Here is a 144,179-nt window from a genome sequence, read left to right on the forward strand (position 1 = left end):
CCAGCAACCTCGGGATTTCAAAGCTGGGTCCTCTGCGTCCCAGACTGACGTTCTATCCACTGCATCACTGCCTGATCAGGTGAGTAAATAAAATCTTTTTAAAAAAATTCCACTGAGGGCCCTGGCCAGTTGGTTCAGTGGTAGAGCGTCGGCCTGGTGTGCAGGAGTTCCGGATTTGATTCCCGGGCAGGGCACACAGGAGAAGCACCCATCTGCTTCTCCACCCCTCCCCCTTTCCTTCCTCTCTGTCTCTCTCTTCCCCTCCCTCAGCCAAGGCTCCACTGGAGCAAGGTTGATCCAGGCGCTGGGGATGGCTCTGTGGCCTCTGCCTCAGGCGCTAGAATGGCTCTGGTTGCAACAGAGCGACACCCCAGATGGGCAGAGCATCGCCCCCTGGTGGGCGTGCTGGGTGGATCCCAGTCAGGCGCATGCGGGAGTCTGTCTGACTGCCTCCCTGTTTCCAACTTCAGAAAAATACAAAAAAAAAAAATTCCACTCAGGTTTACTGACTCCACACCCAGAGCTATATACAATGGATGTTCTATATGAAGTCAAGAGTTTAGTTTCCTTTTAGTCTTTTACAATTTGAATGTAAATCCTAACCAATGATACAATAAACGATTTAATTAGTAAGAAAAAAAGGTATTGAGCTTTTTAGAACCTTTATGAGCTAATCATGTTAATCTTTTGCTCTTTCTAGTGATTATTTTGTACACATAACACACAGTTGCACATATTTTGGTTTCAATCTTATTTATTCTCTTGTGGAATGCTAGGTTTAATGTTACAGTATGATTGTTGAGGCTACTGAAATGTGACAAATGTCCATGTCTATATGCTGCAGAACAGTATCACTAATAACTTTAAACAGAACAGTTTCTTTTACACTGAGGTCTGATGGTTTTTAATCGATGCCTATGTTATGGCTAGCCACAAACCGTGGGGATGTTATTACCTGTACATGTATATACAAATATCTCATACATATATATGCACACAAGCATGTATTAATTTGTTTGAAATTTATAAAATTATATACATACACATATAGACGCACATCTATATACATATACCCACCCTCACTACTGAGCTCACTTTTCTAACACTGATCAGCTTCAGGCCCAGTTATTATTGCTGCTCAGGATAACTACATGATTTTAGTGCTGATACCAAGCACCTTTTCGAATGCAGGACAGGTGTATGTCTGTGATATAGATATGTGTTTTTATGCATGTTTGTATATATAAAGGATTTCTCCCTTTTATGCTTCAGTCATGCATTACTTCAATAAACAGTCTATTCACCATTGGTTCTAGATTTCTAAGCAGTGTAAAATCTACTTCTGGAAAACTGTATATGTTCATAGTTACAAAAAATATATTATATATATATATATGATTGAAACCTATTGCATACATATGTTCTCTGAATCTGGCTATATCCTAGCCATTAGATAAATTAAAAAAAAACAAACACCCTCTTAATAGGATGTTATTATGATAGCCTTAAATAGACCATTACCTGTATTTAGAATAGTTGATAATATTTTAAAAGTTGACAAAATGATGTTAAAGACTTGAAAAACACTATGCATCTGCATTAAATATATAAAGGTTTCCACCAGAAGCATAGTTCAATTCATTGTCTAAGATTTTCATGTTCTAAGAGTGACCAATATCATAGTCATTATTCTTAAAATTATGGCTCATTAAGGCTTAGTACAAAAAAAGCCCTATTTTTAATCATTTATAAAAACAAGTTCTATTTAAAAGGAAAAATGTACATGAACACTAGAGTACTCATGGATATTTATCCTGTACAAAATGACTATGTAAAGACAGGAGGCTCGTTCCCAGTAAGAACCCCTCATGGTAGCACATGTAAACCTGGTTTGGTTCCTCTGCTCTGCAGCTATTCAGCATGTAAAATTTAAACCATTTCACATTAACATTTAAATTTAATACAGTGCAAATATTTGAGAATAACTTGTTCCGCCCAGTGAAACAAGAATCAGCGTTATGCTGAATATTCTTCAGATCTATTTACACATTGAGCTAAAAGTTCACTATAAACTTTGAAATTTGCTGAATATCAGCAGAAATGTAACTGAACTAGCAGCAATTGCATTAACAGTATTTGATAGTTACTTGAGAGAATGCATAAAATTTTCCAGGCTGTACTCTGAATCATATTGCTCTTGATCCCAAAGATCACTCAGGTTTTCAAGAACGGATTTCATACTTGCTTTTCCAGAAGTAGAGGTGTCAGCTTTTTCTGCTTTTCCATCCTTAAGAAAAATTGGCAGAAAGATGAAATAAAAAATTAACTTCAAAAATTACATTTGCTTTAAACTATCATACTTGATTCTAACATTGCATTTATTCCACAGAGTTAAATACTTCAAGTGATAGTAAGTTCATCTCATAAGATAGCTTATTCTGTTTTCCCCAGGCCTAATAATTTATCGTTTTAAGCTTTTTATTTGGGAAGAATTTCAAGATTATAGAATTATAAGAATATTACAAAGAACTCATTGTTAACGGTGTTACACTGGTTTTGTCATTCTCTCTCCCCTATATATAGATATATGTATGAGCCAGATATAGTTTGTAAATGCTGTGCCCCTTTACCTCTAGAGAAAAATAAGCATATATTCTTAAGAACAAGGACATTCTCTTACATAACCAAAGTACAAAAATCAAATTAAGAAAATTTGGCCCTGGCCAGTTGGCTCAGTGGTACAGCGTCAGCCCAGAGTGTGAATGTCTGGGTTCAATGTCCAGTCAGGGCACACAGGAGAAGTGACCATATGCTTCTCTGCCCCTCCCCCCTTCCTTGTCTATCTCTCTCTTTCTCCTCCCACAGCCATGGCTCGATTGGAGCAAGTTGGCCCCAGGTGCTGAGGATGGCTCCATGGCCTGACCTCAGGTGCTAAAATAGCTTGGTTGCCAAGCAATGGAGCAACAGCCCCAGATAGGCAGAGCCAGGTGGATCCTGGTTGGGGCACAGGCAGGAGTCTGTCTCTCTGCCTCCCCACTTCTTACTTAAAAAAAAAAAAATACAAATTGCTATATAAAAATAGTCTTGATTCAAATTTTAGTTCTTGCTTCCCTGGAACATCCCTGAGCCCAGTTTTCTTTGCTAAAAGTCACATTAGAATATTCTTACAATAGAATAAAAGCTATTTGAAGGCAGCAATCTGTGTTTCTTTGAGCCTTCTTTTTCTTAGGTTACATATATCTAGTTTTTCCAACCTTACTTATATGACATGATTGAAGAACCTTCCTCCATTCTGGCCATCTCTTGGGGACTTACTAGTTTGTTATTGTTTAAAATATAGCACCCAGAACCAGACATAATATTCTAACAGTGGCTGAACACACACAGTACAGTGGAACTTACTTTCTCTCAAATTTGGACATTATAATTCTGTTATTACATTTAATTACATTACCTAAGGCCAATTCTCACATTAATTTATACTGGGTGTGCAGCTGATTTTCTGAACCTATGAAGTACTTTAAATCAAACTCTATTAGATTGATAATATTTCCAAATGGTGCATCCTTTGATAATAGATTATCTGCTATATTAGGTTCTGTCACCTACAATACTAAGAATGGTTACTATTTATTGAGTCTATACTAGATAACCTTTCTTAATGCTTGCATATATTAACTTCATAACCGTGTAGTAAAACAGGCATTGTTACTCTCCTGAGAGTATAGGTGCCTGAAGAAGTTCACTTGCCTACGGCCACCAGTTAATAGGAGGCAGGGCAAGAAACACAGACCTAGGTCTTGCTGACTCCAGTGACAGATGTCTTTTAACAGCAAAGAACTAAGGAAAGAAATCTTGGGGCAAGACATTGGAGATAACCAGAAAGTCAAAACTTCAAACACCCCTAGAATCCTGAAGAGTTTTATCTGGATGTCAAAAATTCCCAAAAAATGTTTAGTTGAAACTTAAATGAGTGCTTTTTGCTACTCCCTTCAATACTTTCACCAAGCAGCCCTGGAAAGTCTGTGCATGCACTAAGGATAGAGCAAATTGTGTAAGTTCTTTACCTTATCAAGCGTAAACAGATCAAGAAGTTGATCTGTCCCCATACTCTGCAAACTAGAATTCTCTTGGCTAATAACTGTATTCGCTATGTTCATCTTGAATTTCTGCAAACCCATTATTTTCTCCTCCAACGTTCCTCTGGTTATCAATCGGTACACGTTAACCACACGTTTCTGAATGAGAGAAAGAAGTTAAGCAACTACAGCACAAATAAATTAGCAAGGCTCACCAGGTTAAGGGGCTTGCATACTTAACTACTATCTGATTATGATTGGGTTTTCTTAATCTGGCTCCATTAGCTTAAAATATTTGCAGAGAATCATAGAATATTAGGAATGGACAGTGTCCTAGTTTTCTTAACCCATGCCACCTCATTTAATGCATGAGGAAGTGGTGCCACAGAATTAAGTGACTTGCCTAAGGTCAGACATTTGTTAATATCAGAGTAGGAATGTAAAGTGATTCTTGTCTTTTCTGAGGAGATTAATACCTGTGTGCAGTGACTTTACCTGCCCAATGCGATGCGCCCGGTCCATGGCTTGTAGATCACGCATAGGATTCCAGTCATGCTCCACAAATACCACTGTGTCAGCGCCTGTTAAGTTAAGCCCCAGGCCACCAACGTGAGTTGTAAGTAAGAGAACATCTATGGATGGATCATTGTTGAACCTAAAAATATATTTAAAAATTAGTACATTTCTCTAAGGTACCTATATAACAGAAATTAGACTACTTAATAAAAATGAAAGAACACAAATGAGAACACTTCTTTACAAATCTAAAATGTAGATATTTCTGTGACCAACTGAAAATTTTAATAAGTATAGGGTGGGGTAAAAGTAGGTTTACAGTTGTTTGTATGGAAAATATAAGAAAAAACTTTCACATACAACTGTAAAGCTACTTTTGCTACCCTGTATATAAGATCTACAGTAATAGAATGTATTCTAGAACATGTCAAAAATTTTGCAAACAGAAATAAGTCCAACTGGACTATAATTCAGAGTATCAAATAAAGGCTAAGTTGCAAAAATGTAATTAAGCACTAAGTATAATTAGGACAAAACTAAGAACTTTTTTTTTTTTTAATAGAGACAGAGAGTGAGTCAGAGAGAGGGATAGACAGGGACAGACAGACAGGAATGGAGAGAGATGAGAAGCATCAATCATTAGTTTTTCATTGCTTGTTGCAACACCTTAGTTGTTCATTGATTGCTTTCTCATATGTGCCTTGACCATGGGCCTTCAGCAGACCGAGTAACCCCTTGCTCGAGCCAGCGACCTGACCTTGGGCTCAAGCTGGTGGAATTTTTGCTCAAACCAGATGAGCCCATGCTCAACCTGGCGACCTCGGGGTCTCGAACCTGGGTCCTCTGCATCCCAGTCCGACGCTCTATCCACTGCGCCACCGCCTGGTCAGGCAAAACTAAGAACTTTTAATGTATTGAGAGAGAAGAGGACATTGGGGGGAAAAGATCAGTCAGGGAAGGCAGAGATAAAGTTGCTGAGAGTTGCTGCTACTGTACTAGTCCTAGAAGATACTGGCAAAGGACATCTAACAGCTTCTAGGAAAAAGAAAAACTAACATTACCAAGCTACCAATTATTACATCTCACCAGAGGGCAAGCAGTGGGCTTTTTACTTTATATGCATTATGTTACTTGTTACAACAGCTCTATAAGGATATTATTACTGTCCTAGAGCGACTCAAGTTCTATGGATAATCAATATACCCAAGAGAACAAGGCCTGAATAAAGCAGAGGCAGGAGTCCAACCTGGGTCTGCCCTCAAAACTCATTCATGAGTCTCCAACTACATTATGTCTAACAATCTCTTGAGGGTGCTTGTTAAAAATACTCACTCTTGAAGTTAGCTAGTCTGATACAGAACCTAGGAATCTGTGTCTAGAAATCTGTGACTTCTAAACAGAGGGTGCAGGCCACATGTAATAAACAATGTACTTACTGATTTTGCTTCCTAGCTGGGCCAGCTTTCAGTTTGTTCTGACCTCAGCCAAACCACTTGTTTGCTTCCTCCCACCACAACTCCCCACAGAAAGGTGAGGTGGAATGTACTACAGTTACCTCTATTTTTTTTTTGAGGCCTTAAATTTCTTTCATACCCTTCAAAGCGCTATCCTAATATAGTGACACTTTTTAAAAACTAAACAGTCTATTCAATTATATTTCTATCATTCTATATTTTTAAAGAAAATATTTCATGAGGGAAACCTTTATGTATGTAACAGTACAGTGAGTATAGCCTCGATTTATAAGAGTTTTAGAGGCCACTTACCGTGAAACAATGGAATGCCTCTGACCAGGAGGTATGCTTCCATCTAATCTCAAATAAGTGACAGAGGGTAAGTGAGGTTTGAGAAGATCATGTTCTACTATGTCAAGCATGCTTTTAAGCTGACAGAAGATCAGGATCCTGTGCTGGGCCACAACAGACTCTGTGCCACTCTCTGAAGTGCTGCCATTTCCCAAACCACAGTCCAATAGCAACTTGAAAAAAGAATGAAATTTGTTATACAGGTGTTCAATAGAAGTAGGCAACCAATAGTTTTTCAAGCGATACCTTGTATAAATGGTTTCTAGGTTATTATAGTTATATACCTATAGTGACCCAAATTATAAATGATACTCAAAAATTTGGTCTGACTGACATAAAATACAGTAAAACTGTGATGCCCTCATTTTGGCCATTGAAATGCTTTAATTCTACCAAGATTATAATAGCTTTATATACTGGCAACTAATTCATACAGGTTTGCAGTGAACTTGCCATCAAATCAAACTCAACTTTACCCTATATAAAATGTTTACCAAGTCTGACAGAATCTATATTTACCTATGTTTTTCTTTTACAATTGACTCTGCATCACCATTAAATGTCACCTAGAGTTTCAATTCATTATTCTACTCTAATGAATTTTTAAATTCTAGCTCCAGCAATACTTCTGGCACAATTACCTGCTGATAAACAAACATTCTTCTTCTGCCAGATTTTTAAAAAGCAAATAAGATTTCTCCTTTACCTCAGAGAACCGACATATTTTAAATAAAATAAAGCAGGCTAATTCTCTCCCAAGACAGAACCTTTACTCTCAATAGCTGAAAAGAAGAGGGCAAATGGGAAAGAAGGGTTCTAGAAAAGCCCTCCATCGGTATAGCCAGAAATAATCTGGGCCTAAGGTGCAGAGTTACTAAGGTTCTTAATTCCAGACATTTCACAGTAATAAGAGACACTCTCAAGTAAGAGATTAGTTTAAGTATAACTGTAGGTAAAAAAGTAATGTACAAAAACATAAACTAAGAATAATTTAAAAACTACAGTATAATTAAAATGTAGATTAAATTCAATTTTTATTTGAAAATAGACCCATGCTGACACATACTGTAATCAAACTGTTGAAAGACAAAGAGAATCTTATAAGCAGCAAAAGCAAAGTGACTCATCATGTAAAAGGGATCCTCAGTAAGATTACCACCTGATTTCTCATCAGAAACCATGGAGGACATTGTCGAGAAAGTGAAAGACAATATACAGAATGAGAGTATTGGCAAATCATATCTGTCCTAAAACTCAACCAAAAGAATAAAAGTCCAGTTAAAAATTAGCCAAAACAGGTATTTCTCCAAAGATATAGAAAAATCCAACAAACACATGAAAAGATGTTCAACATCATTGGTCATAACAAATCAACAATGAGATGCCAATTCATGCTACTGGGATGACTATAATAAAAAAAATAACTGTTGAGGAGGATGTGGAGAAATTGTATCCGTGGCACACTGTTAGTGGGAATGTAAATGGTGCAGCCACAATGGAAAACAGTTTGGCAGCTTCTGAAAAAGTTAAACATAGAATTGCTGTGCGATCCAGCCAGCAATTCCACTCCTAGGTCTATATCCAAAAGAACTGAAGAGGGAACACAAACAAATACTTATAAGCCAGTGTTCACTGCAGCATTATTCACAATAGCCAAAGGTTGAAACAACTCAAGTATCACATCAACACATGACTGGATAAAGAAAATATGGTATATACATGATGACAGTAAATGAGGAATATTATTCAGCCATAAAAATGAAGTACAAATACATAACATGAATGAACCATGAAAATAAATGAAATAAGCCTGTCACAAAAGGACAAACATTATGAGTATACTTAATGAAATATGTAGACCACGCAAATCATACAGACAGAAAGTACATTAGAGGTTACCCAGTGTTGGGGGAAAAGAAGAACGGGAAGTTAATTGCTCATTGAGTTCAGAATTTCTGTTTGGGTGATAGAAAAATTTCATAAATAAATAGTGGTGACAGTTGTACAACACTGAATGCAAATAATGCCACAGAATTATACACTTAAAAATGATTAAAATGGCATATATTATGCTATATATATTTATATATATTTTACCACAAATTTTTAAAAAGCTATACCAAAAATTTAACAAATCAAATCAAGAAATAAAGTGGTAAATGCATATCAGTAACTTATTATTGTAGAAATACAGATTTACCTAGTTTATAGAGCAGGAATGTTCAACACATATCTAACACTTGAAAGACCACTTACTTGTTTCAAAGCTGAGAGTTTAGGGGCATGTTGAATATCATGAAGAGAAGAGTTCTGAGCTGCCAATTTTTCAGTAGTACTCTTGAACTCTGGATGTTGAGGTGTTAAGACCAACGCTGGATGGTTGCACAGTTTACGTAAGTACTGTAATGCCTTTAAAGAGGAAAAAAGTATGTACGAGTCCACTTCACATGCCACAAGTCCTTGTTGTATCTCAGTATCTTTCCCTCCTCTATTCTCTGTCTAGAATGCCTTTCTGCCTCTTCTGACTACGGAGACTCATTCTTTCAAGAACCAGTTCAAGTATCTCATCTGTGATGGCTTCATCTGTGTTTCGTGTGCAGTTTGTATTTATTTTAAAAATTATTCTTCATTTTAGAGAGAGAAAGGAAGGGGGAAGGGGAGAGAAGCATTTGTGATTCCACTTAGTTGTGCAATCACTGGTATAGCTCACAGACTGAGCTAACTGGCTGGAGCAGTTTGACAGCATTTATAACTTTGTATATATTGTATAGATTGTACTGTTTATTGTCTGTATCACTCACTAGACAATGAGCTTCTCATACAGAGAGTTTTATTCATTAGATCCTAGAGCTAAATCTTTTCCACTCAAAGTGCCTGATAAAGCTTACAGATACTTCTGGACCAGGCATGACTTACCCAGAGAAGGGTTACTCAAACATCAGTGGGTATAAGACTTTCTTGAGGACCTAATAAATCTGCAAATCTTTCCCTCTATATACTGTTATGGTTCAGGTCTGTGAGAGAGGGTGGGAAGCTAGATGTTTATTTCAAGTAGTTGTGTTTGAGAATCAGAACTCTGTACTGTTTTTCAACCTCCAGTCTGCAGACCGATCTGCCAGAAACTTTGTGCCAGTCATGAAAGAGTTAACCACCCTGATGTTGTATGAAGATTATAGACCCAATGATCTTAGTCAAATTCGCTTATTCTCAGAGTGATTTCTGCTTTAGCAGTCCTTGAAATAATTCTCTGATTTTCACTGGTGCCCAAGTGTGGCAAGGTTGAAAACCATTGCTCTACAGGATCTCTTCTTTCTTTTCTGATTCAGCCTCACGCTCTCTCTTGCTTTTTATTCGGATTATGATTTGCATCTCTCCCTCGGCACACAGATTTGTATTAGTGAACTCCACTGACGAGGCTTAAGAGACTCTGGGAGAGGTATTAAGTCTTTACAACCATCTTTTCCCTCTTCTATCTTTAAAAATGCTACAGTATATAATTTACTGGTGGCAAGGAGATTTGGAAGGTTTTCCATAAATAGTGGAATATTTCAAAAAGAAAAAAAGTAGACACTTTCTGTGTCCTTTTTCATCACTGGCTACACACACTCGAGTATAAGAGGCAGCACGCCTTGGACCTCTGTAATTTTTACATCCTCTGTCCAGAATAGCTTCTCCTACGTTTCTGCCATGCCTCAATCCTTTAGGTCTGCTAAAAATGTCACTTTCTCAGTTTGGCCATCCCTGATCCCTCAATTAAAAAAATCACAACCTATCCTGACTCCTATATTTTATAATCTCATACTCTGCTTTATTTTCTTACATAATATGTATTTTACTTATTTTTCATATCTGGAAGAAAGGGAATCTGTTTTGTCCACTGCTATAATTGATCCCTGAGCTTAGAAAAATTACTGCCTTGTGTGAAGTATTCCAACATTTTTTGAATGGAAAGCAAAACACTTTCTATTCCAAAACCCTTTTCATATAAACATACATTGCATTTTTTACATTATTAATCACTAATTAACTCTGAATATGAAAATAAATTGGTACTTTTACCTATTTTTAGGAATATACACAGTACTGAAAAAACTTAGCACTGACCCAGCATGTGGATGTCCCAGGTTCAATTCCTGGTAAGGGCACACAGGAGAAGCAACTACCTACTTTTTCATCCTTCCCCCTTTTCTTCCTCCCTCTCTATCTTTCTCTCTCTCTCTCCCTCTCCCTCTCCCCACAGCTATGGCTCGATTGGCTTGAGCAAGATGGCCTTGAGCGTTAAGGATGGCTCCATGGCCTCCATGTCAGGCACTTAAAAAAAAAGGCTCCCTCTGCAAAGGAGCAAAGGCCCCAGATGGGCAGAGCATCACCCCCTAGTAGGCTTGCCAGGTGGATCCTGGTCAGGGCGCATGCAGGAATCTGTCTGTCTGCCTCCCCTCCACTCATTAAAAATAAATAAATTAATTAAAAAAAAAAAAACTTAAACCTATATTTCAATGTTCATTATAAAATCTGCCGCACTGAAGAATTTAAGTGACATTCAAAGAGTAGACTGTAAGTTATACCTGGAATACATGGCCTGTAGCTTTAAGTTTTGGTTTTTCAGTTTCTTCAGAAAGTGCAGCTGAAGAAACTGTTTCATCGATATCACACTTGGCGCGAGACTTAGCAAAATCCTCATAGAGTTGAACCTGTAAAATTTCCCCAGAAAAGAAGTATATTTATTTTCAATTGTTAAAAAAATATCCAGAAATGGCCAATAAGAGCAGTAATTTAATAAAAATAAATTATGATACCTATACTTCACTAATTACAGCTAATCCATTGCATCTTGGTCAATTCCTTTAAAATTACATTTAGAAAACAAATATAACACATTAAGTTTCGCTGCTGAAATATTAAAAACTAGGCCCTGGCCAGTTGGCTCAGCGGTAGAGAGTTGGCCTGGCGTGCGGGGGACCCGGGTTCGATTCCCGGCCAGGGCACACAGGAGAAGCGCCCATCTGCTTCTCCACCCTACCCTCCTTCCTCTCTGTCTCTCTCTTCCCCTCCCGCAGCCGAGGCTCCATTGGAGCAAAGATGGCCCGGGCGCTGGGGATGGCTCCTTGGCCTCTGCCCCAGACGCTAGAGTGGCTCTGGTCGCAGCAGAGCGACGTCCTGGAGGGGCAGAGCATCGCCCCTGGTGGGCATGCCGGGTGGATCCCGGTCGGGCGCATGCGGGAGTCTATATGGCTGTCTCTCCCCATTTCCAGCTTCAGAAAAATACCAAAAAAAAAAAAAAAAACCTAGTCAAATAGTTTTTCGCACTTTGTTCAGAAGAGAAATATAATGCCACTAACAGAGAACCTGAACCCCTGCAACTCAATGCGAAAATCTCCCGTAAGTGAAGTTACACTATCAAGACTCCATAGGTTCATTCCAAGACCACCTTTTAAATGATATTGCTGCCCAAAGGGAACTCCTATCAAATGTAAAGTACTACCTCGGGGCCTGGGCTCTGCTTGTACATGCTAACACAATGCAAAAGGGAAGAAAAGCTAGAGTGCTAAGTACCAGAAGTCAGAGTATGAAAACTTATGGAAGTTAAATAAGGGCAAATGTCACTTCCCTCCCTCCAGACTACTTAAATGTATTTCATGTTGATGTTTTAACATCATCACTAGTGTATCACCATGGCCTTTTTTCCACATGGCACCTTTTCTTTATTGTACTTTAAAAAGCCTTCATCACATTGCTCATACAATATTCCTTTCTAGAAATATTAATACTTTTTTACAAATAAGAAATGGAGGCCCAGAGAGATAATATATTGATCAAAGAACTGTGAGCAGCTAAATTCAAGATGTACAGATAAATACAGCTTCACTGTCAATACACTGGAGGGGAAAAAAGGTAAGTTTGTAGGGTGTGTCTATATATCTTTCTTATATTCATTTGATCACCTCATACTGTTGAAATGGACTGATTAGTGACCTGGAACAAAATTCTGTAAGGGGTAGTTTCCCCTTACAAAATATTACACAAGGAAAGGCATACAATAAATTCCTTTGATAATGGTCTCTATGTACAAAATCAGAATTATGCAGAAGCCAAAATTTATTTCAAAAATTTACAGGCAGTGTGCCTGACCAGGCGGTGGCGTAGTGGATAGAGCGTCGGACTGGGATGTGGAGGACCCAGGTACGAGACCCCGAGGTCACCGGCTTGAGCACGGGCTCATCTGGTTTGAGCAAAGCTCACCATCTTGGACCCAGGGTCGCTGGCTCAAGCAAGGGGTTACTCGGTCTGCTGTAGCCCCACTTATGAGAGAGAGCAATCAATAAACAACTAAGATGTCGCAACGCGCAATGAAAAACTAATGATTAATGCTTCTCATCTCTCCGTTCCTGTCTGTCTGTCCCTGTCTATCCCTCTCTCTGTCTCTGTAAAAACAAAAACAAAAACAAAAACAAACAAACAAAAAAAAAACTACAGGCAATGCAATAATACTTTAAAAGGAATGAGGTCCCCACTTCCCAAGGTTTGAAACTTAGCCCAGATAAACAAGCATGAGCAAAAGCAGGAAAAGTAGGTTTACAGTTGTATTATGACATTCTTTTTTTTCTTTTAATTTTATTTTTTTATTTTTTTACAGAGACAGAGAGAGAGTCAGAGAGAGGGATAGACAGGGACAGACAGACAGGAATGGAGAGATGAGAAGCATCAATCATTAGTTTTTCGTTGCACATTGCGACCCCTTAGTTGTTCATTGATTGCTCTCTCATATGTGCCTTGACTGCGGGCCTTCAGTAGACCAAGTAACCCCTTGCTTGGGCCAGCGACCTTGGGTCCAAGCTGGTGAGCTTTTTGCTCAAACCAGATGAGCCCGCGCTCAAGCTGGCGACCTCAGGGTCTTGAACCTGGGTCCTCAGCATCCCAGTCCGACACTCTATCCACTGCGCCACTGCCTGGTCAGGCTTTTTTTAAAATTAAGCAAGAGGCAGATGGACAGACTCCCACATGCGCCCTTACCAGGATCTACCTGACAAGCCCCTACCAAGTGATGCTTTGCCCATGTAGGGTCATTGCTCAGCAACCAAGCTATTTTAACACCTGGGGCAAGGCCATGGAACCATCCTTAGCACCCAGCGCCAACCAATCAAGCCTTGGCTGTGGGAAGGGAAGAGAGAGGGATGGAGGGAGGAGGGGAGCGGTGGAGAAGCAGGTGGTCGCTTCTCCTGTGTGCCTTGACCAGGAATCAAACCCAGGACTTCCACACACCAGGCCAATGCTCTACTGCTGAGCCAACCAGCCAGGGTCACATTATGACATTTTTTGAGTTAATAAAGCTATTGTAATAATCATAACTTGCATGTACTTTTCTTTTTTTGTGACAGAGACAGAGAGGGACAGATAGGCAGGAAGGGAAAGAGATGAGAAGCATCAATTCTTTGTTGCAGCATCTTAGTTGTTCATTGATTGCTTTCTCATATGTGCCTTGACCAGGGGGTACAGCAGACCTAGTGACCCCTTGCTCAAGTTGGTGAGCCTTGCTCAAACCAGATGAGCTCGTGCTCAAGCTGTCAACTTTGGAGTTTCAAACCTGGGTCCTCTGTGCCCAGTCCGATGCCCTATCCACTGCACGACCGCCTGGTCAGGTAGCATATCTTTTTCCATAGAACTGCAAACCTACTTTTGCCCACCCATGTATATTGGCTATATAACCTTGAGCAAGTTGCTTAACTTTCTGAGCTTTAGCTTCCTTATTCATATAAGGACAATATAATGCTGTCGTAAGAATAAGATGCTATAGGCATATTTTTGGCCCTTATAAACATTTCATCAGTTTAATCTTGCAACTTTTTCAACTAACTATATACATAAGAAAGCAATTATAATACTGAATATTGTGTTATAATGCTACATTTAAAATGCACATATCCAAATGTATCCACATAAACAGATTCACTTAGGTCTTATCTACATCTGTTTGAAACAGAATATTCTTCAAGTCTAGGGAAGACACTAAATTGGAGTGATAAAGCCAAAGGCTATTCATTCCCCTTTACTCAATACTTTTGTGGCTTATTTAAAGCATTCTTCTAATAAAACATACCACCAACAACCACAATCACCAGATTCCTAACCTGGAGAGGACTTAGAGTACAGTAATAGTCTTGAATAATTTTGGGTGGAAGATCCTGCAAAACATCTTCTTTCATTCTTCTCAAAAGAAAAGGCAGGACTTGGCGGTGCAGTGCCTCCATTGCAAGGACACCTGTTAATAAGAGAATATGGCTCAAAAAAGTTAGGAATAAATGATATTCACTTGTACAGAGAATATAATTATGTCTCTCTTTCATACCTGCTTCTTGTTCTCGACTGGAGCTTCGAGCATCCCTACTTGCTAATATAGGTTTACCATATCGAGCAGCAAACTGGCGTTCAGTCCCCAAAAATCCTGGCATGAGGAAATCAAATAATGACCACAGCTCCAAGACGTTGTTCTGAATATAAGAAAGGAATACAAATTATCTTCTGTACTGGGATTAGTTACTTGCACTTAAAAAATAACATATGAACAAAAGCCCGTTATGATGATATAGATGAGAAATTATAACATTTTTAGGTGTATGGTATAATTCTCCCTATATATATTTTAATTTATTCATTTTAGAGAGGAGAGAGAGAAGGGGGGAGGAGCAGGAAGCATCAACTCCCATATGTGCCTTGACCAGGCAGCTGAGGGTTCTGAACTGGAGACCTCAGCATTCCAGGTCGACGCTCTACCAGCTGTGCTACCATAGCTCAGGTAGTATAACTACATTTTTTTTTTTTTTAAACAGAGTTGTAACGGTTACAACCCTTGAGGATTTTTTTTTAATTTTATTTTATTTATTCATTTTGGAGAGGAGAGAGAGACAGAGAGAGAAGGGGGGGAGGAGCTGGAAGCATCAACTCCCATATGTGCCTTGACCAGGCAAGCCCAGGGTTTCAAACCGGCGACCTCAGCATTTCCAGGTTGATGCTTTATCCACTGCGCCACCACAGGTCAGGCCTAACTACATATTTTAATGTGTAAAATTCAGGTCAGCATCCTTTGAGAAAATATTCTTATTTGGGGGGAAATTTTCAAGTCTTCTCCCCAAATAAGCTTTGGTCCGTAGTATTTAAATCCTATTGGTGGCGCCTGACTAGGCGGTGGCGCAGTGGATAGAGCGTCGGACTGGGATGTGGAGAACCCAGGTTCGAGACCCTGAGGTCGCCAGCTTGAGTGTGGGTTCATCTGGTTGGAGCAAAGCCCACCAGCTTGGACCCAAGGTCTCTGGCTTCAGCAAGGGGTTACTCGGTCTGCTGAAGGCCCACGGTCAAGGCACGTATGAGAAAGCAGTCAACAAGTGCTTAAGTCAAGCACTAAGGTGTCATAACGAAAAACTGATGATTGATGCTTCTCATCTCTCTCCGTTCCTGTCTGTCTGTCCCTCTCTCTCCTTTAAAAAAAAAAAAATCCTATTGGTGGCATAGAGTAGTAAATAGAGGAGCAGAAGGATGAATACATTTCTGATTGTTTTAACTTTTTTTTTTTTTTTTTTCATTTTTCTGAAGCTGGAAACAGGGAGAGACAGTCAGACAGACTCCCGCATGTGCCCGACCAGGATCCACCCGGCACGCCCACCATGGGGCGGCGCTCTGCCCACCAGGGGGCGATGCTCTGCCCATCCTGGGCGTCGCCATATTGCGACCAGAGCCACTCTAGCGCCTGGGGCAGAGGCCGAGGAGCCATCCCCAGCGCCCGGGCCATCTTTGCTCCAGTGGAGCCTTGGCTGCGGGAGGGGAAGAGAGAGACAGAGAGGAAAGTGCGGCGGAGGGGTGGAGAAGCAAATGGGCGCTTCTCCTGTGTGCCCTGGCCGGGAATCGAACCCGGGTCCTCCGCACGCTAAGCCGACGCTCCACCGCTGAGCCAACCGGCCAGGGCCCGATTGTTTTAACTTTGACATTCAAATTAACAGCAAGATTTAAGGAATATGGTAAACATCACTATTTCTTCAACAAGGGAAAAACAAAAAAGTTTGGTCATAGGTCAGTCTGCCCAGTATTTATGGGTCATAAGGAACTGCTAAAGTTTAATGGAAAAAAAAAAATCAGCCCATTTTCATTTTGGATGCTTTCCCAATATGTGTGTATCCTAAGGAGCCATTCCACCCTTTAAACCAGGGGTCCCCAAACTATCGCCCGTGGGCTGCATGCGGCCCCCCGAGGCCATTTATCCGGCCCCCGGCGCATTTCCAGAAGGGCACCTCTTTCATTGGTGGTCAGTGAGAGGAGCACAGGATGCGGATCCTGTGCTCCTGGAGTACTATATGTGGCGGTGCTGCAAAGCGCGGTGTCATGGCTCCGGAAGCGCGTCATATCACTTGTTACGGCTAGCAGTGACAAATATGGAACTGGACATTGACCATCTCATTAGCCAAAAGCAGGCCCATAGTTCCCATTGAAATACTGGTCAGTTTGATTTAAATTTACTTGTTCTTTATTTTAAATATTGTATTTGTTCCTGTTTTGTTTTGTTTTACTTTAAAATAAGATATGTGCAGTGTGCATAGGGATTTGTTCATAGTTTTTTTTATAGTCCGGCCTCCCAACGGTCTGAGGGACAGTGAACTGGCCCCCTGTGTAAAAAGTTTGGGGACCCCTGCTTTAAACCTTCCAGACACCCTCCTCACACTGCTCAGGCTCTGGCTCACTGTACTGGACTGCCTTCAAATCCAACTTAAGCCTGACTCCCAACTCTGGGCTACCATGGCTCTTTGGTGCAGAAACGCACCTTACAGCTTCAGAACTAAACTGTTCTGGTGGGTATGAAGGAAAAAGAGATTGTCTTTAAGCAAAATAAATAAATAAATAAATAAACTTCTTTTATTGTGAAAGCAATAACCTATTTAAAAATACTGAGAAGTTTCCATGTGAGTATAAATTAAAACAAATCTCGATAATTCAAGCCAAATTAAAACAAATCTTGATAATTCAAGCCAAGTCTTTTTTTCCCCTTTTAAAGGTACCTTTTCTTACTTGTATTAAATTTTTAAATGCTTGTAATTATCTCTTATAGTTATTAAAATCCACAGCATTCACTTAGTGAACATAACCATAACACTTATAATAGCCCATCACCAAAAATAATTTTAAAGAAAAGGGGCCTGACCTGTGGTGGCGCAGTGGATAAAGTGTCAACCTGGAAATGCTGAGGTCGCTGGTTCGAAACCCTGGGCTTGCCTGGTCAAGGCACATATGGGAGTTGATGCTTCCAGCTCCTCCCCCCCTTCTCTCTCTCTGTCTCTCCCTCTCCTCTCGAAAATGAATAAATAAATAAAAATAAAATAAAATAAAATAAAAAAGAAAAGTAGTACATAAATAAAAAATCACCAATTATTTCAGTGACAGGGACTCTCGGACGCCACTTGGAGTTTATCCTCCCACTAACTGAAGAGTGATGAGGGTATCTTCCCATCAGAGTGGGCTATCCCAGCTAGATGAGACCACTTGCAACCACTTCCTCTGGAAGATAACACAATTTCTCTCATCTGAAGACATCTACATGCTCAATCATCTTCTTCTGTTTCCAAAATAAACTTTTACAATCTCCTCCCTTCAACTGCTTCCTGACCTCATGTATTCACACTTCTTACTGTATGACTCACCTCGGAGTCAGCACTAGTTTCTCAGTATAAATCAAATTGTAGTGTAAGTAATACAGGCAGTCCCTGAGTTACGAACAAGATAGGTTCTGTAGGTTTGTTCTTAAGTTGAATTTGTATGCAAGCTGAAACAGGTACATTTACCTATAAAGGCAACTTACATAGTAAGTTTAACATAGTATTTTATTTGTTTTTACTTTTCTGTGCAAACAAATACTTAAACATTTTCAAACCTACAGAACCCATCTTGTTCGTAACCTGGGGACTGTACTACAAAAGGAGAATGGCCAGTTAGAAATAGTCTGGTTAATGTCTCTCAGACTTTGGACATAAGACTTCTATTTACAAAGCCTAAGGGAGAGAGATGAGAAGCATCAATTTGTAGTTGCATCACTTCTGCTTGTTCACTGATTGCTTCTCATCTGAGCCTTGACCAGGGGGCTCAAGTCAGCAACCCTGGGCTCAAGCCAGTGACCCCACGCTCAAACTGGTGAACCTGCACTCAGGTTGGTGACCTCAAGATTTAGAACCTGGGACCTCAGTGTCCTAGATGAAGCTCTACCTAGTGCACCACCACCGGTCAGGCTAAAATTATATTTTAAATATGACTTTTAAAAACTTAGTTTGGCGGGGGGGTGGGGGGGGGATGCCCTGGCCGGTTGGCTCAGTGGACAGTGTGTCAGCCCGGTATACTGACACCCCAGATTCAATTCCTAGTCAAGCATACATGAGAAGTGACCATCCGTTTCTCTCCCTCCCCATCCCCTTTCTCTCTCTCTCCCCTTCTCGTACCCAGTGGCTCAGTTGATTCAAGCATGGCTCCTAGACGGGGCTTGCCGGTAGATCCCAGTCGTGGCACATGTGGGAGTCTGTTCCTCTAGCTCTCCCCCTCACATAAAAACAAAAAACAAAAAAACTCCAAAAAACCTAGTAGATACTGCTACATACCAAATGAACCATTATAAAAGCAAGATAATTACTGAAAATTATCATTCTTATAAACTGAAAAACAAAAAACAAAAAATCCTCTTACTTAACTCACTACCAATAATACCAAGCCTTCTTTTCACTGGCAAATATTTAAAAACAAAAAAAAAGTTAATAATTACCTGGATTGGTGTTCCAGAAAGAATAATCCTATAATTAGCAGTCAGTTGTTTTACTGCTTTTGACAATTTCGTTTTTCCATTTTTGATGACATGGCCTTCATCAAGAATACAGTAGTTAAATTTAATATTTCTAAGGGAAAATAAACAAAAAAATTTAGCATCTTTCACTGTCAGGAACTATAGGTAGAGTCTTTGAGTTAGGAAAATGCTAAGTTTCTCCAAGTTTGATACTGTTTTTTTTAAATTCTTACCTAAAGAAATCTATGTCATTCCTCACAACATCATATGAAGCCACTATCAGATTATGCCTTTTTACCTGATGCTGTAGCCTGCATTTAAAAAAAAGTAAGATTAGGAAACGAGAAATCTGCAAAATTAGTAATATAATTTCAAAGTGAAAACTACAGCTACTATCATATAAGATGCTTGCAATCTGCCTACTAAGACTAACATTCTCTTCTGTTTAAATTTATGACCCAGCTACCTGAAGACCACTCTTCTTATAAACTGGCTTTATTGCTCCTTAGTCTGCTTAGAAAAGAGATGGATACCTGACTTAAAATGTGGCGGACATTTTAACTTCATGTGTCAACACCTCTTCTTTGGACACACTATTTCTTCACTACTCCAAGTTGTGTTGGTGGACTGAGGGGAAGCTATCAATCACCATAAGTCCCCATATTCACCAAAGAGATGAAGCATCTAAATTAGATTGAGCTATTTATAATAGTTTATTTCCTGACCACAAGAAGGCTGGTTTGTGAGCAGGACCCAAACAAGGCCAGTCAGTCATCTCCAGTATCGATATATTCATGACTGGGGAAAGATCTCTGTTTACTGTATTTTCCAGGTTAGAACTGCCCATGATCATCTTAACCACCAACTTTAGACTGAAATCCAACACAGACCAAGAGGAGAAAGAGCAAATGAGAGTAATCTAGATGTGCCTGAAATAAGAACCCCTGAAATTCTCAATTTAGTGAATTAATGAATTTGTTTGTTTAAGCTAGTCTGAGTTGAGTTTCTATCACTTGCAAATGAATGAATTCTAACAGACACTATAGTAAATTTTTTAAGAGAGCAAGCTATTGAGCTGCCTGTGTTAAAATCTCACCCTGCTCATTTAATTAGCTGAATGACTTTGGACCTGGGCCCCATGTTCTAGACTCCTCATCTACAAATTAGGAACAAAAATGTTCCTTAAAGCAATTGTGAAAATAGACAATACCTATTTTTATACAAATGTAAAACTGCTTAGAACAATGCCTGGCCAGAAAGTGCTCAATATATTGTAGCTATTATTAATACAGAAAGGCAGCAAATCTATGGACTAATCAGCAACCTATGACTAGCCAAGCTTTAAAAGGTGAAATGATATCAGTGAGATTCCCCTCTTCAAAATCTGTATTTGGGAACATAAGAGACATATTAGTAAACAGGGTAAAGCTAACAGAATTTTAATGTTACAATATCAGGACAGCTGAGGCAGTCCTTACAGAGAGAGGGGAGAAGGAAGAAGGAAGAAACTCTTAGGGAAAATGGGTAGTTATGACACTTAGGAGATGGCTATGATCATAGGCTCCCGAGAAGGGCACAGAGAATGGCTTTGGTTCTTGCTAGTTTCCTAGCTCTAATACTGTACTTAGAAAGCCCAATTGATTGCTAATGGTTTAAGGCCTTGAATTAAAAAACAAACAAAAAATTTTATCTTTCACTTAGTTTATATTTAATATTTTGTACTAGTTTCAGGTGTACTGGATGGTGATTAGACAATCATATTCTTTATGAAGTGTTCCACTCAGTATTTCTGTACCTACCTGGTATCATACATAGCTACTACAAATATTATTAATTATATTCTCTATGCTGAACTTTACAGCTCCATGACTATTTTGTTCATTACCAATTTGTACTTCTCGATCCTCTTACCTTTTCACCCAATTCCTTAAATCCTCTCCCCCATCTGGCAACCATCAGTTTGTTCTCTGTGTCTATGAGTCTGTTTTGTTTGTTCGTTATTTTGTTCTTTAAATCCCACATACAAAGGAAATCATACGGCATCTGTCTGTCTCTGACTTATTTCACTTAGCATAATAACCTCTAGGTCCATCCATGCTGTCACAAATGTTAAGTTTTCAGTCTTACTTTATGACTAACATTTCATTATATAAATATACAACTTTTTTTATCTACTGTCTACTGATGGGAATTTGGGTTGCTTCTGTATCTTGGCTATTATAAATAACAATGAACACAGGGGTGCATATATTCTTTTGAATTAGTGTTTTGGGTAAAGTCCCTGAATTTTGAAGAGAATGATAATCTTTAAAATGTACACTCACCTTTTAAAATAAGTTTCTGTGTCTGAAACCAAAATTAGCTAACTAAATTCACCTTTGATAAATTTTATTCTTCCGAACTTTTTAAAAAAAATTTATTATTTACTGATTTTTAGAGTGGAGGAGAAACAGGATGCATCTACTCATAGTAGTTGCTTCTTGTATGTGCCTTGACCAGGCAAGCCCAGGGTTTCGAACTGGCAACCTCAGCGTTTCAAGTCAATGATTTATACACTGCGCCACCACAGGTCAGGCTCTTCTGAACTTCTTAAAGCAAAAGATTTAACATTTTTTGGTTATGCAGTTCTTACCTTATTCTTTCAGTAGGGGGTCCAGTATAATGCAGTGGATTGAGATATTCTCTGGAGCAAAATTTACCTACTTCATCCACCCAGTGACCTGTTAGTGTTGGCGGACAAACCACCAAGGAAGGAAGTGGCATACATTCTGCCAATTTTGATCTTGCATATTCCTGGGCCCTTTACAACAGCAAAACACAATAAATTAACCAGTTTATTTACATTTCTCAGCATCTGAAAGGCTTCTTTTAAAATAACGTTTTAAATTACCTGTGACAGTGATCTCCTGCTAGAATGCAGATGGACTGTAAAGTTTTTCCTAAACCCATGTCATCACACAGAATTCCATGAAGTTTATACTTATTAAGAAATGCTAACCAATTTACACCATCCTGAAATGTTGAAAGAGAAAAATTATAAATGTAAACAGATCTATGCTGAACTTTACATCTCCATGACTATTTTGGAGTCTAGGACATGGGGCCCAGGTCCAAATGTATTTTTATAGGCATAAGACACTAACCACAAGATTTTACTAAATGAGTTTTAAAAATTCTTTAACGTACATTTGAAAAAAATAATCACTATTCATATTTGCAAAGTAAGTATAAAACTTTACCTGCTGATATTTTCTGAGTTCGGCATTGATTGGTACTGGAATCTTGTAATTTTCTAACTTCTTCCCATCTAACAACTGCTCCAAAAAGTGTCGCTCCTTGGCTTTCAGCTGGATTAATTCTTCTGACATATTTGGAGGGTCTGGAATGCCTGCCTAAAATTATTTTTTAAAGTATATTAAAACTATTTACTCATAATTGTTTTCATCAATGAGATAATTTTAATCAGATCAAAATATAAATGCAGAGAAAAAAGTAATTCAAAAAGTGTAATTTTAAAGATTAGAAGTCAGAGTTTAAAGAATTTGATAGGTATTAAAATGCTACAATGAGACTACTAAACAAACACATTTGAGCTATTTTAAAGAACACATTTACAACTTAATTTTCCCACATCGTGCATTATTTGATAAAAAGGCAAATAAAGTTGTATAGTTTAAGTAAAATGCTGTTACTGGAACTTCTCAATTTTCATGTTATGATGTCCCAGGTTACTGGTTTTCAAAATGTGGGCTACAGACCCCTCAAGGTCCTTAATACCTTTTCAAAGGGTCGTTGAAGTCAAAACTATTTCATGATAAGAGATATTACTTGCTTTATGCACTGTGTTGACATTTGCACTAGTACTGTAAAAGTAATAATGGGCAAAACTCTTTATGCATCAGAAAGAATAGAGGCATCGGCACCAAATATACCAGTAATCACTGTATTTCTCACAGCCATGCACCAGAATTTTTTAAAAAGGTGGTTTCATTGTAGTAAAAATAATTTTCTTAAACTTCAACATTGAATGCACATCTTTTTCAACTCTCTATGCTCACTGCTTAAATTGTGAACTTGACCTTGCTGGGTTTTTTTTTGTATTTTTCTGAAGCTGGAAACGGGGAGAGACAGTCAGACAGACTCCCGCATGCGCCCGACCGGGATCCACCCGGCATGCCCACCAGGGGCGAAGCTCTGCCGCAACCAGAGCCACTCTAGTGCCTGGGGCAGAGGCCAAGGAGCCATCCCCAGCGCCCGGGCCATCTTTGCTCCAATGGAGCCTTGGCTGCGGGAGGGAAGAGAGAGACAGAGAGGAAGGGGGGGGTGGAGAAGCAAATGGGCGCTTCTCCTGTGTGCCCTGGCCGGGAATCGAACCCGGGTCCCCCGCACGCCAGGCCGACGCTCTACCGCTGAGCCAACCGGCCAGGGCCGACCTTGCTGTTTTTTATAGAACATTTTACTTGACTGGACTGATAAAACCATAGTTATTTGACCTGCCTATCTGGCTGACATTTTTTCAAAAATAAATTCATCATTTCAAGGAAAACAACTGGCATAACTTGTTGCCAATGACAAAACTCAAGTTTTCAGGACAAACTAAGCACTATCAACTTGACAGCTTCCCAGTAGTTAAAAAGAATTTTCTGTTGGTGATATTAATTTGATTTTTTGCTACAATATGGTAAAAATATATCAATCTTTAAAAGTTTTACATAATTCAGTAAACCAATACTTTCCAAATGACCAGTGCATAATGTTATAAAACATGCATGGGTAAAAGATCTATTCAAAACTGTAAGATTAACCAATTAACTTTAAATTAAGAGAAATTACACATTCCTTGATAGAATTTTAGATTCTACATTGCAAATAAGTTTAATAAGCTTTCTCTCTTTTTGAGTTGATATTGCTTTCAGAATATAAAAACATTCACAATTGTTTGAAAAGGCTGTCAAAGCTACCTCCACTAGCTCAGGAATAAGAGATTTGCAAAAATGTCAAACAATGTTATTTTTTAAACTAACATTGTTTTAGAAAATGTTTTTTTAAGCCAGGTGGCGCAAAGAATAGAGCATCAACCCAGGACATTTGACGCTGAGGTCCCTGGTTCGAAACCCTAAGGTCAATAGCTTGGGGTCACTGGCTTGAGTGTGGGATCATCGACATGATCCCAAGGTCACTGGCTCAGCTTGAGTCCCCTGGTCAAGGCACATATGAGAAGCAATCAATGAACAACCAAAGTACCACAGCTATGAGTTGATGTGTCTCATCTATGTCCTCCCTCTTTCTCTCCCTTTCTGTCTTTACTTCTCAAATCATATTTTAAAAAATAAGTAAAATGTTAATTTTATTAAAAATGGTGACATAAAGGCCCTGGCCAGTTGGCTCAGCGGTAGAGTGTCGGCCTGGCGTGCGGGGGACCCGGGTTCGATTCCCGGGCGGGGCACATAGGAGAAGCGCCCATTTGCTTCTCCCTCCCCCCCTCTTTCCTCTCTGTCTCTCTCTTCCCCTCCCGCAGCCGAGGCTCCATTGGAGCAAAGATGGCCCAGGCGCTGGGGATGGCTCCTTGGCCTCTGTCCCGGGCGCTGGAGTGGCTCTGGTCTCGGCAGAGCGAAGCCCCGGAGGGGCGGAGCGTCGCCCCTGGTGGGCGTGCCGGGTGGATCCCGGTCGGGCACATGCGGGAGTCTGTCTGTCTCTCCCCGTTTCCAGCTTCAGAAAAATACAAAAAAAAATTTAAAAAAATGGTGACATAAAGAGATCCTCAGCCAAAAAGTTTTAGAACTACTGCCCTATGCTGTCTCTAAAGTGAAGAAATATAAAACTGTGGAAACAATTTCAATTCAAAATATATATTCCATGTAACACCAGAAATAGTATTGGTAGAATGAGGTGTGTACAATGAGACTGAAAAATAGCTGCATGTTACATTTTCAGAAGGTCTCAGAATTAACTTTAGTAAGATAGAAACTAACATTTTAGCACATCTAACACCATAATCAAAATGAGGCCTTCTGCATAGCACTGTACTAAGTCGCAACAAAAATCTTAACATATTTATCCTCGTAGAATTTTTAATAAATGACAACCAGATATAAGGCCAAAAAATGAGATCCTTTTCCTAACAATGAAAGCCTAAGCCCAAGAGTCATAAATATTGTTCAGTGCCAGGGATTTTTTTCAATAAAATCAGCAAGAATTACTAATAGTGCAGGAAACTGGATTCTGTCAGAATCACCAGTTGATATCCCCTGGATCCTTGATAGTATACATTTCACAGAAGTACACGATTCTTCCTATGAAGATGTAACAGAGGAAATCAAGATAAAGTGGAACAAAAATGAACCTGCATGACATTCGTATTTCTATTGCTGGTTCTGCAAACTCACAAATCTTTTCTTATGCAGTGTGTTTTTATAGTCGTGCATCACTTAACAGTAGGGATACATTCTGAGGTATCCTTAGGCAATTTGTCACTGTGCGAACAAGTGCCCTTACACAAACCTAGCTTGGTATAGCGTACTACACAGGTAGGCTATATGGTATAGCCCATTGCTCATAGTTATTGTGGGCAATGATATTTTACTGTAACACAATGGTATTTGTGTATCTAAACACAGAAAGGGAACAGGAAAAATAAGGTGTAAAATAAAAATAGTACACCTATACAGGGGACTTACCATGAACAGAGTTTGCCAGATTGGAAGTTGCTCTGGGTGAGTCAGTGAATGAGTGATTAGTGAATTAGAAGGCTTAGGACATTACTATACACTGACACAGACTTTATGAACATGGTCCCACAAGCCCTCCTCCCCCTGCTTCCTCCCAACAGGGTCAGATATAAAACACCAAAGCTGTCAATGCTGCTCCATGAAGAGATTTGGACTGGATTGATGGGAAACATCAAGGAGAAACCAGCTGGGTAAAGCTTAGGTCATTGTAATAGTGACTGTCAAGAGGGAGTGAAAGGATCAGTAGGAATAAGAAATTAAGATGGAGAGGTAAAGGCATGTAGGGAATTCCAATGGCAATGTGGTTTTGGCTACTGCACGTTGGTGCAGTGGTCAGATTAAGGAACTTTCTGGTATTCATTATAAAAGAGGATGTTTAATATGCAGAGGATGTAGAACTGAGAAGTCAGTATTTTGTCTTTGGAAATTTGTTTTTGGGTTCATGAATCCTACCTGGGATAATGAGCACTCTCTGCAATTGAACAATGTCAGATGTATGCTTTAAATCATTACAACCTGAAAATACTTCCAAAGTACAGGGGCAGAATGGCTCCACCCTAACCCCAAAAGCTTTAATTAAATGGCGGTGGCACTTAATATTTGTTAAGGCCGCTCCTGAGGATCTGTGCCCTGGTACAAGGTCCTAAGAACAAAGAATTTACAGCAATATACTCTGAAGATCATTACGGCAGATCTGGGAGGGTTGATGTGCCTGCCTCAGTATAGAGAGCGCTGGGAGAATGTGCTCCTTTGTGCTGAAACAAGTGGCTGGCTGATTGCGATATAATCTGTGCACTCCAAATTGAGGTGCTGTGAGGGAGAAGGAATCTATTACCAAGCCCACAGGTACTGCTCCCATCAGAGGAGGAAAAAATCCTCATAAATCACATAGCCTTTACTTTCTTACAGGAAATTCGGCTCATTATAATCTTATGACACCACCATCAAATATGTGGTCTCTTGTTGACCAAAAATGTTCTTATGTGGCACATGACTATTTGTAATTATATTTTTCATCTCAAGAAGTTTAATTTAGGTTGTTCTCACGTCTTCCATTTTGCTCATTACATTCAAGCTGTCTTCTTGAACATATGGAGTGTATTTTAATGTCCTTTTGTCAACTAATTCTATTATGGGGGTCATTTCAGTCTACTGACTTTTCTTATAGTTATTGGGTATTTACATACCTGGTAATTTTTTTGTGGATATTAAACATCTTAAGTTTTATAATGTTGGGTGCTGGATGTTTCTGGCTTAAATATTTTTGGATTTTTTTTCTGGAATGTAATTGAAGTATTTGAAATCAATTTGATCCTTTAAAGCTTGCTTTTAAATTTTATTTAGATGGGTCTAAATCAGACTTTAATCAAGGGTTAATTTGGCCCCACTACTCAGGCAATACACTTCTAAGGACCATGCTTGATGCTCTATATGATAGAAGTCTTTTCACTCAGCGTGGTGGATGCACAAACTATTCCTGGCCCTGTGCAAGTTATAGAAATTGTTCCACGTACTCTTCTATGACATTTTTCCCCTAGCCTCAAACCTATATTCTCATACGTATACCCAGATGAATGCTCAGCCCTCGTGGGGACCTCTGGAGCTTCCTCTCTGTGCAGCTGCTTCCTGTAGGGGTACTTGGGCCTTGCAAATTCTCACCATCTTGTCCTCTCTGCACTCTGAACCCTGACTCTTCAACTTGGCTAGACTACTAGGCTATTTAGGATTCACTTCCCTATCTGATGGCCTGGAAACTCACTCCAGGCTTTAAACTAGGGCAGTTAATTTCTTTCCCTTCTCTCATGAATCATTATTCTTGACTGCCTGTTGCTCAACATCTGAAAACCATCTTTTCATTCATTTTGTCTGGTTTTCTGGTTCAGGTAGGAGGATAAATCTGGTCCCTGTTTTTCTGTTGTGGCTGGAAGCAAAATAGGCATCATATTTTTGTAATTTTCACATCAAAGGGAACCTTACTTTTCTCTACCTCTAAAGTCAAATCTCTTCTCTTTGCTAATGTTATCAAGTATTATTTTTTTAAAAAGTAGTTTACACCCTTTTATCACCTCAGAGTGAATCTGGGCTCCGACTTAGGGGTACCACAATCAAACAGCGATTAAACTGATTTTCACAAGACACAGATTTCAGCCATTGTTAGGCTACTTTTCCTAAAACATTGCTTTTATCATCTACTTCTTTACTCAAAGAACACATGATAGTTTCCCATCACTCACTGATTCCAAAGCTAAAAAGGGCCAAGAGGACTAAATGTAGCAATTTGATTTACAGATAAAAAATGCAGGCCCAAGAGTCAAAGGATGTGAATAATCAGAGGATGAAAACAATTCTGGATATGACACTTGGGTCCTTTGCGACAGCAGCCTAGTATTTTTCTTTTTTGTCAAGCTGATTATTTTAACATTTTTATTATGAAATATCCATGTAGACATATACATATAAATGAACAGTTTAAAAGAATTATTAAAAAACACCTTTATAACCATTAGTTGATCAAGGAAAATAGTCCTGACATCCTAGAAGATCCCACATATTCCTTCACAGTGCTATCACTCTCTTTGCCCTGAGAGGTAATCACTTTACTGACTTTCATGGCTATTTCTTTCTTATTTTTCTTTATACCTTTATCACCTAAGTGCACATCCCATGTACTTTTCTTTGCCTATCTTTGAACCTCATAAAAAGATGGAATCTTATATAAAGGATTAATTAATATTGTATGTGTCTGTACTTTGTTCATTCTCTAGGGTATATACCTAGGATGGATTCGCTGGGTCACTGGGATGGTAATCTTCAACTTTACCAGATATAGCCAAAGTTTTCTTCAGAGGCTATATAATTTATGCTCATAACTTTGCCAGTGGAAATGTAATGAAGCACTGTTATTTTGGAAACGGTTTGGCAGTTTCCTAAACAGTTAAATATTATATGACCCAGTAATTCCATTCCTGGATATTTAATTGCTCAAAAGAAATGAAAGTATAGCCTGACTAGGCGGTGGCACAGTGGACAGAGTATTGGTCTGGGATGCAGAGGGCCCAGGTTCGAGACCCCAAGGTCACCAGCTTGAGCGCGGGCTCATCTGGTTTGAGCAAAGCTCACCAGCTTGGACCCAAGGTCGCTGGATTGAGCAAGGGGTTACTCGGTGCTGTAGCCCCACGGTCACGGCACATATGAGAAAGCAATCAATGAACAACTAAGGTATCACAACGAAAAACTGATGATTGATGCTTCTCATCTCTCCGTTCCTGTCTGTCTGTCCCTATCTATCCCTTTCTCTGACTCCCTGTCTCTGTAAAAAAAAAAAAAAGTATACATCCACACAAAAACTTTTAAGTTCATGTGCATATATTACTTGTAATAGCCAAAAGCAGGTAATAATCCAAATGTCTATCAATTGCTGAATGGATAAACAAAAGGCGGTATGTCCATACAATGGAGTACTACTGGACCATAAAAAGAAGTATTGATATACAGACACTGACATCCAGTTGTTCTATTACACTTGAGTAAGTAGTTAAGAAAATTTCCAAATGGTTCTGAGGTAGATGCTTTTGCAAACAAAATCAAGTGTTGGTATATAGTATAACACGAATGAACTGCATATCTCCTTATTTCCTGAATTATAAAAAATTCCAGTCAAGTATTTTAAGAGGCTTAGCTGGCAGGGTTCTGGCTCTTCACTTGTTTCAAGCCACTACTACCTGTATTGGCTACATATATTATTCTTGCCTCAAGAATACACTCCAACATTCTCCAACTTCAGTCCTTCCAGTCTGCTTTCTCCATACTCCCACTTCCAATGCTTTACACTTTCATTACCACCTCTCAAATTTACCTTTCACGTAAATTTCAGCATATAACCTTCACAGGGATACTTGGAAACAATTCTATTTCTAGAATAGCATGAGTAAATTATTCTTTTAGGAACCATAGTTTTACTTAAAATCCTGTGTTTTAAAAAAATTACCCATTAAATGTAAATTTCTTCTTTTTTTGGTGACAGAATCAGAAAGAGAGACAGATAGGAACAGATAGACAGGAAGGGAGAGAGATGAGAAGCATTAATTCTTCATTTCGGCTCCTTCGTTGTTCAGATTGCTTTCTCATATGTGCCTTGATGGGGGGGTAACTACAGCAGACCGAGTGACCCCTTGTTCAAGCTGGTGAGCCTTGCTCAAACCAGATGAGCTCATGCTCAAGCTGGCAACCTCGCGGTTTTGAACCTGGGTCCTCTACGTCTCAGTCTGATGCTCTATCCACTGTGCCACAGCCTGGTCAGGCAAAGTGTAAATTTCTTAATGCTTATAATGAATATTAATGTATGCTCATAACATAATGCTTAGAACATAAATATATAAATATAACATACGTATTAAACATTTTAAAAACCTGACATGTTCTTTAAAAAGGGTTACAATTATTATGAAGTTATAAAAAATATTAAGTCTATAAACCAAGTATCACCCACTTACCTCAAGTGGCATGAGTCTAATTAGTGTTGCAAAGCACTGCGTAGCCATGAATCTTACACTGTCTGTCTGATCACTCATTCTTCCCAAAACAGGCACAACTAAAAGAACAATATATGGGACAATACCGACATCTAGTTGTTCCATTACACCTGAGTAAGTTATTAAGGAAATTTCCCAATAGTTCTGAGGTAGATGATTTTACAAAAAACAGACAAAGATTTTAACTTCTAAAACAGTTCCTCATGTTCTCCTCTGTGTGAGGGACTAAATTATCCCTCAAAGTCTATGATTCACTTATTACAGCATTTGCACACTATTGCTCCTTTGCAAACACTGTATAATTTTCTCATGATAATGAATAAAAAATTATGTTTCCATCTGAGAAAAGCTAGAGGAAATTTACCAAGAAGGTTCTTTTCATTCCTGTAAGTTTCTAGACTTCCAATACCAAAATAAGGTGAGTTACATGACAAGCAGGAAGCACCACACTCAATGATTAATTTCAAACTTCCCACTAGGATTTTGAAAATCATAAACTGAACATAGCAGGCACAGTAAATTCACTTCTCCAGCAATCTTCAGCATTTCTGATATTCTATTAATTCGATCTCCATCTATCTTTCTTGCTCTTAGAAGTATCTTTCAGGTACTTCAAGTTAAAATTTTAGTGGATGCTCTACCCTTTTAGCAAAAAGTTTGCCTGTACAGTCTAGTAATTTAGTACATGTAGTCATATTCTATCCAAGTAATGAACCAACTTGGAAACATAATGTTTTACAATATAAGGACTACCTACATAGTATCTGGTTAATAGTAATGAAACATTAATTACAAACCAAATAAACATTAATTACTAGATAAATATATTGTTCATAAAGCACATAAAATTATTTTTACCTATTAAAAAGACATAAAATAGAAATTTTCATAATAAAATATATTTTAATATATAATATAATACTTCAAAATAAAATGTAAAATGTTTTCTTTTCAGAACAAGGTAGGTTATTTATATGCATATTTGAGTAAATCAATTTTATTTTAGTCATTAAATAAAATAATTTCTCAATAGTTAAAATAAAAAAAGGATACAGGCAAGTGCTTCAATTGCACCCTCTTGCTTGATATTGTCATCAATTGCTCCCAGCCAAGGAAGAACCTTCTCCAAAAAAATATTCATTGTTTCCATGGTAGCTATTTTGCTCATGACACCTACACAACGAGCAGCCATGTGTCTCACTGCAGTGCTGGGGTACTGAAGGCACATATAAAGGTGAGGCAAATGCTGTACCAACTAGAAACAAAAAGTTTAAAACAATCAGAATACTCACTTGAGAATCCACCGTTTAAAGTATAACTATAGTAACCCATACTCAGAGGTTCTCAATTGTCTCTAAATCCAAGAATATCTCCAAGTACCTCAAAACATTACTATCAAAACATTCTCAATAAAAAATTAACCTAAATCCAAACTAAAGTATTATATCTCTTTTCAAAAGAAAAGGTGTAGAACTTCCCTGCTCAATATCCTCTCTCAGGTATCAAGGAACACAAACTTCTTTCCAAAATTAACAGGGAACACATCAAAAGGCAGCTGTATGATTCTCCTACTGACGCTGGGAAAATGATACCACATGCACCAACCCCCTCCCAATGGCTTAGGTTTAGGTACATCCTTTTTATTCGCTGGATTGAGTGATCCTGCTTTTGTTCTAGGCACCATACTCTGATAGGTATATTTTCCACTTTAACTTCCTGGCTTACCATAGTGTTATGACAACAATAGCATGACATATCCTACCATTAAATGTATGCTGCACTGAACGCCAGGATTAATGTTTATGAGAGCTAGGTATTTGCGCAACAGATTCAGGTGAACTCAGGCTTACATTTCAGGTGAATGCATGTTGTTGACTGTGGAGGGTAAGAGCACATGGACAGATTCTGTCCTTCTTTACTAATGATCAATCAGCGAAATTTAAGAAGTAAAAGAACATACTTCAGAGCTGTATAAACGGAAAAAGTTCATTCTTCTCTACTCTCTCCTAGATTCTCCCTTTTACGTTAAATATAAACAGAGAACTGGGATCAGCACCCTAAAATTTGTAGAATGCTTCCTATTGCAGCTATATGGAAAAAAATAATACTTTCTTCTATGTAAAAGCCAGATAATTAACTCTACTTTCCTCTTCCCTCATCCCAATTTATTTGTAAAAACTATTTTAACAAACAAAAATTAGTGGTTTATCTTCGCCACTGACTAGTTTAATCTTGTTCAGGTAACTTCTTTCTACCTTTACACTTATTTTGGAAAGAAGCTTTATTACCTGTCCTCTTCCTTTCTTAACACTGTATTAAGATGGTATGAATGAACAGGGCTGCACCTTTCTTTCCTGTTTATATCTGGCTCCTGTATCAGCATAGACCTGTGTACCTACTGCACTGTATACAAAGGACCCAGAGTGGGTTTTCTATCATTTATGTACCCAAGTCTGCCTCCAATCCCAGAAGAATTGTGCTGTTAGTACGGAAGGAATCTAGATATACCATATAAAAGAAAATGCAATTACTAGGGATGACATCAAAGTTGCATTCTTCAAGCCATAAGACATTTATAAAAAACCACTTGTTTAATAAAGAAAACTACACTTGCATTAGTTAATTACCAAAGGATGAAGCTCAGAATCCATTGATGCTGCTGCTATTTCAAAAACTTGCAGAGAATTCACCAATTCTTGGGCAGGGCCATCTCCCTTTTCCAGGAGAGACTTTCCATCTATTAAAATACATTGATTTAAGTGCATATCACCTTGTGAATAATTTTTTAAAATCCAGAGAACACAAAATCTCTTAGCACTTCCCCAGCTACTATAGGAATCTATTTTTGCTTTTTTAGTATGCAGTTAAATACCATGCCCTTAATTTAAGTACTGAGGTACACTTAAAGCAACTAAAATGTTTAACACAATGATCCATTCTAAATGTCTCTTTCTAAATACAGGGTGGGAGCAAAAGTAGGTTTAGAGTTGTGAGTACGTGAAACACAGAGTTTATTTTTGTACTATTAATTATTGTATTACTTTCCCTATGAACGATAAACCTACTTTTGCCACACCCTGATTGTAATAGAATAAAAAGCAAATAATATACAAAATAAAAATAGAATAAATGTTTCCATTTTAAAACTTACCAGCTAGTCTGAGATAAAGTTATTGGCATTTTTATTTTATAAGAATATATGTAATAAATATATACTGACATCTGTTAAAAACCCAACTTAGAAAAGTATGTACACACCAAAACGATTTATGTCAATTGTGTTCCTCAAAGGACCAACCATAGCATCCCAGAGGTGTGGCAACTTCACTGCCATTTCACTACCAAAATGCTTCACTATAGTCGTCAAGGCAAACTCAGCTCCTCTCCGTTGTACCAGGTAAGGTTTCTGGGCCTAAAATGAAATGTTAGTTGAAACTAGAATTTCAGAAAAAAGTATAAGGTATTTAAAATTTTATTAAGAGAATATAAAAGTAACTATCTAAAAACTCACCATTACAACTCACCAATTATTGAGTATATTTATCACAATTATAAGTATTTTCCATAATTAAATTTACAGCAGTAAAAATCCAAACTAGATTTGTTTATGTCCAAAGTAAAATACTTTTTTGGGTTGGGGATAACGAATAGAAGAATATTTACTGTTTCTAGAGACAATCCTAAGTGACCTGATTTATTTTTGTTCTCCATACCCCAAGAGAGAAGATTAGGAGATAAAAGGATCTGTCCTTATTAATATTTAAGGGATAGGCCCTGGCTGGTTGGCTCAGCGGTAGAGCGTCGGCCTGGCGTGCGGGGGACCCGGGTTCGATTCCCGGCCAGGGCACATAGGAGAAGCGCCCATTTGCTTCTCCACCCCCCCCCCCTCCTTCCTCTCCGTCTCTCTCTTCCCCTCCCGCAGCCAAGGCTCCATTGGAGCAAAGATGGCCCGGATGCTGGGGATGGCTCCTTGGCCTCTGCCCCAGGCGCTAGAGTGGCTCTGGTTGCAGCAGAGCGACGCCCCGGAGGGGCAGAGCATCGCCCCCTGGTGGGCAGAGCTTCGCCCAGGGGCGTGCCGGGTGGATCCCGGTTGGGCGCATGCGGGAGTCTGTCTGACTGTCTCTCCCCGTTTCCAGCTTCAGGAAAAAAAAAAAAAAGAAAAAAAAATTAAGGGATAAAATAAGAGCATGTTTACTATAACCACAAGATAAATAACCTCTTACCTAGCATAATTTTATAATACAAAAAATAAAACTGTTCCCCTAGAAACATACAAATTAAATTATTTTACAAATTAGTTTCAAATGGAAGAACTATGCAAACCATAGACGTATATATATAAAAATCACAGTAACTTTTTTTTTTTTATTTTAATGAGGTGACATCAATAAATCAGGGTACATATATTCAAAGAAAACATTTCCAGGTTATCTTGTCATTTAGTTCTGTTGTATACCCATTACCCAAAGAGAGATCGTCCTCTGTCACCCTCTATCCATTTTCTTTGTACCCCTCCCCCTCTCCCTCCTTCCCTCCCTCCACCCCCCATAATCACCCACAGTAACTTTTTTACTAAAATTATTATGGGAAGAATATATTTAGTGAAAAAGCCTTCATTCATAGCATATTTTAAAAAGAACATAGATAAGCTAAGATTTTGATTTTAAAAACTTAAGATAGGCTTATATTTTAAAAATATATATATAAATATATTATACACATGTCTTTTAGCACTGATAGTTTGATAGTTTACTGATGAACTCAGGTAAATTCCTATGTCTTGCAACAAAAAGAGCTCTAGAGTATTCACTCCATTGTTAATAATGTGATTTTCAAAAACTACTGGTAAAAATTTGAGGCAATAAAAGAAATAAAGAAAAAATAAAAGAAACAAGACAACCGAACCCCAAAACAAATAAACTAAAAATAATTTTTTGTAATTTCAGACATGAGAAATTTGAAGTTTGCAGTTTTTCTGGATCATGTTGCTGGAGTACTCCAAAAGATTATTAATCCCAGTTCTTTCAATTAAAAATATAAAAATACAATTCTAGAAGCTGTCACAACAATTGACAATTTAGCTCTCAATCTGAAAGATATTTGTTTAAAAACCAGAGTATTCAAAAAAAGAAACTATTTACCTCATCAAGTTCTACAAGGACATTCCCACTGCTTCCTGCAGGAAGATCTGCTATTTGAGCTTTCACGGCTTTGGGGGTAGGGCCTCTCCTACTTGTGATCGCAAACGCAGCTTTCTGATGCCTATAGAGCGTAATTATACCTCTGTGCTTGGTGACAGTATGGTGCATTCCATCTTTTTCAGAGTTGGATCCTAATAAGGAAAAAATTAAATAACTTTTAAGCATAATATAGGTGACCAAAAAACAAATTATAATTGATGTCTTTGAAACCTCCATTTTTATAAGCCAAAGACATCTTCTTTAGAGATGGTAATAAACTGTCATTAAATTTAGAACACTAAGCTAAATGTTTTGATATCTGCATAGGTACATACTTAATACAATCAAAGTTGGAAGATATTAATAAGAACTAACATATGCAAAAATAATTGTCTTCAAGTATATTAATTTTTTAAAAATGATTGTTTCTAGGCATAAAAATAAATACTAAAAAATACGCCTGACCAGGCAGTGGCAGAGTGGATAGAGCATTGACCTGGGACGCTGAGGACCTGGGTTCGAAACCCTGAAGTTACTGGCTTGAATGTGGGCTCATCGGCTTGAGTGTGGGGTCACAGACATGAGCCCAGAAGTCGCTGGCTTTGAAGCCCAAGGTCGCTGGCCTGAGCAAGGGGTCACTGGCTCTGCTGTAGCCCCCCCCATCAAGGCACGTATGAGAAAGCAATCAATGAACAACTAAGGTGCCGCAACTACCAAGTTGATGCTTCTCATCTCTCTCCTTTCCTATCTGTCTGCCCCCCCCCATCACTCTCAAAAATAAAAAAATAAAATTGCAAGCAAGTTCTCTCAAAATGTCCACCATGGTCCTTCCAGTTAATTTACATTATTTTTCAAGAACTATATTTCGCCAAAATTGTAAGACTATGATCTTTTAAATAATTTGCTTTTCCAAAATCTTATTAACAATAAAAATAAATAAATCATATAGGCATGTAAGAAATTTTGGTCCTTAAGACTAGCCTAGAGAGAAGTTTTTGTTTCCCAAATAAATCTCCAGATGAAAACAGAAAAGTTGGTTAAGGATTATTTCCTAAAGGTTCACTTATTTCATAAGACACCAAATTAGAAAAACCAGTTTTATAAGAACTTTCATTCAACATTTGATACCATCACATTTTCTCCTCCAGTTCACAGTAAACCCAATAATGATGGTCTTGAAAGAGAAAGCAAAGGTTAACACCTGTCTCAGATATTAGTCATCTGAAGTTATTTATGAATAACTGATTTGAGTTCAGAGGGTGTGCTTTGATTGAAAGTATATGAAAATTCTCTCAAAATGAGAAAAAAGTCTAACGTAAGTGCTATTTGTGCTTAAGTTATACCTATAAGTAAATGAAAACATATTTATATGGTTATTCTTTTTCTACCCCAAGTGAATATTTAGATATATACCTTTAGAATTTTCCTGGCCACTTTGTGTTGGTACTGGACATGTGACACAAGGAGTAAGATAGGGGTCCACACAAAGTGAGCTACAAAGGTTTTTAATAATTTTTGAATTGGGACAGGGAGTCCTCATTGTGCACTGCTGAAGAAGTTTGGCTATGGATTGCGCCGCATAGTTTTGCACTAGTGTATTCTCTTCCTTTTTAATTGTCTCCATTAAAGGTTTTATGATAGGATTTAATTTCTCCGGAAGCTGCTGCAAGCTCACAACTGCACATGCAGCAAAAGTGTGCACTCTCAATTGCAACACTTGCCACTCCTGGTTGGTCTCGGAAACTGTCATTTGGACCTGCTGTCGTTTACTATCTAACTGCTGTGACACTTGAAGATTTAATTCGAAAGATGATGTGACTTCATTAAAAACAGTAGTGACCTATTAAAAAAGAAATTGAAATCATTAATGACATCAACCTCAAAACAGCCCGTAAAGTCCTAAAGGGCAGACAGCAAGCCTTCTGTTTCAATTTTAAGTTTCACAATATCTAGTATTATTTTAGTATTCAGTAAAGTAAATAAATGTCTAAAAGTCCCAACTATACTTTATTTTAATTTGGCTTAACATTAGCATTATATTCTTTAAAGAAAGACAAAGTCTCTTGAGAACAATACAATTATTCATCCTTTACATATATCTAAAAAGTTGGAGAGAAAATCACACTCAACACCCACATAGTACTTTGGTAAAATACCAAAAGCTGTAAGAAAATATAAACTAACTATTAAGGAATAAACAGCAGAACTCACAAACTTCCTTTTAGGGAAAAATATTCTTCTCAACTCAAAAACTTTTAGGGTAGCTGTTGCTAAGTGATGCTAACCGAATTATTTTCATTCTTTCTTTGGCCTCCCTTCTGGTGAAAATGCCCAAATAATGGGAGGGGGTGGCAAGGGGAAAATGACACAATAGTCACTAACTCTTTAATTACCAAGACTGCCTAAAGCTATAGGCTTTAGCAAGACTGTGGCATCATATCACTTTACAAGCTCAATTAAAAAACTGTTCAATAAACTTTTTAAACATTATTCACATAATTTACATATACTACACCCATTTAAAGTGTACAGTTGCAGTGGTTTTGGTTCTACTCCAATTGCATAATCACTGCCACTATTTTAGAACATTTTCATCATCCCTAAATAAAATTCACACTTATTAGCAATCGTTCTTCATTTTCTCCCAGCCTGCTGCAACCACTTACCCACTTTCTATCTTTATAGATTTGCCCATTCTAGACATTTCACATGAACAGACTAATACAACCTGTTATCTATAGTGACTGATTTCTTACATTTAGCATAACACTTTCATAACACATCAATGTTGTAGCATGTATAAATACCTCATTCCTTTTTTTGCCAAATAATATCCCACCATATGGATATACCACATTGTATATATTCATTAGTTCATGAACAAATGAGTTGTTCCCACTTTTTAGCTATTATGAATAATGCCATGAACATTTACATACATGTTTTTGTGTAAGCAGGTTTTCCAATTACCACCTAAAGATTGGGTGATAGCTTACATAACAAAAATAGTCTTCTTGTTTGATAGGTAATGGCAATCATAAAGAGGTTCCATAGCCTGACCAGGCGGTGGCGCAGTGGATAGAGCACTGGACTAGGACAGGGAAGACCCAGGTTCGAAATCCCGAGGTCACCAGCTTGAGCGCGGGCTCATCTGGTTTGAGCAAGACTCACCAGCTTTAGCCCAAGGTCGCTGGCTTAAGCAAGGGGTCACCTGGTCTGCTATAAACACCCCCCCACTGCCAAGCACATATGAAAAAGCAATCAGTGAATAACTAAGGAGCCACAATGAAGAACTGATGCTTCTCATCTCTTTCCCTTCCTGTCTGTTTGTCCCTATCTGTTCCTTTCTCTGTCCAAAAAAAAAAGAGGTTCCATAAATATATCCAGTTAGATCAATACTGGTCAAAAAGCCTGTAACACTGAAAAAACCTAACTTTCTTTTCAATGGAGAACCTAATTTTTCAGACTTAGAATGATCAATTCCAGCCTGACCAGGCAGTGGCTCAGTGGACAGAGTGTTGGCCTAGGACACAGAGGACCAAAGTTCAAAACCATGAGGTCGCTGGCTTGAGCATGGGCTTATATGGCTTGGGCAAGGGGTCACTGGCTTAGCTGAAGCCACCATTCCCTTGTCAAGGCACATATGAGAAAGCAATCAATGAAGAACTAAGGTGCTGCAATTAAGAACTGATGCTTCTCATCTCTCTCCCTTCCTGTCTGTCTGCCCCTATCTGTCCCTCTCTCTAAAAAAAGAGAAATGATCAATTCCATTATAGACAAGACTGATTATGCTGACCTCTTAATTACAAAAAATAAAATAGGCATACAAATAAGACCTTTTATCATTATAAAATACTGAAGACTTTAAATTGAGCTCTACCTGCTTGACTTTGTCAGTCTGCTCACTGCAAAGGTACATGATCACATACCACTGTTTTATTTATTCAAGGTCTTCATAAAATTTATTTGAAACAGGGTTTCACTGCTAGAAGTTTAAACCGTTGTCTTAAGTACATTATGCTCCTGTCAAGGCAACTAAAGATAAGCTTTCCAATTACCCAAATTCACTCACTCATTCAACAAATATTTATTGAGTAATACTAAAAGATGCCTTTATAAATTCAGAAAATGCAGGGACAAATGTGGGAGATAGATATGTAATTAAACAACTAACATAAGGGTTAACTCTTCTTAGGTGACAAGATCAGTGGAGGCTTGCCAGGAGGTTAACACCTATGCTGGATTTTTTAAGAATGAGTAAGTTGGGAATTGTAGGGACAGCTTGGCAAACGGAGTGAGTTAGGGAGTGAAAGTGGGACACTGTCCAAGGAACTGAAAATGGCTTATCATGGCCTGAACAAAAGATGCAGAGGGAGAAATGTTAAGCAATGAACTTGGTATGAGCATAGACGGTTGAGGGTATAGAATTCCTGGCAAAGAAAATAGCAGCTCAGGCAAAAAAGTGAGAACAAGTGAGATGTAGAAAGAATGTGGTGTATTTTTCTACAAGAGGAAAGCTAACTAAGTTTAAGTGGAGAAAGTATGAAATGAGAAAAGAGCTAAGAAATTTAAATAAGGTGCTGAAAGTAAGAAAAAAAACACTCAAGTTGAGGAAAAAGAAAAAAATTTATTTTTAGGCAAGAGGAGGGGAGATATTGAGGCAGACTTCTGCATACGCCCCAACCTGGATACACCTGGCAACTCTCTGGGGCTGATGTTCGAGTACCACGCTACTTTTTAGTGCCTGAGGCTGATGCACTTGGACAAAATGAGCCATCCTCAGTGCTCAGGGCCAAGCTCAAACCAATGAAGTCACTGGCTGTGGGAGGGAAAGAGGGAGTAAAGAGGGAAAGGGAGGGAGGAAGAAGTAGATGATTGCTTCTCCTGTGTGTCCTGACCGAGAATCGAACCTGAGATACCCATACACCTAGCCAATGCTCTATCTACTGAGCCACCAGCCAGAGCAAAAGAAAGTATTTTTAAGCAATGGAAGGATGCATTCAGAGTGGCACTAGAGGACTTTACTAGTCCAGCACAGCTTACAGAAAGACATGAATCAGAGACTGCTTGGAGGCTTACAGATGAGTCACAATCTAGTCATAAAGTACTAAGGCCTTTCACTAAGTTGTAGCAATGGAAACAAAGAAAGGATAAACATGAGATTTTTTTTTTTTTTTTTTTTTGAGAGAGAGAGACAGGAAGGGAGAGAGATGAGAAGTATCAATTTGTAGCTGCATCACTTTAGTTGTTCTTTGATTGCTTCTTATGTGTGCCTTCACTGGGGGGTCTCAAGCCCAACCAGTGACTATGGGATCATGTTGATGACCCCTCTGGTGACCCTGAGCTCAAGATGGGTTCAAGCCAGATGAGCTTATGTTCAAGCCAGTGATCTTGGGGTTTCGAACCAGGGACCTCAGCATTTCAGGTTGACATTCTATCCACTTTTTGCAAGGAAATGTTAACAAAGTGAGTGTGGATTAAAAATGGCATTTTCCTTTTAAAATTCCAGTTGTTTTTTTTTGCCTGACCAGGCGGAGGCACAGTGGATAGAGCATCGGACTGGGATGCGGAAGACCCAGGTTCGAGACCCCGAGGTCGCCAGCTTGAGTGTGGGCTCATCTGGTTTGAGCAAAATCTCACCAGCTTGAGCCCAAGGTCGCTGGCTCAAGCAAGGGGTTACTCGGTTTGCTGAAGGCCCGCGGTCAAGGCACATATGAGAAAGCAATCAGTGAACAACTCAGGTGTTGCAATGAGCAACAAAAAACTAATGATTGATGCTTCTCATCTCTTCATTCCTGTCTGTCTGTCCCTGTCTGACTCTCTCTCTCTGTCTCTGTAAAAAAAAAAAAAAAAAAAAAAAAGAGTACTGTACATGGGTAAGAACTAAACTGTGAGAATGGTGAGAGACAAGAAAGACCTATGGAAATGCCTATATTTGGCAGGTAAGAGAAAAATGGGCATTCAGTGAAGGATACATTGGACAGTGACTCTTAGCCAAGGCCAAGACTAAACTTTTAAAATTGCCCTTCCCTCAATACTCTTCCAGAGATTCTGATGTCCCAGGTTAAAACAGCTGGACTAATAGAGTGGATGGAACAGAACAGTATTTTCATTGGTAAGAGGTCTGAATAACAAAAGCTTGAGAAATGGGACATTAGATAGCTTTAAAAAGAAAAGTTGGCAGAAATAACAGAAAGGGAACCTAGACCATAAAAAATTTTGGGCATTTCATTCCAAGCAGGCAAAAAAGGGGGGGGGGATGTGAAAAAAGAAATTATAGAATAACAACCAGGAAAATAACTTTATAAAAGAACAGAAAAAATAGCAATTTTAGACTTCTCTCAAGGTGAGAACAAAAAAATTTCAACTATATAACTTTTTAATTAGAAAGGGGAATAAGAAATGAAGACTTCTATTTCACAGGGACCAATATAAGTGAAGTACTGGTAGCTCAGTTTCTAATCCTCTAAGTCAAAACACAAATTTAAAAAACCCTTCATTTACACATCTAACCTCAAGGACTTACTAAGTACAGAACGTTACAGTAACCAAACCATTGGTCATAGCATAAGAAGAGACAAGAAGACTGTACAAATAGGGCTCAGCTAGGGACTCATACTACTAATACTTCAACAAATATTTGACAAAGATACCAAAGCAATCCAATGAGGGGAAGGAAACCTTTGCAATAAAAGATGGAAAAACTGGATAAATTTGGTATCTTTAATAAAAACAAACAAAATTCAATCTCTACTTGATACCATACATAAACATTAATTCAATAAGAATGATAAATCTAAACATAAAAGCTAAAACTACAAAGCTATAGAAGAAAATATATGTGGCTATCTTTGCAACTTGGAGATAAGAAATGGTATCTCAGCAGGTCACACAAAACAGTAACCATAAAAGAAAACAATTGATAAACTAGACTTCATCAAAATTGAAAATATTTACTCATCTAAAGACATCATTAAGAAAATGAAAAGGCATGTACTGGGAGAAAATATTCAGAAAGCAATATCTGACAAAGGATTGGTATTTAGAATATATAAAAACTCAATAGTAAACACAACCTAATTAAAAATAGGCAAATGATTTGAACGTACACTTTAGAAAGAAAGACCTACAAATGGCCAACAAGACATTAAAAAGTTATCAAGAAAACAGATTGAAACCAAAATGACTCCATTATACAACCACCATAATGTCAAAAAATTAGAAGTGATCACACCAAATTTTGGTGATGATGTGAACCCACTAGAACTCACACATGCTTGGTTAGAAGGTAAAATGATAATAGCTACTCTGGGAGAAGCTTGAAAATTTTTAAAAAAACAAGTAAGCACCTACCCTATGACCCAGCAATTCTACTATATATTTACCCAAGAGACATGAAAATATACCACCTACAAAGACTTGTACAGGAATGTTTATAGCAGCTTTGTTCATAGTAGCCAAAAACTTGGAACAGCCCAAGTGTTCAACAGGAGAAGGGCTAGGGCTTAAACTAATGTGGTATACTTATACAATGAAATAAAACTCAATAATAAAAAAATGAATTATTGGTATATATACATGAACATGAATAAATTTTAAAAACATCATGCTAAAAAAAATCCTTGCAATAATCAACACAGAGTATATGAAATTCTAGAACAAGTAAAAGTAATCTATGGTGGCAAAAAAAACAGACAGTGGTTACTTGAGGGCAGGGAGAGGCAAGGATTGAATGAGAAATGGTGATGGTATTGTCTTATCTTGATACGGAGTTGGGTTTCATAGGTAAATAAATGTTACAATTCATCAAATGGTTCATTTAAGATTTGTATACCTTCATAGTATATAAATTTTAACTCAAAAAAGAGCAAAAAAAATCACATATTGAATTTGTTAATTACACACATGCTGAAGCATATTGATATCTGCAACTTAAAAATGAATAAAAATAAGATTAACTGATGATTGGATAGAGCAAAAAAAAATCAAGTATTGAATTTTAGTTAATTACATACATGCTGAAGTATACTGATATCTGCAATTTAAAAATGCATAAAAGGAGTTAAGATGGACTCATGAGAGGTAGTTAGTTGCATATATACATGATAAAGCAAATTTAATAAAATGTTAACTGTGGAATCTAGTTGGTAAGTATATGAAATGCTCATTGTGTAATTTTCTTACCTTTTATGTTCGAATATTTTCATTATAAGTTGGGAGGGAAGAAGAGAAATACTCAGGAACTTACAGAAGCAGTTATTCTCTATACTCTGCCAGTCTTGAGCAAGACTGAGAAATGACAAAAACTGTAACAGCTTTTCTAATAAACATGCACTGGTTTGCCAAAATCTGATTAAAAAAAAAATCCTTCCCCATCCCTTTATTTCAAGAAAAGTCAATACAATAAAACAACCTTTCTAAAGGGTAGGGGTGGCAGGTTATGAAGCCACAGATAAAGTCAACAAATTAATTTTTTTTTTGGTAAACATGACAAGTTTCTAATCTTTACCTTTATCATGAAATAAATGTTCTATCTAAAATTAAGAAAGTTACTTCTTTAATCTTTAATCTTTTTCTTTAATCTTTACCATGAAATAAATGCTCTATCTAAAATTAAGAAAGTTACTTCTTTACTCACCAGGTCATTAGCTTGATCTATTGTAAAAACATTGTTGTTTACTCTATTACCAACTTCAATACGTGCATCAGCTAATGATGAAATAAGCTGTTTACATTCATTCTGCATTCGTGTGAATGGGACGGCAATTTCATCATAATATAAATGTTCTGAAAGGATATCAAGTAAACGTGGCTGCACAGCTAGCGTAACTGCTTTACACTCCTAAAACATAAGACAACAAATATTCAGAGCAAATAAACAATTCTAGAGATGCATTATTCTTCACTTGCAAACCACCAAGTTCTAAAATCCTAATGATTTTGAATCTATGTTCTGCTATCTCTTAAAACAAGTTAGTTGCACAGAGAAAAGGCATCATGCCCAAACTACTCTAAAATTTTAACATAAATGACTATAGAACATGCACATGTAACTATTAAAATTCCATTACATTTTCCAACTAATTACTTTTACTTTACTCTGAACTTATTCCAACTTTACATACATATAGCACAGATTTAAAAATACATAACTGTAAAAAAAAATCAAGTCAGATAAGAATACTTTGCATGCACTAAAATTGCTATTTAAAAACTGATTTAACTTCTTAACAGCTGAACCCATAGCTTCACATGCCATACTGTAGAAATGGATATATAATTTAAAAGCTACTTACCTGCCCCCAAATTTAACTAACCCTTCCCACTCTCTCTGGTTGCTGCCTGCCCCAACCAGAGGGGGAATGGCCTCAGTGGTGAGCCATGAGAGGTTCTGTGGGATCTGGGTGATCAGCCTGGGCTTCACAGAGTAAGTCCAGAGAAGCTCTGTGAGGGTCCAGAAACCGAACTGTCAACACTTGCTGCTGAGTCTGAGAGGCACAAAAACACAGCATCACTGCCTCTCCAGCACACCGAGTCCTGCCTAAAAACAGATGAGCCTTGCTTCTTTCCAGAAGCAAAGCTGGGGTCTCAGTTGCAATAGAGCATGGCTCAATTACGTTAGACACAGCTCTCACAAACTGCTAAGAGGCAGCAACTCTCACAGCAAGTGCAGACAGTTACATTTCCAGAATTCCAGTCAATAGAATAAACAAAGCCAGCAGGAAGTTTCTTTAATTTAGAGAAGCAAGTCTTACACAAAATCATACACCTTACTAGAAGTTAACTCATTGAATACTGAGTTTTTTGTTAACCCTTTGAATGAGGACGTACATGAACATTTGTACTACTCAAAGGGTTAAAGGAGCTGCAACGGCATAGATTATCTGGAAACAAAGATTTTGGTTTAAATGTGGAAACCAAAAATCTTTCTGTGACCAAAAATTCTGTTCTTGCTAGACTACTCATATAAATGGATCTCCAGTATTCAAAGCCTCTTATCTTTTATAGTTTTCCATGATATCTGAGAGAGATACAGAGGAATAAACGACTAATAGTTTCGGGACTACTTCCACACATACACGTGTTTTTTTAGGAGGAACATGTCTTAACAGATTGTAGGATCGACAGCAAATATTAAGTAAAGGAATAATCAGTAGCCTCAGGTATGACACTGGGGGTTCTAAGAAAAAAGTCCAGGGTTAAAAGCAAATGAGAAAGAAAGAATGTTTCAATATAATTTGGAATACTTTTCTATGCTGGATTTTCATACAGATAAAATTTTCACTTTTCTATTTATAAAATATAATAAAAATAATACTAACAGCTAAATGAAAATTGATTTACTCAAAGTGACTTCATTTTTTGGGGGGGCAAAATCTTACCTTTTGTAAAGCAGCCCATTCACAGATTACCAAAGCAACACTAATTCTCTGTAAGGCAGATTTGGAGTTCAAATGGAAGAGTAGTAAATGGCCAAGGGATTCAGCTGGTTTAATTTCTTGGGTAACTACATTTACACCCGGGTCACAAATACAGCAGCAAAGTGCTCCTAACAACCTAGAAAGGAAAAACAAAAAGAAGTTCCCATAGCAGTTACCTGAGGTAAAGTTTCTCCTATTGAAGCTATAACTTTTCCCAAGAAGAAATAACTACAATCTTTTCTTCTTAAAAATATACAAATCCTATTTAAAACTTCAAACATTAAAAGTTTTCTTACATGTTAATTTTTTCTTACTTTGTAACTAGTGTGATGGAGGAAGAACTGACACACATTAGAGAAATCTTTGGGTTGAAATTTTTTTGAGAGAGAGAGGAGACAGAGAGATGAACACCATCAATTCATAGGGGAGAAGGAGAGGGCTCAAGCCGAGCCAGTGACCCCTTGCTCGAACCAGCAACCTTGGGATCATGTTGATGATCCCATGCTCAAGCCAGCAAGCCTGTACTCAAGCTGGTAACCCTGGGGTTTCAAACTGGGGACCTCAGTGCTCGGGTCAACACTCTATCTACTGTGGCACCACTGACCAACCTGGGTTCAATAACTTTGAAATTTCCGTATACTCACTTGGCTGCCGTCATTCTGGCACGCATAACCACAAAATCCCTGGTGGCAGCGTCTTCCATGATGGTGTCTGCACCTGCAATGTACTCCTGAAGCACTTCTTTATTCTGATTTTGGCCTTGGCGTATCTTACCACCTGTTTTTTCCTAGAGAGAATGAGAAGAAAAAAAAAAACCCCAATAATTAAAGATTAATCATTAAAGTGTAATAGCAACATCAAAAATATTCGCATTTGTTATAATTTCAGTAAAATAGTTATTTTCACAAAACTTTAACAGATAAAAATTACTATTCATTTTGTCACAATCCTAATAATTTTTCATTGTATGTTAAATAAAATCACACTTATAATAAAGCAATACAGATATCTTACCTGGTTACTATATTAATAATTATAAGCTGAACATACAAATATAGGATGTCCCACTTCACTTACCTTGGCTCTAGCTTTTACTTCCAGCAACATATTTAAATCAATAGGTAAATGTGAAGGCTGCATCATTAAGCAAAGCCAAGCACCCATCCATGGACAAGCAGCTGCTACCACATACTGAACTGAAGCCTTGCTCAATAGTTCCATCCAAACCTACAGAAGGAAAGGGGAACAACAAAGTGAAATTTTTCTAATAAGGGCTAAAAAGCCTAATATTTTTTTTACAGGTACTGAATTGAAAAACATAATACAGAAATGGCATAGAGATTAATTTAAAAATCCAATATAGAGGCTCATGTTTAAAATACTGTTGTTTCTGGTTAGTACACTAAAAAAAGTAATAAAAAAGAAAAGTTACAAGAAAATTTTCACAAAGAATTTTCTTTAGTATTTTATGAAAGTCATTTAAAATAAAAGATACCCATAAAAATAAAAGAGTTGTCAAAATCTCAGTTAAGTCACTGAAATCCTGTGTATCATAAAGCTCAATACTAATACGGTACTATATTCAACATACACTTCAAGATATAAGAACTCCTGATAAATATCTTTTGCTAACTTTAGAGATCATAGTAGCCTAGTATAAATTAAGACAGTATAAGTCTTGATTCATGATCTTACTCAATAAGGTACCTTACTTGATACCTAACATTAAATGGGATAGGACCAGTATGAAAATAACAGTGGTAGAAATAACACCACTGTCAACCCAAGGCTATTAAAGAACCACTTCAGAGGCCAATAATTCAAGACTAACTTAATAGGTTTTAAAGGTAAAACAATGCCATTCCCCACCCTCATAAATGTTACTGATTATAAAGATTCCAACACATTTACAATCTTGCTAAGGAGAAAAAGTACAACTCTAAACTATGACAATCAGACTATATATATTACCAATAAATCCCAAAAGATACTTTGCAGGATCTGTAAGCACTCTGATAAATAGCAAAATGAGTTAGAGAAAAGGAGTCTTTCCTTCATTTTATTTTCTGTATTGAGGCTATGGCTATCAGAAATTACTTAAAACACTTGCACATAAGAGAAAGAAGCACAGCCAGTGGGGACTTATATTGCACAAGAAGCTTATTACCCTTTGTCTCACCTTGTAGACCTCCAGACTTTTCAAATCTTAGATGATTTCTAATTTCATAAAAACTCCTGACCAACAACAGTATAGCAATTATGAAAAATTTTAAAACTACCAAGTTACTGAAAAAAAGGAGTACAGATCTATTCAACATGTACCTTGTGAATCAGGTCCAGAATTTCCTGACTGCTTTCTAAAACGCAAAACTGAAAAATATGTCGCAGCATATCAGGCAGAATAGGTATAAGCCAAGATGAAGAGTTCTGAAAACAAAAACAAAGCTATAGCTTATACATAAATCATGGGTATTAGCTTCTTTGAAGAGTTATAAGCCAAATAATAAAATATTATCATGAAAAGATTATATAGCTGGGTGGGTGGGGGGAGTAAAAAAAAATAAGTTCAGGCCCTGGCTGGGTTGCTCAGTGGGTAGAGTGTTGTCCTACCAAGCCACCAGTTCGATCCCTGGTTAGGACACATCTGAGAAGCAACCAATGAGTGCATAACTAAATGGAACGAGTTGATGATTCTCTCTCTCTCTCCTTCTCTTTGTCTCCCCCTTTCCCTCTCCCTCTCTCCCCCTTTCCCCACTCTTAAATCAATGGAAAAAATTCTTTTAAGAAAGGTTCAACTAGTGATAAAGTCTGACAAGATTTTGGAGCAACAATACCAAATTTATTATTCTAGTTGAGGGGAGAAACTGAATGGCATATAATTGCTGGGAAGCTGGAGAAAGTCTGATTATGATTAATAACATTAAATTTTGCTTCAAATACGTTGAAATCATCCTCCACATGGAAGCAAGATCTATCCAGCAACATCTCCTTGGTTACATTATAAATCAGTGCTTTGTCAGGAAAACTTGTAATCAGATCACTGCTGCTGTGCTGCCTGATCAGAATTTAAGTTCTATTGTGCTCATTAATAATCCAAGTAAGGAATTATAAAATGATACCAATGTAGAAAATTCTACTTTTGAGTTCACTACAAAATTAAGGCAAAGGTTCTTAATCTATTTTGGATTAAGAACCTTTTAAAAATGTAATGAAAACAATACACTCTTTTCTTAGAAAAATACACATATACATATTTAGGTACAACATTCTGCTTCCAATTTCAGAGGGTTCAAGGATTCCCTCAGCCCCAGGTTTACAGCACCTCAATCTAGTAAATTTCTCAACGATTCAAAAGCCTACCCAAATTAAGCAATCAAATTTTGCTCAGCCAAATAGCTATTGTGTACCCAGGATCCTCAGAAAGGAACTGCACATTATCTATTGTACAAAAAGTTACAAGCTCACTGAGTAAGACCGACCAACTGAAAATTTCTAGAAAATAATTCACAGTACCTATCACCACACCCACCATAATTTTTTTGAATGATTTCAGAGGGAGGAGGAGTTGGGAGGAAGAAGGGGGGGAAGAAAGAGGGAGGGAGAGGAAGGAGAGTGAGAAGCATCAACTTGTAGATGTTTCACTTTAGTTGTTCATCAATTGCTTCCCATATGTGGCCTTGACCAGGGGGTGCCAGCTGAGCTAGTAACCTTTGAGCTCAAGCCAGTGACCCTGGGATCATGTCAATGATCCTGTACTCCAGCCAGCGACCCCACGCTCAAGCCAGCAACCTCAGGGTTTTGAACCTGGCATCTCAGCACTCTAAGTCAATGCTCTATCCACTGTGCCACCACCAGTCAGGTCTACCATGTTTTTAATAAAAAAATACATTGTCTGGAAGACTGACGAAAGACTTGAAAATTTAAACTGAACTTCCAGGAAGGTTACAAGTTCTAAGGATAACACATAACTTAAAAGGCTACCAATAATTTTCTAGCTAATATAAAACTAATGAATGACAAGGACAGGACCACGTTTATATGTTCTCAAAATGGTTTGAAAGATGTTTAAAACAGACAAATTCATCAGCTCAGGGTGCCTATTCACTGATTTGCTATGACTTAACTACTTTTCATTGAAAACAAAAAAAAAAGGTGGGTCTCCTTTCTTTTCTCATCACACAGAATTAGGGACAATTTAAACAGAACTAAGAAAGCTATAATAGCAACAAGCAAATAATATCACACTTCTATAATCTCTTCTCACTTATGATTTCCCCCCATCATATTTACCAACTTTCTTTAACCCACCCCAAACCCCATTATTGAAAATCCAAACTGTTGCTTGTAGATCCCAGAGCCTTATCTATAGAGGAATATTTCCCCTATATTTATAAATAATAAATGTGATATAAATTGTAATAGTCTCAGCCTACAAGCTTAGTTACTATAGCAAATTCTACTTCACAGTTATTAAACACAACCGGGGGAGTAAAGGATGAATAGAGAACTGGGGCCAGGGCAGGGAGAGGTTAAAGAAACTATTCTGTATGATACAATAATAAAGAGATGTCATTATAGATTTGTCAAAATCCATAAAATTAATGTACAACGTCAAGGGTGAACCCTAATGTAAACTATGGACTTTGATAACAATGTATCAATGTTGGCTCACTAACTGTAAGGACTATACCACTCTAGTGTGAGATGTTGATGGTGGGAGAAGCCATGTTTGGGGTGGAGAAGGAGATATATACTGTGAACCTAAAACTGCTCTAAAAAGGAAACTCCATAAATATTTAGTATTAACACAGGTGGGGAAGTCTCTTCAAAGCTTTTTTATTCAGATTGATGTTTCCTCCTATGTTCTGCCTTTCTGAAACTGAGAATAAAGAGTTGGTGACTATTAGATGTTTTGCTGTACCTGAAAATCAAAGTGAAACTTCTAGTCATCTCATACTGCCCTCCAGCCTGATCAGTTTTCTTTCACCTCCTCTTTGGTGCCATCATATTCTCTCCTGCTTCCAGAGTTTCACATACTGTACCTTCCTCTGACTCATACCCTGCTCTTTACCTGGTCTCAGCTTAAACTTCACTTTTAGCAGGATACCTTCCTTAACATTCACTCACCTCACTAGCGAGGATCCAATAGCACCATCTATATCTTGTACCAGATACTTACCTCATTTTATTATTAGATCTTGTCTAGTTGTCTGTCTTCTCCTGTCTTGTTTAGTTTCCTGTTTTAAACTCTACAGAAGGGTAGAAACCTTGTCTCTTACTGGACAGTATCTATAAAATTGTAGCTATGTAGGCACTAAAATATTTGCTGAATAAATTCACCTTTCTTATAAGAAACGGTCTGAAGTCACAGGGAATAATTAGTAATATCCAATGCAAACATTTCCCAGAATTGTAGTTTGCAATAAATCCCTAACTGGCAAAATTGGCACCCTAGGTGGGGTAAGCCCTTACCAGCACCCTTTACTATGTCCTTATCTTCCCACAAAATGGGTAGGTATGGAAAAAAGCAGCAATCTGATCATCACTACCATGAACATCTGATTCCTGCCTGTAGGTAAATTACTATTTCTATCTCCACAGCAAATAAGTTTGGGTTGCAGGGAAGAGCTGGAAAGCTATAAAAAAAAGTGATGAATCACACTGAGTTCTTTCACTAATTTGGATATGAAATCATATTTTGGCCAACTGCCCTCCCAACCCAATTCTACATTTAGACAATTATAATGCCTTATTCTATTCCTGTGCACAACCAATATTTATTGAAAGTAGCTAAATAGCTATACACTGTCTCTCCTTTCCGTATCTATAAAATCTGACCAAACCTAATCATGCTAATGTTCTCTACAGCTAAAGTCTTAGTCAAATCTGTTCTTTTTTATTGTTTTTGTATTTTTCCAAAGTCAGAAGTGAGGAGGCAGTCAGACTCCCATATGCGCCCGACTGGGATCCACCCAGCAAGCCCACCAGGGGGCAATGCTCGGCCCCTCTGGGGCGTTGCTCCATTGCAACCGGAGCCATTCTAACACCTGAGGCGGAGGCCATGGAGCCATCCTCAGTGTCAAGGCCAACTCTGCTCCAATGCAGCCTTGGCTGCAGGAGAGGGAGAGAGGGGGGGGGAGAGAGAGAGAGAGAGAGAGAGAGAGAGGGGAGAGGGGGGAGAGTGGAGAAGCAGATGGACGCTTCTCCTGTGTGCCCTGGCCAGGAATTGAACCTGGGACTTCCACACGCTGGGCCAACACTCTATAGCTGAGCCAACTGGCCAGGGCCAAAATCTATTCTTTTGGTCCTTCTTTCTTTCCCTACATAGGCATATGTTTTCTTACATCCTGGATTAAGTATGCCTCAGAAACCAACTCAATCTCACATATATCTTCATGTTAAATATATGTAAGCTTCTTGCTAAAAGTTCCCTTTCAAACAAAAGTCAATGCTGTATATATCAGTAAATTAAATTTTCGGATGATTCGCAAAGTGACTGTGATGCAAATGGACTGGAAAAGTTGATCTAGTCAGCAAAACATGGCTAAAGAAGAGATGCATGTTCAGAAGCAAACCTGTCTAGATCTTAGAGTCAAGTTCTGGCTACAACCATTAATGGCTTTCAACACTAGTTAATCTAGATATTCCAGTAAAGTAATTTACTGACAGACATATACATTAATAGATACGCATATAGTTTTGCATGTATAAACATAGTCACAGGCTAGAGAGAGAATATAAGAAGAAAAAACAACTGGTAAGTTCCTTCACTTTAATTGCCCAGCCAGTTTGAGCAAAAAAGTTACACCTTGCTTTTAAGTCATTACCAAATAAAACAAGTTTTGTTTGCTTAAGTCAGTGGTTCTCAAAGTGTGCACCAGGGTGCACTGGTGTGCCCTAGATTTCCAGGTGTGCTCTATGGTATTCCAGGAAATATGTGCCTGTTGGGGACCAAAAAACCAACAGGGTTTTTGGAGTTTAGATCTTTGGGGGACAGAGGTGTGGAGAATTGGCTGTAAACTGACAGTCTGCCCAACCCCCCACCTCACTTGCCTGATTAGGTTGCAAAACACTGTTAAGCTGTGGTGCTGAATTGTTTACACTACCCCCCATGTTCCCCGGAAAGACTGGAGGCAAGTTCCTTCTATCCTTTGTTTGGTGTAAAGTTAAGATGATATGTATGGTGGGGGTTTTCTGCACTCAACACAATTAAGAATAAAAAGAGAGGAATTCTTCAATGTATTGATAAGAAAATGAGTTTGCCTTTCAAATATATGCCCAAACACTGAAAAAATCGCTGACACATCAGGCTCATGTTTCTTATAAACACAAAAATGAAAAAACTTAACACATTTGCGCTGAGACCTGCTGAATTTGCTAAATCTTACTAAGAATGCATCTATATATATAAAAAGATAACTTTTTTGTGTTTTTTTTATTTAACACCTCTTTTATGAATTCTAAAAAGCATAGCTCAAAACATGTAACATAAAAATGTTTTTTAATGTCAGAATAAATTTAATTTGTATTTATTTCATTTAATTACCATAAAAGCACACTTGGACTTTATATATTTTTCTTTAATATTTGACTTAATTATTATAACATATTTCTCAGAAATTTGTATATAGTGGGCCTACAATTATTTGTAGGATTTTAAATACGCCCCCAACTTCAAAAAGTTTGAGAACCACTGGCTTAAGTGTTCTTAATTCATGCTCCCCAAGAAGCCAGGCTTTGGAAATACTTTGACATGTTAATATCACAGACAAAGGTACAGGAATTAATTTATTTTCACATATGCCATGGTATGTCACAGAGAAGTCCAACAGATATAAGATTGATAACTATATATACATATTTATTTTTATTTTTTTTTAATTTTTACAGGGACAGAGAGAGAGAGTCAGAGAGAGGGATAGACAGGGACAGACAGGAACAGAGAAATGAGAAGCATCAATCATCAGGTTTTTTTTGTAGCGAGACCTTAGTTGTTCATTGATTGCTTTCTCATATGTGCCTTGACTGCGGGCCTTCAGCAGACCGAGTAACCCCTTGCTTGAGCCAGCGACCTTGGGTGAGCTTTTGCTCAAACCAGGTGAACCCGCGCTAAAGCTGGTGATCTCGGGGTCTCGAACTTGGGTCCTCCACATCCCAGTTCGACGCTCTATCCACTGCGCCACCACCTGGTCAGGCGATAAATAACTATATTAACTATGGTTCTATTTAAGGACATTTCAGAGATGTCCATGCCTGCATATATACAAATAAGTTTTAAGATTAAGGACATCTTTCCTATAAAATTTTTGCTTTTATAAAGCAAAATAAAACAAAAAAATTACTAAAGATAATCAGAGTACTTTCAAGGGAACAGAGCCATCAGTCTTTATGAGGTATTGATGCACTAAGTTATAACCAGGTTTAACCTCACCAAATTATCCTGGAATTATTGATAGGAATAGGTTGAAAAGTTAGAAACTACTATAAAGCCAGAAGAGAGTTACTAGTAATTTAGAAATTAGGTTCATTTTCTTCACTTTGTCTTTAAAATAATTTCATATTCAGGAGCAGGAAAGAAATTCAATAGATACTTAATACATTTTGTCTCCATGTAAAATTAAGAACTGAAAGATTTAAATTACAACTAAACTATAGAACCACCATCATTCAGAACTGCCTGCAATCTAGTTGAATGGAGTCCTACAACTAAGGATATAAAGGAAGCACATCAAGACTGGAAGGAGGAGTGAAGACGTGGAACAGACTCGTCCCATGCTCATGCGTGCTAGATAAAAATCAAGAGGGATCTTCTAAGGAGACTACAACTTCTTAATATTCTAATTATACGAACTTGAAGCAAATAAATTATAACAAATGTCAAGTATAGATGGTGGATCTATGAATGTTGTTTTATAATTCCCTGCTCTTTTCTCTATTTAAAAATTTCCCCAAGCCTGACCAGGCCGTGGCACAGTGGATAGAGCGTTGAACTGGGATGTGGTGGACCTAGGTTCGAGACCCTGAGGTCGCCAGCTTGAGCGCGGGCACATCTGGTTTGAGCAAAGCTCACCAGCTTGGACCCAATGTCGCTGGCTTGAGCAAGGGGTTACTTGGTCTGCTGTAGCCCCACCGTCAAGGCAAATATAAGAAAGCAATCAATGAACAACTAAAGTGCCACAAAAAAAAATTGATGATTCTCATCTCTCTCCCTTCCTGTCTGTCTGTCTGTCTCTATATATCCTTCTCTCTGACTCTCTCTCTCTGTCTCTGTAAAAAAAAAAATTTTCCCCCAAAATTATAAATGAAAATAGGTGGTGAGGCTTATAAAGTTTTCTAAAGGGTCTGGCTTTGTAGTATTATTTGAAAAAACAAATGAGAAATCCAATAAAAAATAATAAATAATACAGGCCAAAAGTGTACTAAGAGTGGGTGTTAAGTGCTAAAGCTATAGTCTTCAATACTGAGGATGCAGCCCTGGCCGGTTGGCTCAATGGTAGAGCGTTGTCCAAAGTATGAATACCCTGGGTTTGATTCCGGGTCAGGGCACACAGGAGAGGCGTCCATCTGCTCCTCCACCTCTCCCTCTCTTGCCTCTCTCTTTCTCTCTCTCTCCCCCTCCTGCAGTCTCAGCTGGATTGGAGTTGGCCCTGGGCTCTGAGGATGGCTCCATGGCCTTGCCTCAGGCTCTAAGAAGAGCTCAGTTGCTGAGCTACAGAGCCACCCTCCAGATGGGCAGAGCATCACCTCCTAGTGGGTTTTGCTGGGTGGATGTGGGAGTCTGTATCTCTGCCTCCCCTCCTCTCACTTAATAATAATTTTAAAAATAGTGCCGATGCTGGAGATCAAGGCTCAGGGCAGCGACAAAGCAGAATATAATCTATATGTATTAATATGAAGTTTCACTGACAGTATGACTTTTGATAAAGACATACTATGAAGACAAGCTAGATAGAAACAAGGGGAAGTTTCATTAGTGATACCATTATAGGGAGAGAAAAGGATACATTAGTTTTTTTTTTTTAATCAAATCACCAAATCCTCTTGATCTTTTAGCAATTAGTTTATCTTTCAATGCTGCTTTTTTTTTTTTTTTTAAATAAATTTTTATTAATGATAATGGGATGACATTAATAAATCAGGGTACATATATTCAAAGAAATCATGTCTAGGTTATTTTGTCATTAAATTATGTTGCATACCCCTCACCCAAAGTCAGATTGTCCTCCGCCACCCTCTATCTAGTTCTCTGTGCCCCTCCCCCTCCCCCTAACTCTCTCCCTCCCTCCCTCCCATGTCCTCCCTCCCCCCACCCCTGGTAACCACCACACTCTTGTCCATGTCTCTTAGTCTCGCTTTTATGTTCCACCAATGTATGGAATCATATAGTTCTTGTTTTTTTCTGATTTACTTATTTCACTCCGTATAATGTCATCAAGTTCCCACCATTTTGCTGTAAATGATCTGATGTCATCATTTCTTATGGCTGAGTAGTATTCCATAGTGTATATGTGCCACATCTTCTTTATCCAGTCCTCTATTGAAGGGCTTTTTGGTTGTTTCCATGTCTTGGCCACTGTGAACAGTGCTGCAATGAACATGGGGCTACATGTGTCTTCACGTATCAATGTTTCTGAGGTTTTGGGGTATATACCCAGTAGAGGGATTGCTGGGTCATAAGGTAGTTCTATTTGCAGTTTTTTGAGGAACCACCATACTTTCCTCCGTAATGGTTGTACTACTTTACATTCCCACCAACAGTGAATGAGGGTTCCTTTTTCTCCACAGCCTCTCCAACATTTGCTATTACCCGTCTTGTTGATAATAGCTAATCTAACAGGGGTGAGGTGGTATCTCATTGTAGTTTTGATTTGCATTTCTCTAATAACTAATGAATCTGAGCATCTTTTCATATATCTGTTGGCCATTTGTATCTCTTCCTGGGAGAAGTGTCTGTTCATGTCCTCTTCCCATTTTTTTATTGGATTGTTTGTTTGTTTGTTGTTGAGTTTTATGAGTTCTTTGTAAATTTTGGATATTAGGCCCTTATCTGAGCTGTTGTTTGAAAATATCATTTCCCATTTAGTTGGCTGTCTGTTTATTTTGATATCAGTTTCTCTTGCTGAGCAAAAACTTTTTATTCTGATGTAGTCCCATTCATTTATCTTTGCCTTCACTTCTCTTGCCATTGGAGTCAAGTTCAATGCTGCTTCTTAACACCTCTCATATTCTGCTTTTCCATTAATATATTTAACTCTTTGCAGAGGTTATTAAATTTATCATGAAAGAATCTTATCAAGATCACACTGTAAATTTTTCCCAGGTAAAAACCATATAGAACTTTTTTTTTTTAATTTCCCCAAAAGACCCTGCCTAGAATTTTATATACATTATTTAACAAATACTGAGGGCCTATGCAGAAGTGGAAGTTGGCAGGTGTATGGCAAATCACATACAAAGACAACAGTGTTCTGGTATAAAAAATGATAAAGAGTCATCACCATCAATTCTTTATATATGCTACAGCCAAAGTCTTCATTTATAAGCCAGTAAAGAGAAATGCAAAAGACAAAATAAAACGCCATGGGTAAGAAAATCAACATCATGGCATATACAGATGTTTTCACAACTATATAATTTTAATAGTCAATATCAACAATCATTTAGGGACTAAAAATAAATTAGGAGATTTGGAACAATCTTGTGATCTTATCTAAACTAGCTCACACTCTATTCATTCCTCTTTGTCTCTAAAATCAATTTTAAAAATAGACTAACAAGCCTGACCTGTGGTGGCACAGTGGATAAAGCATTGGCCTGAAATGCTGATTATATTTATAAATAATAAAAAAAAGAAAAAAAGTCTAGTATTAAAAAAATAATAAAATAAATAAAAAAGGACTAACAAATGTGAGATATCACAATTGACAGCTGAGGTAAACAACTAGAAACAAGCCAATTGAAATAAAGCAGTTAAATCACTGATAGAAGTAACTATTATGTCTCTCATTATTCCCACAGTATACAACATTAAGCACAGTTTAAACACTAATGACCGATAAATAGTACTGGTGACTGATTCAACACAAAAATATTAATTTGTGTTATATGATTAATGGTTAATGATTTCTGTGTGTGTGTGTGTGTGTGTGTGTGTGTGTGTGAGAGAGAGAGAGAGAGAGAGAGACAGAGACAGAGACGAGAGACACAGAGAGAGGAATAGATAGGGACAAACAGACAGGAAGGGAGAGAGATGAGAAGCATCAATTCTTTGTTGCGGCACCTTAGTTGTTCGTTGATTGCTTTCTCATATGTGCCTTGACCAGGGGGCTACAACAGACCAAGTGACTCCTTGCTCAAGCCAGCGACCTTGGGCTCAAGCTGGTGAGCCTTGGGATTTCAAACCTGGGTCTGCCGCATCCCAGTCCACCACCTGGTGAGGCTAATGGTTAATGATTTCTAACGGCAAAAAAAGTATGACCTAATTATTTAGTAAATTCATTTATATAAAATATCTTATTCCCTAATAATATAAACTTAATGTTACTAAACAAATAAAAGTCCACAAAAGTAAGTTATAAACGTCTACAGGTAGCTTCATTGAACAGAAAGTCTTAAAAGAATAATGTGGGACTTGAATCCAAAACATACAAAGAAATCTTAAAATTCAGTAAGAAAACAAGCCAATTTTAAAATGGACCAAAGATCCAAAAAAGAGATGTAGGTTGCAAGTAAGCATATAAAAAGATGCTTAATATTATATATTAAAAAATGGCAAATTAAACAATGAGATACCACCACACAGTTATTAAAAACACTGGTGAGAATAGGGAACAAAAGGAATTCTTATTTATTGCTGGTAGAAATGCAAATTGGTATAGCCACTTAAGAAGACACTTTATTATAAAATTACACATACCCTTGCTATATGACCCAACAATTGTGCTCCTTGGTATTTATTTACTGAGGTGCACTAAAAACTTATGCCCATACAAAAACCTGCACATAAACGTTTAAAACTTTATTCATATTGCCAAAAACGGGAAGCAACCAAGATATCCTTCAAGCAGTGAAAAAATGAACTGTGGTATAAGCCATATAAATTGAAAAGTATTATTCAGTGATAAAAAGAAATGAGTTACCAAGACACAAAAAGACAAAGAGGAACCTAAATTTCATATTGCTAAATGAACAAAGGCAATATGAAAAGGCTGAATACTAGATGACTCCAACTATATGATTTTCCAGAAAAGGCAAACTGGAAAAGATCAGTGGTTGCTAAGGGGGCCGGAGGGAGGGAAGGAGGGATGTACAGGTGAAACTAAGGTATTTCTCAGGGCAATAAAACTATTCAGTATGATACTATAATGGTATACAGTTATCATTGTATATTTCTCAACACCCATAGAATCTACAATACAAAGAGTGAACTTTAATGTAAACTATGGGCTTCAGTTAATAATAATGTATCAATATTGGTTTATCAAGTGTAGTAGCAAATGAACTACACTAATGCAAGATGTTAACTATAGGAGAAACTGTCGAGAGTGGGGCAGACAGGCATATGGGAACTACGTACTTTTCGCTCAATTATTAAGCTTAAACTGCTCTTAAGTCTATTAAAAAAAAAAGGACAACGTGAAGGGAAGAAATTTGGTAAAGTAACTTCAAGACGCCTATCCAAAATGAATTTAAGAATATGTATAGTTTTTGCCTGACCAGGTGGCGGTGCAGTGGATAGAACACAGATCTGCAACACTGAGGTCCCAGGTTCGAAACTCAGAGGTTGCTGGCTTGAGTGTGGGCTCACCACCCTGAGTACGGGGTCACTGGCTTAGGTGTGGAATCATAGACAGGACCCCATGGTCGCTGGCTTGAGCCCAGGCAGGGATCACTGGCTCAGCTGGAGCCCCCTGACTCCATCCCATCAAGGCACATACGAGAAGCAATCAAGGAACTAAAAGTGCCAAAAATACAAGTTGTTGCTTCCCTTCTCTCCCTTCCTGTCTTTCTGTCTCTTTCTCTAGCTTAAAACAAACAAACAAACAAAAAAAACAACAAAAACAGAATACAGTCCTTACATTGTTTAATTTGCCATTAGACAAAACCCACAAAAATGAAGTGAAAATTCAGAATAACCCATGCTAATCTTATCAACCATGCCCAATCAACTAAGGACTATACAGACCTGACAGGTTTTCCTCAGAGTAGACAAAATAAAAAAGATAATGCAAAACAAAATTTACAGATGCTAATTCATAGAAGTGCAACACAGTATCATGCTAAGGATTAAAGCAAGTCTCTGTGGAATATTTCTAATTCACATAGAAATGCACGGTTAGTGAACATGAGAGACATTTATCCATAATATAATTTAAAAAATTAGTCACTGCCTTTTTAAAGATCCCTGACTCAAACTGTAGTACCTATAAATAACAGCACGGTAAAAGAATGGATTCCTTATGATATTTCCCTAAATTCTAGTATTTTATATGACCTATAGGGTTATTTAAAAAATAGGAATGGAAGCCTTTAATAGACAGGACAAGGACTCCTCAGCTCATCACAGACTCCATTCACACACTGATATTACCTGAATGATTTCTGCAGGCATTTCAATGTGTGACTCCTGAAGTATACTATCCTTGGAAATACCCTGCTCTTAAGATTGAGTAATCCTTGAGAGGATGCAAGTGCCTAGCAATTTCAGTGCTAGTCTTTAGAAGTTATGCAGAACTTCAAATGTAACCTTCTAACCTGAGATGAGCTCTAACAACCTTCAAATTACCAATCACACAGAGCAAGCAAAGATGAATAACAACAGGTCTTGGAGAGGAAAGGATTATTCAAACTTTCATTGGACAAATATTTACTGAGGAACTCCTATGTGTTAAACACTATTCCAAGTGCTAGTAATACAACCTAGAGCAAAATATTAAAATATTTCTGCCCCGCATTTCCCTAACTTTGGATATGTAGCAAGGGTAACCTGGTGGTCCAATTTATTTTATAAAATTAATTTATACAAATTTCAAGATTACTAGACAGTTATGCCTGCTTACCTGGTCCTGTGTTGATAATAACGTAAACAGAGTTTCCAATGCTGCTCTTCGAACTGAAGATATAGTGTGATGCAAAAAAGGCCAGACACGTGGAACTAAAACTGTGAGTGACTTCTGAATACTAATAAAAAAGACACAAATTAATCTAATTATTCTTAGTTGAAACTCCATTGATAGATTATCTAAATACCATTTCCTTGTGGACCCACTATCTTTTTTGATGAGTAAATTCTAAAAATATAATTTTTCTATGAACATTCACTTAACACCCTCATTCAAAACTGTTAACCAGAATAACCAGAGTAAACAGTCATAAAGAACACAAATATTAACAGTTACTTCTATAGCACTAATGTCATGAAACCTTTATCAAATTAGAACTTTACAATATAAATGTTCTTACTCTCAATCTGTTCTTACTCAGGAAAACGAGACATGTATCTTAACTAGTAGTAAGCCTACACAAAATCAGGATTGCTAATCCTTACTTCTTTCCTATGGGTTATTAGATACACATAATTTACATCCCCTCTGGGGCCATCTTGGCCACAAGTCAAATGAGCAAGAGGTGATAAGAGTAGTAGCTCTGAAATGTATCCTGATTTAGCATTACTAAGTTAAGAAAACTCAAATATCTTCCTTCTTACAGATTAGATTTTAAATGAGGAAGCAAGTAAAACCACATCTAGGATAACAACTTGGACCATAGGATACTTGTTACATCCATGAGTGATTATAAAAGTCATGTGGAATTAGCAAATTATTTTTAAGTAGCATTTGAAATACATACCTCTGTAGGAAAAGGCATGAATAAAAAAGAATATGTCAGTGTAACTATTTGTTTTGTGGTTCCTCTCAGGAGACCTATCTTTTAATATGTCATGACTTGAAGGTTTGTATAAATATGACTTACATTAGTTTACACATTTAGTACACATACAACACAGATAAAACAGACCCAAAATATGTAAAAGCATTATAACAAGATCTTGTTAATAGTGTAACTGCTCATGCTCCAAGTAACATGCTGCTAGAAAGTATATGGCAAATATTACAATATATGAAGCAAATTTTCTAACAAGGCAATTTTGGAAAAAAAGATAAAAAAACTACATTATTTCATATCAAATTAACAGAATTTCTACTACATTCATTCATTTTCGTACATTATTTAGCTTTCCTGATACTGTCTAGTTGGCAATTAAAAAAAAAAAGTCCTTAAGTCCTTTATTTAGCGCAGATGTCAATAAACTAAGGGCCACAGTCCAAATCCACTCTACTTCGGTTTTTAAATAAAGTTTTATTGGAAGATACAGTCATTCCTTCATATATCGTCTATGGCTGCTTTTGGGCTACCACGGCAGGTATGCGTAGTTCTGACTGAGATGGCCCACAAACCCAAAAATATCATGGTACCTGCAGAGTTGAGTGGTTTTGACAGAGATCATACGGTCTACAGAGCCAAAAATATTATCTGTCTTCAAAGAAAAACTGTGCCAAACCCTAAGGGTAATTAAAAACTCACGATCTGCATCCTGAGAAGGGCTTTCACTCAGATTAACTCATTTAGTCCCTATATCTTTCATTACTAATGAAAGCAGCTGAAAATTAGGAAATCCCATATATGTACTACCACCTCAAGTTTTCTCTTCATTTGCTTTTACAGACACTGATTTTGCTATTCCAATCTGGGGGCTGTCCTACTAGCCTAAATTTAACATTGAAGTAATATCAATAGATCAGTATTATTTGAAACATTCTCTACATGTTTTCATACACCTATGATTTTCATTGAAAATACTCATAAAGCCAGAAATTATTTATGATCATAATCATATGAACATTCACAGAACACCCTAACAAGACTAAAAACATTAATTAATTTCCTTATCTATGATTTTTTTTTAAAGTTGCAAGTAAATTTTTACTTCTGTGTCTCCAAGGACATCATTAATAGAAACAATACTGTCAGGAGCCAATCTAAAAGGCAGGGAATAGCCTGCCTTTTAGTGGTGCAACAGACAGAGTGTCAGACTGGGACGCAGAGGACCCAGGTTTGAAACCCAAGGTTGCTGGCTTGAGTGTGAGCCTCACCAGCTTGAGTGTAGCGTTGCTGGCTTGAGTGTGGGATCATAGACATGACCCCATGGTTGCTGGCTAAGCCCAAAGGTCACTGGCTTGAAGCCCAAGGTCACTGGCTTGAGCAAGGGGTCACTCACTCTGCTGTAGGTCTCTACTTCCATCAAGGCACATATGAGAAAACAATCAATGAACTAAGTGCCTCAACGAAGAATTGATGTTTATCTCTCTCCCTTCCTGTTAGTCTGTCCCTATCTGTCCCTCTCTCTGTCTCTGTCATGAAAAAAAGGCAGGAAATACATTAATTAGCTAAGCTTCACTTCAAATATCAGGATATAAAAATACATGACACTAAAATTTTTATGTTTTTGGCTTTACCCAATCTCTGCCTTTGGACATTATATCACATTATTATGTGTCCCCATTCCTGATAAGTAATTCTTGAAATCAAGAACAAGAGTTGAAATAAACATTACAAAGAAAAAGTTCCTAGAGGAGCAAATTTTGGAAAATGTAATGCTAATGTTCAATGATACTTCCATTAGATAAATTAGATTAAAATTCAATATTCTGGGGATACAAGTGAAAATAATATGCAACTATATTTCTGGCCTGACCAGGTGATGGCGCAGTGGATAGTGTGTCAGACTGGGATATGGAGGACCCAGGTTCGAGACCCCGAGGTCGCCAGCTTGAGCGTGGGCTCATCTGGTTTGAGCAAAAGCTCACCAGCTTGGACCCAAGGTCGCTGGCTCGAGCAAGGGGTTACTCGGTCTGCTGTAGCCCCACGGTCAAGGCACATATAAGAAAGTAATCAATGAACAGCTAAGGTGTCGCAACAAAAAACTAACGATTGATGCTTCTCATCTCTCTCCATTCCTGTCTGTCTGTCCCTATCTATCCCTCTTTCTGATCCTTTGTTAAAAAATAAAAAAAAAATAAAAAAAAATATATATATATATTTCTGAAGTCAACTATTACAGGATAAGATGAAGAATTCTTAAAAAAAAAAAAAAAAGATGAAGAATTCTGTAACTAAAGTAACCCAAGGATAAAAGAATATGACCTTTATAAGCTCCTGAAAATAATAGTGTTTGGTATCCCCAACTAACAGTACCATTAATAAAGGAGCTAGACTTTTGTATTTTTAGGTTTAATTATCTGGAAATTTATGTAAATACCTTTTACTTCATTCAACTAAACAGAAATAATTACCTGCATTGTTGGACCTGAGGGTAAGTTAACAGGGATGAAAGAAGAGTCATAATACTATTTGTTGAAGCTGTTAGATCATCTAGTTCCAGAAGAGCATCCCATAATGTATTTACAATGAAGGGTACCTATAAGATCAGTTATCAAGAAAACAGTTACTAATTTTACACAAAATATTTACCACGTCATGCCAGTTGTATCCCAGGAGTTGCTACTGATTCAATAACATATACAGTCCTGATGAGCTTGGATAGTGCCAGTTTTGGGCAAAATTAAGGAGGAAAAATTATTTGCCTTTAACAATTCTGTTTTTAATGCAACTCATATCTACTTTGAAACTTTTCTTACTAACCAGATACAAAATGAGAGGGGAAATTCAGGAAATATGATAGTCAATACTTCATTTTATGTAAAAAACTAAACTTTGAAGACAATACAGTGTAGACACACAAGATATAACCCTCTAAATAATTTTATTTAAAACAGTAGTAAAGACAGTACATTTGTTTTTAAAATACTGCTTACTGCACTTCCAAATGTATGTGTTTTGATAATACAAGGGAAACTCGGATAGACCTTCCTTAAATGGGACACTTCAAAAAATGAAACCAGATTAAAAAACCAAAAGCTAAAATAACAAAGTCAAAACAAATAAAAATCTCCTATGTCTAAAAACCAAGAGTAAAATAAAGAAAAAACGTTTGCATTTTTTTTCCCAGGGAAGTTCCCTACATAATACATACGTGAATGTGAAGTAGAAAAACAGACACAATTCGCTCTTCCCAAGTATAATGTATAATTAGGTTTGCCTACATCAGATAGCTGTCATAAGAAAAATGGAAGACGAAGGACGAAAAAAAGTACTCAAGGTTTTTCCTAATACTTTATACACCAAATGTAAACAATCAACAGAAAGTATATGCAAAAATATTAAATTTACCTTTTGTGTCTGAAGATACACAAGGCTTTCTACCACAGGTACTAATGATGCTGCAGCAACAGCTCTGACATCATCATCAAGGTCCTGGAGTCCTTCAATTATTTTAGTTAAAACTTTAGGCAATAAAGTTTTAATTACATCCTGTAAAACAGTACATCAAAATATATTAACTTTCTGTAGTACAAATATTGTGCTTAAATATTTTATTAAACTTGCCATATGAAAACATAAATTCCAATTTTATTTATTAAAAAAGAATCACATAAACAGAAAAGAAAAATAACATCAATGGAAGCCTATGCAGCTAATCTTATTTGAAAAATACTATAACAGTATCAAATACTTTATTATTCAGTGTGATTTAAAACATCAAAACATGTTCTCAAGGTATGAATTCTCTGTATGACCACACATACATACATAGCCCTGCTACTAGAAACTGAACTTGTTTCTCATTCAACCCACTGCTAGTCAAAAAGGGTATGAGAAAATTAAAAAAGTAAAGCCAGTTCCTTCCTGCTTTTCTTTATTTCAATCTACTCTCCCAATAGAGCCAGCCTTCAGAGGCCACTCCTGTGACAGACACAATGGAAACTTACCTAGAATTGGGTCTTCTATGAAACTTAAATTCTTATAAGCATCATCTATCTCTATGGCACTACCTAAAGAAAGCAAATCTTGAAGGACTGACTTATCTGTAATACTATGAATGTATATCCATTTCATATAATTAATGAAAATAAACTAAGGGGAAAAACTCTCCCATATATGCTTCAAAAACTGGAGTGTTTACCTGACGAACTGCCAAAGCATATTTTATTCCTAGCAGACCACCATGTCTAACTTCCCATTGTTCTTGTGTAAGTAACTTAAGTAGCACATCCACAGTCTTATGCACTCCTGTTTCATTCATGTGTTTCAACACCACACCTAATGTCTGAGCACAAGTCTCACGAACTGGAGCCACCACCTACAAAGGAGAAAGGAAGAAAATTCCTATTGCAGAAAACTTATTTTGTTGAATTTTAAATTTGATTGGGCAAAGTACCCTTTAGGTGATACTTACTTCATCAGAAACAAAGTCTCCAAATCTGTCTAAGGCAAAAACACAAAGGAGTCTAATAACCAAGTCTTCCAACCACTCCTGATGCTGCTGAATCATCTGTTGTTAAACAATCATTTTTTAGTAACAAACAAAGATCACACTTTGTACTGGGAATTGGGGAAACAAAAACTAAAATATTGAGATAGATTATTTTAGCTGTAGGAACAATAACCAAAATACATTAGAGTCCCAATTGCAATCTTTAATACCTTTTTTTTTTTTTTTAAAGAGGAGAGAGACACAGAGAAAGGAGAAAGAAAAAGGGGGGAGAAGTGGGAAGCACCAACTCGTAGTAGCTGCTTCCCATATGTGCCTTGACCAGGCAAGCCCAGAGTTTCGAACTGGCAACCTCAGTGTTCCAGGTTGACACTTCACCCACTGCACCACCACAGGTCAGGCCACATCTTCTTTATTAGATTCAGATATACTATACCAAACTCTTTAAAATTCATGAATTCTATTATATCACTTGCTCTCCAAGAGAAATTAAGAAACTATCAATTATATCTGTCATTTATCTACTATCTATCCTATTACCAGAGGCTACATGCTACGCACCAATCATATTGCTCATTGATGTCTAAACTATCCACTTATTCATCTCACTTAACTTCCCAATCCATTATATTCTGCTCAAATACTCTTGTTTCCATATAGTTTTTCACTTAATGTTTCTGAACATATTTCCTTAGGACTCATTCTTCCTGTCTATAAATAAACTTCTTCCTAACCTTTTTACTTTTCCCCTCATAATCACATTTCCATACTTACTTATTTACCTCTCATTTTTACTTCACGGCACATGCTTTGTTAATTTTCTAACTTGGAAAATGAGCCAGATACTGAAACTTGATAATAATTATTGTGTTACAACACTTACCTCTTCTAAAGTGCTATCTCCCATTTTACCACCACTTTTCCCATGAGCTTTGAGGATTTCCCTAAGTCCAGTGCCTGCACCATGTCGAACCTAAAAAGAACCAAGAAGCAAATGCCAGAGGTTAAGTGCTGAAGAAACTGAGTTTATCTTTTCTTTAATTTGAACAGAGAATGTTAGATTTTTAAAAAATTATATTAAATTAAGTGGCATTTCACAAGAATGTCCTTTTCTTCTATTAACTCAGGAGAATTACATATATAAATTTTACAATTTTGGTTATGTGGAATGTTTTTTATATCAAGCTAAGTAAAAAGCTATTCTAAAATCCTCTCAATATATATTATCCACTTGGCTATTCTTCCTCTACCCTCTAGTTGCACTCAGCATTATCCACACTAAAAAAGAAAGTATCATATATTGTTCTTTATAACCCCAATATCAGTATTTTAGAAATACATGTATCAAAACTAAGTCCTAAAGCTACCAGTGAAGTGTAAAAGAAATACAAGTCAAATAAAGTATTTCATGAGTAATGTTTCACCACAGACCTGTGGCCTTCTGAAGTGTCATTTAGAAGTAAGGAAAACAGGCAACTGACACTGCATCCACTTATTCAAGACCCATGTGAGCTGAAGTTTCAAACAGAAGTACATCACGGAGCAGAAAGGATGCTGAAATGTACTCCAAATAAGTGTTTTTTAAATTGCCCAGAGGCCAACCTAAGTGAAACAGAGTGGTTTGAGACCACCAACTATCAACCTCAACCAGAGGGACTTCACTTTCATCTCTTTCACATATTGGGACCTGTTCAAGATTTTCTTTGAAGAAATATTTCTGAGGTTAAAAAGCTGGTGTGGAAACTACTGCTCTTAGTCAAAATTGTCCACTTCCAAAGGTACTTTGTACTGTCTTAGAAATACAAATCTTTGTATTATAGTAAAAGGAAACAAACAAGTCATTAGAGAAATAAAACAAAAAGGATATGAAAGGTAAAAATCAGTCTACAGTTTTCTACCTAGTAATACTACATGCCTTAAGCAGTGGTCCCAAGAAGGACACAAGGGAAGAACAAGAACCATGACAAACAGGTTGTGCTTGACATGGTTTCTTTCTTTAACAAAAAAAATAAAGCTGAGAGAAACTGTAGAGAGTGAGACTGGTAGGAAGGGCAGAGACATGAAAAGAGCTGGCCACGTTCCCATGGGCTACAGCTGAAATTCCAGAGAAATATCTCAGCTGCAGGGGTACCCCCAGAGGTCAGTCCTGAAGCACCCAGCTCTGGTGATCAAGGGGACTGTGCCAATAAATCCCACAGGACATCTACTACATAAGGCCAGCCTGCCAAGACTGGGAATCATAGTAGACTGACCTAACACATAGAAACAAACACAAAGAGGCAGTCAAAAATGAGACAAAAGAACAGGTCCCAAATAAAAGAACAAGAGAAAATTCCTGAAAAAGAGATAAATGAAATGGAGACAAGCAAATTATATCTATATCAGATATAATTTTTTTAAATGGTCATAGGATGTTCAAGGAACTTAGAACTATAAAAGCATGAAAAAAGGACATGGAAACCATAAAAAGAACCAGTCAGAAATGAAAAATACACTATATAAAGTAAAGAATACACTGGGGAAAATAAACAGTAGGTTGGATGAAGCAGAGGATCGAATCAGTGACTTGGAGGAAAATGTAGCAGAAACACATAATCAGAGTAGCCAAAAGAAAAAAATTTAGAAAATGAGGATAGTGTAAGGGACCTTTGGGACAACATAAAGCATAACAACATCCATATCAGTGGGGTACCAGAAGAAGAGAGGGGGAAAAGATAAAAAATCTATTTGAAGAAATAACAACTGAAAACTTCCCTAACCTGGTAAAGGAAAAGATACACAGTTCCAGGAAGCACAGAGAGTTCCAAACAAGATGAACCTAAAGCGGCCCACACCAAGACACATCATAATTAAAATGGCAAAGGTTAACGACAAAAAGAGAGTCTTAAAAGCAGCAAAAGTAAAGCAGTTAGTTACCTACAAGGGAGCTCCCAAAGAACTATCAAGCTGATTTCTCAACAGAAACTTTGTAAGCCAGAAGGCACTGGCATGATATATTCAAAATGATGAAAAGCAAGGAACTACAATCAAGACTACTTTACCACCAAACTAGTATTACAAGAAATGTTAAAGGGTCTTAAGAAGAAAATGAAAAGCAGAGCAAGAGAGTTAAAAGAATAAAATGGTAATAAATGCATACCTATCAATAATCACTTTATATGTAGATGGCTTAAAGACTCCAATCAAAAGACATAGAGTATCTGAATGGATAAGAAAACAAGACATATACAGAGACTAAAAGTAAAGGGATGGAAAAAGATATTTCATACAAATGGAAATGCAAAAGAAACTGGGGCAGCAATACTTATAGCTGACAAGATAGACTTTAAAACAAAGGTTATATAAGAGACAAAGAAGGACAATACATAATGATTAAGGAAGCAATCCAGCAAAAGACTATAACCCTTGTAAACATTTATGCACCAACATATGAGCACTTAATTGTATAAAATGCAAATCTTGAAGAATATAAAGTGAGAGATCAACAGTAATACAGTCATATTAGAGGATTTTAACACCTTTGTGACTTCAATAAATAGATTTTCCAGACAGAAAATCAACAAGGCAACAACGGCCTTAAATGGCACACTAGATCATATGGATTGCATTGATTATCTTCAGAACATTTCACCCCAAAGGAGCAGAACATACATTCTTTTCAAGAGCACATAGGATGTTTTCTAGGATAGACCACATGTTAGGACACAAAACAAGTCTCAATAAATTTAAGAAGACTGAAATCATATCAAGTCTCTTCTCTGACATAATGGTATGAATGTAGAAATCAAACACAAGGAAAAAAAAACTGAAAAACACACAAAGACATGGAGGCTAAATAACATGTTACTAAACAATAAATGGGTTAACAATGAGATCAAAGAAGAAATAAAAAATACCTTGAAACAAATGAAAACAAGAACACAACCCAAAATCTGTAGGACACAATGAAAGCAGTCCTAAGAAAAAAATTCATAGCATCACAGACCTATGTCAAGAAAAAAGAAAAATCTCAAGCAATTTAACTTTACACTTAAAGAAACTAGAAAAAGAATAGCAAACAAAACCCAAAGTGAGTAGAAGAAATGAAACAATAAAGATCAAAGCAGAAATAAATAAAATAAAGTCTAAAAAATATATATATAAAAAATCAATTAAACCAAGAGCTGGTTCTTTAAAAGATAAACAATTTCAAAAAACCTTTTATCTTAAGATTCAAGAAAAAAGAGAGAAGATCCAAATAAATAAAATCAGAAATGAAAAAGTAACAACTGACACCAAAGAAGTAGAAAAGACTGTAAGAAAATATTATGAACTATGTGGCAACAAATTGGACAATCTGGAGAAAAAGGGATAAATTCCTAAAAACATACAATCTTCCAAAACTGAATCAGGAAGAATCAGAAAATCTGAATAGGCAGATTACAGCTAACAAAATTGAAGCAGTAATTAAAAAACTCCCAACAACAAAAAAATGGATGGTGTGACAGGTGAATTTTACCAAATGTCCAAAGAAGAACTAACACCTATCCTCAAACTATTTCAAAATATTCAAGAGGGAAGACTTCCAAGCAAATTTTACAAGCCCAGCATTATCCTAATTCTAAAACCAGATAAAGACACTACAAAGAAAGAAAATGACAGGTTATAATATCTCCGATAAACACAGACGCTAAAATCCTCTACAAAATTAGCAAACTGGATCCAACGATACATTAAAAAGATCCTATGCCATGATCAAGTGAGATTTATTCCAGAGATACAAGGTGGGTGAAATATCCACAAATCAATAAACACGATACACCACATACACAAAGGCTAAAAGGTACGTGACCATATTAATGTTGAAAAAGCATCTGATAAAATTCAGCACCCATTTATGATAAAAACCTCTCAGCAAAATGGGAATAGAGGAATCATACCTCAACATAGTAAAGGCCATATATGACAATCCCATAGCCAACATCATACTCAAGGGTAGAAACTAAAATCTCCCTTAAGATCAGGAACAAGACAGGAATGTCTGCTTTTACCACTCTCATTCAACATAGAAATGGAAGTCCTAGCCACAGCAATAAGAAGAAGAAATAAAAGACAGCCAAATTGAAAGGAGGATGTAAAAGGTCATTATTCTCAGATGACATGATACTGTACACAGAGACCTTAATGATTCCACAAAAATAACTACAACTGATAAATGAATTTAGTAAAGTAGCAGGATATAAAATAAATATCCAGAAGTCAGTTTTATTTTTATACACCAATAATGAACTATCAGAAAGAAAAACTAAGAAAACAATACCATTTCCAACTCCATAAAAAATATAAAATAGCCTGTCCAGGCGGTGATGCAGTGGATGCAGGGGTCCCCAAACTTTTTACACAGGGGGCCAGTTCACTGTCCCTCAGACCGTTGGAGGGCCGCCAGATACAGTGCTCCTCTCACTGACCACCAATGAAAGAGGTGCCCCTTCTGGAAGTGCAGTGGGGGGCCGGATAAACGGCCTCAGGAGGCCGCATGCGGCCCACGGGCCGTAGTTTGGGGACACATGGGATAGAGTATCAACCTGGGCCACTGAGGACTCAGGTTCAAAACTCCAAGGTCACTGGATTGAGCACAAGCTCATCACCTTGAGCATGGGATCACAGACATGACCCCATAGTTGCTGGCTTGAGCAAGGGGTCCCTGGCTCAGCTGGAGCTTCTGGTCAAGGCACATATGAGAAGCAATCAATGAACAACTAAAGTGCTGCAACCAGAAACTGGTACTTCTCATCTCTCTTTCTTCCTGTCTTATCTCTCTTGCAAAAATAATAATAATAAAATAATAAATACAATACAATAAAATACTTAAGAATAAATTCAACCAAGGATGTAAAAGATCTATACTTGGAAAATTATAAGACACTGAAGAAAGAACCTGAAGAAGATACAAATAAGTGGAAGCATATACTGTATTCATGAGTAGGAAGAATTAACATCATTAAAATGTCCACACTGGCCCTGGCTGGTTGGTTCAGTAGTAGAACATCAGCCTAGTGTGTAGATGTCCCAGGTTCGATTTCCGGTCAGGGCACACAGAAGAAGCAACCATCAGCTTCTCCACCCCTCTCTTTCCCCATTCTCTCTCATTTTCTCTTCTCCTCCTTCAGCCATGGCTCGATTGATTCAAGCATGTTGGTCCCAGGTGCTGAGGATGGCTCCGTGGAGCCTCTGCCTCAGGTGCTAAAAATAGCTCAGTTGCAAGCATGGCCCAAGATGGGCAGAGCATCATCCCCAGAAGGGGGTTGCCAAGTGGATCCCGGCTGGGGTGCATGTGGGAGTCTGTGTTGCTATCTCCCCTCCTCTCACTTGGAAAAAGAAGAAAAACAAATGTCCATACTATGCAAAGCAACCTATAGATTCAATGCAATTCCTATCAACATACCAATGGTGTATTTCAAAGAACAAGGACAAATATTCCAAAATTTATATGGAACCACAAAAGACCCTGAATAGCCACAGCAATCCTGAGAAAGAATAAAGTTGAAAGAATCATGCTACCTGATATCAAACTATACTACTAGGCCCATAGTAATCAAAATAGCATTGTACTAACATAATGCAGAAATACAAATCAATGGAAGAGAATAGAGAGCCCAGAAATAAACCCATGCCTTTATGGTCAATTAATATGTAACAAAGGAAGCAAAACCATACAATAGAATAAAGATAATCTATTAAATAAACAGTGTAGGGAAAATTGGACAGATACATGTAAAAAAATGAAACCAGACCACCTTCTTATACCATATACCAAAATAAACTCAAAATGGATTAAAGACTTAAATGCCAGACTCAAAACCATAAAAGTCCTAGAAGAAAACATAGGCAATAAAATCTTGAACATTTCTCATGAAAATATTTTTCCTGACATATCTACTCAGGCAACGAAAACAAAATAAAAAAATAAACAAATGGGACTACATCAAACTCAAGTTTTCACACAGCAAAGGAGACCAACAAAATGAAAAGACAATACACCGCATGGGAGAACATCTTCGCCAATGATACGTGATAAGGGCTTAATATCCAAAATTTATAAAGAAGTTATAAACTCTATACTCTCTCAAAAAATCCAATTATAAAATGGTCAAAAGACCTGAATAGACACTTCCTAAAAGGACATACAGATGGTCAATGGACTTATGAAATGATGCTCAACATCACTGATCATCAGAGAAATGCAAATTAAAAACACAATGAGTCTGATCAGTGGTGGTGCAGTGGACAGACTGTCATTCTGGGACACTGAGGTTCCAGGTTTGAAACCCAGAGGTCGCCAGCTTGAGTGCAGGCTCACCAGCTTGAGCACGAGGTTACAGGCTATAGTGTGTGATCACTGATATGATCCCATAGTCACTGGCTATAGCCCAAGGTCACTGGCTTGAGCAAGGGATCACTGGCTCAGCTGGAGCCCCCACCCTCCCCATCAAGGCATATGTGAGAAGTAATCAATGAACAACTAAAATACTGCGACTATGAGTTGATGTTTCTCATCTATTTCCCTCTCCCCACCCTCTCAAAAAAAAAAAAAAAAACAAGAGAAAAAGAACCCCACAAAGTGATATCACCTCACACCTGTCAGAGTGGCTTTCAGCCCTGGCTGGTGGCTCAGTATATAGACTGTAGGCCTGGCGTGTGGATGTCCTGGGTTTAATCCCTGGTCAGGGCACACAGGAGAACTGACCATCTACTTCTCCCCTACTTCTTTCCTTCTTCCCCTCCCACGGTCAGTGGCTCTATTGGTTCAAGCGTGGCCCTGGATGCTGAGGCGCATCAGCCTCAGGCACTAAAAATAGCTCAGTACTCTAGCATCGGCCTGAGATGGCATTGCCCCGTCAGGACACATGCAGAAGTCTGTTTCATTATCTCCGCTCCTCTCACTTATAAAAATAAAAAATAATAGCTTTCATCAGTAAATAAATAAACAAGTATTGGCAAGGATATACAGAAAAGGGAGCCCTTGTCATATACTTTTGGTGGGAATGCAGACTGGTACAGCCACTGAGGAAAGCAGCATAGAGTTACCTCAAAAAATTAAAAATGAATTTGACCAGGCAGTGGTGCAGTAGATAGAGCAGGGATCCCCAAACTACGGCCTGCAGGCTGCATGCGTCCCCCAGAGACCATTTATCTGGCCCCTGCCGCACTTCCGGAAGGGGCACCTCTTTCATTGGTGGTCAGTGAGAGAAGCATAGTTCCCACTGAAATACTGGTCAGTTTGTTGATTTAAATTTACTTTTTCTTTATTTTAAATATTGTATTTGTTCCCGTTTTGTTTTTTTACTTTAAAATAAGATATGTGCAGTATGAATAGGGATTTGTTCATAGCTTTTTTTTTTATAATCCAGCCCTCCAACGGTCTGAGGGACAGTGAACTGGTCAGCTGTGTAAAAAATTTGGGGAACACTGGGATAGAGCATCAGCCTGGGATGCAGAGGACCCAGGTTCGAAACCCCAAGGTCACCGGCTTGAGCGCAGGCTTATCTGGCTTGACACAGGCTCATCAGCTTGAGCGTGGGGTCGCTGGCTTGACCGTGGGATCATAGACATGACCCCATGGTCGCTGGCTTGAGCAAGGGGTCACTCACTCTGCTGTAGCCCCCACCCCGGCCCTGGTCAAGGTACATATGAGAAAGTAATCAATGAACAACTAAGGTGCTACAATGAAGAATTGATGCTTTTCATCTTTCTCCCTTCCTGTCTGTCTGTCCCTATCTGTCCCTCTCTCTGCCTTGTTGTCACTCTCACAAAAATAAAAAAAATAAAAATTAAAAATTAAATGGATTCCACTTCTGGAAATATATCTGAAGAAACCAAAACACTAATTCAAAAGAATTATATGCACCCCGTATGTTCACTGCAGTGTTATTTAAAATAACCAAGATGTGGAAGCAGCCCAAGTGTTCATCAGTAGATAAGTAGATGAAAAAGCTGTGGTACATTTACATAGTGGAGTACTACAGCCATAAAAAAGAAGAAAATCTAACTTTTTAGACAGCATGGATGGACCTGGAAAGTATTACGCTAAGTTCATGAAATAAGCCAGTCAGAGAAAGACAAGTACCATATGATTTCAGTCACATTTAGAATCTAATGAACAAAATAAACTAACAAAATAGAGACGGCTTCACAGATACAGAGAGCAGACTGACAGCTGTGAGAGAGGTGGATTGTTGGGAGCTGGGTGAAAATGTTAAAAGGATCAAGAAAAAAAAAAACACCACTTGTCTCACAGACCCAGAAGGAAAGGGACAGAAGAGAGTAAAAAAGGGGAAATAAACAGTGCTAAAAGGAGACTTGCCTTGGGGTGGTGAACACACAATACAATACAAATACACAGATGATGTATTACAGAACTATATACTTAAAACCTACATAATTTTATTAATCAATGTCACCCCAATATAAAATAAAAAAAATATGTAAAACAGATTTAACTAAAAATAATACCTTAATAAAAAAAGGAAAGAAATCATACCTCCCAGGAAGGATTAAAAAGGTCATTGCAAAGTTCTTCACAAAAGCTTTCCAAAGGCCATTCATTTGTCTAAATAAAAAAACAAAAACAAAATTACTATTAATTAAAAAGGTCTATTTTTATTTGGAGGTCTAATAATAATAGATTTTAATTTTTTTAAATATTAAAATTTTATTAATGAATGAATAAAAATTAATAAATTTTTATTAATAAATTTTTATTATTGAATGAATTATTTTATTAATGATTTAAATTTTTTTCAATTGACAAATTATTAAATATTACGATACATTAATATGAAAAAATTATAAACAATTTCAAAGGAAACTTAGGGCATTTCAATAGTACCTCTTCAATTAAGGAAGAACTATCTGGAATATTATCAATCAAGACTTTGGAATCATTTGCAGACTGATTAATAACAACATTTGCTATTTTTCGTCTCTTTTCTTCTGGTTCCCCATCAGTGCTATCATTGCTAAAAAATAAAAGTCACCATTTAAAACATGAATAAGGATAATGTGAAACACAATGAAGAGAATCCATCATTTGAACAAATGTCTTGCCATATTCTGCTTATATCGTTTACTTGTAATTTCATGTATCAAATAACTAAAGTTAACTTTAACTTAAACTTCTTGAGCAAACATATGCTATTACTCTTATTGACGAGTATAAAAATAGTCAATGAATTCTTGCTTTCCAATTGGATCTCAAATTTAACAAGTCTTTCATTCTTCCTCTCTGGTTTTATTTTTAAACTCCCTTGGTCTAACAACCTAAATATGGACCAGTGTAACTTTTTTAGGCTTTTAAAGTACCCAGGAGAAAAGTAATACACTGAGTGATGATACACCATAATCTTACTAATTCTTGAAAAACAAGAGTTAAGACAATTTATCAATGAAAAATGTGTCCAGAAAATTTGAGGAAATGTTATTTTATGACTAAAAGACCAAAAATATTCAGGCTAATCTTCTAACAAAATATTATAAAGGAGAAGACAAGTAAAACTATTCAGATTTAATGGGAAGTAACAAATTAGCACCATTAAAGTATACACAACATTATTTTCTATTTTCCCTCCATCTCAATAGTGTAATTTGTTTGCCCAACTATATTTTCCATAAAGTTACAAATGAAATCTGAGGCTCCCTTGGCCCTGGCCACTTGGCTCAGTGGTAGAACATCAACCTGGCATGTAGAAGTCCCAGGTTCAATTCCCAGTCAGGACACACAAAAGAAGTGATCATCTGCTCCTTCTCCCTACCCATTTTTCTCTCTCTCCTCCTGCAGCCATGGCTTGACTGATTCAAGCCCGTCAGCTGTGGGTGCTGAGGATGGCTCTGTGGAGCCTCCACCTCAGGTGCTAAAAATAGTTCAGTTGCAAGCATGGCCCCAGATGGGCAGAGCATCAACCCCAGACGGGGGACAGTGGTGAATCCCAGTCAGGGTTTATATAGGAGTCTATGTCTATTTCCCCTCCTGTCACTAAATTAAAAAATAAAATAAAAAAGAAATCTGAGCTCCTCTAATCTCAGTCCTTATTGTTTTTACCCTAATTATTTCCAATCTAGCCACATTGGTCACCTTATGGTCTTTGAAGGCATGCTTATACTTCCAGCATTTGCTATTTCCTGTATATGGAATATCTTTTCCAAATACAGAATCCTCACTTCTTTCAGATCTTTACTGAAGAGTCAACTCTGTGAATCCCTCCCTAACCTGTCTATTTAAATTATAAGCTCTATCTACAAAACATTTCACATGTTCTTTACTTGCTTTATCTCTTTTCCTTCTTAATTCTTATCATTAACATATGATTTCCTTATTCATCTTGTTCCTCATCTATCCCTCTACAATATAAGCTCCACAAAGGCAGAAATCTTTTATCTTATTTACTACTGTATGATGAGGGTCAAGCACAGGAGATATTCAATAAATATCTGTGGGACAAATAAATCACAACTCTGGAAAATTAAGGTCTAATATTTCCAATATTCAAACATTTGGGTAAAAGTATTTATATAAATAAAAGTCAGTGGAAACAATTACCAGGTTACCATGTGATTCTAATTAGCTGCTAAGAAAAACTCCTGTAGTTAACAAGCAATAAAGATTCAATACTTAGAAAATAAAACTCCATACAAAAATTTATACCAAGTAGCATGTTTATTATTTTTCCTCCTTTGTGCCTGGCTTTTAAATAAACACTGTAAACACTTATTTTTTTAGCTTTAAATGAATGGAATGAACAAGGGCTGTCATCTGCAACAAACATTTATTATCATAGGCTCTTGTGTTTAATTTATCATTTACTCAAACATTTCTTGAATACCACTAAAAAGTCTGTTATAGTAAGGCTGACTGGGGCTCCACAATCTCCATTTTAACAAGCCCTTCAAAACGCTTCTGAAAGGGATTGTTTTGAAATACTCTTTGAGAAATGCTGCTCCAATCTATGCATAGATACCACTTTTATTAACACATTAAGAATGTGAGGAAAAACTATGGAGTTTTCCCTACAACAGGATTAGGTAAACAAGCCTGGATTACTGTATCTGCTGTTTGGTTTAGCTCCCAGCCTATGAATCAGGTGATTTAATAATGTAATAGTTCTCACTTGACTAATACAGTATTTTTAACTTGTGGCCCTACACCATCATCTCTGTGACTTCACTCTTTATTACTCTTGTTTCCGTCCACTCATCCCAGCCATAATGCCCTTCTATTTCTTGAATATTACATGATTAAGGCATTCACAGTGTTGCCTCTGCCTGGAATGCACTTCAGCCCTCACTTGGAGTGCATAATTAGTAAGAAAAAACATCTGCATATGTGGATTTTTCTGGGAAGTTGTCCTAGTCCCTAATAATAGCAAATACTCTGACAGTTGAACAAGACAATCCAAACGATACTCTGCAGGCAGAGACAATGTCAGCAAAATGTTTTCAGAGATCAAGCAGACACCGATTTAAGGTATAAAGCATTATTGTTTTAAATGAATAGCAGAAAAACATTATTACCTCTTCTCATTAGTTTCCACTGCGTCCCTGGATCTCTGTTTTGCAAATAACTTAGCCATTCTTTTAGCTTTGTTCTTTTGTCTATTGCTCATTCCTGCGCGAAATTCTGAGTCAATCAATTCAGCAGCCTGGAGAGTCTAAAAGAATAAAAGAACAGAGTTCGAACTTCAGAAGTTAAAATAAATATCTACAGTCTCAGCCTCAAGAGGACTAAGCCTATATATTTCAATATACACAAATTGATCACATTTACAAAAATTTATTTACTTATTTTAGAGAAAAGGGAAGGGAGGGAGGGGGAGAGAAAGAGAAACATCGATTTGTTGTGCCACTTATTTATGCATTCATTGGTCAATTCTTATGTGTGCCCTGACTGGGGATCAAACCTACAACCCTGGTGTATCAGGACGATGCTCTAACCAACTGAGCTACCTAGCCAGTACTGATCAAATTCTTTTTTGACAGCTTCATGTTATTCTGTTGTATGGCTGTGCCATAATTTCACTCTCTTCATCCTTCTTCCCTATTTTTCCAATTCCCAAAAGATGTTCATGTGTTCCTAAACTTTTCTTATGTCACGGATGTGGCATAAATGTTCTATACTAAACCACAGAGAGAGCTCTGAAGAGATGAGATTTCAAAATAACTGTAATACCCACAAAAAATTGTAAGAATAAAGAATGTCAATGACAGAAACTGATAACTATCATATGCTAGAAAATATATGTTTAAAAATAATTATAGCCAGGCCTGACCAGGCAGTGGCGCAGTGCATAGAGCATCAGACTGGGATGCCGAAGACCCAGGTTCGAGACCTCGAGGTCACCAGCTTGAGTGCGGGCTCATCTGGTTTGAGCAAAGCTCACCAGCTTGGACCCAAGGTTGCTGGCTCGAGCAAGGGGTCACTCGGTCTGCTGAAGGCACGTGGTCAAGGCACATATGAGAAAGCAATCAATGAACAACTAAGGTGTCGCAACGAAAAACTAATGATTGATGCTTCTTATCTCTCTCTGTTCCTGTCTGTCTGTCCCTATCTATCCATCTCTGACTTTCTCTCTGTAAAAAAAAAAAAATATCTATCTATCTATCTATCTATCTATCTATCTATCTATCTATATATATCAAGAAGTGACTGGTCCAGCATCCTATACTCAACTTACCCTGTGAGTTCCCTTCCTCTTAAGCACTCACTACCTGTTTTTAATCTCTTCTCATTCATGGGAGATATTATAAATGTTGTGAATTAGAAATGCTTTGAGCTCAAGCCTAAAAATCCTTCCTGCCCTTAACTGAGTAAGAGTCAACTGAAATTGACCATTCTACAATAAATGAAAGAATCACAGCTTTAAAGATCTTAGTATCATTTCTGACTGTGAAAGCTCTTACTGTGTCCAACTCTACACATTTACTTTTTTTTCCTTTACTAAAGAACAAAGAAAAGAATAACTGATGAAACTAGGATCCCTCAATATAAGAGTCTCCTAAAGGTATACCACAACTTTTATCTAACAGTCCAGCCTCTATAAGGTAGATTGAACTTCTGGCTCTTTAAAATCTGTCATCAGAAATCTAATTTATGCCTGACCAGGCAGTGGTGCAATGAATAGAGTGTCAAGACTGGGAAATGAGGAACCCTGAGGCTGCCGGCTTGAGTGTGGGCTCAGAGACATGACCTCATGGTTGCTGGCTTGAGCATGCAGTCATTCGCTTGGCTGTAGCCCCACCCCCTCCAGTGAGGGCACATATGAGAAAGCAGTCAATGAATAAGTAAGGTGCCACAACAAAGAAATGATGCTTCTCATCTCTCCCTTCCTGTCTGTCTGTCCCTATCTGTCCCTCTCTATATATAAAAAAAAAAGAAAAAAGAAAAACAGAAATCCAATTTATGAAGATATTACATTACGGTGATACTAAGCAGCAATAAACAGAATTAAGGAAAGGATTTTTTTTTAAATTGCAACTGCATAGAAAAATGAAGCAAGCCCTTTGTATCATTACTTAAAATCAAACAAATAAAGGTTTTACCTACAGGCTGTTTGTTTACAAGGGCTGCTGAAGTTGGGGTATAATCCAAATCTTCATCATTGAACAGTTCTTCAGTACTCATTCCAATGGCTTCTCCCATATTAAGGCCAAGTTTCTTCTGTAATAGTTTTCGCTGGCGTGCTATCCTCTCTTTAGGATCCACTTCACCTTTAAACAGAAAAGAAATACATTTCCTTCAAATAAGTTGGGGGTCCAGCCAAGCCAGTGACCTCTTGCTCATGCCAGCAACCTTGGACTCAGGACAGCAATGTTAAGCTTTAAGCCAGTGACCTTTGAGCTCAAGCCAGAGATCGTGGGGTCATATCTACCATCCTGCGCTCAAACAGGATGAGCCTATGCTCAAGCCAGTGACCTCAGGATTTCCAGTCTGGATCCTCAGTATCCCAGGCTGATGCTCAATCCATTGCGCTATCAGTCTGGCAAATTATAACACTTTAAAATATTAATGTCCTGCTAATAATAAATTGTTATTGGACTAACCCTCCAAAGATGATAAACTCTAGCCAAAATATAAAAAAACAACTACCCAAAGGCACTGGAAAGAGTATGAATGTTGGCATATACTTGGGAGGACTGTCAATACCTGGAAAGGTATGGCAATGGGTGAGTTTTCCAATTTTGCAGCATTTAACCTGACAGTGGACCCAGTCCATGGTATGTGGGGTTAAAAATTGGATAAATAAACCCCAGTCTTTCTGGCGTGTTGTAGAACTAGAAGAAAGAGTCAGGGGTCACTCTAACTACTGGAAGATAGAGAAAAACCAGAATGGAGAAAGCCAAATTCATAGTAAACTCAGCCATATCTTGGCTGAATTCTGAACTTTGTTTTCATGCACTGGGAAGACTCCACACCATCTAGCTAAAGCTAAAACCTGATCTGAGATTTGAGCTGTTGCAAAGAGGTCTGTAAATTGAGTTTTGCCAAATTAAATTGATGTTAAAACAAACAAGAAAACAAAAAACAAACCAACCAAAACACTCTTTGGAAGAATATAACAGGATCATGCCTGCAAGTATAGCATTTACAATGTGAGAGATACAATACAAAAATAAGTGACATAAAAACTATCAAGAAAATGTAACCCATACTCAAAATAAAAGACAATTAATAGAGACCAACTCTGAGATAACTGATACATTGAAATTAGATGACAAGAGCTTAAGCTGCAAGTTTAACAATACTCAATGTAAAAAAAGATACTGTCACAATAATGAAAATACAGGATACCTCAACAGAGAAACTATAAAAAAAGAAATAGATAAAATCATACACCTGAAATAGTGTATTATATAATATGTGCCAATAAAGCTACTTTTCTAATTTAAAAAATAGGTCTGGAACTAAACAATACAATATCTGAAATTTAAAAATCAATGAATGGGCTTAACAGTTAAATAAAGATAAGACAATGTATAAGCAAACTTATGGGTAAAGCAATACAAATACTCAATTTAAGAAACAGAGAGGGGGTCTGACCAGGCGGTGGCGCAGTGGATATAGCGTTGGACTGGGATGCAGAAGGACCCAGGTTCGAGACCCTGAAGTCGCCAGCTTGAGCGCGGGCTCATCTGGTTTGTGCAAAAGTTCACCAGCTTGGACCCAAGGTCACTGGCTCCAGCAAGGGGTTACTCGGTCTGCTGAAGGCCCGCGGTCAAGGCATATATGAGAAAGCAATCAATGAACAACTAAGGTGTTGCAATGCGCAACGAAAAACTAATGATTGATGCTTCTCATCTCTCCGTTCCTGTCTGTCTGTCCCTGTCTATCCCTCTCTCTGACTCTCTCTCTGTCTCTGTAAAAAAAAAAAAAAAGAAAAGAAAAGAAACAGAGAGGGAAAAAAAGATTTAAAGCAGCAAACAACCTGCCTGACCAGGTGGTGGCAGAGTGAACTGAGTGTTGGACTGGGAGGCAGAGGACCCATATTTGAAACCCCAAGATCGCTGGATTGAGCGCAGGCTCACCAGCTTGAGCATGGGATCATAGACATGACACCATGGCTGCTGGATTGAGCCCAAAGGTCACTGGCTTGAGCAAGGAGTCACTTGCTCTGCTGGAACCCCCCACTCAAGACACATATGAGAAAACAATCAATGAACAACTAAGGTGCCATAATGAAGACTTGATGCTTCTGATGTCTCCCTTCCTGTCTGTCCCTCTCTCTCTGTCGCAAAAAAAAAAAAAAAAAAAAAAAGCAAAACAACCCAAAAATGAAATTAAGAGAACAATTCTACTTATAGTGGCATCAAGAGCAAAACTTACATTCTGAAATCTACAAAATATTGGTGATAGAAATCAAAGAACATTCCATGTTCATGCATCATTGTCAAGACAGCAGTAATTCCTAAACATATACAGTCAACACAATTCCTTTAAATACCAGTTGGCTTTTTTGCAAACATTGAAAAACTGATCCTAAAATTCACACAGAAATTTAAAAGACTCAGAATATCCCAAACAATCCTAAAAAAGAACAAAGTTGGAGACCCGTGTTTCTTGAGTTTAAAACTTATTATAAAGCAACAGTAACCAAGACAGTGAGGTACTGGCATACGCGAGATATCAATGGAATAAAATTGAGAATCCAGAAATAAAACTCTCTATGATCAACTGGTTTCAACAAGGGTGCTAGATAATTTAGTGTGCAAAGAACAGTTCTTTTCAACAAATGATGTTGAGACAACAGGATAGCCACATGTAAAAGAATGAAACTGGACCCATAACCTCACAACTCATAGAAAAATTAATTCAAAATGGATCAAATACCTAATACTAAGAGCTAAAGCTACAAACCTCTTAGAAGAAAACATAGGGGTCTGTGATCTCAGATTTGGCAATAGAAGAAAAAGATAAACTGGACCTCTTCAAAGTTAGTAATTTTGTACTTCAAAGGATACCATCATGAAAGTAAAAATACTACCCATAAAATGGGACGATATCTTTGTAATATCAAACAAAAAGTTTGTATCTAGATTATGTTACAACTCGTAATAAAAGAACAATATTCCACTTAAAAATGGGAAAAGGATCTGAATAATTCTCAAAGAAGATACACAAATAGGCAATAATCACATATTCAGTATTATTAGTCACCAGAAAAATGCAAATCAAAACTACAAGACAGTACCTTCACACTCACTAGTATGGTTACAATCAAAGTCAGTTAATAACAACTGTTATCAAAACATGTAGAAATCAGAACCCTCATATACTGCTGGTAGAATGTAAAACAGTAGGGCTACCCTGAAAAAGAAAGGAGTTTGGCATTTTCTCTGAATGGTAATGCAATAAATGGTACAACACAGTTACCACATGACCCAACAATTCTACTCATAGGTATCTACACAGGAGAAATGAAAACATATGTCCAAACAAAAACTTGTACATAAATGTTTATTGCAGCATTATAGATAATAGACAAAAGGTAGAAACAAAAATGTCATCAACCAAGGAATTAAATAAAATGTGATATCCATACAATGGAGTATTATTAAACCATAAAATGAAGTAAGACCATTTCACAATCATTAGGATGGCTATCGGCAAATAAAAACAAACAAAACAAGCCCCCAGAAAATAACAAGTGTTGAAAGTGTGATGAAAACCCAGCTATTCTGAGTTACTGCCTAGGCATTTTACAGTATGACAACCCTCCTCATACCCAGAATCTGGACATTTAGATTTAGGGCCTCAGCTTAGGATTCCCATCACAACTTCCTACTTTGTTTTTCCCGGGGCACCTTTTAAAATAACCACTTATAGTTGAGTCTGTGAAAAAATCAGTGACCTTATCCCCAACCACCTTGTAATAGATAACTGCTACCTCGATTTCTATCTCCTTCTCGCTCATGACCTGGGACAGAGTACTGCCCAGCCTCCAGCTATTTCTAAGATCTACAAGTCATTATTATGACTTTACTTCTTTTGTGTGGATAGCCACTATGAAAAACAGTATGACAATTCCTAAAAATACTAAGAATAGAATTAACATATGATCCAGTAATTCTACTGCTAGGTAAACACCCAAAAAGTACCAAAAGCAGGAATTCAAACAGATATTTGTATACCCATGTTCATAGCAACATTATTCACAATAAATCAAAGGTAGAAACAACCCAGGTCCATGGATGAATGAATGGATAAACAAAATTTGGTATAAACACACAGTGAAGTATTATTCAGCCCTAAAAAAGAAAAATTCTGACACATGCTACAACATGGATAAACCCTGAGAAAATTATGTTAACTGAAGGAAGCCAGTCACAAAAGTATAAATACTGTATGAGTCTACTTATATGAAGTACCTAGAGTATTCAAATTCATAAAGATAAAAAACAGAATAGTGGTTGCCAGGGGGTGGGGGTAGAAGGGGAAATGGGAATTGTTGTTTAATGAGTATAAAATTTCAGTTTTGCAAAATGAAAAAAATTCTGGAGACTGGCTGCATGTCAATATGAATGTACTTAATACTACTGAATGGTAGGTAGTTTACCTAAACTTACAAATGGTTAAGATAATAAATTTTATGTTCTCTATATTCTAGCACAATTAAAAAGCAAATATAACCTGTGACAGTAATAAAAACTATTTAGAGAACCTGGCCAGTTGGCTCAGTGGAAGAGCATTGGCCTTGCATGTGGATGTCCCGGGTTCAATTCCTGGTCAGGGCACACAGAAGCGACCATCTGCTTCTCTATCCCTCCCTCCTCTCGCTTCTCTCTCTTCTCCTCCTCCAGCCATGGCTCGATTGGAGCAAGTTGGCCCAGGGTGCTGAGGATGGCTCCACGGCCTTCGCCTCAGCTAAGTGCTCCGTTGCTGAGCAATGGAGCAATGCCCCTGATGGGCTGAGCAATATTGCCCTCTGGTGGGCTTGCTGGCTGGATGCTGGTTGGGGTGCATGTAGGAGTCTGTCTCTCTGCCTCCCCTCCTTTCACTGAATAAAAAATAAAAGAATTTAAAAACCTATTTAGAAATAAATAAAATAAGTACTGAATATACAATACGGATAAACCTTGGAAACATTCTGCTAAAAGAAGCCAGTCACAAAAGACCACATATTTATAACTCAATTTATATGAAATGTCCAGAATAGGCAAATCTAGATAGATAGAAAGTCACTCAGAGCTGGGAAGGTGAGGAAAGGATGTGGAAGGATAAAAGGGTGACAGCTAAAGAATATGGGGTCTCTTCTTGAGGTAATGAAAATATTCTAAGATTGAGTGCACATATCTGAATATACTAAAAACCACTGACATAGTTTTTAAATGAGTAAATTATATAAAATGTGGATATCTCAATAAAGCTATTTTTTTACTGTACTTACTGATTTTACAGAGAGGAGAGCGGGAAGGGGGGAGCGAGAAGTATCAACTCATAGTTGCCTCACTTCAGTTGTTCACTGGTTGCTTCTTGTATGTGCCTTGACCAGGCACGCCCAAGGTTTCAAACTGGTAACCTCAGCACTCCAGGTCAATGATCTAGCCACTGTGCCACCACAGGACAGGCTCAATAAAGATATTTTTAAAAATTTAAGGTTGCTCTAGCCAGAGGGAAAAACACTAGGCTCAAAATTAGTCCTCTTGTTCCCGGGACACAAAGCAAGTCCTATTGGGAAAAATCACTTACACAAATGTAAAGGAAACTCACACCACCTCCCAAAATAGTAATCAGGATGTGTTTTTCACATACATACGAAGACTAACACAGATGAACATTTCAAGAGAACCTAATTTGAGGGTTTTAAATAAGCACTGTTCAACATGCTGTGAATTACCAGCATTTAAAACTGAGTTACAAAAAAGTGGGGTTTCCAATCCTGGTTACGTATTAGAGTCACAGGCAGAGTTTTTTCTTTTAAATACAATTTCCTAGCCCTGACCGGTTGCTCAATGGATACAGCACTGGCCTGGCATATGGATGTTGCAGGTTCAATTCCTAGTCAGGGCACATAGGAGAAGCAACCATCTGCTTCATAACATCCGCCCTCCCTCGTCTCTCCCTCTTCCCCTCCCACAGCCAATGGCTCGATTGGCTTCAGTGTGGCCCTGGGCACTGAGGATAGCTCCGCTGGAGTGCATCAGTCTCAGGTGCTAAAAGTAACTTGGTACTTGGGCATCAGGCCCAGATGGGGTTGCTTGGTGAATCCTGGTCAGGGTGCATGAGGGAGTCTGCCTCACTATCTCCCCTCCTCTCACCTAAAAAAAAAAAAATAATAATACAATTTCCTAGAGTTTTCTATAGATCTACATACCTGATTTTTCATCTTGTACTTCAAATTCTGCACCAGCAGATCCCAACAGTGATGCTCCATGTTGCAACAGTCTACATATATCAAATCTGTCAAAATTCAATCGATCAGTAGTAGATGAATCTTCCATAGCACTTTCTGCAGTAGGTTCTAGATACGGGTTAAAAATATTTAATTTGATCAAATATGTAATTTGAGCAAAATGTAAAATGAAAGAAAATAGCATTACTTGTAGTAGATGGTTAATATAAGGTCTACCGGAAAGTTCTGTCCGTTTTTGGAATAAAACAAAATACAAATTCTCTGACTTAATTCATGTGGCACCCATCTTGAATATTTCCACACCAATCCTATCTTCCGAATATGGTCCAAAATGGTTTGCTGAGCTGAATTAAGCCTTTCTGCGATCTTCGATGTTGTCAGAAAAGGATCTTGCTCCAACATGGTCTTAACAACATCGTCATCGATCAAAGATGGTCGCCCAGAATGTGGTTTATCAGAAAGGTCGAAATCATCTGTTACGAATTTTTTGAACCATCTTCTGCATGTCCTATCAGAAACTACCTTCACCAAACACTTTCAATAAATTTCTACATGCTTCTGTAGCATTTCTTCCTTGTTGAAATTCGTATACAATACAATGGTGTAAATGAACTTTATCAGTAGCCATGGGTACACTATCGCTTCACACATAAGACTAACATGAATCAACTTTGTTTGAGTTAATTTGCTACATCAGTATGTATACATTAAGTGATAAAAATAGAGGCACACATGCGCCAAATAAACATGTGCTTACATGTCGAAACTTGTGATAGAAACGGAAAGAACTTTCCGGTAGACCTTATATTTTAAGAAAAGTGAAAGGTAAAGGAAGTAAAAAGCTACTGTGGATTTATTTATGATTATTTTAGTTATTTACAAATAAACCATTTAGTTGGTAGCTTCCCACTTACAAACTATCAGAATTTTAGTGGGTGTATGTATAGTTGTTTTTGACTACAAAAGCACAATGTTTTATGAAAAAATACACCCCCATTTTCTTTTTTTTTTTTTTTTTTTGGAATTTTTTCGAGTGAGAAGTGGCGGGGGTGGGGGCGGCGCTTCAGACAGACTCCCGCATGTGCCCAAGCGGGATGCACCCGGCACGCCCACCAGGGGGCATGCCCATCTGGGGCATTACTCAGTTAGAACCAGAGCCATTCTAGCGCCTAAGGCGGAGGCCATGGAGCCATCCTCAGTGTCCGGGCCAACTTTTGTTCCCATGGAGCCTTAGTTGCAGGAGGGGAAGAGAGAGATGGAAAGAAGAAGGAGAAGGGTGGAGAAGCAGATGGGCACTTCTTCTGTGGGCCCTGACCGGAATCGAACTTGGGACTTCCACATGCTGGGCCAACGCTCTACCGCTGAGCCAACCGGCCAGGGCCATCCTCATTTTGAAATATGTATGTTAAATATTATGCTGTCTCCACTTACCATTAAACTGTTTAAAAATACCACAGTAACAATGTGAGTTTATTATAGTGTTAAATTAGAAGATAAACATATTACAGAATATATCATAAATAAAACTAATAAGCATCATCCCTCCCTATACCTGAGGAATACCTGGGACACAAAGCAACTACTTACTCAACAGAACTCACTTCTCATAATATAAAGCAAATGATAATAATCCTCGGGTAAACTGCTAAAATTATATCCGAGGAGGACTAAAAATAGCTACAAAATGTTTTGTATTCCTCCCCAAAAAGCCTATGCCATTATAAAATTTAAAACATACTGTAAAAAATAAAAATAAAAATAAAATATATTGTAACTGTTCGCTGGTTTGTTTAGCTGGAATTTGCATATAATTCATCTGTAAACTAAAGTATAATTGCTTGACTTAAAAAGAACTGCTATAGTAACAGTTTTAGATGCTAACTTTATTGGCAAAGAGATCATTTTTAATTTCAGTTAGTTTAAACATAAGCATTTTGAATAAATAAAAATCTATTTTATTTTAAAAAACAAAAAAACAACTGCTATAGGCTCTGGCCGGCTGGCTCAGCAGTAGAGTGTCGGCCTGGCATGGGGAAGTCCCGGGTTTGATTCCTAGTCAGGGCACACAGGAGAAGCGCTCATCTGCTTATCCACCCTTCCCCCTCGTCTTTCTCTCTCTCTCTCTTCCCCTCCCACAGCTAAGGCTCCACTGGAGCAAAAGTTGGCCCAGGTGCTGAGGGTGGCTCCATGGCCTCCGCCTCAGGAGCTAGAATGGCTCCAGTTGCAACGCAGCAATGCCCCAGAAGGTAAAGCACTGCCCCCTAATGGGCATGCCAGGTGGATCCCAGTCCAGCGCATGTGGAAGTCCATCTCTCTGCCTCACCGCTTCTCACTTCAGAAAAATACAAAAGAAAAAAAAAAGAACTACTACAAATATTTTAACTCTTCTACTTATGATAAGCAACCTTGCCATAAATTTTAATGCCAGCATAACTAATTTAGTAAGTTTTGTAAAAAAGAGTGCAAGTTCTAACATTTCTATATATAGATTAATCAGGAATAATATGCTGGAAAAGTTCTTTTCTAAAAACAAGTTATAATTTATTCTGGTTATATATTTCATTTGATGAGAGAAAAGACAAATTAACATAATCACTCAAAATAATATGTGCCAGCAAATTAAAGAAAAAATTTTAGACAAGCAAAGACTTATGATAAAAGTGATATTATCAAAGTGACTTGAAAATGAAACCCAGTTGCACCATATTAAATTTTCACTAAATTAAAATGTGCTCTTTTACACATTTTTAAAAGGATATACTCATTTGTAAATATCATTACATGAAGTCAGAAAAATAATTTCCACTATAAGACATCTAAAGGACACATAAAAAAATTAGACATACCCATCCAAACATCCATGCATAATTTTGCTTAAATTAGAAAATAATCACACTATTCTTTCACCACCAACAACAAAAAGACTGTTTCAAATATTTATTTTGTATTAATTTGATATTAGTTTTCAGAACATAAATTTCTTCAGGAAGTAATAATCTCCATACCTCCACAGATCAAGTATAATGTAGAATTAATAATCTGAAAATCACCTTATTCAATGTCATTTCTTGACAAGCCTACATCTTTAAAAGCATGAAAATTAAGCTTAATTTAATTTTTAATCAGATTAAAATTAAAATTACTAAAAGGTAAAATGTATAGTAAATTCTAGAGTTAGTTTTTACTGCAAACAATTTTTCCACTTAAAAGCACCTTGTTTGGTTCTTGGCACTGGATTCCACTCAGGTACATTTTTCACTATAGCTTCAACAGCTTGGCCTGCTGCTATCCGAGTGTCCCAATTTGTACTCCGCAAGTATATCAACACCTTAAAAAATTGTAAAACACAATAGTTATTTACCAAAATTTGTTGTTTGTTCAAGGCAGCCAGTACTGAAAAAGACAAATTTTCATGTTATTAATTTATAATTTAGCAGCCCTCAAATTCATATAAAACATCCTGAAATTATTGACACTATTTATAAGATTATATATTTCACAGGAAATATCACTACAACTTAAAAAAAGGAAGTAAGTATTGTTTTATTAAAAGTTCCCTTAGCAGGAGAGAGAGGTTCCTGCCTTTCTCTCCCTCTCTTCCTTCTCTCTCTAAAATCAATATAATAAACATTAAAAAAAAAGTTCCCTAAGTGCATTTGAAAACTAACTTAGCTTTAAACATGCTAAAAAACAAACATTATTAAGTCTCATTATTTAATGCAAAAAGTTATAAAAACTAGCAAATAATAAATGAGTTTAATAAGACTGCAAGAAGTAAGAACAATATACAAAAAAAATCAATGGTGTTTTTATAAACTTGCAATAAACAACCTAAAAATTAAATTAAAAAAAAATCAAAAACTAGAAAATACTGCAGGGGTCCCCAAACTTTTTACACAGGGGGCCAGTTCACTGTCCCTCAGACCGCTGGAGGGCTGCCACATACAGTGCTCCTTTCACTGACCACCAATGAAAGAGGTGCAGCGGGGGCCCGGATAAATGGCCTTAGGGGGCTGCATGCGGCCCGCGGGCCGTAGTTTGGGGACGCCTGGATCAGTGGTGGTCAACCTGGGATACTGAGGTCCCAGGTCTGAAATCCTGAGGTCTCCAGCTTGAGCACTGAATCACTGACATGATCCCATGGGTCACTGGCTTGAGCCCAAAGGTCACTGGCTTTGCTTGAGCACCCTCTACCTGCCAAGGCACTTATGAGAAGAAATCAATGAACAACTAAAGTGATGCAACTATGAGTTGATGCTTCTCATCTCTCTCCCTTACTGTCTTCCTGACTCTCTCTGTCTCACTAAAAATATACTTAAAAAACAAAAAATTATAAAACAATAAATTTAACAAAAGAAGTACAAGACTTGAATACTAAAAATTACAAAAGATTCACAATACTGTTAAAATCTCAGATGGCTTTTTTATAGAAATTAATAAGTAGATTCTAAAATTTATATGGAAATACAAGGAACTTAAAGATAACCAAAACAATCTTGAAAAGAATAGAACTGGCAGATATCTTCTTGATTTCAAAACTTACTACAAAGCAAAAATAATTAAGACAGTGTGATACTGGCAAAAGAACAGATATATAAGTTAATGGGAGAGAATTGAGAGTCCAGAAACAATATTACATGTCTATGGTCAACTGATTTTTAACAAGAGTACCAAAACAATTCAATGGGTAAAGTGTTGTTTTTATCAACAAATGGTGCTGGGGCAAAACAAAATAATTATTTTGAATCCCTACCTCACACCATACAGAAAAACTAACTCAAAATGGGCCATAAGCCTAAGAGCTTTAAGAGCTAAAAACTATTAAATTCTGAAAATACAGGGTTAGTGATGAACAGATAGTTCAGTTGGTTACAGTGTCATATGATACACTAAGGTTGCAAGTTCAATCTCCAGCCAATGCACATACAAGAGTCAGCTAAGGAAGGCATAAATAAGTGGAACGGATTGATGTTTCTCTCTTCTCCTCCTCTCTTTAAGATCAATAATTTTTTAAAAAAAATAGAAAACATAGGGGTAAATCTTTGTCACATTGGATTAGGCAAGGGTTTCTTAGGTATGACTCCAAAAGCACAAGTAATGTTAAAAAAAGTGGACTTCATCAAAATTAATAACTTTTGTGCTTCAAGGATATCATTAAGTGTATATAATATATAAAGAAATCTTACAACTCAATAATAAAAAAACTATTCCACTTTAAAAACAAAGAAGTCTTTGCAGCCACTGTAGAAGCACCAGCAGTCAAAAGGAAGTTCACTCCTTTTGTGACTTCTGAGCTGATTAAGAACCACAAAAGTCATTTCAATGCACCTTCCCATATTTACAAGAAAATGATGTCATCTCATTTCAAAGAGCTGAGACAGAAGTACAATATTTGATCCATGCCCATTCGAAAATACAATAAAGTTCAGGTCATGCAAGGGTATTACAAAGGATGGCAAAGTAGTCCAAGTTTACAGGAAGAAATATGTCATCTACATTAAACAAATGCAACAGGAGAAAGCTAATGAATGGTACAACTGTTCATGTGGGCATTCACCCCCACAAAGTGATTATCAGTTGACTAAAACTGGACATAGATGACAAAAAGATCCTGGAATATGAAGCCAAATCTCACCAAGTAGGAAAGGAAAAGGGCAAGTACCAGGAAGAACCAATTGAGAAGATGCAGGAATAAAGTAATCATATATATGACTTCCATTAAGTACTTAAAATGGCCTGATGGTGGTGGCACAGTGAATAAGAGTGTCAACTTGGGACACTGAGGACCCAGGTTCGAAACCCCAAGGTTGTGGGCTTGAGCACAGGCTCACCAGCGTTAGCGTGGCATCACAGATATGATCTCATGGTCACTGGCTTGAGCCCAAGGTCGCTAGCTTGAAAAAGGAGTCACTGACTTGGCTGGAGGCCCCTGGTCAAGGCACGCATAAGAAGCACACAATGAACTAAAGTGACACAACTACAAGTTGATACTTCTCAGCTCTCTCCCTTCCTGTCTGTCTCTTTATCTCGCTAAAAACAAACAACCTTTAAAATGAAGAAAAAAACAAAAACAGGCAAAGGATCTGAATATACAGTTCTCCAAAAGCTATTATCAATGGTCAATAAACACATGAAAAGATGTTCAACATCATTAGTCATCAGGAAAATGCAAATCAAAAGTTTAATGAGATACCACTTTACACTCACTAGTGTGGATATAATCAAAGTTAGTTAATAACAAGTTCTGGCAAGGATGTGGGGAAATCAGATCTCATACACTGCTGTTGGGAATGTAAAACAGTGGAGCCAATTTGGAAAACAATCTGGCAGTTCCTCATGAAGTTAAACATAATCACCAGATAACTCAACAATTTTACTCCAGGTATATATCCAAGAGAAATGAAAGCATACATCTACATAAAAACCTGCACATGGATTTACATAGTAGCGTTTTCATCATAGGCCAAAAAGTGGAAACCCAAACTGATGAACAGACAAATAAGGTGTGGTATACCCATATATCAATAGTATACCCATATCCATACAACGGTATAGTATTTGGTATTAAAAAGGAAGGAAGTAACGAGACACGCACAGTATGAAAGCACCTTGAAAGTATTATTTTAAGTGAAAGAAACCAGTCACAAAAGACCACACATTTACATAAAATGTTCCGAATAGGCAAATCTATAGACAGAAACTACATCAGTGGTTGCCTAGGACAGGGTATGGGAGGGGGAGTGATGAAGAGTGACTGATAATGGGCATGAGGCTTCTTTTGGGGGAGATAAAAATGTTTTAAAATTAGATTGTGGTTATGGTTGCACATATCTATGAATACAATAAAAAATCACTGAATTGTATACTTTACGTGGGCCAACTCTACTGTATGTCAATTGTATTTCAATAAAGCTAAAAAACAAAACTGAAAGGCAACAGAAAAACACTGAAGAAAGAGAAAAGAGGATACGTGGTAAGAAGGTGCTAAAGACAAACTGCCTCTTTTGGAATTGTCTGCTGGCAGCCATATGCTGGGGTCTCAGTTACAAAGACCAGAACTCACTTGGGAGGCTGCAACCTTTTCTCGGTTCAGCACAGATTAGTCTCGTTCATTGTTTCCAGTCAGCCCATTCAGTTCTCCTCTCTTCCCTTGGGATGAAAAGAAACAAGTACGCTCCGCTATCCCTCCACCTTACATGAGTGTAAAATTGCCTAGAATGACTCCTAATATGAGGTCAAATCACTGTCTCTCCAACATCTTAGTTAGAAAGTTCTGAAACCTATGTGTTCCTATGGACCAGGGGTCAGGAACCTTTTTGGCTGAGAGAGCCATGACCGCCACATATTTTAAAATGTAATTCCATGAGAGCCATACAACGACCCATGTACATTACACATTATCCAATAAAAATTTGGTGTTGTCCCGGAGGACAGCTATAATTGGTTCCAGCCAACCGCAACCATGAACATGAGCGGTAGGAAATGAATGGATTGTAATACATGAGAATGTATTATATTTTTAATGTTATTATTTTTTTTATTTATTTATATTTTTTACAGAAACAGAGTGAGTCAGAGAGAGGGATAGACAGGGACAGACAAACAGGAACGGAGAGAGATGAGAAGCATCAATCATTAGTTTTTCATTGCGTGTTGCAACACCTTAGTTGTTCATGGATTGCTTTCTCATATGTGCCTTGACCGCGGGCCTTCAGCAGACCGAGTAACCCCTTGCTGGAGCCAGCAACCTTGGGTTCAAGCTGGTGGGCTTTTGCTCAAACCAGATGAGCCCGCGCTCAAGCTAGCGACCTCTGGGTCTCGAACCTGGGTCCTCTGCATACCAGTCCGACGCTCTATCCACTGCGCCACCACTTGGTCAGGTATGTTATTATTTTTTTATTAAAGATTTGTCTGCGGCCCTGGCCGGTTGGCTCAGTGGTAGAGTGTTGGCCTGGCGTGCAGAAGTCCCGGGTTCGATTCCTGGCCAGGGCACATAGGAGAAGCGCCCATCTGCTTCTCCACCCCTCCCCCTCTGCCTCTCTCTTCCCCTCCCGCAGCGAGGCTCCACTGGAGCAAAGATGGCCCGGGAGCTGGGGATGGCTCCTTGGCCTCTGCCCCAGGCGCTGGAGTGGCTCTGGTCACAACAGAGCGATGCCCCCGAGTGGCAGAGCATCGCCCCCTGGTGGGCGTGCCGGGTGGATCCCGGTCGGGCGCATGCGGGAGTCTAAGTGTCTCTCCCTGTTTCCAGCTTCAGAAAAATACAAAAAAAAAAAAAGATTTGTCTGCAAGCCAGATGCAGCCATCAAAAGAGCCACATCTGGCTCGCGAGCCATAGGTTCCCGACCCCTTCTATGGACCAATGTCATCCCATTAAATTTCATCTCTAAAAAAAATTTTTTTTAAGTTCTTAATAATATCTAACCAGGGAATATATTAGAAAAAGAGTCATTGTTAGCCTTTATGGTAGAAACCATTTAGTACTGATTTACATATCTTAACAAAGGGCTTAGAATGTCTACTCCTAAGAGTTAGGGAGGGACATGTGAGATTGAAAAACGGGGTTAAGACCAGCAGGAAGAGAGGTATCTTGGGCTTCCAATGTCTAGGCTATCATATTGCTCCCCCGACCTATCCCTTATTCTCTCCTCCCCCCAAGCACTTTGTTTTTACTTTGCATGCCAGGAAAATAAACACATGGAATTTGCTGCTTACTATCATACAGGCACAATTCTACAAACCCAGAGTTCAGGAAAATATAGCCATTGCTTAAGGAAAGAACATGGGGTAGAATTATAAAAACACTGATCCACCAGAGCAGACAAAAAGCTGATAACTAAGAATGTAATGACAACCAGCTTCTCATATATTTTAGTCATTGCCCATGAATACTTATCCATTTGAAGACTACCAATTATGATGTAATTATTAGCTGTTAAGAACAAGTTAGACCACTAACAAACTAGATCAGTGATTTCAACCTCTGTGCCGCAAGAATTTTTTAAACATGCAAACTCTGACTATTTAGTCAGGGACACTGACCTTTTTTTGCCTTAGATTGTCAAATGAAAACATGACAACAGCCAACACAACAATAGCCATCTGGTGCGAATGCCCTGTCTTGAACCATAAATATAGAGGTCATATAATAGAGTTGTATCTTACTGGTCACACTGCCTAAGATTGCGTCTGACTGGTTAATCTTGGTACCAAAAATCCCTATATATATAATAGGTACCTAATTTTTTAAAAATCGCTTTTAAGCAAAAAGGGTACATAATTACCATTATTAGTTAATCAATCAAAATTATACCTAATTTTTGGTTAGACTGGCAAAAAATACATTTTTTGGTGTAGATTAACAACTTAAACTTAGTTCGTTACCAAATTGAGTCAGACTCAGATCTGTGCCACAGGTAAAGGTTTTATGCTACCCAATTCCTTACGCATTTAACTTGATGCAAAAAATATATGTATTTTAAATCTTGCAACAAACTAAATTTTTTAAAAATTACAAAGAATTTTAAATATTTGGATAAATGTTAAGATATTTAATAGAATTTTAAGACCACATGCTGTTACTAAATAAAACAATTTCTGTCTTTACTTTTATGTTCCTATTCATGGACAAATTTCCACAACTGTATTATACTGAAAGAAAAAAGAGAGAGTTCTTACTTTAGCTAAGAGGTTATTTAGTTCATGGGGATGAAGCTTTACCACTTCTCCAAGCTGTTGTGCAGCAGCTTTTCTTGTAACCGGAGTGGTGCCAGTATCCAGTAAGATAAAAAGACGGTCAAGCCTAAAACAACAAAAATATAATGGTTATTCTGAAACATGTTTTCCCGTATGAGTCAATAAATGTACCAAGCATCTGGGAACACAGACCTATACTAGGATTGCAGGGTAGACTACAAGAAAATAATGTCAGAAAAGACGTCCAAGGTGCTTTTAAGGAGTGGGAACAGAGAAAGCAAATACTATATCCGCAACTGAGCAATACTGCAAAGGCTTCATAAAAGAAATGGTATATGAGAAGGACCATGATGGTGGAATAAGAGTTCAATACTGGTAAAATTGAGGTGGTAAAAGGGGAAGGGTGAGAGACACCTGAAAGACAGAATAACAACACAGCAATAAGAAAAGGAAGACTGTATTAAGGCAGTGACTAACAGCTTGATTGTAATTCAGAGTACATTTAAAAGAATGGTGGGAGATACAGCTTAAAAGTAGCTAGAGCCCTAGTGTGGATACCTTTGAATGTGGAGTTCAACCATGAAGATCTTGGATTAAGAAAGGGATGGAACTGGAGCTGCTTTTTTTTTTTTTTTTTTTTTTAATTTTACTTATTGATTTTAGCGGGGAGAGAGAGAGAGAGAGAGAGAGAGAGAGAGAGAGAGAGAGAGAAAGAGAAAGGGAGGTGTGGGGAAGATGGGAAGCATCAACTCAGAGTAGTTGCTTCTGGTACATGCCTTGATGGGCAAGCGCAGGGTTGGTTTGTTTTTTAACTGGCGACCTCAGCATTCCAGGTCAACACCTTATCCACTGCACCACACAGGTCAGGCTGGAGCTATAGTTTTCTGTTTTTGTTTTTTAACGAGAGAAACAGAGAAGGACAGACCGACAGGGAGGGAGAGATGAGAAGCATCAACTCAGTTCCATTACTTTGGTTGTTCATTGACTGCTTTCTCATATGTGCCTTGACTGGGGGAGAGGCTCCAGCCAACTCAGTGACCCTCTATTCAAGCCAGTGACCTTGGGCTCAAGCCAGGGACCTCTGGGCTCAAGCTGGTGAGCCCGCGTTCAAGCCGGCGACCTCAGGGTTTTGACCCTGCGTCCTCAGTGTCCCAGATCAATGATACTCTATCCATTGTGCCACCACCTGGTCAGGCTGGAGCTATTTTTTTGAAAGACTAATCTGGTAGCAGTGTAAAGCATGAAATAAAATGGAATGAAACTTTTAGAGAACTTAAGACTAAAAGTATAGACCTGAACTATAATCATGGCAAGACTAAAAAGAGGTTGGAAGAAATGCTACAGAAATAAATCACATATGGTATAGTAATCAAATAAGATGTTAAGAAAATAAAAAGATTCTGAGATTCTAAATCTTAGAAAATGAAGATGTCATTAAAAGGAATGCGAAGAACTAATGAGGAAATGTTGTAAGAAAAGATGACAAGTTTACTAGTGGTAAGGAAAGGATAGCAAGGAGAGACGAAAAAGGATAGTTGGTCTGAAGTTCAGCAGAAAGTTGGGAGTGAATGTAAGTGACAGAAATGGCAATAAGTAAGATCTGAGGAAAGAGTTTATAAAGGCATATAACACAACGTAACATGGTTCAAATCCCACTGACAGATACAGTTTGGAATAAAATTACAATGCCTTAAACCTGCAACAAGTGGGGGGAAATGAAAAACTGTGTTATTTCGTTGTAGGCATATAGGAAGATCCTAGGGTTTTAGAAAGAAAGTCACAAGTAACTACCATAGCTGTTCACATACATACTGGTATAGCCCCTCCATCACACTACTAATCAAGCTTAATAAGGCACAGTAGATGCCACAAGTAATGAAAGAAATGTGCTTCATATATAGGAATAAATAAATATGTACTTTAAACAAGGTGGAGGGTGACAAGGGGCAAGGTTATAATGATTGTGCCCTATACAATTCTATACAAGGGCAGATTTAGTGAATATACCTTCAAATTTTATCTAATGAAGAAGAGATAGAAAGCAAGGTCCCAAAGCTAATCGTCTGCATTAAGCATTAATAAACTGTAAAGAGACTCATATGTGACATCTGGGATTCTTTTTCTTTCATAAAGAGCTAAAAAAAATCCCAAAGCAAAGCTCTGAGAGCCTTTTATAGGATAAACCTCCAAGGGAGCAAATGAAATGGGCAGGGTTTTTGTTTTTTGTTCTTTTTTCTGGTAGTATTTCAAATTAGTCAGTCATTAATAAGTACAAAATCTTTACAACTAGCGAGAAATATAAATAAAATAGATCTTTTTCAGTTAAGAAGCTAAGAACAGCCCTGGCCAGTTGGTTCAGCGGTAGAGCGTCGGCCTAGCGTGCGGAAGACCCAGGTTCGATTCCCGGCCAGGGCACACAGGAGAAGCGCCCATTTGCTTCTCCACCCCTCCGCCGCGCTTTCCTCTCTGTCTCTCTCTTCCCCTCCCGCAGCCAAGGCTCCATTGGAGCAAAGATGGCCCGGGCGCTGGGGATGGCTCTGTGGGCTCTGCCTCAGGCGCTAGAGTGGCTCTGGTCACAACATGGCGACGCCCAGGATGGGCAGAGCGTAGCCCCCTGGTGGGCGTGCTGGGTTGATCCTGGTCGGGCGCATGCGGGAGTCTGTCTGACTGTCTCTCCCTGTTTCCAGCTTCAGAAAAATGGAAAAAAAAAAAAAAGAAAAAAAAAAAAGAAGCTAAGAACAAACTGCTTCAGAACAATATACTAAGAGGCAAGGTTCAAATTTTGCAGTTAAGGGTAGGTCAGAAGGACATAATAACAAAATTATTTGAAGCAATTAAAGCCAGTGACGTAAAAAAAAAAGCAGTACAACATAGTTTTTGCTTTCAATATACTGACTAGCACACAAAGTAATTAATTGTAAAGAAATTTTTATAAGACATGCAAAATTTTACTTTATATCCTTTACACAGACATATCCCACCTTATTCATTCAATGCTATCTAAATATTTGTCTTGACTCATTCATTTATCAATTTTTGCTACAGGATTTGGTGAACAGTGATTCAGAGAGATAGTGGAACAAAAAGAAAATAATTTTTTTCTGACAGTGTTCTTAAAAAAGTTCTAAGACTAAATCAGACCCAATCCTCATCCCCAGAAAATGATTTCCCATACTTATCCCACCCATAACTCTCAGCATACCCTTTATTTTCATCTTAAAAGTGGTTGCAATGTTAAAGTTTGTAAGAATCCTGTCTGAACAAACAAATATCTGCTGCATATTGCCATGACCCCATTATTTTGAATGCCTGTGCTCAATGAAAAGAAATTTGTGAAAAATAAAATTTAATCTAGAAACTACTTTCTGTAAGTATCAGGACAAACATTCATTTAACTCTTCTATAGCTATGGCAGGCAAAATTATCAAAAATTAAGTAAGTTTCACTATAAAGAATATATTTATGCTACAGTGGACTTATAACTGTACGTGCTGCATGTACTCTTTAAAACAATACGGCTTTCTCTTATACATATAGTTTACATAGACCCAGGACTTTCCCATTATACCATTTAGTAATGCCAAGTTCCTTAGACCACTACAAAGATTTTAACTACTTTGTAGTTTCTTTTCCATATTAAGTTTCTGCTTTTTGTTACCAAAAAGCAAAGCTGGCCACAAAATGAACACTCTAAGGAAGTGGCAAAACTAAGCTGTTTATAAATTCATGTGTAAAAAGAGAAAATTGACATTTTTCAAAGTTTTCCCCAGTCATTTCTATATTCCTCAAGTCCCAATTACCATTCCTTATTCCTTAAAAAGGAATGGACTACTTCACCGAGTTGATAGATCTCCAGGCTATGAACCACAATGGTCTCAAGTTCTTTCCTCACTACTGCTAAAGATGGGCTCTTACATTTACAGTCTCTTTCTATTTCAGAAGAAATGACAGTCTGCACTCTTGACAACTTAGATATTGTCCTATTTTCTTGATACTCTCCCCTTCTATCCTCAATTATCTTTCTCCAATAGCTTAAATCATTGCCTTATTAATCCATTCCCTTCTGTCTTCAAATATGCAGACGTCTGTCACTAGTGAGAAAATAAACGCCCTGACCTCCATCTTTTGGAACACTTTCTTTTTACTGCCAAGTAGTTTGAAACAGGGTTTAAAATCACCTCTTGTTTCCTCAGCATACACAATTTAATTCTTATCAATCAGTCAAGTTTCTAATCCTCTATTACAGAAAGAGTACACCTAAAAGTCACCGATGCACTTTTGGCCAGCTTTGCTTTTTGTAACAGAAAGCAGAAACTTCATATGAAAAGATCCAAATCCAATTATTTTGTAAATCCGATTTTCTTGATTCTTCTATGATATCTGATATCAGCAAATACCCCATTCTTAAAATACTTCTTTTCTAAATTTCCACAACATTTTATTACCCTAGTCTTCTCTGAACTCAATTCTTTCCTTGGTTTCCCTACTCTTAATGTGAACATTCTCCCAGATTCAGTCCTTAGCTGCTCATCTCTCGGCATTTTCTCTCTTAGGAAACAGTATTATCTGTTGAAACTATAACACAGTATAAATAATTCTTAAATCTGGCCCATCTGGAAGCTCTAGTGCCACACTTTCAACTGCCTGTTGAGCATAACCCCATACTAACTAATGTGATCTTACTGCCAGATTTACTTCCTAAAACACCTTTTGATCAAATTACTACCTTACTCTAAAATTTTTATTTTTATTGATTTTTTTTCCCCTAGAAAAAGAGAGAAAGGGACAGAGAGAGAAACATCAATTTGTTGTTCCACTCATCTATGCATCCATTGGTTAATTTTTGTATGTAATCTTGACCAGGGAGTGCAGAACACGCATCCTTGGTATATTGGGATGACACTCTATCCAACTGACCTACCCAGCGAGGGCTTTCTAAAAATTGTAATGGCTCAGCCTGACCTGGCGGTGGCGCAGTGGATAGAGCATCGAACTGGGCAGTGGAGGACCCAGATGCGAGGTCCCGAGGTTGCCAGCTTGAGTGCAGGCTCATCTGGTTTGAGCAAGGCTCACCAACTGAGCCCAGGGTTGCTGGTTTGAGCAGGGGTCAGTCAGTCTGCTATAGCTCCCTAGTCAAGGCACATATGAGAAAGCAATCAGTGAACAACTAAGGAGCTGCAATGAAGAACTGATGCTTCTCATCTCTCTCCCTTCGTGTCTGTCTGTCCCTATCTGTCCCTCTCTGTCTCTAGTGCGCGCACACACACACCCACAATTTTAAAGGCTCACCCTTACCTATCAAACAGCCATCAAAAACAAATAAGTATCTCCCAAACACAGACCTTTTTTTGTGTTCATAATTTTGTATATACTGTTTCCTCCACTTGGAATATCTTTTTTTCCTTTAAGTGAGAGAAGGGGAGATAAACTCCTGCATGCACCCGGACCAGGATCCACCTGTCTGGGCTATCCTCAGTGCCTGAGGCTGACACTTGGACCAACCGAGCTATCCTCAGCCCCTGAGGCTGATGCTTGAACCAATCGAGCCACTGGCAGAGACGGAAAAAAGAGAAGGGAGAGAGTAACAGGAAGAGAAGCAGGTGGTTATTTCTCACATGTGCCCTGACCGGGAATCAAACCCAGGACATCTGCACGCCAGGCTGATGCTCTATCCACTGGGCCAACCGGCCAGGGCCTCCACTTGGAATCTTTTTTTGGTTCAATTCTTCAGCTAGCTCCCTCCCATCAAGATTTAAAGTCCTTCACTCTACTGAAACCATCTCATGCCATTAAACCATAGAGATTCCTTTCTCTTCTGAAATCCACATGAATTCTCATCTTAAATGGCCATATTTATTATGCTTTGTTTTATGGCATCTCTTACATTGAGTTGTCACATGATATCTTAAGCTCATTAGGCTTCACTTCCTTCAATGATTCTTTTTGTCCCCCACAACACTTTACAGTGTCTCTGCACAGTACTTAAATACAGTTCAGTAGTTGGTGTTTACTATAATTAAAATCATACATAAAGAGGCCCTGGCTGGTTGGCTCAGCAGTAGAGCGTCGGCCTGGTGTGCGGGGGACCCGGGTTTGATTCCCGGCCAGAGCACATAGGAGAAGCGCCCATCTGCTTCTCCACCCCCCCCTCCTTCCTCTCTGTCTCTCTCTTCCCCTCCCACAGCCGAGGCTCCGTTGGAGCAAAGATGGCCTGAGCGCTGGGGATGGCTCCTTGGCCTCTGCCCCAGGCGCTAGAGTGGCTCTGGTCGCAGCAGAGCGACGCCCCGGAGGGGCAGAGCATTGCCCCATGATGGGCAGAGCGTCGCCCCCTGGTGGGCATGCCGGGTGCATGCGGGAGTCTGTCTGACTGTCTCTCCCCATTTCCAGCTTCAGAAAAATACAAAAATTAAAAAAAAAAAAAAATCATACATAAAGTTCAAATTTAAGCACCATTTTTAAGCAAAAAGTTTTTTATTACAATGTTTTTGTTTCCTTTGAGAAATATCCTTAATCTACAAAATATATATTAAATAAAAATATATTTAAAAAACCAGAAATAATGGTACAGTAATGTTTCAGTTAGTGAAAAGATCAGCATAGCAGTACTTTGGAATTCTGAACATCAAGGCAGTTATGTCTGCTCCAAACAGCAATTTGAAAGAGACAATGTAGTAGGCACTGTATTCCTTCAATAAATTCCACCCTCCTAAACTTTCCTTTAGTTCCCTGCTACTTAGCTTCATTAGAACCACATGCCTGGCCAAAGACCTTCCACTCCTCTCTAACCTAATGCTGATCTGTCTCACAGCCACACAGTTCCTCTTGCCTCTCCTTTCTGCAAAGCCTTTTATCCCAATGCCATGTCATGTCACCTGTGCTCCTCCATTAGTCAAATGCCCTAAGGGTGGCAGATCAGCTCACACTCTCATCTAGTTCCAGGTCTGTTTATTCTTACATCTTCCATGTTGGTGGTAACCAAACATGCCTCCCTGAATAGAGGAATGGGGACACAAGAATACTTCCTTGGCACTCTTGACTCAAAGCCCCTTTTGGAGTTCTACATTCCTCTCTCCAGGACAGCAGATTAGACATCACGCAGAAGGAAGAAGAAAAGGATGCACAGACCTGGATCTGACAAGAGGGCAGTCTGACCTGTTACCCCAGGGGAGCCAGCTCTAAGGCAAGCAGGGTAAGCATCAGGCCAGGCCACAATTAAAAAGGCTGGTATAGTCAACTGGTGGGAGAGGGGCAAGGGCTTGAGACAGGGTCAGTATTATGTTGGAGGGGAGACAGGGCCCTTGGTGAGGGAGAAGTCCTGAAGGAAGCTAGGTGGTCAGAAGAAAAAGGAAGTTAAAAGAAGGGCTGACTGAGGGAACACAGTACTTACCACGATACTTCTTCCAGCTAAACCTTCTCTTGCAGAACAGTTAGTAGAAAAAAATGCCATTCTTCATTCTCTGAAGATAGACAGATGGAGAAGAAAGAGGTAACAGATGTCAACTGAATGAAAGGTACCAAAGACTACAGAAGAATAATTTAAATAAAGCATAAGGTAATTACATTTGACAATATCCACTTATGAATCTATTGATAAGAAATCTGGCCCATTTGCAATTTGGATCTTAATTCAGAGAGATAGCTACATAAGACATGACTTATGTTTTATTTACCAATTTGTGATTTTGGAAAAAGTACAGGAAGTTTGTAGAGATTATACTGGCAACTGCAATCTAGCCCCTCTCCTCTTTAGCTCTTTGCATTATGATACTTCACAAAGACATCAAAAGAAACTGAAAGAAATCAGACAGGCATGGGCAAAACCAGGTAAACAGTTGTAATACAAATAATACAATAATTATTAAAAAAAATACAAGAATAAACTCTGTTTTGCGTACTCATAACTGTAAACTACTTATGCCCACTTCAATGTGTTTTGAACTACTTCATCATTTTTAAACAAGTATATGTTGCATTTCCACTCCTAAGCCATTTGAGGACGAAATAAAAATGTTATAAAATATAACTTCCTCAATCTACTTCCAATCTCAATATTCTCATAATGAACTTAATCTCTGAAAAATTTTGACAGGTCAACCAAATGGCTTTGTAACTTTAACTAATGGAGAACAATCAGTCAAGTTTGTCCATTTTGTTATGTATTTTTTACATTTAGCAAAAGTACATTAAAATTTAAAACAGAGCCCTGGCCGGTTAGCTCAGTCAGTTAAGAGCATCATCCCGAAACAAGGTTGTGGGTTTCATTCCCCAGTCAGGGTACACACAGGAAGCAGCCAAAATATGCACAACTGAGTGGAACAACAAATGTTTCCCTTCTCCCCCCTCCCTCTTCTTTCCTCTCTCTTTCTAAAAATTAATAAAATACTAAGCCCTGGCCAGATGCTCAGTTGGCTGAAGCGTTGTCCCTTACTCTCTCAAAAATTTAAAATAGAAACTATTTGAATTCCTACTTTTCTGTGTTACATAGAAAATAAAGAAAATATCTGATATGAACTCTGTCCTAAGTCCCACATATTATTATTGAGCAAGAAAGTTATAGTTAGAAGAAAACTTCTAAGAAATACTCTAGACTGATGTTTTAAAATGCAAATAAAATTTCTATTTCATACTGTGAATAATTTGAAACCATCTTAATGTTATGTTCTTAAACAAAAGAGTAGATTAACTTAAGATACCACACAGAACACAAGGGTGAAGATGAAGATGTGAAACCACAGCAAAGCCAGGGGTATGGCCAGGTGCATGCTACACAAATTGTTGAATCTACTTATGAAAATCCTGCAGATATGGAGCACCTACTGTATGTAATTTATAACAGTCTCTTCTGTTAATCCTATAATGAATTGAAATTAGCAGCAAAGGAGGAATAGACATAGCAAACACAAGAGACACATGCTGTCCTACAACTAATTAAGATCATTTTAGCATTTTTTCTGTCATTAGAAATGATCCACTGGAACTTTCCTTACATCAAGAAACTTCTTTTTTTCCCTGGACAGTTCACTTAGTGGTAGAGCGTCAGCCTGGCATGTGGAAGTCCCAGGCACACAGGAGAAGCGCCTATCTGCTTCTCCACCCTTCCCCCTCTCCTTTCTCTCCATCTCTCTCTTCCCCTTCCATAGCCAAGGCTCCACTGGAGCAAAGTTGGCCTGGGTGCTGAGGACGGCTCCATGGCCTCTACCTCAGGTGCTAGAATGGCTTTGGTTGCAACGGAGCAACGCCCCAGATGGGCAGAGCATCGCCCCCTGGTGGATCCCGGTCAGGTGCATGCGGGACTCTGTCTCTCTGCCTCCTCGCTTCTCACTTCAGAAAAATACAAAAAAAACCCAAAAACTTCTTTTTGGCCCTGGCAAGTGGCTCAGTGGATAGAGCATTAGCCCAGTGTATTGATGTCCTGGGTTCGATTCCCAGTCAGGGCACACAGGAAAAGCAACCATCTGCTTTTCCCTCCCTCCCTCTCCCATGTCTCCCCCTCTTCCCTTCTGCAGCAAGTGGCTCAATTTGTGCAAGCATGGCCCTGGGTGCTAAGGCATGAGGCATAACTTGGTTGGTCCCAGCACATCAGCCTCAGGCACTAAAAATAGCTCAGTATTTGAGCATCATCCCCAGGGGGTGTATGTGAGAGTCTATCTCACTATATCCCCTCCTCTCACCTAAAAAATTTTTTAAATTAATAAAATAAAGATACTTCTTTTTATCTGGCAGAACAGATATTGAAACGATGTTCCTCTGAAGTATCAGCAGTGCAGAGAGAATTAACAAATCTAAGCAAAATTCTGTTCAGACACAGCAATTTGTTCCTTCCAAAACAGGGTATATTCCCATTTTTTTCCTGAATCTTTTCTGAACACTGCATCATTTACAAAAGCAAACGTTTGGCCCTGGCTGGGTAGTGCTGTTGGATGGAACATCATCCTGGTGTCAAGGTTGTGGATTTGATCCCCAGTCAGGGCACATACAAGAATCAACCAATGAACGTATAAATAAATAGGACAACAAATAGATGTTTCTCTCTCTCCCTCCTTCCTTTTCTCTCTAAAATAAATACATTTTAAAAATGCAAATGCAAAGGATGACATCAGAGATATACGGTATGGCTTCTAATGTAGTCAAATCATAACTATTGCCTAGATATTTCAGAAAAGAACCTTTATAGCTTAAATCACTGAGGAAAAATTCTCTACATTATATTTTTTTTCTCTACATGATCAAGGAAAAACTGTTCATATTAGTCAGTCAATGTAAAACTCCAGTCAAGTGATTCAACTGTGGCATAAACAGGCAAAGATATCAAAAACAACCTTAAAAAATTCTGTATTGCTTGACTGGTGGTGGCGCAGGGAATAGAGCATCGCCCTGGGATGCCGAAGTCCCAGGTTTGAAACCCCAGGGTTGCTGGCTTGAGCTCAAAGCCATTGGCTTGAGTCCAAGAATGCTGGTTTGAGCAAGGGGTCACTGGCTTGGCTTGGGCATCAAGCCATGTATGAGAAGCAATCAATGAACAACTAAAGTGACACAATTACAAGTTGATGCTTCTTATCTCTCTCCCTTCCTGTCTGTCTTTCTCTCTCTTGCTCTCTAAAAAAAAGAAAAATTCTGTATCAAGGCATGGAACCCACCAATGCTACAGATTTACTTTCTTCTATAATGAGCATAATATCCCTTAACAACTCTTTTAAGGCTGCCTTGACTGTTGGTGGCCCAATCCCAACTTGGCAGGTGACACATAATACCGGGAGAAAAGCTCACAAAACAGACTAGCAGTATTCAAAGATTTAACAATTGAGACATCAACTGTTTGCAAACAACACTGAAAGCTGTAACACACTAATTTGTCTTTTTGCTGAGCTTGGTTCTGTAGGAGCAAATCAAGTAGCTAGTGAATGAGTTTAGCTGATTTTCCAACATTACATTTAAAGGGCAACATTGTTCTCTACTCCTACATTTGTATACTGCCTCTTTTATTAAGGATCTAAAGGAATTATACATTTTTCAGTAATATTTCACTGCATTTTATGGAGAACTTAAAATGTTATAATTGTATATGTGCTGCAGAAACAAACACAAAATGTTATAATTGTACTTGCAGTTTTAAAGAGTCAAAGTTGGCCCTGGCCAGTTGCCTTAGTGGTAGAGTGTATGGATGTCCCAGGTTCAATTCCTGGTCAGGGCACACAGGAGAAGCACTCATTTGCTTCTCCACTCCTCACCCTCTTGCTTCTCTCCCCCCCCACACACAGTCATGGCTCAGTGGAGCAAGTTATCCCAGGCACAGAAGATGGCTCCATGGCAGGAGTCGGGAACCTATGGTTCACGAGCCAGATGTGGCTCTTTTGATGGCTGCATCTGGCTTGCAGACAAATCTTCAACAAAAAAAATAATAATGTTAAAAATATAAAATATTCTCATGTATTACAATCCATTCATTTCCCACCGCTCATGTTCATGGTTGCGGGTGGATGGAGCCAATCACAGCTGTCCTCCGGGACAACACCAAATTTTTATTGGATAATGCATAATGTACACAGGTCGTTGTATGGTTCTCACGGAATTACATTTTAAAACAGGGGTCCCCAAACTATGGCCCGTGGGCCACATGCGGCCCCCTGAGGCCATTTATCCGGCCCCCGCCACACTTCCAGAAGGGGTACCTCTTTCATTGGTGGTCAGTGAGAGGAACATAGTTCCCATTGAAATACTGGTCAGTTTGTTGATTTAAATTTACTTGTTCTTTATTTTAAATATTGTATTTGTTCCCGTTTTGTTTTTTTACTTTAAAATAAGATATGTGCAGTGTGCATAGGGATTTGTTCATAGTTTTTTTTTATAGTCCGGCCCTCCAGCGGTCTGAGGGACAGTGAACTGGCCCCCTGTGTAAAAAGTTTGGGGACCCCTGTTTTAAAATATGTGGCGTTCATGACTCTCTCAGCCAAAAAGGTTCCCGACCCCTGCTCCATGGCCTTGCCTCAGGCACTAAAATAGGTTGGTTGCTGAGCAATGGAGCAATGGTCCCACATGGGCAGAGCATGCCCCTGTAGGGGGCTTGCTTGGTGGATCCCAGTCAGAGCACATGCAGGAGTTTGTCTTTGTCTTTGCCTCCCCTCCTCTCACTGAATTAAAAAAAAAAAAAAAAAAAGTCAAAAGTGTGTGGTGGGTTTTCTTTTTTTGCAAGATTTAACTCATCCACACAATCAAGATGTGATCATGCATTTCATAATTTGCCAATTCTTACAATTTAAAGCACAGTAAAACTATAAGCCTTTAAAAAAACTATAAGCAGGGTCTAAAAAATTTTATCATACAAAATGCAGGATTACTTTATACTCAATCTGCATTCTAAAATGTCATACTATCACAGAATTGTACCAACTATAAACTTTAAAAAAAAGTTCTAATAATATTTATTATGTTTTTTAAGTTAAAAGCCTGGCCAATATTCATAAACTCAGAAGCACTCCTGAAAAACACCAGAAATATTCCACATATTTCCAGTAAATATTCCACTGAAAATATTTACATAAGTAAATCACGACAGATATTAAAACAAGAAACAAGGTCTGACTAGGCGGTGGTGTAATGGATAGAACATCGGCCTGGGACACAGAGGACCCAGGTTCAAAACCCTTAAGTCATTAGACTGAGTGCAGGCTCATCCAGCTTGAGCACAGGCTTACGAGCTTGAGCAAGGGTCAGTGGTTTGAGCGTGGGATCATAGACATGACTCCATGGTTGCTGGCTTGAGCAAGTGGTCAATGGCTCAGCTGGAGCCCCCTGGGTCAAGGCACATAAGAGAAAGCAGTCAATGAACAACTAAGGAGCCGCAATGAAGAACTAATGCTTCTTGGTCCTGGCCGGTTGGCTCAGCGGTAGAGCATTAGCCCAGCGTGTGGAAGTCCTAGGTTCGATTCCCAGTCAGGGCACACAGGAGAAGCACCCATCTGCTTCTCCACCCTTCCCCTCTCCCTCTCTTCCCCTCTGACAACCTAGGCTCCACTGGAGCAAAGCTGGCCCGGGCACTGAGGATGGCTCCATGGCCTCCGCCTCAGGCGCTAGAATGGCTCCCGCCGAAACAGAGCAACGCCCCAGATGGGCAGAGCATCACCCCCTGGTAGGAATGCCAGGTGGATCCCAGTTGGGCACTGACTGCCTCCCTGCTTCTAACATTGGAAAAAAATACATTAAAAAAAAAAAAAGAACTGATGCTTCTCATCTCTCTCCATTTCTGTCTGTCTGTCCCTATCTGTCCCTGTCTCTTGTCTCTGTCACTCTCGCTTAAAAAACAGAAAACAAAAATCTCATTTAAAAACAAAAGTAAACCAAACAAACATAAAAAAAAGGTACTGAGCACCTACTAGGAGCCAGGCACTCATCTGGGAATAGAAAGACCAGATACAGTGTACTCCCTTCTCTCACAGAGTTTATATTAATCCAAGCAGGGGAAAGAACAATGAAACAATCAATTACAAAGTATGATAAATATGATGGTTGACAAAAGAACAAATTAGTGTAAGTAGCTCAGCTGAAGTAATGCCAGAGAGGGCTTGCTGAACAAACTGATATATATATAGGCTTATACCCAGAACACAGGGTTGGAATTAGCGAGACTTGGGGTCGGAGGAACACAAGAAAGACATGTTCCAGAGATAAAGATTAGGAGATGAAAACATAAATTTGGAAAAGGGGGGAAAGGGAGAGGGAGGGAGAATGAGAGAGAGGGAGAGAGCTAGAGAGAGAGAGAGAGACATGCAGAGAACCTGATAGGATGGAGCTAAAAAGGTGAAGCAGGAACCAGATCACAAAGAATTTGGTAAGATGTTTAAGAAATTTGGACTTTATTCTGTGGCATTAGAAAACTACTGGGTTTTGCCTGACCAGACGGTGGCGCAGTGGATAAAGTGTCGGAGTGGGATGTGGAGGACCCAGGTTCGAGATCCCGAGGTTGCCAGCTTGAGCGCGGGCTCATCTGATTTCAGCAAAGCTCACCAGCTTGGACCCAAGGTCACTAGCTTGAGCAAGGGGTTACTCAGTTTGCTGTAGCCTCACAGTCAAGGCACATATGAGAAAGCAATCAATGAACAACTAAGGTGTCGCAACGAAATACTAATGATTGATGCTTCTCATCTCTCTCCATTCCTGTCTGTTTGTCCCTATCTTTCCCTCTCTCTGACTCTAAAAAAAAAAAAAGAAAAGAAAAAAACTACTGGGTTTTAAGCAGAAAAATAACATTAAAATTTGTATATTAGCAAATAATTTGGCTGAAGTGAAGAATAAATTAGAATGAGATGCCATGAGAGGCAAGAAGTTTAAGGGGCTACTTTAGCAGGTATCTTGAATTAGAGATGATGGTGGTTTCCAGCAGGACTGTCATAACTGATACATGGAAAGAAGACCAGAAAAAGATTAGAAAGGTAGAACTGAGAACACTGGCTTTGGTGACTGGCTAGATGGGGGCAAAAATGGGAGTGAGAAGTCAAACACGACAGGATCACCAGATTTCTGAACCTGGCAATTGAGGGAATGATGGTACCAAATATTTACAAGGTCCTGGAAATATTACACATTTTCAGCCTGACCAGGCTGTGGCACAGTGGATAGAGCCTCGGCCTGGGTAGCTGAGGACCCAGGTTCAAATAGGTCTGTATTCCACAAGCACACACCAAGAGGAAAGAAATGATATTTAGTTAGTAAAGAAACAGGCTTGGTGTATGGAGGCAGCCAGCCTGAAACTAAAGTTTTCTATTCAGAATGAATCGGCAAATTAAAAAGGCAAGAACTGACAGTGTCCCAGAATCACAAATCTCAAAAGTGTTTTCTTTGAACCTTTATATTACTAAAATAAGCACCGGAGTAGCTCTTCAAAAAATCATGACAGGCTTTTTAAAAGTGTAATTTAATAGAATTTTCATAAGGTGAATAATAAAGAATCTACAGGGAAAAAGAGCACTACCCTTTGAAACCCAGTATCAAGAACAAAAGGCAGTATCTTTCAACTCTCACTCTTTCAGAAATTTAGGCGCCCTAAACTGTAAAATTAGCATTGGCCAAACAGATTAGGCTCTTTTAAAACACTTTCGTTTTGTCTCTACAAAACTATATCCAATACTGTAAAAATACACATAGTCAGCTATAAGAAAGGAATTTCAAGAACAACTCATTCCCTTAAACACTGAATCACCTGATAAACAAATCTCATGTTAAGTTTATGTATTAATGTATGTATAATGTATATACTTATGTATTTATATAGAAGATAACAAATTAGAAGATACAACTTTCTGTGTGTGCAAAAACTGGAAATACCACTTGCATTCTCTCAAGGCAGTTTTATATTCACAAAATAAGAACTTTCTGCCCTGGCTGGGTGGTTCAGTGGATAGAGCACCGTCCCAAATGCCAAGGTTGAGGGTTCAATCACTGGTCAGAACACATACAGGGTACAACCAATGCGTGCACAACTAAAGGGAACAACTAAATGGAACACGGAATTGATGCTTCTTTCTCTCTCTCCCTCCCCCCTTCCCAGCCTCTCAAATCAATGCAGGGGGAAAAAAACTTCCTCACACTGAATGGATTCCACTTACCTATGAAATAAAAATTAGGTGCCCCATACTACGGTTACCTAGCAACTCCCTTCATCCAACTCCATGGACTTCTACACACTATTTCATCAGTTATCCAGGGAGTCCGTGTAAGGGACGGGTCATCCTTTCTCTTGCAAAAACAGATAAAGCTTGCGCACATAGTGCATTCAAGGAATGTGTTCAATTAACTATGTAAAAAAAAAAAAAGGAAGAGAATGAAAACTATATGTTGTTTTCTGTACTATCATTTGTCCTTCAGTCTATGTGGTAACAGTACCCAATTCTCATGAAAACTTTTAACTTCACGAACTCTAGGGAACTTGCTAATTCCTTCTGACTGCTATCAGAGGGTCTGCCCCTACTTAATGTACACAGATCCAGTAAACTCAAACCTCTGACAAAGTTTTTCTACCATTCTATCATATTGCAGGAAAGGAAGCCTTTCCTCCTATAAGCCTGCAAAACGTTGGTGTTCCTAGACTTCCCTGTTGACAAGCAACACTTTAAAACAGTTTAAGATTTGTGATATATCTTTCACGCTTTAGTCAAGGAAAACGGCACTAATACAATAATTTCCCAAAGATTACAATGCTGCCAACTGAATGCTTACTGCTAAACAAAAAAGAAAAAACTCTATTGTAATGTTAAAAGAAAAAAAAAAGGTCCTCAGTTAAAGAATATATCCCTAAAAGCTATAAACACAAAATTTTAACGTCATCAAAAGGTCACTTAGAAAATAGTACTCTAACCGCTCCCACTTAGAGAGCTACTACCAAGTTCTCCCGTGAAATGGAGGTTAGGGATCAGCCTTAAAATGCTAAGATAAAAGGCACTCCTAGAACAGAAACAGGGAAGAGAAACCAGACGAGAGAAACCTGGTGAGAGCAGAGAAAAGCTAGCCCTAACGTGGCAGTAAGTCAAGACCACACACCAAAAAGACATTTTCGAACCATTCGCAAGGAGAAACCCGAGCCCGAACCGCGCAGACTGAGGGGCGAACTCCGAAGTCTGTGTGGAAGAAGGCGCCCGAGCCCACTGACAACGGGAACAACCGCTCCTTCCTACGAGCGGGCTCACCGAGGGGAGACGGCACCTCGCCGGGGCCGCCTTCGCAGCCGCTCATTAGGTGCGAGACCCACCTGGAGACCGCCATGGCCCGGCGCCGGCGGTTCGAGGTTACCCACGAGCGAGGCGCCGCGCCGCTGAGGAGCTAGTTTCCAGGGAGCTGAGCGGCGCAGGCCCAAGTCGCAGAGCAGGGAAGCGGCCGGTGCGGCGCGGGGCGTCCCGGCGCGGGCCCTCGGGCATCTGCCCCGCCGCCTACTCAAGCTCGTCCTCGCCGCGGCCCAGGAGCAGGGGTCTGACACGGCGGAGGCGGCAGTCCTCAGACCCGCACGACTTCAAACCCGGTGCCCCCAGCCCCGCTCTTTGCTGACGCAGGCGTCGGCACGCCGAACTGAGCGTCAGTGCGCCGGAAGTGACGTCAGCTCGTCGCGAGGGGCTCAGCTCCTCGGATGAGAGCAAGGAATACGAGCGAATTTGGCCTGGTTGCGCGCGCTCAGGAAATAGAAAGTATCTTTGTGCCCATCTGGAGAGGGTCGTTAGTCTTACAACGAAGTGGGAGGGAAAAATACGGGCCCTCTTATTTTCTGGAGAGAAAGAAAAAAAGGCGCTTAGGCCATGATTCCGGAAGTTTAAAAACTGGGTTTCTAATTCCTAACCGCCCCATCCTCATCCCGCCGGACTCTCCAGTAAGCAATTACGATGGACTTTAGGATGTTCTAGTCCCTAGGTGGTGAAGCCCGTGGGAGAGGTAAAAGTAAGAAAGATCTACAATGGCACTTAAGACACGGCTTACGTGTTTGCCATATTTGCCAGAAGTTCTGCATAGGTATTGGAGGGAAGGTCTTTTGGCAACCATTATGCCAAGTTGATTTCCTAATTGTTTATGTTATCAACCAGGTGTGAAAACTGCCAGAGTTTTAGGGGCGGGGGCTGGTTTATCGGGCTAAATTCATGAGCTTTGAAACTTGATCCTGCCACCTAGTGCAGACATTTATCACCAAAAACTTGATTTTTATGAGAGTAATATTTCTCCACCTTCAATCGAGGCCATCTTATAGACCACTAACAGATTAATCTTAAAAAAACACTGCTTTTGGCCCTGGCCGGTTGGCTCAGTGGTAGAGCGTCAGCCTGGCGTGCGGAGGTCCCGGGTTTGATTCCCGGCCAGGGCACACAGGAGAAGCGCCCATCTGCTTCTCCACCCCTCCCCCTCTCCTTCCTCTCTGTCTCTCTCTTCCCCTCCCGCAGCCGAGGCTCCATTGGAGCAAAGATGGCCTGGGCAAAGATGGCCTGGGCGCTGGGGATGGCTCCTTGGCCTCTGCCCCAGGCGCTAGAGTGGCTCTGGTCATGACAGAGCCACGCCCCCTGGTGGGCGTGCTGGTGGATCCCGGTCGGCGCATGCGGGAGTCTGTCTGACTGTCTCTCCCCGTTTCCAGCTCCAGAAAAATACAAAACAACGACAACAAAAAAAAAAACACTGCTTTTATCGTGTCACTTCTCTGCTTGTAAAACTTGTACATTGGCTTCTCATTACCTGAAGAAGCTATGTCTCAACCCCTGAATCTATAAAATGAGGTTAATGAGAAGCACTATAGAAGGTTATGGAAATAAAACGAGGTCATGTATTTAGAAGAGCTTACAAGAGCTTTGTAAACAATAAAGTAGTATATAAATATAAGGGGAAAGAAATTAAAGTACCTACGATGTAATAGACATTTGTCATGAGTTATCTCATATAATCCATAGGCTAGCCCTGTAAAGTAAGTTTTAATCTTCACTTTATAGGTGAGGAAACAGCTCAGAAAGTTTAAGTAATTTGCTCAAGATCCAAGCTAGTAATATTTACTGTTTATTCATTCATCAGATATTTATTTGGCACTTATTCTAGGTCAGACACTCTGCTAAGCATTGTTCTATTTTTTTTTTTTTTTCTGAAGTTGGAAACAGGAGGCAGCCAGACAGATTCCCTCATGCGCCCGACCGGGATCCACCCGGCATGCCCACCAGGGGGCGATGCTCTGCCCATCTGGGGCGTTGCTCTGTTGCAACCAGAGCCATTCTAGTGCCTGAGGCAGAGGCCAACCATCCACAGCGCCCGGGCCAACTTTGCTCCAATGGAGCCTTGGATGTGGGAGGGGAAGAAAGAGACAGAGAGGAAGGAGAGGGGGAGGGGTGGAGAAGCAGATGGGTGCTTCTCCTGTGTGCCCTGGCCGGGAATCAAACCCGGGACTCCTGCACGCCAGGCTGACACTCTACCACTGAGCCAACCAGCCAGGGCCTAAGCACTGTTTATACTATTAGACAAACTGATTAAGCTGATATTCAAATATCTTCACATTTCACAGTCTCCTCCCACCTGCATTCTGAAATTTATCTCCCACCGCTGAAATTAACCAGCACTATATACTGATTGGGTACTACATTCATTTATTCAGCCAAAATTAAATACCAACTACCTTGCTAAATTCTGTACTGGAGATTGGGGCTTCAAATGAAACCAGAACAGACAAAGTGCCCACTCTTGTTGTGCTGACATTCTAAAGGAAGTAAAAAGAGGAAACAAACAAGGAAATACATGTTTACATTTTATGTAAAATAGAATGAGGAGATGGAGTGATTAGAGATTATAGACTGGGTAATTAAGGAAAAACCAAGAAGTCACTTAAGTTGAGGTCCAAATGGCAAAAGAGAGCTCCAGGTGAAGAGTTGGGGAGCCTTTCAAATAGAACAGGGGTCAGGAACTTTTTTGGCTGAGAGGGCCATGAACGCCACATGTATTTTAAAATGTAATTCTGTGAGAGCCATACAACGACCCATGTACATTACGCATTATCCAATAAAAATTTGGTGTTGTCCTGGAGGACAGCTGTGATTGGCTCCAGCCACCCGCAACCATGAACATGAGCAGTAGGAAATAAATGGATTGTAATACATGAGAATGTTTTATATTTTTAACATTTTTTTTATTAAAGATTTGTCTGTGAGCCAGATGCAGCCATCAAAAGAGCCACATCTGGCTCGCGAACCACAGGTTCCCGATCCCAGAGATATAAGATACACCAAGTATAGAAGCCTAAGAGAAATCTGCTGTGTTGGGATAGAGCTGGGAGAGGAATTGGGATACTACTCTAAATGCAGTAAAAAGTCATCGGAGGGTTTTAAGCATGTGAATAAAATGGTGTGATATACATTTTTAAAATCTTACTCTAATATCCAAGAGATAATGATATAAGATAGTTCTAAAGGACATTTAGAAGAGAGGAAAAGGCTAATATATATTATAGGTTTTAAGGGATAGTATAATAACCTAATATACTGATGTCAGACTGAATTGTTTTATATACTGATGTCAGCTTGAATTGTTTTTTGTGGTTTTTTGTTTTGTTTTGTTTTTATTAAGTGAGAGGCAGGGAGACAGACTCCCACATGCTCCCCGACCGGGATCCACCAGGCAAGCCCACGACCAGGTGAGGCTGGGCCCATCTGGGACCACTACTCCATTGCTCTGCAACCAAGATATTTTAGCACCTGAGGCGAGACCATGGAGCCATCATCAGTGCCTGGGGCCAACTTGCTCGAACCATTCAAACCATTTGGGAGGGAAAGAGAGAGCGAGAAAGAGAGAGAAGGGGAGGGGGAAAGGTGGAGAAGCAGATGGTTGCTTCTCCTACGTGCCCTGACTGGGAATTGAACCCTGGACTTCCACGAGCCAGGGTGATGCTCTGTTGCTGAGCCAACCAGCCAGGGCCCAGACTGAATTGTTTTAAGCCATTCCTCACCACACTTACAATTGTGTGTCCAGGGGAGTTGTATAACCTTTCTAAACTTAAAACACTTAATCTAGGAAATGGGTCTAATAGTACCTCATAGGGTTGTGGTGAGGATTAACTCAGATAATGAATATGCTGCATTTAACCAAGTGACTGTCACAATAAATGCTAAAAATAGTAATTACATTGGTTATTCTTTTTGTTAACTATGTGACCTTGAGCAAGTGACTTAATTTTTTTGTTTCAATTTCCTCAGCTGTAAAATGGGGATAATAATAGTACTGGTCCACAACCCTTAACTGAAGCCTCTGCCAGATGGTTTTCTAAATTTAGAATTCTTTAGATTTTGAGAAGTTATCTAATGTTTATATTTTGTTTATGCCACATCCCAACAGCTTCTAGGAGAGCACCTAATAATCAAATTCCTTTATAACTCTGCAGAAAAATGTATTAATAGCCATACTAAGTGGAATAAATAAAAGACTATAAGCCCTAGCCAGGTGGCTCAATCTGTTAGAGCAGTGGTCCCCAACCCCTGGGCCGCGGACCAGTACCGATCTGTGGGCCATTTGGTACCGGTCCGCAGAGAAAGAATAAATAACTTACATTATTTCTGTTTTATTTATATTTAAGTCTGAATGATGTTTTATTTTTAAAAATGACCCGATTCCCTCTGTTATATCCGTCTAAGACTCACTCTTGACGCTTGTCTTGGTCACGTGATACATTTATCCGTCCCACCCTAAAGGCTGGTCCGTGAAAATATTTTCTGACATTAAACCGGTCCGTGGCCCAAAAAAAGGTTGAGGACCACTGGGTTAGAGCATCATCCCAATATGTCAACGTTGCAAGTTCAATCTTCAGTCAAACTGATGTTTCTCTCTCTTAGAAACAAAGCAAAACACAAGACTGTAAATAGCTACATGCCAGTTCAGGTGATATAGAGGGAGTGATTAGAGACTCTATAGTCTGGGTAATTATGGAGAAACCAAGGAGTCACTTAAGCTGAAGCCGAAATGGCAAAAGGGAGCCAGCTGTGCAAAAAGCTCAGATGAGGTTTTTAAAGCATGGTTTTCACCTTTTTAAATTCAGAATTGTAAATAATCATGTACCTGCACCTTTAAGGCACATGTAAAGTAAAGTGGTAAGGTTAAAATTGTTTTATTCGTGATACACTTAAATAATACTAAATACTAAATAAAAATTAGTCATATATATATAACCACCGAATAATTGCTTCAAAAATTAATGGCAAAAGAAAGAACTATTGACCAAAGTTCAACACTTGGCTCTCCATGTGGAAGGAAAAATCAAATCCATACTTCATACCATATTCCAAAATTAAGGTTTAAAAGTGAAAAAAAAAAAAAAAGAACAAAAAAATCCAGAACTCTAGAACTATTAGGAGACTATATTGAAGAATATTTTCACCATGGATAGAAAAGGAATTATTAATGCACAAAAGATACTTGAACCTACTGAACTGTAAAACTTGTATATTGCAAAAGGAAAACATACAAGAGAAGGTGGAGGAAGACTGGCTTTCCATGAGTCTATTTTTAGAGTAGGGAAAACTTTCCGAGAAGCTGACAGCTTCACAAAGTGCAGAATTGGGTCACAGAACGACAATTAAACCAACCCTTGGCAATGAGGATGGAATTATCTTTAGACCAACCAGGAGAAGTGAATGGATTCAACTTCCACTGAGATTAGCTTTGGAGGAGGGGGTGGTTAGAAAGAAGGTTGCTTCACCTCCAGGCATCATACATTCAGGAAAAAGGAACAAGAGGCAGAGATTGTCTAAAGAAGTAAAAAATCTTCCCACTAATTCTTAGCAGACTTTATATCTTATTGGCCAGAACAATGTCATGTGGCCACTCTACCTACAGGGAATTCTGGAAGATAGTGGAATGATACATCTACTATCTTTTTCTCATATGCTTAAAAGAACTTTGATATGAACATAAAAATATAAATATAAATTATCCTGCTAAGTTAGATGTTTACATCAAAGTTATTAAATCTACAGATACATTGTCTCATGCTGAACACAAAATAAATTTTAGATGAATTAACAGGAATTTAAAAATTAAAAACAGTAGCCTGACCTGTGATGGTGCAGTGGATAGAGTGTTGACCTGGAATGCTGAGGTCACTGGTTTGAAACTCTGGGCTTGTCTGGTCAAGGCACATACGACAAGCAAGCAATGAATAACAAATAAGCAATGAACAACTAAAGTGAAGCAACTATGAGTTGATACTTCTTTGCTTCCCACCTCATTTCTCTCTCTGTAAAATCAATAAATAAAATCCCAAATGACATTTGATTTGGATGCAAACTGTGTCTTTCTGTAGACAAATGAGAAAGGGGCAATTGTGAAGGGAGGGAAAAAGGAGAACCAGCCTAACACCCTGAGCATAGGTTCGGTACCCAGCCTATGATTGAAATAAACATGTGGAGTAAACATGCACATTCAAGTTGAAGATTTTGGAATTGAATTTTTATTTATTTATTTATTTATTTATTTATTTATTTATTTATTTATTTTTTGTATTTTTCTGAAGCTGGAAACGGGGAGAGACAGTTAGACAGACTCCCACATGCGCCCGACCGGGATCCACCTGGCATGCCCACCAGGGGGCGATGCTCTGCCCCTCCGGGGGGGGGGGGGACGCTCTGTTGCGACCAGAGCCACTCTAGCACCTGGGGCAGAGGCCAAGGAGCCATCCCCAGCGCCCGGGCCATCTTTGCTCCAATGGAGCCTCGGCTGCGGGAGGGGAAGAGAGAGACAGAGAGGAAGGAGAGGGGGAGGGGTGGAGAAGCAAATGGGCGCTTCTCCTGTGTGCCCTGGCCGGAAATCGAACCCAGGACCCCTTGCACGCCAGGCCGACGCTCTACCACTGAGCCAACCGGCCAGGGCCGATATATTACCCTTTTTAACTATATTTAAAAATAAGTTGCAAACATCAGTATACTTCATCCCTAAACACTTAAGCATAAATATCATTAATTTGGGTTGAATAATCATTCACAGGATTGGCTTCCTTTATAGGTAAAAGTTAGATACTGTAAAATACACAAATCTTAAGCGTAACCTAAACCTCTACCAAGATGTAGTATATTGCCATAATGACAAGAAGTTCCCTAATCAGTTCCTGGTCAATACAAACCCCCACTTATCCCCTAGAGGTAGCCATCCCTGTACTGATTTTTTTTTCCTACCACGGATTAATTTTCTTTGTTCTAGAACTTCATGTAGGTGCAATCATACAATATGGGTTCTTTTGTGTCTGGCTTCATTCGCTCAACATTATGGTTTTGAGGTTAATCAACTTTGGGTATGTTGCAGTAGTTCATTCGTTTGCATTGATGAGTAATAAACGGTACAACAATTTGTTTATTCACTTGTTTGTTGACGGATAATTGAGTTTTTCTACTTTAGGGCTATAATGATGAATCAAGTGCTATGAACATTCTTGTATCTGTCTTTTCGTGGCCATATGTTTTCATTTACTTTGGGTAGACACATAGGAGTAGAATCATAGAGTACGTGTGTATTTAACTTGACAAGAAAATGCTAGTTTTCTAAAGTGGTTGTATCATTTTATACTACCACCAGCAATGTAGGAGAGTTCAAGCAATTAGCTTTTTGCCTTGAGCACTGTATTCAGTACAAAAGAAGTTAAAAAAATTGTCCTTGTATATAAAGTTTACAATATAATTTGTGAGATTAAGCTAATACACATGAAACAAAGAAACTTCAGTATTAAACTGTTCAAAGCTTATTTTACATGCAGAAAGAAGTATGTAGTCCTAAGAAACCAAGAGGCAAAAGGTCCCCTGTCACCACTCAATTCACCATAGAAATTTGTTGGGTCAGGAGCTGCAGCTAACCTTCTCTAGGGAAAGAAGGAAAGGAGGTGCTACATAGAGTTGTTCCTTTTGGTAAGATATTTTTCTTTGTAGGATTTACAGAGCAGGAGTAAGCAATTAATTGCTGAAATTATCAAGAAATTTCAACCCTGTTCTAAACTATTAAGTAGTGTATTGTATGAATCCAAACAGGCCTGTTGGATCACTGATGCAAACAAGATTATTTTTTTAATCAATATTAAGAAAAATATTTTCTTACACATCAAACATTATGATATTTTTAAAAGCATCTTCCAGCCCTAGCTGGTTGGCTCAGTGGTAGAGCATCAAGTGTGTGGATGTCCCAGGTTCAATTCCCGTTCAGGGCACACAGGAGAAGTGACCATCTGCTTCTCCACCCTTCCCCCTTTCTCTCTCTCTTTCTCTCCCACAGCCATGGCTCCATTGGTTCAAGTGAGTTGGCCCCAGGTACTAAGGATGGCTCCATGGAGCCTCTGCCTCAGGTGCTAACAATAGCTAGGTTGCAAGCATGGCCCAAGTTGGGTAGAGCATTGGCCCCAGACAGGGGACACTGGGTGAATCCCGGTCAGGGCGCATGCGGGAGTCTGTCTCCTCTCATTTAAAAAACAAACAAACATTATCCTTTGGACTACATAAAAATTTAAAACTTTCATCCATCAATGGACACTATGAAGAGAGTAAAAAGAACCTCTGGAATGGAAGAAAATATTTTTAAATCATATATCTGGTAAGCTGTTAATATCCAGAATATATAAAGAACTCCAACAATTCAGCAACAACAAAACAACCTGACTTAAAAATGGGTAAAAGTCCCTGGCCAGGTCGAGCGTCGACCTGGGGCCCATGATCCCCTGTCAAGGCATATAAGAGAAGCAACCAATGAGTGCACAACTAAATGTAACAACTAAGTGAAATGAGTGGATGCCTTTCTCTCTCTCTCTCTCTCTCTCTCTCTCTCTCTCCGTTCCTCTCTCCCTTTCTCTGTCTCCTTTACTCTCAAATCAATGGGAAAAAAAATCTAAAAAAGAAACAGGCAAAGGACTTGAATAAACATTTCTACAAAGAAAATATATGAATGGCCAATAAGCACACGTAGAGATGCTCAGCAACGCTAATCCGTAGAGAAATGCAAACCAAAACCACAATGATACCACTTCACATGCATTAGGATAGCTATTATAAAAACAAAAATAAGCCTGACCAGGCAGTGGAGCAGTGGATAGAGCGTCGGACTGGGATGCAGAGGACCCAGGTTCAAGACCCTGAGGTTGCCAGCTTGAGCACGGGCTCATCTGGTTTGAGCAAAAAGCTCACCAGTTTGGACCCAAGGTTGCTGGCTCGAGAAAGGGGTTACTCGGTCTGCTGAAGGCCCACAGTCAAGTCACATATGAGAAAGCAATCAATGAATAACTAAGGTGTTGCAACACACAATGAAAGACTAATGATTGATACTTCTCATCTCTCCGTTCCTGTCTGTCTATCCCTGTCTATCCCTCTTTCTCTCTCTCTGTCTCTGTAAAAACAAAAACAAAACAAAAATAAGCAATTAGTCAAGGATTTGGAGAAGTTGGAACCCTTGTGCACTTTTGGTGAGAATATAAAACAGTGCAACCACTCTGGTAAAGCTAGTATGGAGGTTCCTCAAAAAGTCAGAAGAAAAATCACCACATGATCTAGTAATTCCACTTCTGGATATATACCCAAAATAATTGAAATCAAGAACTCAAGCAGAGCCTGACCAGGTGGTGGCACAGTGGATAAAGTGTTGACTTGGGACCAAACACCCAAGTTCGAAACCCTGAGGTCGCCGGCTTGAGCGTGGGATCATAGACAAGACCCCATGGTCGCTGGCTTGAGCCTAAAGGTGGCTGGCTTGAAGCCCAAGGTCACTGGCTTGAGCCCAAGGTCGCTGGCTCGAGCAAGGGGTCACTTGGTCTGTTGTTGCCCCCTAGTCAAGGCACATATGAGAAGGCGGTCAGTGAACAACTAAGGTACCTCAATGAAGAATTGATGCTTCTTATCTCTCTCTCTTCCTGTCTGTCTGTCCCTATCTGTCCCTCTCTTTGTTTCTTTCTGTCTCTGTCACAAAAGAAAAAAGAACTCAAGCAGATATACCCATGTTCATAACAGCATTATTCACAATTGCCAAAATGAAGAAGCAACCCAAGAGCCCACGGACAAATGAATGGATAAACAAAATGTGTATATACATATAATGGAATATTATTCAATATTAAAAAGGAAGGAAATTCTGACACATGCTACAACATGGATGTACCTTGAAGGCATTATGTTAAATGAAATAAACCAGTCACAAAAGGACAAATACTCTATGATTCCATTTATGTGAGATACCTAGAGTAGTCAAATTCATGAATGATGGTTGCCGGGACGTGGAGAAAGGAAGGACTGTATTATTTTTTAATGTGTATAATTTCAGGGTTTTTTCCCCCCGAATGTATTTTTAATTAATTAATTAATTTACAGAGACAGAGAGAAAGTCAGAGAGAGGGATAGACAGCAACGGAAAGATGAGAAGCATCAATCATTAGTTTTTCATTGCGTATTGCGACATCATAGTTGCTCATTGATTGCTTTCTTATATGTTCCTTGACCACAGGCCTTCAGCAGACCCAGTAACCCCTTGCTCAAGCCAGCGACCTTGGGTTCAAGCTGGTGAGCCTTTGCTCAAACCCAAGGAGCTTGCGCTCAAGCTGGCGACCTCGGGGTCTCGAACCCCGGTCTTCCGCATCCCTGTCCGACGCTCTATCCACTGCACCACCACCTGGTCAGGCTATTTCAGTTTTTGAAGAGGAAAAATGCCCTGGAGATGGATGATGGTTGCACAACAGTGTGCATGTACTTAGTGCCACTGAACTGTATCCCTAAAAATGGTTAAAATGGGAAATTTTGTGTTATGTATATTTTACCAGAATTTTTAAAAAGTAACTTCGGAAGAGTGGCTCCCTTCTAACATGACATAACATCTGTATGTCCTTATTTATTTCTCTGGGAACAATGTTTCTGACAGAAAGCATGTTTCTATAATGTATAATTTTGACTCTTTAGATAAAACTTTTTTACTGTAATTAGTACAGACTGTCACAAGATGTCACTCTTTAGCTGAGAAACTATTCCAATTTGATTCAGTAGCTGATAACAATAAGTAACATCAGAGCAACTAACAAAAGCCTATAACTACTCCTCAGTGCTTTGCTCATACAAAAATAGTTTTCTGGGAAAGAGGTGTCCATCTTTGAAGTGTATTAAGAATCTACTCTTGGCCCTGGCCCAAAAGCTCAGTTGGTTAGAGCATCGTCGCCATGTGGGTGCCAAGGTTGCAGAATAGCAGTCAGGGCACATACAAGAATCAACAAATGAATGCATAGATGAGTGGAACAACAAGTCAATCTCTCTCTCTCTCTCTCTTTCCCCCTCCCTAAAATCAACTAAAAATAATTTTTAAAAAGAAGCTACTCTTGTCTGTGAAACATGAATATTTTTTAACTTTATTGGTTCAATTGCTTTTCATTATAAATCAAATTGGTGAAATTAAGATACAACTAACTTTGAAACTGATTGTAGAAATACAAAGCTAAATTGTAAAAATCATTAACCACTGAAAGTCAGGTGGATGCGGCTTTATCACTCAATGGTGTGTGCCCTTGGGAAGGTCATTTCATCTCTCTGATTTCACCAAAGTGGTAAAACAAACAAATAAACAAAAACTCTCTTAAGTCAATATAAACTACTGTATATTTAATATATGCTAATACATACTTAAGACATTCTTGTAATTTAAAGTATTTTGTTTTTATAGTAATTAAAGTATAATTGTTCAATTACACCAGCAATGGGAGTTCAGTAATAAAAAACACTGCCTGCAAAAAGACATTAGGATTTCTTGACATCTTGGGGGACTATTTTAAGAAAATACTCACATGTGTAAAACAATTATAGTAAAAAGTATAAAGTCTTAAATTTGTAAAAAATCACATTTACTACTGAGAATATTTTTTTAAAGATGGTGGAATATTGATATATATTTTAGCTTTGCTAAATATAAAAATTTCAAGATTCATGAACATGTCAATTCTTAAAGATAGATGAATCTGAATTGGTAATATTACCTTGCAACTTTAATCCAAATAAATAATTTTTTTAAACTTCTATTTTGGTAAGAAGTTTATAATTTATTTATTTTACTTATAAATAATCAAAAGCTTAAATTTCCATCCCTGCTGAACTGCTGGACACTATGGCACATTAATAAACTAGAACATATTTTATTAGTAGTAACAGTTATTAGGATTAAATTATTGGGATAAGAAAGACTTGAAAATGATGAGTGAAAACACAGAACTCAGTATGATATAAAAAACAAGAGGTTAAATAATGCTAGGTTTAGAATGTTTTGTTTAATTTTATTTTATTTAAGTGTTAAAACTTAGATCTTTCTATTTCACTTTTCTGCTCAGGTAATTATGTAAAAGACTTACTAAAATTCGCAAGATTATTTTAAACATTGGAAGCTAAATACAAAATTTTAATTCCATGTTACAAGTGCCACTTCTATCACACATCTGTGTGTGTGTGTGTGTGTGTGTGTGTGTGTGTGTGTGTGTGTGTGTGTTGTGGCAGTGGGAAATCTCTTAGTGTGAAAGAAGTCTGGGAGGGGCATAGCGGGTAGGCTTCTTTTATCCCATTTATAACACGTTCATTCACTGGGAACTGGTAAAACTGACTATCTCTCCTGCAGTCCTCTTTATCCTAATAAGGCTCCGCCACTCGCCACCTCTGCTAGAAGTCGGTAAGCTTCTGAGGAATAATCTGAAATGATTTGGCGGATAGTTTATTGGAGGGTGGAGAAGGGAGGGGGTGGGGTGGTAATTATCAGGCGTTACTTCGCTTTCCTGCTTGCACTGGGTTTAAAAATCGATTTAAAAACAGTAAGCGATTTTCTCCCAGGAGAACTTTTCAGTAGGGCGGCGGCGGCGGCGGCTGCTGCTGCTGCTACCGCCGCCCACTGGAAACCCGAGTCCCGAGAGTCTGGGAAGAGGGATGCGCAGGTACACGTGCTGGCGCCGAGGACTGCGCGGGCTTCAGTTTGTAGCAGTATCTGCCTCTGTCCCCAGGTCGGAGGGATGCTGCTGTCCAGGCCCTGCTACCACTGAAGCACCCAGGGATCCCGGAAGAGCGGACCTAAGCCATGAGTCCCTTGAGGCTGAGAGTGTCGCTCCCGCTGCTGCTTCTGGGTGGCTGCTTCATCGCGGCCGCCGGGAGGGACGAGGGGGCGGCAGGCAGCGCCGCAGCGCCGGCTCGCGGTCCCGCGGGCGGCTCTTCCGGCCGCTTCCTCAGTCCCGAGCGCCACGCGTGCAGCTGGCAGCTACTGCCGCCCGCCCCAGGGCCAGCAGTGGGCAGCGAGCTGTCACTGCGCTGCCAGGGCCCGGGCGGGGAGCGCCAGCAGTGCGCCTACCGCGGGGAGCCGGAGCGCTGCGCCGCCTACGCCGCCCGCCGCTCGCATTATTGGAAGCAGGTGCTGGGCAGCCTGCGCAAGAAGAGGCGGCCCTGCCAGGACCCCGCGCCGCTCAAAGCCCGTCTGTGCGCCAGCAAGAAGGCCCGCGGCGCGGAGCTGCGCCTGGTGCCCCGCGCGTCCCCCCTAGCCGGCCCCACTGCGACCAGCTTCCCCAGGGGTCTCAAACCCCGATCCAGGGGCCGTGGGCGGCCCCGGGAGCCTCCGATCGGCCCGGCCGCAAGGGTCCCGTCGTCCCCGAGCGCGCGCCCCAAAGGAAAGACTTCTGAGAAAAAGACTAAAGGGGACAAGAGGAAGGCGGCCTCGAACCCAGACAAGGAGCGACCCCTGGGGACAAAGTCGGATCCCGACGGGCTGGACGAGAACGCGAAGCTCACGGAAACCTACTGTGCTGAGAAATGGCACTCCTTCTGCAACTTCTTCGTTAGTTTCTGGAATGGCTGAGGTTGCAGGCCTGGGGAGGCCCGTAGGGGGCGGAGGAAGCGGTGCTCAGATAGGTAGGGAAGTGAAGGGCGCCTTAGGCCGAGAGATGCAGGATAGAGAGTGGGGAGGAGTCCAGGTTCTAGAATGGAGGTGGGGATGGGGTGGGGCTTGGGGTGAGAGTGGAAAGGGGTATGGAGAATCTCTGAGACAGTGGAGAGGTTAAAATTTTTGAGGAGTCTCGACACTATTATTAAGCAGAAGAAATAGTGGAAACAGAAGTAGACATACCTTAAATGTGTAAAAACTGTGGACTGGGGAGACAGATGGGTGCAGAGAGAGGCTGAAAAAAAAAAAAGGTGGGGGCGTGATGACAAAAATTGATGTGAATCGCATGAGGGAAGCTGATACAATGTGTACTATTCAGCCTGACCTGTGGTGGCGCAGTGGATAAAGTGTCGACCTGGAAATGCTGAGGTCGCTGGTTCGAAACCCTGGGCTTGCCTGGTCGAGGCACATATGGGAGTTGATGCTTCCAACTCCTCCCCCTTCTCTCTCTCTGTCTCTCCTCTCTCTCTCTCTCTGTCTCTCCCTCTCCTCTCTAAAATGAATAAATAAAAAAGTTTAAAAAATGTGTACTATTTAGCTCATTTATATTAAAATATAATCACGAACAATTGATAGCCTGAGCCAATTTGAACTGTATAGTGTCTTTTCACCTAATCAGCCAAAAAGATTACCAACTTTTTTGTTTTCATCTGAATTAGTATTAACTTGGGTGCTGCTTGGTCATAGATGACCTCTACACAGATAGAAGCCATTCATTAGTCAAAGTTGACTCTAATGAAAAGATTTTCAGGATGCTTGCCCTTGAATTATAAGTGCTACTTTTAAACAAAGTAATGCCTCATGTTCTGAAACTTTCCCATTAATCTTCTAAATTCAGATGTGAACTGTAGAAGTTGAGTGCTCCAATAGGTTTTTAAAAGTAAATTTTCATAGTTGAAATTGGTTTTGGTTTTTTTTTTTGTATTTTTCTGAAGCTGGAAACGGGGAGAGACAGACAGACTCCCGCATGCGCCCGACCGGGATCCACCCGGCACGCCCACCAGGGGCGACGCTCTGCCCACCAGGGGGCGATGCTCTGCCCCTCCGGGGCATCGCTCTGCCGAGACCAGAGCCACTCTAGCGCCTGGGGCAGAGGCCAAGAAGCCATCCCCAGCGCCCGGGCCATCTTTGCTCCAATGGAGCCTTGGCTGCAGGAGGGGAAGAGAGAGACAGAGAGGAAGGAGGGGGGGGGGTGGAGAAGCAAATGGGTGCTTCTTCTATGTGCCCTGGCCGGGAATCGAACCCGGGTCCCCCGCACGCCAGGCCGACGCTCTACCGCTGAGCCAACCGGCCAGGGCTGAAATTGTTTTTTTAAACAGTTAAAATGTAAGTATATATTTCAGAGTCATTTGGACCATTTTGAAAGTTGTATTTGTTTTATGTAATTGTTAACATATTTCATTTTAAATAAGATGTAATAAGGGACTTTGCACATGTTAGGTGCTCAATAAAAACTGTATGAATAGATTTAAAGAACTGGCAGGGCAATGGAAATTCTGACAGCATCTGATCTAGTTCTGAGTATACCTTGAACTAAGTTGCTAAATGCATTTTGAAATTTTGGGAAAGGCAAGAAAGAAGAAGTCAGCATACATCGAGAGTCACAAACTGGCAAACCCTGGACCCTACCATTATTCTATTTGGCCTGCATGTAGTTGGTTCACTTTCATTTTCCTCTCTTCCTCCCTCCACTCCCAAGTTGGATTTGTGGCCAGTATTTTAAAATTAGATAATTTCATAGAAAAATCCAGATTTCTCAGTTGTCTTGAAAAAAAAAATCAGATCTAGTAACATGGGACCAGCCTTCTCACATTGCAGCGATTGGCTGAGCATGAATGTTGACTGCCCCTTTAGATCGGCATGTTTTCTGGAGTTCTCCACTGCTCCTAAACATGTTACCAATTGACTTAGTTCTTTCATATTACAGGTCTGAGCTCATGAGACATTTAAGTCACTGGCCAATATAAGGTTTTTACCTTTTTGCTGACCGTTTGTTCTTCTCACTTCCTCCCCTTTAAAATCATGGTGAATGCAACAGTCTTACGGATACTGAACATCTCTTGAATTTTTCCTCTTTGACAAGCCTCTAGGAAATGTAAATAAACTTTTTTTTTTTTTGGTATTTTTCTGAAGCTGGAAACGGGGAGGCAGTCAGACAGACTCCCGCATGCGCCTGACCGACCGGGATCCACCCGGCATGCCCACCAGGCGGCGATGCTCCACCCATCAGGGCATCGCTCTGTTGCAACCAGAGCCATTCTAGTCTCGGAGCCATCCCCAGCGCCCGGGCCATCTTTGCTCCAATGGAGCCTTGGCTGCGGGAGGGGAAGAGAGAGACAGGGAGGAAGGAGAAGGGGAGGGGTGAAGAAGCAGATGGGTGCTTCTCCTGTGTGCCCTGGCCGGGAATCGAACCTGGGACTTCTGCACGCCAGGCTGACACTCTACCACTGAGCCAACCGGCCAGGGCTAATAAACTATCTTTTACTGATTCTGTACATTCTTGTATTCATCCAATGGGCAAATACATTCAAATTGCACACAGTTTCAGGCCAAGTTTATGAGGGTACATTTGAGTAACACTGACCATTAGATAAAATTCATCTTGGCCAAAGAAAGGAAGCTCAGAGCAGCTGGAGACTACTCCCTGAAGATAGGGACCAATGTATACTTTCTACAAAAAAGAATGGCAAAGTTTTGGTGTCATCAGAAAAGGGTATTATAAACAAAACAGCACTGTCTAGAATTATTGTTTTACCTCTCCATATAAGACAACTGCCAATTCCTTCCTGTGTGCTCTTTGGCCATTTGATGAACTTATTTCTGTAGAAGAGGGAAAGGCCAAACTCTATAGGCAAAGTAGTTGTGTAGGTTGCTACTTCATTGCTCCTTTATTCTTTAAGAAGAGAACAGGACTCTGTCTCAGGAACAGAATACAGACTAAGAGGCCAATTACTTGCAGTGGAAGGAAAATGGATAGTTCCTACCATCAGCATCCAGAATAATTTTGGTTAAGTCCCAGTGTCTCCAACATATAGATCAGGGGTCGGGAACCTATGGCTCGCGAGCCAGATGTGGCTCTTTTGATGGCTGCATTTGGCTCGCAGACAAATCTTTAATTAAAAAAATAATAATATGCCTGACCAGGCGGTGGTGCAGTGGATAGAGCGATGGACTGGGACGTGGAGGACCCAGGTTCGAGACCTCAGAATCTCTGGCTTGAGCACAGGTTCATCTGGTTTGAGCAAGGTTCACCAGCTTGAGCCCAAGGTCATTGAGCAAGGGGTTACTCGGTCTGCTGTAGTCCTCGGTCAAGGCACATATGAGAAATCAATCAATGAACAACTAAGGAACCGCAATGAAGAATTGATGTCTCCCATCTCTCTCCCTTCCTGTCTGTCTGTCCCTCTCTCTGACTATCTCTGCCACAAAAAATAATAATAATAATAATAACGTTAAAAATATAAAACATTCTAATGTATTACAATCCATTCATTTCCTACCGCTCATGTTCATGGTTGCGAGTGGCTGGAGCCAATCACAGCTGTCCTCCGGGACAACACCAAATTTTTATTGGATAATGCTTAACGTACACAGGTCATTGTATGGCTCTCACAGAATTACATTTTAAAATATGTGGCGTTCATGGCTCTCTTAGCCAAAAAGTTTCCTGACCCCTGATATACATTGAGGGAAGTTGGGCTTGGTTAAGTCTGAGGTCCCTAAAGGCTCACTACTAACATTCTAGAAATGTTTACATAGTTTTTTCATAGAGATGGTAACATGTGAAAATCAACAAGTGTGATCTGTATTACTACATGTTATAACCCCAGAAAGCTCATGGAGTTAGAGAAGACCTAGAGAAAGACAACCAGAATGACCAGGGAAATAGAGAAGGTTCCTGTATCTGGAGCATCTGAAAGATTTAGAAGGTTAGTCTAGAAAGAGAAACCCGCAGGAGGGAGAAGACAGGATCAAAATCTCTAATGAGAATGATGTAAATGGGAAGAATGGGTATTTTCTCTCATTAAGAGAGAAGGGAAAGTTGCTTGGCACACCTGGGTTAACAGAGCGGGCTCAGCAGGGGCACCAGCTGTAGCAAAGCATCTGTAGCTCAGTCTATGAAAGAGAATTTATTAAAAGTGTGAGACCATCTTGTTCTGGTTGTACTTCCCAAGTTATTTAGCACAGAGCTGATGGGAAAAGTGGAATTACACCTATGCATTCCCTACCCAGTTTGCTTCATCTCAACTAGGCAAAATCTTTCCAACCTTCGAAGTCTCTGTTTCAGTTTGTCCTATACACCATCAATGACATGACTCAGCTTACAATTTTTACTTTTTTTTTTTTTTTTTTTTTAGTGAAACAGATAGAGAGAGAGAGATGAGAAGCATCATCTTGTAGTTGTGGCACTTTAGTTGTTCATAGATTGCTTCTCAGATGTGCCTTGACCAGGGGGCTCCAGCCAAGCCAGTGACCCCCTGCTTAAGCCAGTGGCCATGGGGTCATTTCTATGATCCCATGTACAAGCCGGCGACTCCATGCTCAAGCTGCTGCACCCCCACTCAAGCTGGTGAGCCCACGTGATCTGGGGATTTCAAACCTGGGTCCTCAGCATCCCAGGTTGACTCTCTATCCACTGTGCCTCCACTTGGTCAGGTCAGCTTAAGATTTAAAAAAAAAAAGATTTTATTTATTGATTTTACAGAGAGAGGAAGTGTTAACTCATAGTTGCTTCACATTAGTTGTTCATTGCTCGCTTGTTGTATGTGCCTTGACTGGATAAGCTCAGTGGTTTTGAACCAGCAACCGCAGCATTCCAGGTTGATACTTTACCCACTGCACCACCACAAGTCAGGCCAGCTTAGAATTTTAAACAGGGCAGGATCAGAAACAGCGCTGTGGGAAGCTATATTGGAGCCTGGGGCAAAAGGAAAAACAGTAATAATAATCCCGTCTTCATTTCAAAATTTGACATTTTATTTATCATGGGTTGCTTTGCTATAAAGCAAGTGACAACAAACTTGAAAGATTTGAAATTATATAACCTGTTTCCACCTCTCATGACCGCTGACATTGAAATCCTTATTAACAGAAAAACCAGGAAGTCCTTTTATATACAGTTATAAAATACAATTTTAAATAACCTGTAACATACATGGTAATTAGTATTTTAAAATACTGCATTAAAGTCCTGGCCTGGTAGCTCAGTTGGTTAGAGCATCATCCCGATATGCCAAGGTTGCAAGTTAGACCCCCAGTCAGAGCACACAGAAAAATCAACCAATGAATGCATAAATAAGTGGAACAACTAATAGATGTTTCTCTTTCTCTTTCTCTCCCCCTTCTTCTCTCTCTAAAATCAATCAATCAATAAAATAAATAAAAATATTGCATTAAAATATTTATCTTGATTGCTGAGTTTGTTGGTACTCCTTTTTTTTTTTTCCTGAAGCTGGAAACGGGGAGAGACAGTCAGACAGACTCCCGCATGCGCCCGACCGGGATCCACCCGGCACGCCCACCAGGGGGCGACGCTCTGCCCACCAGGGGGCGATGCTCTGCCCCTCCAGGGCGTCGCTCTGCTGCGACCAGAGCCACTCCAGCGCCTGGGGCAGAGGCCAAGGAGCCATCCCCAGCGCCCGGGCCATTTTTGCTCCAATGGAGCCTCAGCTGCGGGAGGGGAAGAGAGAGACAGAGAGGAAGGAGAAGGGGAGGGGTGGAGAAGCAGATGGGCGCCTCTCCTACGTGCCCTGGCCAGGAATCGAACCCGGGACTTCTGCACGCCAGGCCGACGCTCTACCACTGAGCCAACCGGCCAGGGCCTGTTGGTACTCTTATATTTTACACCCTAGGCAAGATCCTCACTCTTCTTACTTGCCTTTTTAAAGTCCTGGCCATAGGAGACAGTTCTGTGCTGTGGGCAAGCACTGGTTTAGTACCCAGACATGGCTGGCTTGAATGTTAGTTCTGCCTACCATTTACTCTAGGCATGAAGAAAAAATCTTTAATATGCTACTGAAGGTTCGAAGAAACAAGCACTCTCAGATACCATTGGTAGAAGTGTAAATTTGTATGTTTCAGGCTTAGAAACATACCTCTGGTTTCTTAATTATTCTTTGTAGTAAATGGCCAGTTATTACCCCCAAATCCAATCTCCCTTTCTTCTTGGGTGCATGCCGCCCAGTCAGAAACAGTTTCCAGACTTCATTGGAGATAGGTATGATCAAATGACTAAACTTTTGCTAGTGAAGTGTGCAACTTCAACGTCAATATATATTTCCCGCCTGACCTGTGGTGGCGCAATGGATAAAGCGTCGACCTGGAAATGCTGAGGTTGCCGGTTCGAAACCCTGGGCTTGCCTGGTCAAGGCACATATGGGAGTTGATGCTTCCTGCTCCTCCCCCTTCTCTCTCTCTGTCTCCTCTCTCTCTCTCTCTCTCTCTCTCTCCTTTCTAAAATGAATAAATAATATATATATATATATATATATATATATATATATATATATATATATATATTTCCCCTTCTGGGAGGTGGAACCTAGATGTGCTAGTAAGTTAACTTTAACCATGGAGAAGAATACAGTACCCAAGGGTGGCAGAGCAACGAGACGGAAGGGATCTGGGCCCCTGAACAACCTCATGGAAAACTGCCTCATCGTTCTACACAGGCCAGACTTTTCCATTAGAGGAAAATAAAATGTATAGTCAATCTTCGTTATTCATGGGTTCTGTGTCTGTGAATTCTCCTACTCACTAAAATTTGTCACCCCAGAATCAATCCTTATGGCACTTTTTTCAGTCGTTTGGGACATGTGCACGCACAGAGTGGTGAAAAATTTGAGTGGTCCGACAAGCACGTTCCCAGCTGAGGTCTAATAAGGAAGTGCTCTCCATTCTCGTTTCAGCTTTTAGACTGCAAACAAATTGCCTTTTTGTAGTGTATATAATGTCATGTTCTGTTGAATTTTTGTTCTTTGTTGATGATTTCACTATATGGCTCCCAAATATACTGCAGAAGCGCTGTCAAGTGTTCCCAAGTGCAGAAGAGCTGTGATGTATCCTAGAGAGAAAATACATATGTTAGCTAAGCTTTGTTCAGGCGTGAGTTAGAATGCTATTGGCCATGAGTTCAATGTTAATGAATCAGCAATATAGATTAAATAAGGTGTCTTTAAAAAGAAACACACATAAAACAAGATCAGTTGATGGGTATGTTGTGGCCAGAGGTTTGCAGAAACCTCATCCAGTATTACCCCATGACCAATGGTTCAGTGTTTTCTAATTCTGTGCTCACACTGACTTTATAGAACAAAACTATTCACACCAAATTATAGAACATAACTACTACAAATAACAAGAATTGACTGTATTTTTTATTTAATCACTTGTAGTCTGAGATTAATCTATACTTTAATACAAGATTCCAGAGCAGCTTATATTAGTTGAAAACAAATAGTGCATTTATTGATCCTAAGGTGTATATTGTATCATCATTTTTCCTATAGGAAACACAAGACTCACCCAGAAGGAGGTAACAGAAAAGTTCAGCTATTTGTGTGTGTGTATGTGTGTGTGTGTGACAGAGACAGAGAGAGGGACAGACAAGAAGGGAGAGAGATGAGAAGCAAGCATGAATTCTTTGTTGCGGCACCTTAGTTGTTCATTGATTGCTTTCTCATATGTGCCTTGATGGCGGGGGGGCTATAGCAGACCTAATGACCCCTTGTTCAATCCAGTGACCCTGGGCTCAAGCTGGTAAACCTTGCTCAAATCAGATGAGCCCGTGCTCAAGTTGGTGACCTTGGGGTTTAGAACCTGGGTCCTCTGCGTCCCAGTCCAACGCTCTATCCACTGCGCCACCGCCGGTCAGGCCAGTTCAGCTATTTTTAACAGACTCGTAGATGCAGAGAACAGACTGATGGTTGCTCAGGGAGGGGGTTTAGGGGTTGGGTGAAAAAAGTGAAAGGATTAAGAAGTACAAATTGGTAGTTGCAAAATAGTCATGGGGATGTAAAGTAATAGCATAGGAAATATAGTCAATAATATTGTAATAAATATGTGTGGTGCCTGGTGAGTACTGGAAATAGAAAGGGGATCACTCTGTAAAGTATATGATTGTCTAACCACTACGCTGTACACCTGAAACCAATACAAAATAATATTGAATATCAACTGTAATTGAAAAATAAAATTTAAAAAATAAGTGAACAAAAAAGTTTTAAAAAATGGTGTAAGGGGACTGTGCTGGGTTAAAGAGTGTCCTCTAGAGATTCATGTCTTTCCCAGAACCTGTCAATTCAGAATCGACAGAAATAGAGACATATTAAACACCATTCTCTGTCTCCTGTCCAGAGGAGGAAATATGTGTATCAAGCGAAGACTATATTAACAATGCAGCCCAACTGATATTTATAACCAAGTATATGTATATACATACTCAACTGATCTGTTGTGGACTGGACCAGACCTTAAGTTTGTGGCTCATAGCATGAAAATGACACTTGTAATCAGTTTCAGTGCTGCTCAGTTTCAGTCAGACTACAGCATATTTCCCATTCTAGAGCAAAGAGAACTGTGGAAACTTAGAAGAGTTGCCCTAGGAGAGTCACAAAAACGATCTTTGAGGAAAGGTATACCAAAGTGAGTCCTCTAAGAATTAGATGGCAAGACTTACTGGGGGAAATGCCTGCCTGTGAGTGATAAAAAGGAAGAGTGCAGAATAGGTGGGGAGAGTCTCCGAGTCCTATGCAGGGAGAGTGGGAGGAAGGAGGGTTAGACAGAAAGAGACTTAACTCTGCACAGCTCTGGTGAAACCTTAGCAAGCCAGCAGGAAGCCCCAGCACAGAGATCGAAGGCATCCCACATTGGACAGAAATTGCCTGGCTCTAGCTCCCTTGAAGGCACAGTCATTGGCTGGAGGTGGCCCAGGAAGAACATGTTCTTGGTGTGAACACTGTGCTGTATTCTAAAGGTGCTGCTGCTAGACACTGTTAGCTAATTACACTGCTCATGATAGGCTCTCCCTGACAGGGAGATTGGAGCAGTGCACCGCTATGGCTGCTACAAAAGTTTTTTGTTTGTTTGTTTGTTTTTAGGTGAGAGGAGGGGAGATAGTAAGGCAGACTCCCACATGTGGCCCCAACTGGGATCCACCCAGCAACTCCATCTGTGGCCAATGCTCGAGTCAACCAAGCTATTTTTAGCACCTGAGGCTGATGAGCTCCAATAGGAGCTATCCTCAGTGCCAGGGGGCCACACTTGAACTAATTAAGCCACTGGCTGTAGGAGGGGAAGAGTGAAAGAAGGGGGTTATGGGGGTGAAGAAGCAGATGGTCGCTTATCCTGTGTGCCCTGACTGGGAATTGAACCTGGATGTCCGTACATCAGGCCAATGCTTTATTCACTCAGCCAACAGCCAGGGCCACAAAATTTAATAAAAGACTAATGTTTGAGTTTGTTTGAGGCATGATTTAGGTTTTTTTACTTCTACTGTCACAAAAAATATATTATAACTCAAAGTTACTAAGAATTTAGATGGCCCTGGCCAGCTGGCTCAGTGGTAGAGCATCAGCCCAGCATGTGGAAGTCCTGGGTTCAATTCCCAGCCAGGGCACACAGGAGAAGTGCCCATCTGCTTCTCCACCCTTTCCCCTCTCCTTTCTCTCTATCTCTCTCTTCCCCTCCCATAGCCAAGGCTCCACTGGAGCAAAGTTGGCCTGGGCACTGAGGATGGGTCCATGGCCTCTGCCTCAGGTGCTAGAATGGCTCAGGTTGCAACGGAATAATGGCTCAGATGGGCAGAGCATCACCCCCAACTGGGCATGCGGGTGGATCCCAGTCGGGTGCATGTGGGAGTCTGTCTTTCCTTTCCGCTTCTCATTTCAGGAAAAAAAAAATTAGGTGAAGGAGACCAACATGAATGGATTCAAACCAGCTGCATGACCTTGGACAATTTACTTCATCTCTCTGAGCTCCCATCTTCTTCTATGTAAAATAGGGAAGAGCTCTGGCCAATAGCTCAGTTGGTTAAAGGTTTGTCCCGAAGCACAGAAGTTGCCAGTTTGATCCCTGGTCAGAACACATACAGGAACAGATTGATGTTCTTGACTATATCTGTCTCTCTCTCTCTTCTCTCACTGAAATCAATAAGTAAAAAAAAATTTAAATATGGAAGAACATAATAGTAATTCCCCTATGGGGTTGTCGGTAGGATTAAATGAGATGCTCATGTAAGGCACAGTGCCTGGCACATTGCAAGCATGCAATAAATACATCTTTAGTGTTCCCATTTCTTTAGCATACCGATGCGGGCATCTAGAGAGAACTCGTAGTCTTTTTTTATTTTATTTTTATTTATTTATTTATTTTTTGCATTTTTCTGAAGCTGGAAACGGGGAGAGACAGTCAGACAGACTCCCGCATGCACCCGACCACCCGACCGGGATCCACCCGGCATGCCCACCAGGAGGCGATGCTCTGCCCCTCCGGGGCATCGCTCTGTCGCGACCAGAGCCACTCTAGCGCCTGGGGCAGAGGCCAAGGAGCCATCCCCAGCGCCCGGGCCATCCCTGCTCCAATGGAGCCTCGGCTGCGGGAGGGGAAGAGAGAGACAGAGAGGAAGGAGAGGGGGAGGGGTGGAGAAGCAGATGGGCGCTTCTCCTGTGTGCCCTGGCCGGGAATCGAACCCGGGACCCCTGCATGCCAGGCCGACGCTCTACCACTGAGCCAACCTGCCAGGGCCGAGAACTCGTAGTCTTAAAGGTCTCGTGCACACAACGGTGATCAGCAACTCTCTACCTCAGCTGGGAACAGCATAATAAAAAAATAATAAGCAAGAAATGTGTAATTGTAGAAGAGAGAATTGTCTGATGAGAACAATATGCAGTGCTCGCACCCTTCATGTGGAAGCAAGGAGGTATGTGACATCTCCTTCAACGAGGATGATTTGAAAGGAAATAAGAATGCTTCTGGTCTTGAAGGCTTGGGCACTACAGCTGACCTGCCAGCTCTACGGCTTTCTTACAGCTTCAAAGAAAGAACAACTCTATTTACTTCCTGACCAATGCTCAGAGCTGCAGAGCTTTAATGAATTTACCCCTACTTTGTCCCTCTTATGACCTCTGGCTCACCACACTCACACTCTTCCCCATTTCAATTTTTAAAAGCAAGCATGAAAGCAGACCAAAGCCCTCCTCTCCTTTTTTCAAGCAAGACATTGACTTCAGCTATATTAAAGTTATTGGGTGGTCATCATGAACAGACAACAAGCAGTTAGAAAAGATAATGGAAAATGCCATTAATAATAAGGTAAACTATCTAAGAATCTGCAAGAGCTATATGAAGAATACAGAAATACTTCTGAGGGCAGAAAAGAAAGACATGAAAAATGAGAACTAGGTGAATTCATTATTTAAAAAAAATTAGAAGCGTTAACATTTAAAATTTTCAATCTCTACATAATCTATATATTTAAACATGATTTCAACACAACTACCAGCAGGATGTGGGGGTTTATGAGGACTAGGCAAACAAGGCAAACTGTTTCTAACATTCTACAGAAAAATCAAAATGAATTTGGGGGCTAGAGGAATGCCGGGTTATGTGTTTCAGAGAGGAAGAAAAAGGATGCGTTCATTGAGCGTACAACTTGAAATAGCTACATCCGAGCTCTGCCAAAGGACTGCTGGCAGCAGAGGGCAAAGCAATGTAAATGACGCGAGGGGACCGTTTCTAGGTAACCACAGGGACTCTCCCTGTAAGGCCAGAAGCTTCTGACCAGCTCTTCAGTTAACAGTTGCCTCCTTTGAGCTGGGTGGTCATGTGATCATGGTGGGGCTGAAGACCCTAAACCTTGGATTCATATGTTCTTTTGTTCCCACGCACAACGATCACAGTGAGAAGGATTGTTCTCCAAATTGAGACAGGGATAGGGCCCTTTCGCATTGATTTTAAGAGGTGGAGAGAGAGGTGAAGGGAAGACAGACAGTGTGGGACCCCCCAGGAGGATGAGATGTAGTAGTTTATGTTGGGCCATATATAAGTATTCCTTGGCAGTGCCCTAGGATGAAATATTTACAAGTATTTAGAAACAGCTATTTACCTTTCTCTCTTCTTATCCCTTCCAATTATTGCCCAAGGCTCGGGAATACTCTCAATTAAAAATTTTAAAAAAAAGATGAAGCGAAGCTAAACAACATACAACACAACAGAAAACACACACTCACTCACACACGCAAAGGACTGGAGCATTCTGAAAATGTACAAGCAGCAGCATGCCTAGAGGAAAGAACGTGTTTAGGACATTCATACTCACAACGCCTTAGCTCATATGGAGCAGTCTCAACCATGTGGGTATGCAACCAGTTTCGTAGGTGGGTCTGGATGTTCCTGCAAATCCCTATTAAAATCCATGACATAAATCCTCAGGAAAATCTGGAGGGTGAAACCACTTTGAGCAACTGTGAATGGTTGGCACCTACAGTGTTATAATAAAAACTTTCAGTGAGTCACCCAGAATGAAAGAGGACCTCAGTGTAGGATGACAGACAGCATGCTTGCCAAAAAGCAAGTAGACTGCCTGAGGAAGGCTGGGGGCAGACGGGAGGCTGGACAGCTTCGTATTTGCAGGCAGAATAATTAGCCTCCTGGGAGCGGAGGGAGGGTGTGAAGAGAAGGGGACCGGAAGGGGCCAGTAGGTGTATTTGGCTGCAGCTTCATGTTTCCAGCAGCCTTAAAAGGTGACTAGTGCTCAGGGGCAGATATGTTCAAAATAGCAAAGGAGTTTTTCTCTTTTAATAGCCAGGTAGTTTCATTTGCCATTAAAATAACAGCACCTATTGTTTAATGTCTAAGTGATCTTTTTAAATTTTGAAAATGCTTTAAAAACAATTTAGACGTGGTGTGTTGTTTTGGTAATGCTTTACAAAACTCAGTAAATAAAAGTTCCTTTGTTTACCATTTTATTATTTGTCTCAAAATTTGCCATTAGGTCCTAATGGAAATTCATAGACTTCCTAGCACTTGCTCAATATTGAAAGTGAGAGCTTGGCTCTAAGGCCAAGAGGGTCCTTTACGAGAGCTGTGAGCTTGTGTTTGTGGCCTAGCCCCAAGTCTGAACCCCGAATGTGCCTGGGGAACAACTGCTGCCAATGAACCTTTCAGGCTACCAGCTGGTAGGGATCAAAAGCACCCTACACTGTGTGGTGTTGCTCTGATTGACTTGAGGTCAAACCCCAGAAATTGTGCCAGGTCCCCAAGGAGTGGTGGGCTGCTCTAAATTGAGGAGCACTTTCGAAAGAAAGTCTGTCCCACTCAAGTCTCTTTGGAAACCCAAGAAGGGGAGGGCAAGACATCAGGAAGGCCACGGGGGTAAGGAATTAGTCCTCAGAGCTGAGGAAACGGAATAGGGGTGGGCAATATGCAGATTACTCAGGCAGAGACATCACACCAAATAGTAGTTGCCTATTTCATCCTTCTCCAGTGTTTGCAGGGCCTGGGACAAGAATTCCAATTTAGGGAAGTCCACATATCACAACTCAAGCTAATAAATATATGTTATCCTTTTAGCTTGATGATACCTTCAAAGAACAAATATTTAAATAGGTACATATGACAACTTAATTTTTCTATTAGTGGGAGCTGGTAAAATATCAAAACAATGAAAATTAATGACCAGGGTGTATGTCTGGTGTTCTGTTGAACCCGAATGCCAGATGAATGATAAAGATGTACAGTATAATTCACATTATTATGTATTTTTGTCTTCATTTCAGCAAAATGTTAACAAGTGGTCAAACTAGAGGACAGAGATATGTTCACTTGTATTATTGCATGACATTTTCTACTATTCCATAGATTTTAATATTTTCTAAATAAAAAGCTTTAAGGAAAACTAACTGGAAACATTTCACGCTTCTACTTACAACTATAACAAGGTTATAGAGAAGGGGAGAAAAGTAAGAGGTGAGGCCACTGCTTCACTGTTCCACATGCAGGGTTGGGGAGGAGGCTGCAGTTTTAAAAGCTTGCCTGTGCAAGCTTCCCATTTCTGTACACTGTGTCGTGACTGCCAGCAAAGAAGGCCACCAACATTACACTGGCTTCCCGGGGCCCCACTATTACCTTAAAATGTTTTCTAAATTATTTGAATTGTAGTGAGAATATTTGATTCTGAGGAAAGAATGATTATATGGTGAAATTAAAAAAAAAAAAAAAAAGCAACACCGAAGGGGGCACTCATACACGTAGAAGAAAATGAACTTCAGTGATGCTGTGACAGCGGGCGGTGCTTCGTGCGCGGGGTGATGCGCTGAGTCCTGGGTGAGGCCCTGCGCCCTGGGTGATTCTCCGCAGCGGCGCGCACAGGGTTAACCGCGGGCGGAGGGGCCCGCGCAGCCCCAGCCCGCCCTTATTTTGCTACTGAATGGAGGCAGTAGTCTGATGCCGGTGGGGTGATGTCGCCCCTCAGCATTCGACCTTCCCACTGGTCATGCCCGCGCCCCTCCCCGTGCCCCGCTGTCACGTTATCTTCGCCGCCACTCATGCGGCCAGGAGGGTTACAAAGCCGGACATTAAGAAGTCTGCAGGCGTCGCAGAAACCAGCAACGTGGGGCCGGGAACGGAACGTGGAGACAATTAGCGTGGTTCTGAAGGTCCCCAGTCATCCAACCTTGTAATCTGACCCTTTCCGTGATGTTACAAGGGGGCCTGTGTTTGCAATTCTGTTTCTTGGTGTGAATTTTGAAAATAAAGCATGGTACAATTTCAGAAATGTGTGTGTGTGTGTGTGTGTGCGTGTGTGCAAGCTACTTCATTGAATCCATGTGAGATTAAAAAATATAGACACTTTTACTGATTTACCTTTGTCTAATCTTATAAAATACAAACTTTAAAAAAGAACAGCAAAACCCGGTTTTAAATCTACAGAAACCGATATGTAAATACATGGTTTTTATATACATAACCCTCCTGAATCAAGTCAAATCTTTTAACTTGTGACGACCTACGTTTTTCGATCTTTATTTGAGAGCTTCAGCTGGCAATATTTTCTAAAATACTTTATAAAATAAAGAAAACAAAACAGTGCAAATGCTTCATTAAAAAAACCCAAAACTTTATTGATTGATTTTAGAGAGAGAGAGGAAGAGGGGGAGAGAGAGAGGGAAAGAGAGAGGGAGAGACAGAGAGAGATTTGTTGTTCCACTTATTAATGCATTGGTTGGTTCTGACCTGGGTTCCAACCAGCAAACTCAATGCATTGAAATGATGCTCTAACCAACTGAGCTACCCAGCCAGGGCCTTGCTTTATTTTTATTTTATTTAAAATAAAATAAGAGACAGGAGAGAGGGAGAGACAGGAACATCCAGCTGCTCCTGTATGTGCCCTGACCAGGGAATTGAACTGTCAACCTCTGTGCTCCGGGACGACACTCCAATGAACCGAGCTATCCAGCCAGAACTTAATTTTTATTGATTTTTAGAGAGACAGAAAGAGGAAGAGAGAAAGAGGAAGAGAGAAAGAGGGGAGGGGGAGGGGAAGGAAAGCATTCATTTGTTATTCCACTCAGTTGTGCATTATTTGGTTGCTTCTCATGTGTGCCCTGGCCGGGATTGAACCCGCAACCTCATTCTTTCGGATGACACTATTAACTGACTGAGCTAACCGACCAGGGCCACCTTTATTTTTATTACATGACCAAATGACTATAAAAATGTGTGATTAAGTGGACAAAACACACTGACATTTCTTATCATCAGAGAAAGTAAATTGGAATGTACAGAATGAGTAAAATGAAATGTCCAAATAGAAAATTAACTCACTCTTTCAGCTAGTACTTAGCACATGATTCTCGGCTCTGGGATTCAAGGGTAAGTGGGACACTGGTCCTGCCCTCTAGACTCTCCCAGCATTCCCAAAAAGGAGTGGTAAGTAGTGGCTAGTATTATGAAAGGTGCTATAGGAACCTAGGAGGAACACCCCATGGTCAGGGTCCTGGGTGTGTGTGTGTAGGTGATGGGGAGAGGGAGACTGAGGGAAAGCTTCTTGAGCTGAAATCTGAAGCATAAAAGTTAGGCCAGTGGTTCCCTAACTTTGCTGGACATTAGACTCACCCCAGGAGCTTTTAAAAATCCTGGTGACCCAAGTCACACTCCAATTAAATCAGAATGCCTGAGAGTGAAAGCCTGGCAGCTGTATTTGTAAAAAAATATCTGAGGTAATTCCAAAGTACAGCAACATTTGGGGAATTACTTAGATAAAGGGAGGGAGGCTGCAATGTTTATTAGATTTCCGCCGGAAAACATTTGCTGAGTAGGCATGTAGTAAGTGCTCGCAATTGTTCTTTTCTTCTTCCTTCTCCCACATGCTGCCTCGACTCTAGTCAGCATCCAGGACATGCTTATTGAAGCTGGAGCAAAAGGTAATCAAAATCTAGGTGTGTAAGAACACTAGGCCTTCCAAATGAATGCCCTTGAACATTATCAACTAATTGGGTCTAAAACTTACAATGGCAGGTCCTCACCTAAAGAGAAGGTAAATTGCAGTATTTTGACAACTGAGGGAATAATTTCTCCTCTCTTAATTCACCTGCTCCATCTTCATATTGTGCAATAATTGTCGCAGCAGAGGCAACAGTTAAAGGACTATTGTTTCTATCGTCAAATGGCTTCCCCTTCTTTAATGAAAAAGCCCAAAGCCTGACAAAATTATGAGTAAATGAATCATGAGAGGTCAAGAACAGCCAATGCAATAAAGGAGTCTGTG

General features: G+C 39.2%; 2 protein-coding genes and 1 pseudogene across 3 annotated transcripts; 2 read left to right on the forward strand and 1 right to left on the reverse strand.

Moving 5' to 3' along the window:
• Positions 1 to 742: 742 nt before the first annotated feature.
• BTAF1 (B-TFIID TATA-box binding protein associated factor 1) lies at positions 743 to 114,053 on the reverse strand. 2 transcript variants are annotated; one of them, XM_066354727.1, is made up of 38 exons: positions 113,766 to 114,053; positions 97,010 to 97,133; positions 90,548 to 90,662; positions 87,296 to 87,442; positions 81,031 to 81,194; positions 79,002 to 79,138; positions 76,324 to 76,453; positions 75,976 to 76,044; positions 67,339 to 67,428; positions 66,420 to 66,515; positions 66,147 to 66,323; positions 65,354 to 65,494; positions 64,417 to 64,541; positions 61,123 to 61,243; positions 48,386 to 48,490; positions 47,141 to 47,290; positions 46,708 to 46,850; positions 46,025 to 46,199; positions 44,281 to 44,484; positions 37,056 to 37,482; positions 35,604 to 35,794; positions 33,721 to 33,874; positions 33,090 to 33,199; positions 31,516 to 31,717; positions 30,424 to 30,572; positions 22,442 to 22,594; positions 22,093 to 22,214; positions 21,835 to 22,002; positions 19,436 to 19,513; positions 19,185 to 19,314; positions 14,745 to 14,886; positions 14,527 to 14,657; positions 10,966 to 11,091; positions 8,657 to 8,809; positions 6,362 to 6,573; positions 4,575 to 4,734; positions 4,068 to 4,238; positions 743 to 2,287 (listed from the first exon to the last, which is right to left on the reverse strand). In XM_066354727.1, the coding sequence occupies exons 1-38, from the start codon at positions 113,777 to 113,779 to the stop codon at positions 2,144 to 2,146; spliced, it is 5,550 nt and encodes a 1,849-aa protein (XP_066210824.1). In that variant the 5' UTR covers positions 113,780 to 114,053; the 3' UTR covers positions 743 to 2,143. The 2 variants fall into 2 exon arrangements, with proteins under 2 accessions (XP_066210824.1, XP_066210825.1); XM_066354728.1 differs by lacking the exons at positions 87,296 to 87,442; positions 90,548 to 90,662; positions 97,010 to 97,133; positions 113,766 to 114,053 and having other exon boundaries at positions 81,027 to 81,136.
• On the forward strand, positions 92,018 to 93,029 carry LOC136384898 (large ribosomal subunit protein uL24 pseudogene; annotated as a pseudogene).
• A 12,509-nt stretch (positions 114,054 to 126,562) lies between the features above and the next one.
• FGFBP3 (fibroblast growth factor binding protein 3) lies at positions 126,563 to 127,340 on the forward strand. Its single transcript, XM_066355549.1, has one exon. The coding sequence runs from the start codon at positions 126,563 to 126,565 to the stop codon at positions 127,328 to 127,330; it is 768 nt and encodes a 255-aa protein (XP_066211646.1). The 3' UTR covers positions 127,331 to 127,340.
• Positions 127,341 to 144,179: the final 16,839 nt, after the last annotated feature.

The sequence above is a fragment of the Saccopteryx leptura genome, chromosome 13 (assembly GCF_036850995.1).
Source record: "Saccopteryx leptura isolate mSacLep1 chromosome 13, mSacLep1_pri_phased_curated, whole genome shotgun sequence".
In the NCBI taxonomy this organism is placed as follows: domain Eukaryota; kingdom Metazoa; phylum Chordata; class Mammalia; order Chiroptera; family Emballonuridae; genus Saccopteryx; species Saccopteryx leptura.

Coding starts and splice junctions, on each gene's coding strand:
- BTAF1 (XM_066354727.1), bottom strand. Junction 31,718..33,089: donor ATTCTGAGCTTCATCCTTTG/GTAATTAACTAA, acceptor TTTTGTTTCTAG/TTGGTACAGCATTTGCCTCA. Junction 22,215..22,441: donor AACTCAGAAAATATCAGCAG/GTAAAGTTTTAT, acceptor TCAACATTTCAG/GATGGTGTAAATTGGTTAGC.
- FGFBP3 (XM_066355549.1), top strand. CDS start 126,563: ATGAGTCCCTTGAGGCTGAGAGTGTCGCTCCCGCTGCTGCTTCTGGGT.